This window comes from Antennarius striatus, chromosome 11 (assembly GCF_040054535.1).
Source record: "Antennarius striatus isolate MH-2024 chromosome 11, ASM4005453v1, whole genome shotgun sequence".
Classification (NCBI taxonomy): Eukaryota; Metazoa; Chordata; class Actinopteri; order Lophiiformes; family Antennariidae; genus Antennarius; species Antennarius striatus.
This window is the reverse complement of record NC_090786.1, coordinates 2,567,501-2,710,000: the sequence shown is the minus strand read 5'-3', so window position 1 is coordinate 2,710,000 and position 142,500 is coordinate 2,567,501. Positions and strand designations below refer to the sequence as shown.

The 142,500-nt window shown below is 45.9% G+C and overlaps 2 pseudogenes; both read right to left on the bottom strand.

Moving 5' to 3' along the window:
- Positions 1 to 28,978: 28,978 nt before the first annotated feature.
- LOC137604070 (multiple inositol polyphosphate phosphatase 1-like) lies at positions 28,979 to 96,491 on the bottom strand (annotated as a pseudogene).
- A 21-nt stretch (positions 96,492 to 96,512) lies between these two features.
- Positions 96,513 to 97,040, bottom strand: LOC137603973 (small nuclear ribonucleoprotein E pseudogene; annotated as a pseudogene).
- Between the last annotated feature and the right edge of the window lie 45,460 nt (positions 97,041 to 142,500).

Genomic DNA, 142,500 nt, shown 5'->3' with positions numbered 1-142,500 from the left:
CTGATCTCGTTCTCGTAGGTGGAGTAAAGACGTAGCTCATGCGTTCCTGTGACTTCTGCATTTCTTTTCATTGTTTGTCATTGTTTAAGGAGCATATATATATATATAGATTTATACAAAGGTAAAGTCTGCATGTTTGTTGGTTGATAAAAATGTGGTTTTCTTTCACAATTTAGGAGTTTAAGGGCTTTGTTTCGAGGCTGGAACGGATGTGCAGATGGAGTTACACACGGTCGTCCGACTTGTACATCTAGAACTCCTCAACAGGAAGTTAAAACAGAAAGCGCCACGCTTTATATTGTGGTAAAAAACAACGCGTTTCAGCATGTAGGTTACCGCCGGCGTTCGGCAGGGAGGTAAGGCATGTTCTCACATCAGAAATATCTTTTCTCCACTTCCTTATTTATCATAAACTGGCGTAGGACGCAATCGGCTCACCCGTCTCATCAATCACGTCCACAAGGAGGACGCTCATCGGCCTGGACTGTTACTGTCGAGCGGCGCTAAATTAGCTCGTATTAGCGGGTTGCTTTTGTGAATGCGTGTGAGAGGGAGTGTGTATCTGACCGCTAACCTAATAGAAGTCGCTATAACCCTGCCGGCGGAGCGCGTGGAGCGGCTGGGCTAATAGAAAGATAATGAGTCCGTCCATACTCACGCCTCTATTAAATCTCCCCTTAATACTCTCGCCGCCGAACGGCGGGTGTATTACAGTCCGCTCCTCCTTTATGACTGCAGCGTTATGAGAAAAGTGAACCGCCAATGAATATTCATGGTCCGGCGGAGCTAAATACTTCTTACAAACAGTTTACATTCGGAGGGAGGGTTGGGAGTGTTTCCTAGGCACAGGAAGGCGTGGAAAAGTCCGCGGGAAGTAAAAACTCCACCAAATTACACGGCATGAAATATTCGATGGCAAATGGAAATTACTCAAAGTTGAAAGGAACTACGTCAGAGATTTTAAATAAAGAGAAAAATGTATATTTTTTTAAATTTTCCAAAAAACGAATATATCGTTTTTAAATCACTTCTTTCCCTTTTTTCGTTTATTAACCCCTTTGGGTTATAATTATTAGTAAATAACATTATTGTAAAGGAGTTACTTGTCAAAAATCTTTTACGTTTAAAAAACATGTGTGTCCACGGTGCACTGGCGTCACGCCTGGAGCGTCCCCTGCCTTGTACCCCTGGTCGGCTTGGATAGGCTGCAGCAACCCGCGACAGCGGATGAAATGAGTGTAGAAAATGAATAAATTTAGATAAAAACATTCCACTGATTCTTGTGATCTCACGTTAGCAGTTAGCTTAGCATTTCTTGACCCGCCAGTTTCCAAACACGAACAAATAAAACTCAAAACTTTAAGTACGACCTCCAGGCGACTTAACCGATACGCTAACCGATCATTCATGTCGCACACCTCCTGTGCGACGTTCGCGTTGAATCCGAAGCCGATCTTAATGACACACCCACCGCCCTTCTGGTGAATTCTTTAGCTACGTCTGGGATGTCACCTCTAGACGCCATCGGCTTTCTGCTACACCAAAAAACAGCGGCGGCGCTAACGGATGACAATACGGCCAGCGTCGGCGACGGATGACTTATTGGGGATGTGCGACGGCGGGAGTGGCGCAGGGCCAGCGTCATTCATACCGCATTATTTACCCCCTTCTTTCTGTCACCGGTGCGTTTTTATTGCGGGCGGAATCGGGCGGATGTAATTGCCTCCCAGGTATCTGCTTACATTATCAAGTCTGGGATGGCATTAACTATAAATAGATAAAGGACATTATGCAGCCATATTGTGTGGCGCGAGTGTGTGTGTGTGTGTGTGTTTGTGTGTGTGTGTGTGTGTGTGTTTGGAGGTGACAGGGCCGGTAAGGGTTTTTGAAAGTGTGTATGTGTGTGTATCATTTGATTTATTCACATAACGATGCTGTCTGTGCTTCACGACAGATAGGATATACAAATCTGTTGTGAGGTTGGAATTAGATATTTGACCAGACAATAGGATGGGCTACATATCCACAACTGACCCGCATAGACCATGTGTGTGTGTGTGTGTGTCATTGCAAGCGCTTTAGAAAATAATTTATAGTTCAATTTTATTTTCTTTGCATTTAAAGGAGTCGGCAAAAACGGTATCTTTCACTCAAGCCAGCAAGAGATGTAACATCTCTCTCCCTCTCTGTCTTTCATTCAGTCTGGTTATATGGGCACAGACAAAGTCAAACTGCTGCTCACACATATTTGGGTGGCTATTTAATTAAAAGTGGATTACAAGAGTGTTGGGTAAACAAAGATCAGATTAACAAATAGGCCGTTGCTGCTTTCCCATTTGCTAATGCAAATTTGACTTGACGATGGGATTGGTCGTGCAGAAGAATGGCTCCGCCGCTCCGACGGAATATTAAGACCCCGGTCTGGAACTCCAGTTAAGTCGGGACAACTCGCAGAAGTTGGCTAAGCCTCCATCCTTATGCCCAGTGTGTGTTTGCAGGAGTGTGTGTGTGTGTGTGTGTGTCAACACACTCCTCTTGCTCCTTTCTTATCTCCAAGGTGTGGCTCTCGGTTTTTTGAACAGGCGGCTAACGTAGCAGATGATGAGGTTAGTAAACGCTTTTTATATCAAACCGACAAAATATTTGCACAAAAGCACGAGTCGGTTTATGGGAGTCACGTTTTTCCCTGGTTTTTATACCAGACCAGGGGTTGAAAACCCCTTGAGAACCCAGAACTACCCTCAAGCTTCCCTTGAACCGCCTCCAGGACCCCCGGGAGTCCAGGTGTCACCACCATTGCCAAAGTTGGGTTTGTCCTAACGAACCAATCAGGATGTGTTTAGTTGGCAGGAAATTGAAGCTTCCCTGGACTGGGTAGGGTTGGTTTCTTTGCCCAAACCTTTGTCTCCCAGGCTGGGAACTTTTTCCCACCCCCTTGTCCCCCGCCCCGGCAGACCAAACATGTTTCTCGCGCCAACATGAGTCACCCGACCGTAGCCTAAACACAACTTTTGTTTGTTTGGTGCATCGTGGTGAACAACCGTTAGCAGACAGCCTCTGTTTGGGGCGGCAAAGTTATTTTTGCAAATTCGCTAACGAACTGGGTCGTTTTCAGTGTTGACGCATGTCAGTGGGCGTCGCCTCAGTTTGTGGGTGGGGACAGTCAATAGGATGGACCGGAGCTAAATGCTAATGTCGGCCTGCTTACAGGCTCACAATAACTGATTGCATGCTAGCTTCACCATCTCAGTTTTAGCCATTAATCATCCATTCATCCATCTATTCATCCATCCATTGACTCATTTTTCTATCGTCCATCATTCATTCATTCATTCATCCATCCATCCATCCATGGTCTCAAACCTCTTTATTTCTTTCTTCCTATCTCTTCTCATTTTTTACCTGCCCCCCCAACCCCCACCTCCAGATGGTACGTCCCACAGTTTCGGGTGTCTGACCTTGCCGTGATCGACTGTCGTTGCGTTCATCCCTCTTTTTTTTTTGCGACACCTCTCACCTCCCCGGTCACAAGAGAGCGAGGAGAAAAAGAGGAATGAAGTGGAGTCGGGATGGATTTATTGACGCGGCGCCGGAGTCGGGTCGATGCATCAGAGTCCGGATCATGGTGGATGATGAGGCCCCCGGGTGTCAGGGACAACTTCATACGGGCCGGAGGCCACGCATCCATTTGGGCTGCTCCGCCCGAACTGTTCCACTCTGTTTTATCTCAGAACGTTCACTTCCTGTTGTCGTTAAAGCTGATTCAAAATCATCCTAATTCAAGGACGGACTCCAGAAGTTCTGGACCGACTCATCCTGGACAGATCCCGTTCTTTAACTTCCTGAACTATCGGTGCAAATCGTCGTGTGGAGTCACGTCTTTCTCGATTATACGTCGGTTTTCCAAAAAAAATAAAAAATCAAGTTTACGTCATTTTTTTACTCCACTTTTGTCGGTCCGACAGAAAAGTGACAGAATCACAACAGAATCACAAAATTATTAGTAAATCATTAAAAGCACAAAATATAACAAAATATTAAATAAAATTTTAAGTTCTGCGATGCACTGGCGACATGTCCGGAGTGTCTCCCCCACCCCATGCCCATAAATCTACTGGGATAGGCTGCAGCAACCCCCGTGACCCATGAAAGTGGAATAAGTGGTGGAATAATGAATGCTTAAGCTTAAAATTGATAAGTAAAAACTAAATATCATTGAAAATGCATTCATAAATAAAGTTCCGTACACGACAGGAGGCGAGTTCATTGGACTTACGTTGTTTTTTTTAACTTTTGTCGCATCTCCGGGAAACGATTAACGACGTTAGCCGAGGTTTACCTGTATAAGCATCCAGAATTTTGAATCGGGATAAGTTTAGATTCTGGTGTCCCGGTCGGGACGATGATCTGAGCCTGATTCCAAAAGCTGATTTCCGAGGTTGAAGATCTGTAAAGTTATCCTGAGATAAACCCACGGAGTTCCCAGACCACAGCGCTCCTCCCGTCGGGAACGGCCAAATGCTATTTTAACCCATCTATCATTAGAACGGCGGTGTTGTCGTCTCCTCTGCAACCTGATGGAACCAGGAAGCGTCTCTGAAACCGACGTCCCTGATTGGTTCATCGTTGGGTCGGAAAGAGAACGAGTAGATCTACTTCACGTCTCCGTCTTGCTTTGCGGAGCGGCACAGGAAGTACAATGACGAGACAGGAAGTCCATATCTGTGGAGGCTTCAGTCTTCTAGAGGGGACCAATCAATGATTGTCGGATGAGAGGTTACCGGGGCAACCAGATGAGCTCATCCTCGAACGCCGATGGCGACGGATTTCCCCTGACCGCTGTCTCAACGACACGGACGCAGGAAACGACGTCCAGCGAGTCCTTTAACACACCCTCAAAACGCGGCTCGCCTGCTTGTGCGTCGTTAACAACATCCCCCATGATGCAATGGGTAATTATGTGGTCGTAATGGACAGGAAGTGCTTTACCTTTGTGTGCGTTTGCCTTTAAGAGATGACAGGAAGTCTTAAACGTCTCATCAGCTCCTGATAATTGTCTGGTTTAGCAGATCTTTAAATAAGTGTTAAGGTGTGAATTAGGTGTGTGTGTGTGTGTGTGTGTACGTCAAAGCTGCATGAACGTTTGCAGCGAGAAAGATGGAAATAAAGAAATGAAAGAAATGAAAGAGGGAGAGAAAAAGGAAAGCAGAGGTTAAAGGGGACGGCAGCCTGTCACACTGTGTCACAGTCACTGTGTGTGTGTGTGTGTGTGTGTGTGTGTGTGTGTGTGTGTGTGTGTGTGTGTGTGTGTGTGTGTGTGTGTGTGTGTGTGTGTGTGTGTGTGTGTGTGAGGCTGAGGGCAACAGACGGGCAGGAGGGTAATTTGGTTTGGCACGAAGGCAGGGCTGAGGATCTATGCTCTGGGTGCGAAAACACACACACACACACACACACAGACACACACACACACACACACACAGACACACACACACACACACACACACACACACACACACACACACACACACACACACACACACACAGCTTCCTCTCTCTTGCATCGCGGCCTGTTTTCCTTGCTGTAATCGTATTTTTGCACACGTGAATATTTTCGTGTGTGTGTGTGTGTGTGTGTGTGTGTGTGTGTGTGTCCACACACACTTCAGTTTGGACAGGCAACTGCACTGGCCTCACACACACTCCATCACCCTTCCTCCTCCTCCTCTTCCTCCTCGTCTTCCTGCCCCCCCCGCCCCCCCCGTTCACACCACCAGCAGGGCAAACATCGCCCCGTTTGCACCAATTACCAGGCTTTGACACCCGAGCTGTCACCCCGGGGTGGGGGTGGGGGTGGGGGGGGGGGCACGTTCACACCCTCGGCCACACTGTCACAGCCTTACCTGAGAATAGATACAGCCGGATTGGGGCGGGGGGGGACAATATTTAGTGCAATTATCTGAAATGAAAACAACTCCGGCGGCGGCGGCGGCGGCGTCACGTTTTTACAGTGTGATGATGTCACCCCCCCCCCCAAAAAAAAAGATATTGGGGGTGGGGGGTGGTGGGTGATGTCACACCCCAACATTCGCAGGAGCAGGACGCTCCCCCCTCCCTTCCTTCCCCACTTGCCCCCCCCCCCCATTCTGAACCCCCCTGTTTGTTAATGAACTGACCTCTCTGGTCCACCTGCTCTCCCCAGCTGGTTGGAGTTGTGTGCCGTAAATACCTGGAGGGGGCCCCGCTGGGCTTTGCTTCACCTCCTCTCTCCTCCACTCCCCTTGTCCCCCTTCACCCCCCTTCTCCCTCCCCCATCCGTCCCCCCTCCCTCCCTCCATCCATCCATCACAACCCCCCCCCCCCCACACCCACACGATGTTCTCATCTCCATCATGTCTCTCCTTCTTTCCATCAGGGCTCAAATACTCATCAGAATCCTTTAATTCCTCATTTCCAGGAAGTCTTCTGAGTCTTTCAAAATAAAAGTCCCTTAAAAAGCTCTTAATTTGAAATCCACTCTCTGTTTATAAACTTTTTAAAAAGGCAATCTGATCAATTCCCACCACTCTTCTGTATGTCTTCAACTCGGAAAAAAAGTTTCAACGTCCGCTCGGCTCCGATTGGACGACCACTTTAAAGGGGCGGGGCTTAGAATGTTGGTGTTGATGTGATGAGTAAGAACATAAACACAGGCTTCAGGGAGGCGGAGGCTGATGGGGCCAAACCACAGCGCCGCCAAATTAAAAGAAAAAAAAAAAAATCAAACCAGGAAGAAACAACAGAAACCCAGAGGAGCAGCTGGAGGGTAACGCGAGGACAGGCCAGCAGAAGGAACATTCCAGTGGGGGGGCGGGGGGCACCTTCAAAATGGACGCCATAAAAAACAAAAAGGCTTCAAAAACGTTTAATGATGTCACAACGGGCTCGCTAGGAGCTGTCCATCGTTCCTCTGATGCTTTATTTACATGGATGAGGTCACAGACCGAACGGAGCGATCCCATTGGCTGAGAGAGAGAGAGAGTCCCGCCTCGCTAATGAATTCAGTTTTGACTCACAACTGACACAGTTTGGAGACTGCGTGGGAGACCAGTGTGCGTATGAGTGTGTGTGTGTGTGTGTGTGTGTGTGTGTGTGTGTGTGTGTCACACACACCACTTCTGACGGCTGCATAGAGTATAAGTACACACTTACATACACACTTTGCAAATAAACATCAGTGTGTGTGTGTGTGTGTGTTGGTGCAGATGTATGATCACTCACACTTACGCTCAACTCCATCCTGCTCGCTCCAGTCCGCCGTGTGTGTGTGTGTGTGTGTACATGTGTGTGTACATGTGTGTGTGTGTGTGTGTAGCGCTACAGCCGTTGCGCTCGCTGTGCCTTTATGCAAGGCAGGTGAAAGAGGTAAATTGGGCCATTCCATCATGCGATGCGGGGAGGCCAGGCTGACATGCTGATCAGGTGTGCATGCATAATGGCCACCAAAAATAAGCTCTGTTTTGAATAATGCCCCCCCCCCCTATCCTAAAAAAAAAAAAAAAAGGGAGTAAAAGAAGAAGAAATGCGGCGTCTCCTCTCGGTCCGGCTGGGATCTCATCCATCTTAACAATGAATGGAAATCAGAGACAGACTGCCACCGACGAGGGCCTCCACAGAGCCCACGTACAGCTCTTTCTCCGGCTCCCTTTGTTTCTCTCACTCTCCATCACCCCCTATTCCTTGACCCTTCCTCCCCCTCTCCCCCTGCACCCTTCTTTACTTGCCTTTTTTTTTGGATTCCTCCTGCCCTGCTGCAGGTTTTTTCTCAGTTGATATATATATATATATGTGTGTGTATTTATATATATAGAGAAAAATGGATCTTGTATCTTGTATATGTACAGATGAATAAATAGATGCATTAATGCTAATTTTAGCATGACCTTTGCAGATTTTTGTAAAATAAAACCACTAGAAACCTGGTCTCTAGGATATTCAGGTGAGGTCCAGGTAATGGGGAATTAGCTCCAAAGCTAACGGAGGGAAATTAATGCGCCGCAGGCCGACTTCTGACGATGGATAACGCAAATTAAGAAGTTCTACACAAACGGATCTCCCCGGTATCTTGTTTGTGCGGATAAAATGAATAAATACAAGCGTTAAGTCGAAGTTTAAGGAGTTCTACACAAATTGCTTACCTTCGGTCGTGTTTTCATCTCTTTACTCTCCATTTCCGAGTCTAAACATGCAGTTTTTCCTAATTTCCCGGCCGTCTCCTCCTCACCTCATCCTGATATCCTCCCTCTCCTGGGTAAAGAAGTGAGCTGGCAGTTTAAGTATTATTCATGGCTTGGACAGAGGGTGAGTTTTACTGCAGGTAGATAAAAAGATATCGTCCTTCTGCTGCTTCCTGCATGCACTATGTACACCGTCGTTAACGCGCGATGTGCTTCTCCGCGGTGAATGGATGAGCAATTAAGATCCTGCAACGGCGCGGTTTTAGCCGAAAAGAGTCAAATGTAAGTTGTCTATGTGACAGAGCTGGAACGTGTTTGAAAAATATACACGTATGTGCATGTCTGATAGGTATGTCTTTGATCAATGAGTGTATATAAGTGAAAGTCTTCTTAAAGAGGATCAACTATTTCGGGAGTTGACTGATCTCTTTACACTTCCTGTTTTCCTTCTATTTCGTTACATTTGTGTTACATTTTGGTTTCATCTCTTTTGGGGCTTTGATGTTTTTTTTTGTTCCTTATCTTTTATGTCGTCTCGCACGTTTCGGTTTGTTCCGTTTTCGGGATTCTCTGTCTCGGCTCGGGTTAAGTTGGGAATTATTTCGGAAGTCGTTTTCCAGAGTTTCGTTTCTTAGGGGTCGAACTCCGCTTTTTGCGACTCCGTTGTCAAAAAATGAAATTTTTGAAATGTTGACGTGAAGTTTTGTTGTGTTTCGGACAAAAAAAAAAAAAAAAGGGTAACGAATTAGGGGGAGTCTTGACTCATTGCTGGATGGAGGAGGAAGATGTAGGGGCAAAAGACCTGTTAGAGCCATCAAGACGAGCTACGGGGGGGGGCAGGAAGTCCACTAAGGAAAACTAGGTTACCGGGGGCGACGAGGACGAGTAGGAAGAATAAAAAAAAATAATACGGCACAAAGTGAAGAAGAGGAGAGGAGGAGGACAATGGTGTCGACGCGAGAAGAAAGGCAGGGAAATAAACGAAGAACCAAGCAAGTCGCAAGGACAATGGTTGCGACGGAGGGGTGGGGGGGTGTGGGGGGGTGGGAGGAAGAGGAGGGATCGGAGATGAAGTGGTAAAAGATGGAGTGCGGAGAGAGAGCGGAGGGGAGGACAGGAGGGAGGAGGAGGAGGCGTGGACTGGAGGCGGCGGCGGCGGCGGCAGGGCGTGTTTCTATGTGTAAGCGTTTCCTTCAGTTGCGGCGGGGGGGGTGAGGGGGGGGTGATTGAGCACCTCTGCCCTGAACTCTGGGTAATGAGCGGAGAGAAAAAGGGACAACTTCTGCCCCGGAAACTTCTGGAATTATTTAGAGGCTTATGGTTGCGAGGAGGAAAAAAATTACAATATGCACAATCCACCTTCTCAATACCGGATGAAAAATAATGAAATTCTTTGTGACAGCCCCTCCAACCTCTAGCTGTATAATGATTCCCCCCCCACCCCCCCACCAACCTCGCCCTGTAGTATCCGCGTACATCTGTTTTGCATGAGATGCATAAAATGACAGGACTTAGACAGCCACTGCATCTCGTGACAAAGATTACTGTCAGCCACCTTCGCCAGTTAATACATCATTGCCACTGGTCCATTCCCTGCCTCTGTCTCCTAGCGACAGCCTATCCCTCGGCTGGGCCCGGGCCATGTGACCAACGCCCCCCAAACACACACACACACACACACACACACACACACATACACGCGCGGCGACATACCTCCCCTTCGCTAATCTTCACCCTACCTTTTTTTTTTTTTTTTTATATTACAAGAAAAAGATAACGAAGAAGAAGAAGAAGAAGAAGAAGAGCTTTTTTTTTTTTTTTTTTTCGACTTTACATTTTTATTGTATTACCATAAAATATTGGCGGGGGCGCCGCATCCACATTCATATCTGAGGAATTTGATTTTCGCTGCTGATTATAGCTGCGTTTAGACCTGTTAATCTGCAGATGCATGAAGGGAGGAGAAGAAAGTGTGTGTGGGGGGGGGGCAGAGGTTGGGAATAATATTTGCTTTTGGATATTAGGTTTTTTTTGTGTTTTTTTTTTAACCCATATTAGACACAGGACACGGAAACTTTTAAATGGTGCGTGCCAGCAGGGGCGGAAGAGGCAGCGAGGAGTGTGGAAAAATAGGCTCTTAACATGCAAATGGCATTCTGGGATATCTGATGGTCTGCTGGTTAAAAAAAATGTCTGTTTTGGTTTGGTAGGTTTGGCCAGGCGGTTCCAGGCGGTCTTCTGGTTTTTTGGGGCTGGTTTTAAATGAAAAGCTGCTTTTGTTTCCGGTGGAAGAGAAACAGAAATGGAACCAAAAAAAAAAACCCCCCAAAAAAAACGGCGCCTAAGATGTGGCCTAATTGTGGCTATGCTAATGAGCTAAGGGTTAGCCGTTAAGCTGTGAAAACAAACCTACACCCTTTTGGGTTTGTTGTGAGGAGCAAAGCGGTAGCTATTTATATGATTTTTTTTTAATCTATTAGATAAAATTTATCAAAAAACATCATCTGATGTTTTATTCTCTCAATTTATTTTCATGCTACGCTCGCAAGCGTCCTCTTTACGGCCCAGAAAAGTTCCGACGGTGACCCGAATGTCGCCTGAAAGTCTAAACCCAGGGTTAAAAAAAGCCGAAGTTTGAAAAGTTCGCGACCGCGTGACGACAAGCAGCTGCGTTCGGAGAAACCGCCGCATAAATTTAGTATTCTGAGAAGGTTCCACCTCGTTTGAACGATTGACCCGGGCGAAGTCAACCGATCTGGGTCGTCGTTTTTACCTCACATCGATACGTCGGATGTTGTCGGATGTTGTCGCGGTCAATCTACGAAGCGTCAGAGCTAATACCCTCAAATATACATTCATTCATTCATTTTCTGTACCGCTATTTGCGCTTTCGTTGGTCTTGGGGGTTGCTGGAGTCTATCTCAACCCCTCAAAACGTCTCTCAGCGACAACTGTCTTCCTCCTCCTGCAAGAACTTTTTTAAATCGCTCTGTCGTTCCCAAACTCGGCTTCAAAACGTCCCGCCGCCGCTTCCACGCATCCTCCACCTGTGATCTAACCGGCCCAGCCGGTTCTACCTGCGGGTAGACGATCACAACGAGGGGAAGGCGAGCCGTCTTTTATTCCCCTCCGTCCTTGTTCGCCATCCCTTTGTCTCCGCTCTCAATCGCTTCGGATTTACTTGTGTTTATTGACTCACGCTGCTTCCCTCTTGTCATTATTTCTACTTCTTCCTCCTCTCATCCCCATCTCTTTCATTCCCGACCCCCCCCCCACCACCACCACCACCACCCTCTTACCTCCCTTCCTCCGCTGACATTGTAATGTTACTGCACATGACTTTATCTCGCCTGAAAAGGTGAAGCCATGAATGATCTCTCCAATTTAAAAGCACTCAACCCTCACGCCGCCTGAAATGAATATTTTGCATATATTCATGCAACAATGATTCAATTTGAGGATATTATTTGCAAACAGTGGCTGAATTCTCTGCAGCATTAATAACCGAGTGGCGGGCCGATATCACCGGGATGAGAAATGTATTTATTCTGACATGTTTAGAATCAACCGGTGCGATTAATTAAAAAGCAAACAATAAAGACCGCGTGGCGACAGAAGGGCGGAGTCTAAAGGAAGGTTCATTGATTGTTTATTTACGTTGTTTTTCAGAGAATTCACAAAAAACGCTAAAAAAAATACACCAATGGTGTATTAATAATGCCGCTGTGAACGAAATTTGGTTAAAAAAACAACAACAAAAAAACCTTCGCCATCCGTGACACAATTAGCATCCGGGCTAATTCACTTTTGCGGGGAAAAAAAGCAGGGAAAACTTGCGTGACCCCGCCTCCTTGACAAAAACAGGAAGTCAGGTTTACGGGAAATCGAGAGAAGTCGTGGTAAAGAAATGCTGGGAGAGAACTTCACATTCTTTACGTAACGGGACGGCCTGATCGCCTTCCCGAATATCACTACGCCTCGAAAACACCAAATGTGCGCGCCCCACCCCCGACAAATATTCCTCCACCCCGCGTCTAAACGGATAGAGGATATACAAAGTTATTTGACGTGTTTGTTGAGTGTGAACCAGAGGTCAAAGGTCAATAAGTTCCCAGACGGGAAGATCACATGGAGACGACGGCCGATGAGGTGAGAGAGGAAATCATCCGCTCATTAGTACGTTTTTTTTTTGTTTTTTTTTGCAGGAGAACATTCTAATCCATCCCTCAACTGAAAGCAGGAAGACAGCAGGCTTTGTACTCCTGTGTGTGTGTGTGTGTGTGTGTGTGTGTGTGTGTGTGTGTGTGTGTGTGTGTCTGTGGGGGGGGGGGGCTTTACAGAAGTTCTCTCAGTATGAATCAGTTTCCTGTGTCATTAGTCTAGATCCACTCTAATGATGGTCCCACTGGAGCGCCACTTCACACACACACACACACACACACACACACACACACACACACACACACACACACACACACACACTCCTCTGAGTGCGGCGGCTACGAGAGGCTGCGGTTGCATATGCGAGCATATGTATGTAAATTCCATCATTTACGGCATTATCTGGAGGAGGTATTGTCTCTCCAGCGTTAATGTATGACTGCCAGCGAAACATGAAAGAGAGAGAGAGAGAGAGAGAGAGAGAGAGAGAGAGAGAGAGAGAGAGAGAGAGAGAGAGAGAGAGAGAGAGAGAGAGAGAGAGAGAGAGAGAGATCCGATAGCTGTAATATAATGACAGCTCCTGCGAGCGGGAGAAGAAACATGGAGGCAAATGAGAAAGAGAATTAGAGAGGAGAAGGGTGAGGAATGGTGAGGGAGGGGGGCATCAGGATGGGTTTGGGGGGGGTAGGTAGGCCTGGACTCATGTGAGACCAGGGGGCGCTGGTTTTTAACACCAGGGTGACCAGTTTGAGGTGGAAGGAGAGGACGATGTTGGGTTTAGGGAAGGAACTGGGATGTGTGGACAAAGGAATGCTGGGAGAATCTATTTGTGAGCACATGTAGAAGTGTGTGTGTGTGTGTGTGTGTGTGTGTGTGTGTGTGTGTGTGTGTGTGTGTGTGTGTGTGTGTGTGTGTCTCAGTGAAAAGAGAGGCATCATCTGGCTTTGAGAAATAGCCAGGTGGTGGAATATGACCAGCTCAGCCTTTTGGAACATCCTGAGGAGAGTCACAGAAATACAGTCCGGTCCGGATTAGCGTGTAGCACGGCGGCGGCGCCGGAGATCACGGGACCACGACGAAGGTGCCCACGTGGACAGGAAGCGATGAGGTGTCGCTATGGCGATGGAAATGTGTTTTTTTTTTGCTTTCTTTATGGAATAAAATGAGATTAGCGTGATTAAAAAAGGGCGCTAGAGGGCTAGCGCGTCAACGCCCTTAGCTTAGCGAGCTTTCCTCAAGCCCCTCCCCCACTTGCCCTTTCCCCATTTAAAAAAATCCAAATCCCAAAAATCGTAAAGTAAAAGTAAAGTCAAACAATGTGTTTTACAAGGTAAACTCGAGCTAAACGTCCTACCAGAGGCGCTAACTTTAGCTCCTGGACATGAAGCTAACACCGACGCTGCAAACACAAAAAACGAAGACCACAATTTCAAACAAAAACGTCGATCACATGACCATGCGAGAAAGCGTCGTTAGCTTCGAACGTGGCAGCTCCCGGTTCTCGCTGCGTTTTAGCTTACTGGTCGACTGTCATTCATGCTAACAGTGTAAACACGGGACGCAGCTCCTTAAAATCACTCCACCCGGTACCTTAGTGACGAAATTAATAGACGGAGTTGCGGGAGTGGAACAGGTTCGTCTTCCATCTCTTCCGATCACGGGCTAATAAGGCTCAATTACGCCGTGGTCCCTTCTTTCATTACGCCGCCGACCGCTGCTTCTATTTTGCGCACTTCTTAATAAATACTAACGCGGAGGAATAACCGCGGCTTGGGCTTACTTATGAACCAGTTAATAATCGGCCGTCGCCGCCACCGTGATGAAAACAGCCTCCTCAGCAGCCTGTCTAGCCGCCACGCAAACACAAACACACAATGGAGTGCGGAGGAAAGAGGCGACTAGCGCTCTAGTTAGCCTCTGAGACACTGCTCGGGTGAACGACAAGCGCCGGCAATTAGCGCATCCGTGGCGCCGCGGTAACCCTATACATCTTTGTCTGTTCCAATCACAAGGAGACGCCACTCAAGGTAAGAATTGGGGCGGAGGACGCCATCAATTTCCCTTAACCCGCGTTTACACCGCTCCGTGTAGGTGAACGTGTGATGAATCGTTTTTGTCAGCCTATTAAAAAGTGGAGATGGGTGCGTTAATGCCAAAGTTTGGCGCGTACCTGTTGGGTCTAGCGTTTGTTTCGGCGTCTATAGAAGAAAACACGCCCTCGCGATTCATGCCCCTTCTCGCTTCCCCCTTCGATGATAGTCTCTGATATCTAACGCCACAAAACACTTTCAGCTCGCCTCTGTCCGCAACACCATTGACGCCCCAACCCGACACCTCAATCCCCCGGAACCGAGACACTGTCGTTGGGGATCAGATAGACATGCTCTCTTTATGGCGGTCTTTACGACTCCGACTGAAATAACGGTATTCCCCGGTGGGAGATAGAGAGGTGCTACGGTGGCAGAGGAGGGACAACATATGACGAAAGATACCCCGAAACCGCCAACCAGGAGATTGCCCACCCTTCCCTTGAGGTGCGTTTCATCCGTCCATCCTCGCCATCTCGAGTTTTTCGACGGCCTCGAGGTCGTCCCGCCCGAGGGACGATCGCACCCTTTCCACGACACACACACATGCACACACACACACACACACCTCTCCCTCATCCCGCGCTTTCATTCGCCCCCGCTTCGGCTAATTTGCATAATACACTTCTGACACCTTTACTTTATTCATCAATCACACGCAGGCGGCTACTCCAGGTCCGGGTGCTTTTTTTTTTTTGTCTGAGCTTGTCTGTGGCGGCGTAAGGCGAAGCACAAAAGATTAATTTCACAGCTTTTCCCTTTTCTCCCTCTACCCATCTCTCTTCCTTCCTTTCCCCCTCTTTCGTTTTTACCGATGACGGCAAGTCGGACAACAAAAACAACAATGCAAGCTTTTTCTTCCCCCACCACCTCCTCGTCTTCTTCCTCCTCCTCCTCCTCCTCCTCAACTCCAGCAGGTCGTATTCTGAGATACCTCCTGAAAGTGTCTTCCTCTTTTTTTCTCCCTTTACCCCCCTCCCATCGTCTGTCTTGTTCACCCTCTTCCTCCTCTGAACCTCCACCATCTGCTTGCTGTTATTTTGTCTTTTATCCTCCTCATCCCTCCATACTCCACCCGGGCCCCACCAGGAACAGATTCCCCATCAGTCCTTCCTGCTCTCCTCCACCTGTCCAACGTGGAGTTTCCTCCTCTTTTTAAAAAAAAAAATTTTTTTTGTTTTTTGTGTTACATCTTCAAATTTAAATCCCCGTTTCCTGCGCGCTGTGGGTGTGGGTTTGAAGTTTTCAAACTGGTGAAAGGAGAAAATAATCTATCATCCTGTGTGATTAAAACGGTAAACACAGTGTGTAGTTGCCTTCGTCGTTATCGGCCCGCGAGCGTGCCTCACATTTCAATTACCTGAAATTAATGAAATAGGGCTTGAAAATCTCACGCTTGTTCGGCAATGGAGATGAGAGGGCAACTGTCGCTCAGATATCAATTTTGAACAGATGGGTTGCCATGAGGGGCCATATCTCACTTTCAATTAAAAATCCAAAACAGTCATTGTCTTAGCCATCATTTAAAAACACACAGATGGGTTCTGTTTGCGTCCCATCAGCCTGAGCCTTTCTGTTTGCTTTCGTTTTTCTTTTTTTTTGTAGAACCGGTAAAGTTGCTTATTGTCCACCAATGGATGGTTGTGTTGTACTGGGGGCTCCCAGTTAAGAGTGTTTAAAATGAAAAAAAACCTGGGTAAAATCCAGGTGAGAGGGGTGAGAGGTGGACTCCCGAGACCCCCTTCTATCTTTGCCCTTGCCCATTGCCCCCTCAACCCCCCCTGCCCCCCCCCTGGCCTCACACTGTGTGGCATCTGAACCCAGCCAACGGGATAATTAGCCCCACAGGCCAGTTTAGCAGGATGGAAAACAGACCCAGTCTTCTGCACCAGATAGCAGCAGAACTGTTTTGGCATCAACATTGCTTCTTGACCCCTCGCTTAATACCTCCTCTCCCCCACCCACACACACACACACACACATCCCACCCCCCCAATGTGTGTTTGTGTGAGTCCACACATGATCTTACAGCCCCTGATAAACGGTGAAAACTTTTATGAGGGACAAGGTAATTTTCGGACGTTGTGTCAAAAATGACCATTTCGACTGAAATGTGTTCTGGACCGACACTGGTCAGGGTCGACGGCGACTCCGCCCGGGAGAACTCGCACCTGAAATTACTGGAGTGACTCCTGGAAGTGTTTCTCCTTCAGGAAAACTGAACTGTGGGCAGTTTGCCCGACGTGTTGTTTCTTTTGGGTCACACTCTGTCGTACCTTTGGTGTCGTACCTTTGGTGTCGTACCTTTGGTGTCGTACCTTTGGTGTCGTACCTTTGGTGTCGTACCTTTGGTGTCGTACCGTTTGTGTCGTACCGTTTGTGTCGTACCGTTTGTGTCGTACCGTTTGTGTCGTACCGTTTGTGTCGTACCGTTTGTGTCGTACCGTTGGTGTCGTACCTTTGGTGTCGTACCTTTGGTGTCGTACCGTTTGTGTCGTACCGTTTGTGTCGTACCGTTGGTGTCGTACCTTTGGTGTCGTACCTTTGGTGTTGTACCTTTGGTGTCGTACCGTTTGTGTCGTACCGTTTGTGTCGTACCGTTTGCGTCGTACCGTTTGTGTCGTACCAATCATTTGTTTGGCTCAGGATGTGTTTGACTTTCAGATTGTCAACTTATTTGTTGAACTGAGGAGGAAGTCCTTGTCAGGTGGCTTCTTCTTCTTCTTATTATTATTATTATTATTATTAGCTTATTATCACCTCCATCAAGGCGGTGATGTTTTCATCGCCTTTTGTCTGTCTGTTTGATTGGTCATTAGTTTTTAATAGATTTCGCTGGAGAGACGTGGCCTTGGGACGGGAACGAGGCGATTAGACGCGGAGGCGAAGCCGCCAGCGTTATCAGCAGGAAGTTTTTTTTTATTTCTGTGCAAACAACAACAAAACAAACTCTCAAAGTGTCCTGAGAGAAATGGACAATTTAAAGACGTTTTAAATCGCGTTTGTGCTTATTTTTCTTTCATGAGTCATCGTTAGAGCATCGATTGAGAGTCTCACCAGGAAGTCACGGTTTTGTTTCTGCCGTCAGAAAACAGATTTTTTCCTGGAGGATGATCGAAATGAACCCGAACTTCAAGTTTTAGAGTCGCAGAAAACATGTTTAAGTGAGACGAATATTAAATAATACAGTGTTGCTTTTTTGTGATTGGTTACCGACGCCCGTTTTCCCGGTCAAGCATTCCCTTGATTGGGGCCGAACGGGAAAATGTGTGAACTTAAAGGTGGCGTTTTTGGATTTTATCCCAAGGACTTTTCCACTTTTCCCCAAGCAGGTGTTTGGAAGTCTGGGCTGACACCCCCGCCGCCGCCGCACTCATTCTTTCCCCATCACTCGTTCCCTCCCCTCCATTTCTCCCTGAAGAAAATTAACACTCGCCTCCCACCCCAGGTGGCGGTGGGAGGGGCAGCGGGAATGGAGAGGCGGGGAGGGCGGAGGAGTGTCGAGAGCCTGATTTATCTGAGCCTGTCAGGCCTTAGGAGGCCTCGGCGGGTGTTTATGTGTGTCTGGAAGTTGAAGGGGGGGTGGGCTTTGGTGTATTTACAGGGGGGGGGTGCAGAAAGAGAAGTGTCTATCCCACCTTGGCCCCTGGGTTGGCACAGCGGAAGCACCTCGCCGTCTCATTAGGACGTGAGTGTGTCTGTGTGAGTGTGTGTTGGGTGGGGGGGGGGTGGAGGCAGGGTTTGGGTTGGGGGGGGGGGGGGGTGCAGTGTGACAGTTCAAAGTGACATTCTCACTTCCATCTTTTCCTCCCGTCCTCCTCCTCCCTTTAACACACACTCACGGGGAAGGGAAAAGGTGTCAACATGTGACATCCGTCTGATGCCTATTGTATTAGTTATGGTAAAGTTATAAACACACACACACACACACACACACACACACACACACACACACACACACACACACACACACACACACACACACACACACACACACACACACACACACACGCCTCATTGGTTTGTATGATTCAGAAGCTTTAAAGTGTATTAAAGCACACTCGACGTGCTTTAATACACTTTTTTTTTTTTTTAAAACGTCATCGTCTGCATAGAATCGAAATTTCAAAGAATGCAAAAGTTCTCCCATGATGCCTTGCAAAAATGAACGTGATAATTTCATCTTCACCTTCAATTTTTAACCGTTTAACAAAAATGGATCCAAACGACATGTTAACATTTAAGCCACCGTCTATATTTTAGCGTACGTACGCCGACTTCCTTCCATTATCATGCGTCGCCGCAGCTCCTCTGAGGTTGGAGATAAACTCCCCAGAACGTACGTGACGGCGTTTCCGTCGTCCTGATAATGACAGAGAGTAATGAGGCGACATGGACGGAAGTGGCGCCGAACATGAGGGGGAAATAAACGCAGGTGAATTATATGCATGTATACGTGTCAATGAACACTTGTAACGTACGTATTTTGCGATCCAAAGCCTCCGGAGGTTTCTGTTCACAAACACCGCTGATAATGGATGATTTTGCAGCCTGAAGGTGTTAATTATTACGTATTAATTACTAATAGACTGTGCAGTTACCTTACTGAACATGCAGCTGAGTCGTTTTTGAGCTAGCTATGGCTCTTATGGAAGTTTTCATGCTGCACAACAAGCAGCTTGAACTCCACACCTCCTCGTTTAAAGGGCACCCAGCTCCTTATGTCGGCAGTAAATGTTGGCACTGGCCATAAATTGTGAGGCGTGGAATCATTTACGATAAATTTAATTCCGGGATAATGTGCTGAGACCCGGGGCCGGCCTCAGATCCCTGACAGTAAAACGAAAATGGTCCCCGGGACCGCATGTTGGCCACTCCCAACATGGGTCATGGGCATGATATTCTAAATACGTACAGCAACTCGGAAGCTCCAATTCCAATCCTGCCGATGTTATTTAATTTTAGATTTCAGCTACAAGCAAACCTTGGTTTTCGAACGCTTTAGACATCGAACAAATCGGAATTTTTTTGTTGTAGAAGTCAAACAAAAATTTGGTAGTCGAACGCGAAACAAACGCAGTCAACATCCATCCTCCTCCTCTTATCATTAATATTCTTATGCTTTAACTGTAATTGCTTTTTATTCTAGTTTAGTGTATTCAATAATTTTTCACTTAATTTGCATTCCATGGCCTATGGTACGAATTACGGTACCGTAAATTAAGGTACGAGTTACGACGGTAACTCGAACCTTAGGCTAACCTGATTACGTATCAGGAAATTCATCTACGGTGCTGGGTACAATAAATCGAATCAGAGAAAGTGGCAGCTTTTAAATTTTATTTCTGGGGAGGCAAAACTCAACAATTGATGTGACCAGGAAGAGGAGAATTGAAAACAGTACTGCTCAAGAAGCAGCTCCTGTTTTCTGCTGTAACATCAGATGTCGCTTAAAACTAGAATTTGGTTTCTATAAAATGACAGAAGACCTGAATAACTTTAGGAACATCTGGTGTCACAAAAATGTCCTATGCACTTTAGTTGATGATCACCTCACTTTTGCAAACTTCCTGATATAATGCACTCATTTTTAAATTGTATTTCCTTTTGTTTATTGGTGTTGAGTGTTTTTGAAGTTTCATCTAATGAAAAATAGTAAAATGTTTGAATGTGATTAAAGTGTTTTTGCAAAAATGAAGAAAAATCTTTCTTTCTCTTTTTCTTTCTCATTTCTTTTACATTTCTTTGATATGTTTCATTACTATACAATTTGATATATAAATGACATCATGAAATAACATATTATTTTGAAAAAAGGTAGTTTTCTAGCATCTTGGAACGGATTAAGACCATTTATATTATTTGTAATGGGAAACTTCGAACAAATCGCTATTCGAACAGCCTTCCGGAACGAATTGTGATCAGAAACCGAGGTATGTCTGTACTTAATTTGACTCATCAGAAAATTGTACCCAAATTTTCTCGTATTTCAAAAACTAGCTCAAAAAATTTGCATCTTTCACGATTTCTAACCAAATTCTTGGTTTCAATCAAAAAAACCAACTAATCTGATGATGAAGACCTTCCCGATGACGAAGGAGATATTATTTTCATTCGTGGGGGATATTTTACATCTTTGAATCTGCAAGCGCTTCTTATTCCGCTGCGGTTGTTAAATCGACGTCTCCGCGTTTTGGGCCTAGCGATTGTTGCCTCGCATTAGCATAGAGGATTTATTTCACTTAACTCATTAAAACTAATAAGCACACAAATTACCATGCACGTAGCCGAGACAATATTCATATCAAAAAAACCCCGGAGCTGTCATATTGTCCTGAGCGCGTGCCAAGATCTGGGCGCTGACCATGTGGTCCCGGATTATAATAAGAAGCGTTCTCTGAAGAAGGCAGCTCCATTTACTTTTTTTTACAGCTAGAGCTGCTTACTAATTGGACAAACTTAATTACTTGTTTCTGAGGAAATAGGAATCGCTTTAATTCGTCATAATCATATATCCCATTATTTTTAAATACCCTTTTGCACATGTGCAGTCAATTACAGGAAAGAGTTGGAAAACCATTCCGGGAAGCATATCGATGAGGAAAATTGTGGGAAATGTCTCTTTTTAAAAAAAATTTTTTACCTGACAGGGAGCAACAATGAAAAGACGCGGACTAGCGGTAGCATAAATTAGCCAGAAAACGTCTCTTCCAGCTTCTGATTCCTTCTCCTTCCCTCTGTCACTTGCAATCCGGCTCTTCCTCTCCCTTTTTTCCCCACTCCTGATCTGTCGTTCTCTCTTTTAAAGATGGGCAGAGTGTCACACAAGAAGAGAGGAGGAGAGGAAGCGAGGGAGGAAGAGGAGGAGGTATGGTGGTGGTGGTGGTGGTGGTGGGGGGGGTATGCACTATGTAAAGCAGGGCCTCGCTAGCCGGAGTCGGCAGCCTGAGATGAGGTGTCAGCATTGCACGGGTGCACTGATGTATGAATGCGGCGAAATCAAACGCGTCACTCGACAGACAGGAGGGGGTTGGAAAGGTGAAACCAGCTTGCAGAGAGAGAGAGCAGCTGTACATCGGCGTCAAGGTGCTAGCATCCCCTCCTCCCTCCCTCCATCACTCTGTCTTTTTTATTTTATTTTATTTTTTTATTTATTTGCCTGTATTTCTTCATCTCTAAGTTTTTTTTTTTGGGTGGCGGGGGTGAGGCCACAGCCATAATAAGGTACAACGGTCACAAAGAAATAAAGACGTGGGGAGGAGGCGCGGATACTCAGGAAATATTAGCATATCCCTGAGGAATACCAACTAAATTGATACCGAATGAACCCTCCTCCCCCTTTCAGCGCCTCCTTTCTTCTCCCCCCCCCCACCGTACCCCAGACCTCTCTGGAGGTGTCGTGGCGTCTTATTCATTAATATGTGCAAATCCTTGTTTTCGTCAACACGGCGGACGGCGGGCGACCTCCTGACCCCCACGAACTTGGGTTGGAGAGACCATGGAGCTGCAGAGGAGGAAGAGGAAGAAGAAGAGAGGGGAAGGGGAAGGGGAAAGACAGGAAGTGGGAAAAGAGAGGAGTTTAGCGCGTTAGCTCGGAGGTGGAATTCATACGGTAGGAGGCTAGGAGGCTAGTAGCTAGGAGTAGAAAGTGTAAAACAGGAAGTATATTTTTGTTTGCTTTTTTCTGAACTGACAAGATCATTGTCTCAAAATTCAGATGAAAAAAAGTGAATTACAGTTAATTCATTCCAGGACCACCCTCAAAAAACAAAATTCCGTGATATATCGACAATTTATTTAATTATGTACGGTAATTTAAATGTTTATGAACTCTCTCCATGATATTAAACAACCTTATGTCTCTATATCCTTTTTCCACACTCTTATGGATTGTTTAAAGCGCTTTTAAGTATTTTCTTTTATATACGGAAGTGCGCTGTGTTCCGTGACCTCAGAATGCTGTCAGCCAATAGCATGCCTTTACGGTATCACATGACTACCTACTAAAAATCCGCGATGTAGTGACACCGTGCATCTTGAAGCGCGAATTACTGTACGTAAAATGAAAAAATAGATTCAGAGTCTTTAAATTGACAAGAAAATTATCTTTTATAATCTTAATCTTAATCTTAAAAGCTTAATCTTAATTTCCCTTCGGAGATTACTAAAGTATATAAAATCTTAAATCTTAAATATAAATGTATTTTATTAATTATTTTCTGTATGATAATGAATCTAAACCCGATGATGATTCCTCCACGAGAAGAAAACTTCACGTACGTAAGATAAAAACGGATCAAACACCATTTTCTGGACATTTTGTAACTTCCTTAGCGAGGCTAACGTAGCCTAAGCTAACGACTCATCAACAACCGCTCCCTTACGACGGCTATGACCGGCTAATACCACAGGGACGTGCGTATTATCTCACAATATTACCTAATAAATATCCTCTAATAATAATCCCAAAACTACGTTGGCGTGATATCGTTAGCGTGACGCTAAATGGGACCGTTCCGTGTCTTCTTATCGCCAGAATTAACCGATCTCACAGTAAATCAAGCTGCGCTGTCCTTAAGTGCTCTTTCGGAGGTATTTAAGATGACTCATCCCTTTTAAGTGCACATAAGTGGAAACAGACGCATCTACATTTGAAACCACTTAGTTGAAACAATATAAAAAAGGCTGCAATTTGCACTGTTGGAATTAAGTCGTTCTGACTTAATATGAGGTTCTGAGTTTTCTCTTAATTTTCAGTAGGCCTACCGGAATACTCTGACATACGCTGGACACATTAAGTTATTGGATCTACGGGGGGGAAAAAATCAATTAATGGCTTAGGTAATAAGCAATAAGCTGCAGCTGCACTGACAAGCCAGAATGGAACTCCTGTGACACTAATACACGCTATATTATTTGAATAAGCACCGAAGGCTTATGCCGTTTATTTTATTACATAAACGACAAATTGATTCTAATGGGAGGGTGGGATGTAAAGGCTTAAGATGGACCCGTTTTATTATAATTACAGTCCGAATACAAACGACCCCGATCCAAAAAGAGCTGGAGGAATGTTTTCACGGGGTATCGCCAGCGCTGAAGCCGACCTTCCCCGAGCGTCGGATGCAGCTGGTATCAAACTAAACGGAAGGCGTCATCGGCGTATCTAGATTTGCAGTCGCTCACATTAAACCCATGTTGTATTGCAAACAGCTCCTCCATTACCAAAGATGCCCTCCTGCGAACTCGCCGCTGAGCGCGTTGCAATCCACCCGGGACGTGGAGGGATGCACCGACGTTAAGATTTCATTTAGATTTCATTCATGTTTTAAAATATCTCTTGCACAGGGGAGGCTTGCAGGGGAATATATATTCCATGAATGGGAAATGTTGGGGATGCGTGAGGGTTTTTTCTTTTTTTTTGCGTGGACGTTGCCGTTTTTCAATTTCCAGAGGTGTCAGCCGGACCTGAGGATTCCTGGAAGCCGATGCATCAGCTGAGCCACCAGATCTATTGTGAGTCCTCACTTCATACACAGATAACAGGAAATACACAAGCACAAATTCACTCTATTGTCATCGGCAGCGGCCAACTCTCTGATTATATTCTTGAACAGCCTGGTTAACTTGTTTTGCTCTCTGTCCGAGACAGCCAGACACACAAAAACCATGCAGATAGGCTTTATGCATGCACACACACACCTGCCATATTGTTCTCTCTGCAGAAGCATCAACACACTCTCTAAAGCACACCTGTGGGCGAATGCATGAAGTTTTTTACCGTGTTTTTGTGCAACGGAATGAAAAGAAACTGTAAAACTTGACGTGTTTACTCGGGTTTTTTTTTAAAGCAGCTTCTCCTTGTTTTTGCAGACTTCCTGTTTTTCATTACTCCTCCTCTCCTCCTGACCTTACAAGGCAAGCACATATGTCTCCCCAAAAAACCGATAAGCAGGTAATAGATAATGACTGTCGTGGCGGACCCCGACGAGGAGTTGTTGTAAAGCTGGTGTTGTTTTAATAACATGCGCCGGCGGGAACGCGGGAAGAGGCGGTGTTCCCGGGATGAGCCGGGAGCCCTGGTGGTCTAATGGCTAATGCTCCTTTATGAAGTGACTTATGAGGCGCTCTTACACCAGGACCCCCCCCGCCGCCTCAAACGCTGCTAGGTGTTAGCAGCCCGGATCCGGCTTTATTGTGTTTTAAATATGAGTTCCATTTTTGATGTGATCCTCCTTATATTCCAACACGCCTGACGCGTGGGGAGAGTTTTGTCAGACAAGGGGAAATGGGGACGTTTTTCAACTTATTTATTTTCATTTAATGATGTCTGCTGGCCTGAAGACTCGTATTATTATTAAGTCGAGTTTAGCTTAGCTGTCGCTCCTCGGCTACATCCTCCATATGTGTGAGTCTTTTATTACACCCGTTATTTTAAAAGTAAGAGTCGTTCATTTAAGTTAAAGCAAGGAAATCTCATACGGTACGGGAGCTAAATTAAATATGTATATAAGCAGGAGTGTGACAACATGAACACAATGTAGTATAAGCTCTTAAATGTGTATTTTTCCAACAAATTTAGTAAATACTCAAATTACGAGATGTTTTCTTTAAACTGCACCATCTGCCGCAGTGCCATTCTTACATAGTGATGTCTCAGAATCAAATATTTTTAGAAATGCCCAAGGAACTGAAGGTCAAAGGTCAAACCTCGATGTTCGTGATCTCTTGGCCCCTTGTTGTTGTCTGGTTGGGCTGGGGAACACATCCAGAAAACATAGTTCAAATCCCAGAGAACAGATGTCGACATGTAACCCACAATTCAAGACAAAGCTGTGTCATGCTAAGTAGAACCCGGTCCAGGGAGACCGCCACCGCCGCCGCCGCCGTCTCCGTCTCCGGGCCAGAGCTCATTTAGCGTGGTCTGAGGCAAAATGGAAAACGGTTCTGTGGTCAGATGAGATTCAACTCAACTAAATTCTTTGTGGGGAACCATGGACGCCGTTCCCCTGCAGTCTGAAGAGGGGACGGATCATCCAGTTTACCGGCGGACAGTCTCAAAAAACCATCTCTGATGGTATGGCGTTCCGTTTCGTTGGGTTCTGTTGGGTTCCGTCAATCCTGGAAAGGTCACTGAGGTTTGACGGCGACGTACGTCGGGGGTGGAGGTGAGTAACGGTCATTAAACGCGGAGTTGTTTTATTTTGAGTCCTCATTGGACGGCACTTTGACAATAAGAAGAATCAACTGGCGACGCCGACGGGTTATCGCTCGTGACCGATGGCGTTCTCGAATGCAGCTGTGCCGCATGCCTTCTCCAGAACGCTTCCTTTCGATGTGCATCGTATGCCCTTCTAATTCACAAGGCCGCAACTTAAGGGCCTGGTTACGGTGGGAAAGGGTTTTATGAGTTTACGGGATGCTGTTTTTATGAGCAGCTGAGGAGAAATAATGGGGTCGAGAGTCTCCCTCCTTCGTCCTTCCTTCGCTCCATCCCTCTCTTCCACTCCCCAGGCCTCCCCTATTACCTGCCGGCAGGAAGACTCAGGAGTATCGCTTAATAAAAGTTAATCATGAGAAACTTGTTCATTAATTACAGTTCAGACCGGCTGCCATGCCATGTCTTCCTCCCGTTAAGCTTTTCCTTTTGGTCTCAGTCTGGACTCCTCTTTTTGTTCTCCGCTAGATCGTCCATCAAATGTTTCGCGGAACCATCTGTTAGGAATAGTCTTCACTTTTTCAGACAATGTCGTGCGGACATGCAGGCATTCATGCATCGGAGGGTGATAAAAATAAAATACTCCTAAGTTAACGGGGAGAGCAAAGAGGGCAAATTACACTGGTATCCTGGTGTATGAGGGAAGAGCCGGGGCGGTAGGGCAGATTTGGTCTTCAGTGGACTCTGGGTCGAGGATGAGTTGTCTTCTGAAAGCAAAGGTGGGACACTCTTAGAGACTTTCATGATATAGCAGGGACTGAAAGGGAATGGGAAGGTTAAGTACTAAAAGACAGGAAACAGGAAGGTCAGATAATGGGCCAGACGGGGGTACTATGGATGAACACTGAGATGGGCGGCCTGGGACAGGAGGATGGTGTTGGATGTCTGAGACACAGATGGAGCACCTCTGGTAGAAGGCAGGTGGAAGAACACCGGAGGTTAGCAACGTAGACGGAATATGACCCGGAGTTTGGCGACCCGTTGGCATCATCTATCGATAATAAAATGTTTTCAATAATCATGCTTTGGGCGGACTTGCGTAAATCCTCGTCTACATCCGTCTCCGTTTCCCACCCACCTGACGACAGATAAGTCAAACTCTGTTATGATGCGTTCAACCAAGCGTGTCCGCGCTTCTTCCTGGTGCGGTCCAGCTGGGTCGCGGCCGGATCGGCTCTGGCTCGGAGTCGGCGGATTCCTCTCGACCGCGGAGGACTAACGACCGAGGGGCCAAAAAGACAAACACAGCAGACAAACACACCCTCCGGCCAAAACCAGCGGGGTTTGGACTCGCTTCTTCCCAGGAAAAACGGGCCCTCCTGGTGCGCCGCCGCGAGGTCGACAGACTCACCCAGCCGTGTCATTGAGGAAGTACACACAGACACGCAAGCGCACACTCTGCAAAAATGATCAGCCTGGATATTTATTTTTTTTCTAGAATTTTGAAAAGACTGATTTCAAGACATGTTAAATTACCTGAGCTAAGTGTTCTGCCAGATATTCAAATATTTTTCTTCTCTGGTTCCAGAAGTCAGTCGTTGTACGTATGAATATTTTGTTTGTGGTGGTTCAGTGGAAAAGAATTCAATCCTGATCCCCTGAAAAGTTTATCGTTGTTTCATGTTTCATCATGTGAGGAACACAGCAGTGAAATATTTCTCTGTATGCAGATGAGCCCCAACTTTTTCTCAAAGTTTCTGCAAATTCCTCTACGGCTCTCCACACTACTTACTTATAGCAAACAGATCACGTGAGAAATACGCTTACCGGGAAGTTTAAAAGTATTTATGCTGCAAGAAAAAGAAAAAAAAAACATGCTGCAGAATCAATGAACGTCGTTCCACAGCAAACAGACACAACCTAGTGTCTCAGGCTTATTGCAGGACGGCTAAAGGTTTAAGGCCTTGAGGTTAAAGGTCACCTCAAAGCAAGACGTATGGGATGAGATATTGAAACATTTGAAATCAAAACGAGTGTGATTCTTCGGGAACTTTTATCTCCGGTCAAAAGGTCTTCAAGTCGACTTTTTATTTGCTTTTCTTTCAGTCATTTCTTTTTACTAAAAAGTAACAGAGCAGCTGAAAAACATTCCGTCATGCATCTTCAATGTGCTTTTTTCTTACAACTTAACGCATTTATAGCTTTACAGCAGAACTATTACGCCGCTAACTGAAGTATTTTAGTTGTACAAACTTCTTTTGCGAGGCCAAGTCCACAGCAGTCGAGTTCAAGTCTGTCTTAAAAGGTTCTTGAAAAGTCTAACCGTCAACCAAATTAGCGATCCGGTGCCGTTAACACGTGTTGTGTGTTTCTGGAATGGTAAATTAATTAACGCAGTCGAGCTGTCGTTTTGTGTTATTAAAAGCAAAGCTCTTAATTAATGTATGCAAATAAGTGCAAGATCACACCTTGTCAGCGTACCAGACAATGCGGCGGTGTTATGGGGGTGAGGAAGGGGGTTGGCTGTCTTCTGGTGTGAACTGTACATGCATGAACTGTCTCCGGATGCAGAACATACATGTTTCCGTGCCTGACCGTCAAAACATACAAAACATACGTGAAGCGAGGACGTTGTCAGAGAATTTGAAAAGCTAATTTTCCCCGTGGCCTTCCAGCACCTCTGCTCTTCATGTGCACCCATTTCCATAAACCGACCACCCCCCCGCCCCCCCTCACCACTACCACCACCAGGGGGAACCAGCAATAATAAACAGTTATTAGTAGATGCATTATGGCGGTGTGCCTCTTTTGCCCTCCTGCGTCTCCTCGATGGCTAACCTCCAAACACGGTGAGTACAGCTGCAGCTCCTACCTGGACCTGAAGCTGATGCATTTGTGTGTGTGTGTGTGTGTGTGTGTGTGTGTGTGTGTGTGTGTGTGTGTGTGTGTGTTGTCTCTGATCCATCTCGCTGCAGAGCGCTGAATTTGTAAGAGAATGGGGCTAATGCTCATAATAGTGCCAGCCATTACAGCAGAAAGCTTTGAACGCTGTACGTCTGCCAAACCGTGGTGATTTCCTCTGATTGCCTGTTGCTTTTAGTTACCAAATCCCTTCATCTCTTTTTTATATTTACCCAGTTATTTTTGCAGTGGGGCTTAATTGCTCTGAAATAAATTCAGAAATTATTATCCCCGATGTTTTAGCGATTCAACCTCTTCAATCAGCGATGTGAGACGAGTCGCACGTGTAATTGGAGATGATGTTGCGGCGGCTCGGTTTTGAAAGCAGCCGTGTGATGTCAAAAACACAAATAACGCCACGTTTCACTATTTAATTCTGATAAGCCAGCTAAGCTAGGCTAAGCTCCAAACTCTGATTTTGCCTTGTGCAGAAAAGGTGACTGGTGACTCATGCTGACGGGGGCGAACAGATGCCAACGGAACACGCCGTGCGCTCGCCGGGGTTTGTATTTGTTCTCGTCGTTATGGTGAGGACTCCTGGGAGGGGATATGAACACAAACACATTGACGCACAAACAGGATCTCATCTCCATCAGCTCCTTATCGTAAGGAGAAACTTCTATGGGAGAGGGGTGAGGTAGAGGAGGCCGTAGGCAGGTATCTAGCATCAGCATTAAAGTTCTACTTCATGTTTTGAGGCATCTGTAATCCAGGTTTTCTTAGAAGCTAATCTGGATTCACCAAAGTCTCGACAGAACCGCAACCCCTGCCCGTTCCCCTCAAGTGGAACCAGTGGGTTCCCTACAGCTCAACATATCCCCAGTTCAACATATCCCAGGTACAACATATCCCAACCTCAACATATCCCGAGCTCAACATATCTTAAAGCTCAGCTCAACATATCCCAACATATCTCATTTGTGCTTCAAAATTCACAGCTTCACTGTATCATGGATTTTTAGTAGGTAGTCATGTGATGCCGTACACGCAACGCTATTGGCTGACAACATCCGGAAGTGCGCTGCGTTCCCAGACTCAAAGAACGCAGCGCACTTCCATGAAACGCAAGTGTTTTAAACAGTCTATAAGAGTGTAGGAAAAGGTAATAGAAGGTGTTTTAATATCAGTTTGGGGAGGGTTCATAAACGTTTAAATGACCGTAAATAATAAAACAAAGTTTGTCACCATATCGTAGAATTTCGTTGGTGGTCCTAAACGCATTAATCGCGAGTAATGATGGATTAATGTATATTCTAAATTCAACGTATCCCAAAAATCTGGTTCTAGAAAAAAAAGGCAAAAACCCGACGTGGACGTCGCACATCTCACATCTCAGGACTGGGTATCCAATAAAAATGAAAAATTAACTATAAATGGAATGCTACCCGAGGCATGTAGTGGTGATAAAAGCGAGGGAACACCAATCAAGTGTCAATCAGCGTCCGTCCTTCAGGACTTTTTGACTTCGGGAGAATTGGATTAGACGCATCTTCCTCTTCGTCTTCCTCCAAATGACCTGACATGATAAGGAAAGCTAACAAAGAGAGAGAGGGAGGGAGATGAATGATATATAAAGGAGTGAAAACATGTGAGATGGAGAAAGAGTGGGGAACAGACAGTTCGCTGAGAGGGAGGGAGGCGGAGCGGTCTAATTTGTACATGGCTCCTAAGTAAGGAGAGCAGGCTAATTACTGGCTGAACAGGGCAGGCACAGGCTGCTCATTTCAAAAAGGACAGAGCCACTTATGAGGCATCAAAGTGCATTCATATCACAGCACAAAGGAGATAGGGGTCGAGGGGGCGCGAGAGAGGAGTACAGCATGTTTAAATGGAAGAGGGGGTGGGGGCCGGCTAATGAATGTCGTTGAGAGGCTCTCCTCGGGCCCGTCGCTGTTTGGGAACAGCGGCGGCGAGTGCAGATGGGCGGCTTTGATTGTGTTCAAAGATGGAGCAGAGGGAGCGACGGAGGAGGAGGAGGAGGAGGAGGAGAGGGGGGGTAGAGAGATGCTGCCAGGAAGGAGGTGAACGGTCGGGTCGCCATCCGAGATCCGGCGGACTTCTTCTGGGCGTCAGATGGTGAAAGTATCGCAATGGGAATGAAGGGTTCTCTCTTTGGTCTTCCTCTCGCCCTCTTTCCTGGAAGCTCCATCCTCACCACCCTTTCACCAACATCCTCACCATCTCTCCTGTGGACGGGTCCAAAACATCCAGGTCTGCTCTCTCTGACTTCGTCTCCAGAACATCTCACCTCGGCCGTTCCTCTGAGGAACTCATTTCTGAGCTGATTCAACCTGGAGAACCTCGACATCTTCATTTCCTCCACCTCCAGCTCCACTTCCTGTCTTCTGTTCAGCACCACTGTCTCCAATCTGTCCACCGTGGTTGTCCTCACCACTGTCTCTAATCCTCAACATTGTCTCTAATCCAGACTGTCCTCAACACTGTCTCTAATCCAGACTATCCTCAACACTGTCTCTAATCCAGACTGTCCTCAACACTGTCTCTAATCCAGACTGTCCTCACCACCATCTCTAAGCCATGACCAATGGTGACCAATATGTCTAAAGAACATCCTGTTCACGGGGGGGCGGTTGGGGAAAGACGGTGGGGGGTCCTGGGAACAGGAAGTAGATCGTAAAACGTTCCTCCATCCCAGCGTCCTCGGTTAACAACACACCAACCAGAGGTTTAAGTCCTCGAGTTAAACTCCCGGCTGCTGACGCCCGGGCGAGGCTGGCACGGGATAAAAGAGCGTCTCGATCCCCCGGGGTCTCACCAGACACACAACCATGACTCAACCCCCCCATGGTGCCCCTGGCCCAGTGCCTACGGAGCCTTTATTAGAGAGGAGACGCAGCGCCATGTGCTCAGAAGGAATGCGCCTGGTCAACAGCAGATTGTAGCGCCGAGACATCTGTAAGGACGCCGCTGCCGTCTGCGGAGGAAATTGTGTTTGTTTACTCCGGTGAGCCTTTATGGTGGAGGTAAACACACCAGCATTTGTCTGTGTTTACACGTCAACGCACGTCAGGGACAAGACCACGCGTACCCGCGCCGATGTGGATTCTGGTTGCGTACACGCGTGTAAAGACACACTCGTGTGTGTGTGTGTGTATATGCTGTACCTTATAGTTCACAACAAGACTTGCAAACAAGCGCAGAATGTCACGTTTATTATAAGGAGCTACAGATTGTGTTTAGAAAAGGTGATTATTAAGATAGAACCTTGAAAAAGAGTGTTGGCCTATATTTATTTACAACCAGCATGTTCCATTTAATTTACAGCAAGTGTTTTAAAAAAAGACGACACTACAAAGTCGACAATCACAGAAAAATGACAAAACTTTATCTCAATGTCGCGCACAACCCCCTCGTTTTACCCATCGCCGCAGCACAACCGGTTGTACATCCCGGCTAACATTAAGCATCCTGGAACTCTCATTTTACGCCGTTTGGAATGTTCGAGCGTCGGCATCGGGGGTCAAAGTCGCATTAGCAAAAGGTGAGGCCAAACAAATGAGATTATAGCTGAATTAACTAATTATCATCATTTCCACCAGCTAACAGCCTGTAATATCTACGGCGTAATGGTGCTTGTCAGGTTTATTGTTGTGTTTGTCTGGGAAGCCTTTGCCCTCTGGTCTCACCTGCTGAAACACATCGCCCATCCATTAGAATGCATTATGGAAATGAAATCTTAGTTGTTTTTTGTTGTGTGTGTGTGTGTGTGTGTGTGTGTGTTTTGGTTTTTTTTTTTAAATATAAGCCTTGATATGACAAGTTGTTTTTTTCTCTGCTGGTGTTATGTTATAATGTGCTTTCACAGAGGCGAGGGAAAGGGTGTCGAATTAAGCTGAGGGACAGGTGTAGAGAAAGCGAAAAAAGAAAGTGTGCGGGTCTTTATTCAAGGTTAGATCAGCCTAGAATTTGTGAAGGAGCACCTATTAGAGACAGACCTCTCAGAGGAAAATTGGAACCGTCTACCTTTTAAGGACGACATGCTAATTCGTGTCAAAAAGGCTTTTAGTCAGGGAGGACAGGGCCAGAGGAAAAGGCTGTTGTGTTATATTCATATGGGCTGATGTGCACTCTCCTCCAGGACATCACAGCTTTTTTTAGGTGGGATTTTATAGATTTAAAAAAAAATATAGAGTAGAACATATTGTTTTTATTCAGCTTCTCATAATAAAAAAAACAGTTTCAGAATTTAGTATATTAAGGTCAATTAAATTACAAAAATACCTTCCAGACGGTGAAGAAAAATAACACGCTTCCAGAAAATTGGTCCCTTTTAACAGCACAAAAAAAAAGGCAGTTTTCTTTTTGAATCTATCAACCTTCATAATTTAGTTCTTAACTTTTTAAAAGCGGCTGACAGCAGTTTGGAAGCTGTTAGCATTCCATTTTTGTCCATAGGATAACGCCACATTACAAATGTCGTGCGGAAAAAAAAGGCGATAACGTAATAAATTTGTCCTTTTTCGGAGTGTAAAAGGTTGATAACGTAATAAAAGTCCTCAACTGATAACGTAATAATTAGCAGTTGGCGTTAGGAATAAATTATTACATGATTACCTTATTATTTCATTATTACCAAGCAATTTAAATAATATTTATATGATTATATCAGCAACCAGGCCCACCATCTTTTCGGAAGCGGTCCAAACGGTCGTTCCCAATCTGGGATAATCTGAAGCGGCGATCATACGTGACCTACGGACGGTCCCGCCGGAGCTCGCCTCAACACCGGCTTGAACCTCCTGGGATCCGGTAGCGATAACAGATCAAAGAAAGAGTTGAAGAGGGAAGGGTGGGGGGGCCCTTCATCCGCCGATGACCTCCTGACCCCAACGTGATACCGACGGTCTCGTTTTTAGACGCTCCGACATCCGCGAGCGTTTCACGCTCTCTATTTGATTTATTCTTAATTCGATTACCAATGCATCTTTCTCACACTCCCATAGTCTCACCACCCTTCCATCTTCATCCTCCCTCCTCCTCATCCTCCCATGGCCCCCGCCTGACGGAGAGCGAGGGGGTCTTTCATTTTTTCCTGACATCCTTGTCCTTCAGCCTATTGATTGGTGACCGAGCCGGCGAGCCCGGTCGGCCGCTAATAGAAAGTGAAGTTCATCAGCCGTTAGCTCTGCCTGACACACACACACACACACACACACACACACACACACACACACACACACCCAGTGATCTACCCTAGAAAGGCCATCGGGCTAACCTTTGTCCCGCTGTCCTTACTTCCTGTCAAACCTTGCTTTTCTTCTAAAAGTCTGTTTTTGTATTTATTTGGTTTCTTCCCGTCTCTTTGGATTATTCCATCCTCTCCTTTACGGCTGCTTATGGCTTATTTCTTTATTTCAGGGTAAAATGCAAATTAGCGCACGCTGCCATTAATGAATGGGAACATAAGCTCTAATGACATATCAAAAGCAGCTCCTCTACAAGCCATTAGCCGAGTTTGAACTGAAACCAAATTGGGTAGCGCGTTGCATTACGGCGGGGGTAATAACACGGCGCTGGTGGGGTGAGTTTAATAATAAAAAAAAAGCTAATAAAATAAAAGTAAATCCAGGTCAAAGCTTGGTTGTGGTAGTTTCTGCGTGATAACCATGAATACTTTAACGATTTCATCACGATTTAACGTCAACGCAACTATGTGCAATGCACTTGCATTGACTAGCTAGGCTAGGTGGTTAGCTTTCCATCGAGGAAGGGTAATTTCCACTGGGATAATTCTGGAGGGAGAATTGTTTTGCTGTATTATCACAAACACAAGGCTATTATTAGCATCAGGTTGTTAGCCTTGTGTATAATGGTCTTACCTTATGTATTTATTCCAATGTGGGGGTGTAGATGCAAAGTAAGGAGGAGAAAGATGTTATAATAGTAATACAATCAATCCTTGATTTACACCTTATTGATTAAAGCAGTGATAGACGATAAAAGCGAGAAAGAAAACATCAGTTATTGTCAGGGAAACAGGATCCTACTGTAAAAAACACGGGTGAGTTGTTTGTACAACCTGAACCACGGTAAATAAAATAAAAAAGACACAGCTACAAAGCTTCAACAGGAAATCCAAGTCAGGATTTATTGATCTAGAGTCTAAATAGCTCATGTCAGAGGACGGCGACTCTGTAATTACGACCCAACTCGGCACCAATGGTTCTTTCACCTGGTGATGATTCACTAGGGTTCAGCGAACAACATGCACCATAACGCCGTCCTTATACTGCCGTTATTTAAAGGTTCCAGCTCACGACCTGCTTCCTCTGTGTTATTTAAGGTCAGCTGAACTAAACAGCGCTTCACGCGTTGCTCATGTTTCGCTTAAACTGTAAACCTAAAGCGTTTCCTGCTTTGGAGAGTGTAAGTGGATATGGATGTTAGCCTTTTGTGACACAGCTAAGTCTGAGATTTATTCACAAAGTTTATGTCCTGTAATTTGGACTGAAAGTCAATTGTTGGTTAAAACTTGCCTGAAGATGTAAAAATAGGGAAATATAAGAACCAAAATGTGCCTTCAAGGCCACCTTTTCCAGTTTTCAGGAGGTTTGGGTAGATCCGACTCAAAGTTTTTCTTTTAAGGGCGACCGATTGATGGACAGCTGAGAGTATGGGCGGAAAAGCTAGTTTTTACAAATATTCCTCGTCTCTTCTCGTCCACGGAGGACTTTCTAGTAACTCCAGGACTTCAGCGTTGGAAATATTGAGCTGAATTTAAGCCAGTTTTCCTGACCTGGACCGAAAGACTTTGCTTACAGTAAATCACCGTTATATCATCCAGACATACGTGGACATTTAATCCGAAGAACATGTCACATATTATTAGTTAAATCCATTGAAAGTCCTGGAGAACCCTCGGGCTCTGAGGAGTGCCAAGTCACATCTGTTTTAATGAGCGCTCCTTGGCTCTACAACACCAACCATGACTTTGCTTACAACCTTGGCGTTACAAGATGGCTCTTTCACCTCTTCTTGTCTTTAAGCTTACTTTTTCTAGCATCGGAAGTTTCTCTACTTTTGGGCAGAAACCTCGGCTCCATCCAGGGCAGACTCAAACTTTACTCGCTGAACGCCGTCGCCAAAACCCATCCTGAGGTGAAGGAACATGCTCGCTCATTTTCTTCATTTTCAGCCTCGCTGTCGGGTCTTAAGCCAAGACCAATGGCTCCTATTAGAGAGTGTGGCAGGCCAGCTGACAGGCTAGTCAATATCCATGAGAAGGCCACTTCATTAATGATCCCTACTTGCTCAGAGAGATGGAGTGGGCAGAGAGAGTGGCCTTTGACAGGCCACGGAGAAACGTGAAGAATTTGGACTTTATTTTTAGCGAGACACAACAAAACTGCCTGACAGGTTAGGAATCCTTGGGGGGGCGGGGGGTGGAGGGGGGGATAGAATGCATTCATGGGTTATAGTAGGAGCAGATTGGATGAGAATGATGAAAGATAACAGCGGGTATTATGTTGTCTGTATGCAAGTCGTTTTGGATTTGAATGCACTGTATCCGCGTTGCAAATGGATTGCAATCGGTGAATAAGTTTTCCGTTTAAGACAAATGAATGCGCTGTTTCTGTTGACAATGAAACCTATTTATGCAACGCTAGCGGGACCCTGCAGCCAGTTCAAACCACAAGATCCACAAGACCATGGATATTACATCCAGAAGCTGCTTCGGGGCGGTTGGTGCGTTGATGCTTTTCGTGCTTTTCTGGCTTGCTCGTGGTAAAACAGCAGAACGGGCCAATTTCATTTCATTGGTTTTCTCTGAAACTACTTTCTACCGAAGGACAAGTTCTCATGAGAATGTTTTAAACATGGATAAGTAAAACCGAACAACCTCAAAGATACACTCTGATTCCGAGGCAGAAGCCGACATTGACTTTAAATTTCCGGGATTCCGGACTCGGTTTGAAACGGATTTCACGTAGAATCCATTGATTTTCCCGGAAATCGTTTCTCCAATTCAAACGGATCTAAGAATAATTAGACCCCGAAACAGAAGATGGTCCAAATGTGAGGTAACAATCCATCCGTTGGGGAACTGCGCCGCCACAGAAGAGGAAGAACTCCCGAGAAAGGGTATTTTCTGAATTGATTACGCCACACATGCTAAGTCAGGTTGGTGTTTGCTCATGACAGATAATATCTATTCAACTTTAGGCAATCCCAGGTTATATACTCTCCGTTCCGCAGAGCAGAGCCGGCGGACGATTGTCGGAGAATGACAGGGAATTATAGGGGTTTGGTTGCTTGTGGGATCGCAACAGCGATACGGCGTCCTGGAAGCTATAACGCTCCGTATCCCGCTCACGAGCAGCACATCCTGTATTGAAAGAGAGCTGATAACTCATTGCGGTGGATCACAAGTCATTTAGATAGGCTCTTTCCCCACAAACACGCCTGATCCACACCCACCTAGCGTTAGCCCCTTGTTTTTCCCCGCCGTGTTACGCTGTTCCCCGGCAGGTGTGCGTTCCAGGGGTGAGATGATGTTCCTGCCCCGGCCCGACACGGGAGAGCTATCTGCGTAATAGAATTATCTGGAAGGGCCACTCAAAATTAACATAATATGGACTCAAAATGTAAATTGTCTTTCTGTGAAATGTAATGAGAACGAGAATCTGCTCTTTTGCTCTTCTGTCTTATCATCCGCCCTCTCTTTCTCCATCACACACACACACACACAAACACACAAACGTCCTCTTACTTCCTGTTTCTGAGGGATGGGCGCTGATAAAAGTCCTCACAGTGCACACACACACACACACACACACACACACACACACTTTTTGGGAGCAAATACTTGAGAGGAGGTTGTGTGTTCCGCTGACACATGCGAAGCTAAATGCCAACGTACCATTTAAGAGAGAAAGGGCAGCGGCACATCCAACCTTTGTAGTGTGTCATTCAGCGATGTTCGCCGCCGTTCACGTATAAAAATGAGGTCTCCTCCATCCCGGGAGCGGCCCCGTGCCTTTCACCCCGTCAGGCGTACGAGGGGAGAGGTTGTTAACAACCGCTCCGACTGTCGCACGGCGAGACGGGCGGCACATCCCAAGATGTTCCTTCATTCTCTCTCCCCCCCTCTCTCTTTTGCTTCACCTAAAATTCAATTTAACGGTGTTGGAAAACGAATCTCGATGCCCCGTCCTTTCGAGAAACACCTCCTTTGGGTGATCTCAACCCTCTCGCTTCCTTGTTTCCTTCTTCCTCTCGTGCACACTGTGATGATGACTACTTTGCGAGTATTCAACTCTTGCATTTAGTCATTCGGAGATTTTGATAAAGCTTCAGATGGGGGGGGGGGGGGGGCATCTCCCAGACACTGCCCACCCCCACTCGCCTTGGAATTACACGGCAAAGAGAAAAGGCCACCTCTTTGTCACTAAATGCCTCTCCCATTCATTCACATGACAGCAAAGTAGTACGTCTTTTCCCACGGTAAAATGCCAGATTTGAAAGCCCTCTTTTCGATTAATGTTTAGAGTAAGGTCGCACGCCGCCGTTAATCCAGGAAGTACTCCACTGGCGAATAGCACCCTCTAATTTCGTAGATTGACGTTTTCTGCTTTAATGTATAGATTCACCAAGAGTTGTCTTTAATATTGACAAGGCAAAGAGTGCATCTGTGCGCTCGATTATAATCGCACTTTATAATCGAGTCCGGCTATTAGTTCCCAACTGTCAGACTGCATTTAGAAAGAAGATCTAACCCATTTTTCCTCTTAGGAATGAAATGTTAAGTTCATAAATAACAAGCCCAACCCTAAACCCCTCGTCGCCGCCACCGTCTGGAGGAAGAAGCTAAAGCTAAAGTCAAGTAAGAAGTTTTATTATGACCAACTTTTGTGAACTTCTTGACGTCACTTCATCTTGTCTTTGTTGCTGCTAACAATGTGTCCGTTAGTCCACTGGGAAAGACTCTAGCAACCCCCGCGAACCACGAATGCGGAGGCAGCGGTACAAAAGATTAATGAATGAATAAATCTCATCTTCATTTGTCCATAACAATATAGCAAAGCAAAAATAAAGTCGAGTAAGTGTATTAGCATCTAATGTGAAGTCCGGCATGAGCAAAACCGATGTTTCCCAAAACTCTCGTTAGCCCTAATTTAGTTAAAACTTTGCATCCGAGATTTTTTGACAAAAAGTTTCTGTGGGTGAAATTTCCACTCGCTGTAAAGGTTCAATTCCCAGTAAGTGTTTATTTCAGATTCATCTTCAATGTATTTGTGTTAGCCTTTAATGTACCTGTGTAGCTATGGTGTTGATCAGACCTTCTGATGTAGTATCCATAACGTACAAGACCACTGATTGTGCAAAAAGGTTGCTAAACCTTTAAATTTGTCAGTTGTATTTTTTTAAACAAAAAAAAAAAAAAGCTTTTTGAAAAGGTTTTACTGTTTTTATGCTGCTGTTGTTTTTCTATCACCTGTAATGACTCGGCTCTAGCGTTACCTAAATGAACGATGGCATTTAAGGGAGTTCAGACAGAGGTCTTTCTACAGACGTCCACATCCCTACCTGTTCTCTTTGCATTTTTCTTTTTATCGCTTTTGAACCTTAGATCCTCGCGGTGGAACTTTCCTCACATCCTCGTTCTTTGTCATGTATAGCAAAAATATCGAACTGGCTAAAAAACGCTAACAGGTCGTGTTGCGGACAGGGGTACAAACTAGCGGTAGGAAAATTTTGCATTCACCTTTGCGGTACAAAACCTCTCGATAGGAACACACCGCAAAGACTTATGGGACTTTATGTGTTTTGGTGTCTCGTTTTCCACCGATTAAATGTAAAGGCATTCCAACAAACACTCGTTTCCGCCCAAGCGGCGAAAACTCCACCGGCTGTAAAGCGATCGTATTTGTTTATCTTTAAGGTCGTTATTGGGTTGTTGCCATCGTATTTAACAGCCATGCTGGATTAGTCCTCTGGACCGTATCAAACCTCATCTAATGAACGACTTTCATTGCAAATCCCTCCATTTAGATCTGCGTTTAGTTCCTACGTTCGATCTGAAACTCTTTTTATAGCAGTCTGAAAGTAAACCTACGATCGCTTCCGTTTTTTATGTCTGTATTTCTTATGACTAAACCGTCTGCTCTTGTTCTTGTGTTTTAAATTTATTGATTGCACAATTTGTCCAACAGTTTTGGAGGAGGAACTTTACATTTACAATATTTCTGCTTTGGAAATTTACAGTAAATCCTCAGCAGATGGAATTCCTGAACCGCTTAAAAAGTTCTTCATTCATATTTCAGGAGGTTTTTAAGGAGACCTTGTTATGTCAGGCTGTAAGATCCATTGCTCTCCCCTGGCACTACCAGCTGATCAATATTACTCATCGATATCATCGATTAGCCGAGTGGGGAGACTTCAGAAGCGCATTGATTTGCATGTGTTTCTGAGGTTTTGACTTGGCGAGATGCCGTCCGTACTGGCACCGCAAGGCCACAGAGATAATTTCTTAATATCGATATCAAATATGAAACAGTCTTTAGATGCCTGTCATCGTTTCCACTTTCAAGAAAATTAAAAGCGCTTTGAAAGAAAACCGTCCGGTAACATTTGACCGTTAAACGGCAAGGAAGGGTCGAATGAAAACACTTTTGTACTGGACCATGAGATGAGCGAAGAGGAAGGAAGACTCTTGGACTAGAGGCGACATGGGATGAAAGGGGAAAAAAAGGAAATGACATCATGTTGTGATTGGATTTACTTCCTGGTTTCATTGACTTTTCCGGTACCGTCCTTCCCTCAAATGGTTCAAATGGTAAAAAAAAAAGGAAAACTCAAGCAGCAGAAACCAGATTCAAGACGGACAAGTCGACCCCTCCAAGGAGCCGTTAGGAGATGATGTCTTTAAGGAAACTGAAGGAGCTGACTTCTTCTACAGATGCATTATGGGTACTGTTACGTGTAATCCATCAGGTGCGTACAGCATATTAAATACACCCAAAGCGAAACGGGCTTCTCCTCAGCTGGAAGCATGTTGCCGTTGTCAAGAATGCTGGCGGTGATCCAGAGGCGCGGCGGGCTCCTCGGATTCGCCGACAGTCTCCCGGAAGACGACCAATAAATCACCGGCGCTGACCTTTGCTAGCACCGGGGACCTCAGAGCCTCCGAACGCCGGAGACGAGACGAGATTGAGACTTTCAGAAGGAGTGATGAACTGCAGATGGCTAGACTCCACACACACACACACACACACACACACACACACACACGGGTCGCTCGCCACTCCATCTTGCCATCTGTCACTTCCTGCCTTGTTGTGTTTTAAGTTTGAGGGATCGCGAAGACGGACGCATTCCAGGTTTCCGTGTCACCCCGGAGAGATCCGTAATACTCCTGTAGAAACCGGGTAAAAGTTTACCGCGGTCAACCGCCGACGCTAAAGGAGCGGATGTTCGGTTTGCTGCACGAACTGACGTCTGCTGGCTAATTCCAACAACGTTAGCATGAAAACAAGTTTCGGTCAGACTTCTCTCTCCCAGTTCAACTTTGATCCGTTTTTTTACGAACGCCGCAGATTCTTTTACGCGTTTCTATCAAACATTCTCCGAGACGTTAATTCTTATCATCACCTCAATACAAGTTGTAGAAGTTTGCATTGTTTACATGCTTTCACCCACACACTGAAACGTTGCGAGTCAAAACATTCCCTGAATTCCGTCTTCTCGCTTGTACGTATCCAAAATTGATTTCCAGTGAATTCCATCTCAGACGTTTGTTTGTTTTTGACAATAAATGTCTTTCGGAGGATAAAATATGTTTGATGATTCTACCGTCCCCCCCACCCCCCCCACCCCCATTCTCCATCTCATCCTGGTGGCCCCCGGTGCTGGAAGCGTATTGTCAAGCGGGCGTGTCGTGCCCAGCGTGCAGTCTGACAGGGCAAGATGGAAGGTGGACCACTCAGCCACACCACGCGGCTGGTGGCCGTATTATTAACCCATGCATGCATGTGTGTTCCGGTGTTCTTACATATGTTGGCCGTATAAAACACCCCAGCACCCCCCCCCCCCCCAACCCCCATTCCTCCAGCACATACACATCAGACTCCCTGCTGAGCTGCAGCGTGCAGAAAGATGGGGAACAACAAAGGGCACAGTAAAGGCTGGAGAACAGAAAGTGGACTGGCAGGAATACGGAGGCCATTTAAATACACCCCAGTTTGCATGTAAAGAGCTTTTCTCCAGCATTTCCATTGTAAGAGCATGTAAATACGACTCAGACCGCCGCTGGAAATGTCACCTTATTCCTTCCTTTTATTCCTATTCAACTGCCGTGCATCAGAATTCAGGCTGAACGTCACACTGAACGGGTTCGGATCTTAAAATATTCAAAAATATCCAAGAAGAAGCAAAAGAGAAAACGCAGAAACGTTGGGATAAATACGTTGAACCGGACGCTGCTGCGTGTTTCGTTAATCCTTACCTGCTCATCAGGTGGATTTAAGGCGATCGGTTGGTCGGTTTTCAAATGGACCGGGACATCTGGGTAACGGGGTTCTGGCTCTGTAAAGACAGAACAGAGGATAAGTCAGCCAACATTCCCAGAATTCCAAGCTACATATGACTGGCAGGGGTGAATCACAAGGGAACCCCACCCCTGGAAGGTTTTGACCATAATAAGAGACCAAAAAAATCAAAACGTTTTATTCCAAATATTTATAGTATTTTATTATACATTCAAAGCTTTTATTGTGAAAAGACTCCAACTATGCTTTTATTTCATAATGACTTTGGCGCACGCAGGATATTTCATTATCATGAACTAAATTAGATATTTTTAGACGCATATTTGCTTCATTTTCCCGTATTAAAACACTAATAGCTGATGATGGCTGTCACCGTTAGCCGTGATTAGCTTCACGTTTCATTCCTGACGTTGACTTCAAGACGCGGCGGCCTACAAGAAAAACGCCGTGTCTCTCTTGGTAATTACCCCCATCAGAGTGACGTGAATGGTTTCTCCCAAATGACAGCTTGTATTTACAGGAAATTTGATATGACATGAACACGGCATCGGTGTTGGCAGAACTGTCTGTCCCGTGTTCATTAGTCGTAACCTCCATTCCTAATCAATGCGTTCATGTAGGCAGTGGCAGCTGAATAAATAGGCTGGAAGCCATTATCGCCTATTTTAGAATCAAGTCCGAGTTTCGTTAAGATTACGAACCGTGACTTCGTGTCACTTTCAGATTCGGCTCAAGTTACCAAATTTGATGCCGTTGCCCCAACTTTATCCTCATTTTCCCTCCTCATCATGCGGGAAATTTCATTTACGCATAAACGTAAAGAAGTGCACGTGAGATCGAGGCAATCTGTCAAGAAGGGGTCCCGAAGACGGATGGAGAATAATCCGGATTGGCGCTGATGACTCCTCAAGCGACGGATGTCATCCAGCCGTTGCCGTGGTGCCGACCTTTACCCATGGCCCAGGGTGACCGTTGTTGATGTGAACTTGACCTGTGACATTTCCAACGTGGGCGTCACAGGGTGAGTAAAGAGTGGAGGGGGTGATGATGGAGAGGGGGTGAAACGAGTGTGTGTCCAAAGCTGTTTAAATCAGTCCACTGGACTTTAAGGAAGTGTCTTGAAGACGTGTCGCCTCTCATCCAAGAGGCTTCTTCTTCTTCAGACCAGCGGTGGCTGGTCTTGTCCCAGCTTACTGACCCTGTAAGGTGTGGTCAGTGCTATTCATATTCCAATGACCTGAGTTGAGACCCGTTGGACTCCTCAACAATGGTTGATAATGGGTGTTTCCCCCCAGCAGAACCCAACAATCCAACTAATATGAAGAAGGTGAGGAGATACAGCAACCATACGGGCAAGAAGAGAGAGAATAAAGTCGGAAAGGATGGAGAGAAAGGTAGAACATGAGGTGAGAGAGTCAGGAAGAGGACATGGAAGTGATAGCCAGACCAGGGATGGAGATAAAAGCTGTAAGACATGAAATTAATGGCGGTCTTCACAAGCAGTACATGAATCACAGTCTTCTAGAGAGAGAGAGAGAGAGATGGGGGGGGGGAGACAGGAGCAAAGGAGAAAAGAGCAGAAGACTCGGTAACTATGACTTCAAAGGTCTCTCTTCTGCAAAAAAGGTTCTGACAAAAAGTAGCGAGAGAGGAAGAGGAGAGGAAAAGTGGAGGAAGAAGAGAGGAAGAGCAGAGGACAGAGTGACGGACTGGGGAGAGGAAGAAGGTCGTGGAGTTATTTACCACAAACAAGTCGTTCAAACGGACGTTTTGCTTCACTGAGAGATTAAATGATCGACGTCAGCAGATCGTGACTATAACTCATCAGTCCACCTTAAATAAAGTGCCTGCAGAGGCTACAAACGCTGAACTCATTGATGACATTAATTAACACCGAAAACAGGACGATTCTCTCGTCCAGTGATGTAAACACTCACAGTTACAGTTATTACTGGGGAAAAGCCTCCCGTCCTACATGAGAAGCACCGACTTGGGCGAGTGCCATGTGGCCCACGCCGTGGTTAGCATGCTAATTCTGCAGCTACAATCATGCGGCTACCTGTGTTTAACCGTTTCAGCCCCGTTCATCCCGCGATTTACCGTAAATATAGTTCAACTAAAAAAGCCATCCGGCGTTCCCGCTATCCCGGCGAAAGGCCTCCGGCGGTGCGACATGTCTGATCTCCGTAAACATAAATACCGCGGTGACACCCCCGGCGTGACGCCGGAAGATGGATGCACGCCGTCCTCGCACTGCCAGAGGACTCCATCAGCGGAGGAATTAACATGATGTCCTCTCTAACCTCCACCTCACCCGCCGGCAGCCTTGACTTCTGTCATAAAATTTAATTTTCTCCATCCTCTCCGTTGTTGTCACGGCTCACAATAAAGACCCATTGATCAGCGGCGGCTCATTTCAATGCATCAACATTCATGAGGCGCTTTTGCATTGACCATTTATGGCTATGCGTGGGTGGGGGGGGGCGGAGGGGGAGGGAGGGGTTGGATGGGATATGTGTGATCTGCAAGTGGAGGATCCCAAAGAGTTTAATGAATGAAGCCGCGGGATGCGGCCGCCCGACGGACGCCTGGCGTTTAAGGAGGCTCCCTCTTGAGGCTTAAACATCATATTTATGTAAAAACAGTGCGGCGCACGCGTTCAACGCCGCGCACGCACTTCCATCCGACAGTGCACTCGTACTCAGAATCCCCTCGCCCCGCTGTGCCGGGTCATAAACAGGAGTATTTTTTTCTCTCGACTCTGTTCGGGCCGGTTCTTCGGTGAATAAATCTATGTAATTTGAAAGTGACAAGGAGGAGATTTATGAAGGCATAAGTGCCTGTTTCTCGCTGAATTTATAGTGCAGAGCAAGGGATATGCAAATGAGAGTGCAAAGGGTGTTGCAGGTACGGGCGTAAGTGTTTGCACGCATGTGTGTATGCGCGAGGCCGGCCCCCGTTGACCATTTTCAATCTTTGGCGTGTGATTACGTTTGACCCGGCGCCGGCCGGTTTGAAAGCGTCGCGAAATCCAAGAGAATCGGGACGGCAGAGGCTGAAGGTCGAACGGCGCATCGGCCTCATCAAAGGGTACTCAGGAAAGCGTGGAAACTTCTACCTTGTTAGCTTAGCTTAGCCCATTTTTCCCGCCTTTGTGATATACAGTAATCCCTTGTTACTCGGGGTTAATGCGTTCAAAAAAAGAAATTCGGCTATATCGCAACAAAGCATTGTATTATTTACGGTAATTTAAACATTTATGAGCCCTCCCCATACTGATATTAAACCAACTTATATCTATATTACCTTTTCCCACATTGTTAAAGCACTTTTGTATTAAAGAAAAGCATTCCTTTAATATTCCGTGAGTGTCAGATGCGGTCAGCCAATAACACGCTCGTATGTTATCACGTGACTACCTACTAAAAATCCGTGACGTAGTGAAGTCGTGCATTTTGAAACGCGGAAAAACAAGGGATCACTGTAGTCTGTACTCGACATCACGCCACGTGTTAGCGCCACTTTCCGAGTTTCGCATTCAAAAGAAATGGGATCTCAGGGGTGCTCAGAAACCCTGATGCCGTCTGGGTTTGCCTGTTGATGTTGGGAATACCGCTGTAGAGGCCAGGCATTAGCAGTCACTCATCGGAAAGCTGCTCGACAAAATAAACCCAGATAGCGGTGGCGGAGTGTCGCGCACAGGTCGTGCACGGAGCTACGCTTCGCAGCAGACGTCACATTAAGGCCTATCTTTAAACATAATAACCGTGCCTTTTATTTGAGTCTTAAAACAAACAAACTTCCAATGTCATTTAAAACTGGCTCTAATCACATTCATCTGTTTAAACAGGGGTGTGTAGAGACGGAGTGAGAGGGGATGAAAGGCACGCCGAGTGAAAGAGAGGCCGTGGTGAGAGGGCTAATGAAAGAGTTGGCAGTGTTTACTCAAGCTGTGGAAAAGTCGGCACGACGGAAATAATGATAGAAGGACCGCGAGGACGGCAGCAAATAACTGCTACCTGCGCGTAAATACCGTAAGCGCTCGTCGGAGCCTCGGTTTGGCGTTCCGCTGTTTATCCGGACTGTGTTGACAGAAGTGTCAGTCTTCTTGTAAGTGCACTAATCTGTCGCCGTTTGTCGTCAACGCGAGGCAAATGTTTACCTGCTGTTTTGATAACTTGCAGGCTACATACGCGGCGCCTTAAATTGGAGCACAGCCTTTTGCTTAAAGTGCGTCTAATTTGATTCAACGTTTAAATCAGGCTCCGCCCAGAAGCAGGGGCGTCGTCTAAACCGAAATCTGGTCGATCGGGTCAACAGCAGCATTTGCACTAGTCTGTAAAGGAAGTTGTTCACTAGCTGTTATGACAGTACAGAAATCCCTCGCTTATTCACTCTTCAAGATGCACGGCTTCACTACATCGCGGATTTTTAGTAGGTAGTCATGTGATACCGTACTCGCATACTATTGGCTGACAGCATCCATGTGTGCACTGCGTTCTGAGAGTCACGGTTCCTCCTGCGACTTTTCTTTAATACAAAAGCCTTTTAAACAGTCTACAAGAGTGTGAGTAAAGGTAATACTTAATAATCATATCAGTACGGGAAGGATTCACAAACATTTAAATTACCGTTTAAATTAAATAGTTTGTCACTATAACGCAGAATTTATTTTTTTGGTCCTGGAACGCATTAACCGCGAGGAATTATTATTAATATTGTTGCTGTTGCAGTTTTGCCTTCAGCCACTAGGGGGTCCAGTGAGCTTCAGGTGAATTCGACCCATCTAAGACGTAAGCCACGCCCTCTATGATGTCACCATAATTGACTGATTGTAAGATTGCACAGCCCCAATGATAGCTGCTAAGAACATTTAAGCTAGCTTAAACTATTAAACTCACTCTCTGTATTCAGGGTGAGGTGCATTTTGCGTTGCATTGCATTATGGGACGCGCTGCTAAAATGGCTTTAGCTCATGCTCAGGCATGTTGGCAGCGCGGCGGCGTGAGCCTCAGCAGGCTGTCTGAGTATTTCTGAGCGAGGAAATCAGACAGAGCAGGTCGGGACATATTGTAATTACTCGCTACATTAAAATTGCTGTGCGTTATGGACCACAGGGGGGATGTTGACGTTTTAAATGGCTAACAGTTGTCCCCTTCAGAGGCCATTATTCCACGGGACTGTAAATATGAGGCTCCGACAGCGCTAGAGGTGATGCTAACGGTTTGTCTGCTCGGGGAAAATCAATATCTCACTTCTGAACCTTCATTAGACGCAACGCGGAACAATCACACAGATTAGCTAATTAGCAATAAAAGACGGATCGTAACAGGATTGATAGAAGAGATGGAATATTAGTGGACTACGGTTGGGAATAGGTCTGTTTGTTTGTTTGTTTGTTTGTTTGTGTCCGTTCTGTCATTACGTCTTCCTGTCTCCGTGGCGCTGAGAGCTTTAGCTGACCTTCTACCGTGGAGAGTGATGACAAGGACGCCACAGGTGACCTTGACATTCAGCATGCTAAATGGCTTCTTCCACAACCAGTCAGCAAACACACAGACCGGCAGGAGTGTGTGTGTGTGTTTGTGTTTGTGTGTGTGTTGGGTGGGCTGGACAGTGACAGACATCCTCTAAAGGAAAGGAGAGATGACTCCAGCTGGAGGTTTTAATGCTGCCATGGAGGAAGATTTAATAGCATTTGGAGTTTACTGCTATCTGAAGGTTATGCACACTGTCAATGCCGGGCAGCTACTGTAAAACACTGTTCCAATCCCCCGGTGGTCCAGCAAGCCCGGTCCGTGTTCTCCATGTGTTCTGGAGTGAAGGAATAAAGTTTTCAAAAGTATTTCCAGTCGGTTTTATTGGTGCATACCCTGATTTGGTCATAAAAATAAGGTCCGGCTTCCAATACAAGGAGTATGCAATGAAATCCAGATGAAGAGGAGCAGAAATGTAAAATACTACACCTGCAGCAAAAGCAGTAAAATTCAGAGGGACGATGCAACACTCAAATCCTTCCCCTTTCCTTTGTGTTTGACAGGTAGATGAATGAAGGATAATAACAACACACCCCAACAAAGATCTGACACACCCCAACAAAGATCTGGATCAAGACAACAAAGATCTGGATCAGCCCAACAATGATCTAGACCAACCCAACAAAGGTCTGACACACCTCTGAGTCTCATCTAGATCCAGGAAATAGTCTGGATCAGGTGATTGAGAGTCTTTATAAGATAGAAGTGGTCTATCTTAAAAGTTACAGAACTAGATGCGACTCTTTGTGTAAATCACTCACGCTTGAACGTTAGTTTAATGCTCCTGAAACCAGTCAGTGTCAAACACCCCCGAGGAGACAACACCAGTAGCTCCTCCTTCCTGACTATGGCGGTGTCGGTGGTGCCGGCTTCCTGTCCCCAGTTACTAACGAGAGAAGACTCTGTCGGGTGAAAACACCGCTAACCTTTCTGCTTGTTTACACTTTCCGCTGACAGGACCTGAGGATGGGCCGGAACGAGGGATGAAAGGAGGCGGGAGATTGAAACAAGAAGGTGACCTCTCCAAAGTTTACCTGGCAGCCCCCCACGCACACACCTCCCCTCGAGAGTCAGCGCCTGGGCCTTAATGAGGGACCCGGTGGAATTGTTGGGACATCGCCTCAAAGAGTGCTGGGATGTTGAGACTGGCCAGGCGAGGCGGAGCGGTGCGATGCGGGGGGGGGGGGACGAGTGTGTGTTTGTGTGTTGAAGGTGTGCGTCTGGCTTTCGTCTTCGTTACCGGGGCGGCTTTTGGAAGGTACGGCGCCTTGGGAGCGCCGCCGCTGCCGCCGCCGCTGCCGTCGCCGCTGTGCACAAGATGTTTGTGAACGTTAGCTTCCCTCAGATGTTTGTAGAGCTCGTGGCGTTTCATCCGCGGACTCGTCTCGGCTCACAGCATTAAACAGGAAACTTGTTTCCCAGTGATTTTTTTTTTTTTTTTGCCCCGATTTACATTCGCTGTAAATCTCCTCAGAGGTGGGATTCGTTTCGTCGCACGCTGGCGCGTCGTATCCATTCAACCCGCCCGCGGTTCGCGCACCTAGCTCGGAAACAGTGGCGACGAAATTAAAGTGATTAAAGTTCTACCTGGGAGATTAATGAAGATGCGTTTTAATTTACTAAAAACTGCTGTTTACCTAAACATTCATTATCTTTACGCCTGTGTCTGCACGGTCCGCCTCCAAGGTAGGGGGTGGAGACTAAAAACTCCTCCAATATCCAAAGTTATCTCTTTACAGCTGGTTCTAACTTTTGAAGTCCATCGCTATATCGCGGAATTTTTTTTCGTGGTCCTGGTGGTCCTGGTGGTCCTGGAACGCATTAACCGCGTAATCCCTCAGTTTGTAGCCGAGGGATTACTATACGTGCTAACATGGATAAACCGGATCGGAACGACTCTTTTGCATTCTGGTAGAAAACTGCTAAATTAATCTTGACTCTGTGTTCAGTGGTGAAATATTTACGCACATTTCGTCTTTATTTGGAAGATGCTGGCGAACCCTCGGCTACAAACCGTCCTAGAACATTCAGACTTCTCCGCCGAACGACCGGAGGAAACTGGAAAAGCAGTAAAAATGGCCGCAGAAACCACATAATAAATATCTCCATGCTTCCTCGCGCCCTGACAGACAGTCCTACACAATAATTACGTCTGTGCTCTCAAGTGAAGAAAGAAAAGAAGAGCTTGTCTTTCAGGAAACTCCTTCAACTTCAAATGTTTATCTGGTTTACTTTCAAAGCTTTCTGAAGCGCCATAAGTCAAAGGCGGAGGTATTTTCTCGCGGTTTTCTCTCTAACGTTAGTTAATATGTTTTTTTTTTTAAAGGACGTATGCGTGTCTGCGTGTGCGCGGCCGTGATTGATGGGAAGGATTTAAAAAGGAGTCATAGAAAGGATAGCAGGTAATGACAGTTCCTTGGTGACAAAGTGAAAACACTCTCGCACAACCGGATCTGGCTTTTCAGTTGATTTTCAATGTGTTTGAGATATTTTTTCAATAAAAAAAGAAAAAAAAGAAAAAAAAGAAGAAGAAGAAATAAAACAGGAAAAAAAAAAGGTTTTATGGAGTGGAATCCTTGATTATCCCTTCAGGTAGCGTGGACTGAATTGCCGCTGGCCTTGGCAGGTTTTTTTTTTTTTTTTTCCGGAATGGAAGTAAAGTGGTAAGTGAAAAAAGTAGTCTTTAACTTATATATATTTTTTGAAATTTGTTTGAATTTATTTATTTCAAACGGGGACGAGTTGCGATGTCGTATATACGACGAGTAAGCGATGTAGCAGTTAGAATCCCACGGGTGGCGGCGGCGGTGGATAACCTGGCTGAGCCATTGCCACAAATGTTGGCGTGTGGACGTCGGCGATCACGTCGGCGTTCCGACTTTGCCACGCTGTTCACGCCATCATTGTCGACGCGACTTCTGCATCTTAGCGCAACCCCCACCCCCCTTCCCCAAATACAACCCCCCCCCCCAAGCTTGGAGACTGAGGCCCATCAAGCTGTGCAATTCAGATGAGCTCCGCAAATCCAGCATGAAATTAAATTTACGACATGGACAACAACTCACACACACACACACACACACACACACACACACACACACACACACACACACACACGTCTGATGGTTGTCCTGATAACACATGGCCCTATGTGTGTGTGTGTGTGTGTGTGTGTGTGTGTGTGTGTGTGTGTGTGTGTGTGTGTGATTCATGTTAGCTTGAACGGAGTGACGTGTGGCCTGATCTCACATTCATGACGGACTTCAATGACAAGCAGTATTACACAGAAATGATTCCATATGCATTGTGTGTGTTTGTTTACGTGTGTGTGTGTGTGTGTGTGTGTGTGTGTGTGTGTGTGTGTGTGTGTGTGTATCGCCCCACCCTGCCCTTCTGAATAATAGAACATTTCCAACAATAACAATAATACTAATGGCTACCAATATTACACCACAGTCATGGCCACATCCATAACAACTGCTACACACGCACACACACACACACACACACACACACACACACACACACATATATATATATATATATATATACACATGCATACACTTCAATCAACACCAAGTCTGGCCCAATCACGTCAGCCCTAGCTCTCCTCATTTGCATAAAACAATTACCCTGGGCGGACTCAGGGTTCAATGTCGTCTAGACGACATGTTTCACCGCCGTGTCATCAAGCCTCGTGTGTGTGTGTGTGTGTGTGTGTGTGTGTGTGTGTGTGTGTGTGTGTGTGAGTGTGTGTGTGTGTGTGTGTGTGTGTGTGTGGGGCGGGGGGGACACACTAGGTTGGTTGTAAATTAGCTGGGGTATGGTTGCTCGGGCTCTGGCCGCATCACATCACCCTGAGGCGCATGGGGCTTGGAAGGATTTATTCACATAGATAACACACACACACATATATGCAAATGAGGCAGCCTGGACATAGACACACACACACACACACACACACACACACACACACAGCAATGACGTGGAAGAGTTAAGGGAGAACCAATATTCATATGGGGGGAAAGAGAACAGAGAAGGCAGGGAAATGGGATCGTGTGTGTGTGTGTGTGTGTGTGTGTGTGTGTGTGTGTGTGTGTGTGTGTGTGTGTGTGTGTGTGTGTGTGTGTGTGTACACACACACACATGTTTGTAGATCTTTTTCTCTCCATCTCCCTCTCTCCACTAAGCTTTCACCACCCCATTATTTTCTGCTACTGAGCCTCAGCGATCAATACACACAACACAGCCGGCATCTGATCAGGAGAGAGATGGGGGGGGGGTGACTCCCACCCCCACCACCCCCCACCCCCCACCCTCTGACCGACCAGAAATAAAAGGAAAAAGAACGAGGGAGGGGCGATAAAGGAGGAGACAAAGCGACGATCGTCCACGAGGGTCACCGTCCGAGAGCAATTAGGAGAGGAGGGCAGGGAGGTGTGTGTGTGTGTGTGTGTGTGTGTGTGTGTGTGTGTGTGTGTGTGTGTGTGTGTGTGTGTGTTCCCTTCAGAAAAGTTCCTGATGAGTGCAGGAGTTTCCTTTGGAAAATGAAGAAGAATTTTGACAATTCCAAGTAAACACGGAGGTCAAAGGTCACGACCTTCTAGGAATCTTTCCAAGCGTCCGATCCTGGTCGGCGCCTTTTTCTTCATATAAACATAAATAGTGTGTTTGTGATGATGACGGTGATGTAATGTGATTAAAATGTTCAAATTGTTGCCCCCCCCCACACACACGCACACACACAACTGCCCCCCCCACCCCAAAAAATGACACTGAGGAGGAGGGAGGACATCATTATCCCTGGCAAGAGGGGTACCATGCCCTGAATGGAGAGGCAGAGTGACAGGGGTACAGGATGACACACACACACACACACACACACACACACACACACACACACACACAAACACACACACACACACACACAGGAAGAGGGCAGTGGAGGGAGAGGCTCTGAGATCTCGACCCAGTCTGGAGGATTAATGATGAATAAAAAGAAAGGAGGGAACACAAAGGAGACACACACACACACACACACACACACACACACACACACACACACACACACACACACACACACACACACACACACACACTGTATATGCATGTGAATTCAAGGAGACAGAATGAAATGAAAACCACTTTCCTACGTCTTCATCTTTTCTCCTGGCATCACTTACAACAAACAGTCCTCTACACACACACACACACACACACACACACACACACACACACACACACACACACACACACACACACACACACACACACACACACACATGGCATTGTGAATCAGGGGATGCTTAATCAATGTCAGGATCCAATCAATAGCCCGCTCCCATGTGACGGGGCTCCCCGCTCCTCCACCTCTTCTCATCCTCTCATTTTTCTGTCATCTCCTTCCTCATCACTTCCTCTCCTCATCCTCCTCTTCCTTTGACCTTCCTCATGCCCTGAAGTCACATACGCTGTTGGTCAATACCCCCCCCCCTCGCCCCCCACCTCTAAACCCCCCAGGTACGACAGAAAAAACAGGGAAGGAAACAGGAAACGTCCATATTTTTCAGAGGAAACAGCCTGAGACGATGCGTTCGAGTTCAGTGGGATAACAGGTGGCTGTTAAACCACGCCTCTGCTTCTGGCCTGTGATTGGCCAGTTCACTGGTGATGTCCCGCCCACTGCTAATGCATCGCTAATGAATTCATTAATGGTCGGCTACACTGTTGCGGGTGTGTGTTTTGTTCTTTTATCTGCGTGCGTTTGGGGGGGTGGGGTGTGTGGCTACCTGTTCAGGCTCCACCCACCTGAGGTCACCTGCTGCCACCTTAAAAAAAAACCCAGAAACGGGTGTTTCCATGACAACAACTACGTCGTGTTTATCAAAAAAACCCGAAAGAAATGCACTCCAGTTAGGAGGATAAAAAGTTACGCTTTCTTTTGTACTTCCTGTTTTCAATTTCAATTTACCCAGAATTCAATGGGCCGAATTACAGCACAGCGAAAACCGAGCAGAGAGAAGAACTAAATGATGCAGAGTCATTAAATGCAAGTGTGTGCATGCATGTCAGTGTGTGTGTGTGTGTGTGTGTGTGTGTGTGTGTGTGTGTAGGGGGGGGCAGCCCCCCCCCCAACCCCTCTCCGTCGCTCTGATGTCAGAACAGATTTAGCAATTGGCAGAAGGAGCGAGAGAGAGGAGGGTTTAGTGAACGTCTGCATGGGCTGTGTGACCTGTGGTGATGACTAGTGTGTGTGTGTGTGTGTGTTTGCATATGCATGTGTGCATACAGTCACACATGCCTCCGTGTGTGTGTGTGTGTGTGTGTGTGTGTGTGTGTGTGTGTGTGACTAGGCCGCCCTGAAGCAGCAGATTTGATCTTTGCAAAGGCTAACATCTGTCGCCTGTCATTTTAGCAAGATTGATGACAGCTACCAGAATGGAAGGGTGAGGGAGGGGGGAGGTAAAAGGGTGAGGCGACGAGGGGGGAGGAGGCGGGAGAGGTAAGGGACAGGCTGCTATTGGGCGAAAAAAAACAGGAAGCCGGAAAGCCTCGTTCGGTGAGGCGGACTGTGATTGGCTGGATGGAATCGATTTGAAACAAACTGGTTGATTCAAAAATGAAAAGCTTTATTGATTCTCATTGATTCCTGCTCATTTTTCAACCTCCAGTTCAGAAAGCAACTAAAAAAACCACCTGATCGACAGAAAAGAGCCTCCTAAACGACCAAAAAACACCTAAACAACTAAAACAAACCTCCGAAACGACTAAAAAGCCTCCTGAACAACTGAAAACGACTGAAAAAAACCTGCAATTATTGATCACGTCTGATAACCTGAGTGATTTCCGGCGATTGATAAAACTTCTTCGCATTCGCTGTCTTTTCATCGTCTCGCGGCGTGTCCACGAGGGCGAGTCCACGAGGGCGAGTCCCTGACCGCTGGCTGAAAATTTAAAAAAGCAAAAAAAAAAAGCAAAAAAAGAAACCTAATTAACTCCAGAGTGCAGATATTATCCAAACAGACCGGAAGAGAAGCTCCGTGTGTTCAAAGCCGTCGGCGCGGGTCACGCTCCATGAATTATTCACGCCGGCCGGCAGTTAGCAGAGTGAGTTTTAAGTGGACAATGACCCTGTGCTCACTCATTTAGCCCGCGCCTCGGCTAACAAGGCTAAGTATTCACCGACTCGCCGCTATCCTCCACTAACAAGCTAATGGAATTTCAATCAAGAGGATGCACTGAATGGTTTAACATGGGGGGGGGGCCTCGCTCTGGCCTTCTAAAAAACACACACACACACACACACATATTAATATTCAATTAGATCTGTGGGCTTTTCAGCTTTGTTAAGTAAGAAGTTGGAGAAAAGGGAAAGATTGCAAAGGCCAAAAGGGGTCGATTCCAACCACAAATTGAAATGTGGAACCGGAGCAGCTCGAGGTGAAAACAGAAAAACGTGAGGTCGAAAGACAGGAGGTGAGACGGCTAACATGCTAAGATGCTAACGTGTTATGTTAGAGCACGACAAACCCCTCCCCCCTCCCCCCCAGGGTCGATGATTTGTTCTAAATGAGTGGATTATCTCCTCCACGTCTGTCTATGAGTCACTCTTGACGCTCGTCGAGATGCTTGCCTCGGTCACATGACTACCTTCTTAAAGGGGCCGCTCTGGTTGCTAACACAGAATACGTTTTAATAAAAACAAATTTGAAAAAAAATTAAATTAAATTAAATTTTAAAAATTAAAAAAAAAATTTTTTTTATAAAAAAATAAAATAAAATAAAAAATAAAGTTAAGTTAAATTAAATTAAAAATTTTAAAAAGGGGGGCTGCTCCGGGAGATAACACAGAAAAACATTTCCACTAAACTGAAACTCCCAAAGCTAGCAGAACCAACAAGAAACAAACGTTGGTGTGTGACATCACGAGGATGCTGCTAATAAAGTTGATACAAACTGGATTCTTGTTTGTTATTATATTTAGAATAAAAGTTCCTCCCATTAAAACTCCTCCCGCTACCTTTAGCTGTGGGGGTTATTCTATCACATAAAACTGCAGGTAAAATAAGTTGATTACCTGTCGGAGGCGGGATGTTTGGCGCCGTTTATAGCCAAAGCGCTAATGACGACGATAGTCTCCCGCTATTTAGTTAGTTAAAAGCGATTATTATGGGGCGGCGTGATGAGGAAACGTTCGCCGTCGGGGCGGGAAGCAAGAAAAAGTGAAATAAAGCTGAGATGCAGGAAAAAATAATAACGCGGAGACTTTTATAACTGCCTCCCCCTCGTTTGAGGAAGAGGAGGCGAGTCTTCGGTGTTTCCTGCGAGGCCCACTTAGAGCCGGTCAGAAGCACTTTGCACAACTATGTGCATTTATATTTGTAAAGGAAATGCAAATCAGAAATTGCACTTTTTTTTTTTTTTTTCCAAACGGAGGAGATCTGAACAGACATTAAATGTTTAAAAGCTTTCTGGATAAAGGGACCAAACGTCTTTAAGGAGAGTGCAGAGAGTCGGATCATGTGACCACGCCTGACAAGAACATCCATCAGGTTAAAAAAAAAAACCCCCCCAAAAAAACAAAACAGGTGGTACCCAGGATGCACCTGGAAATATAACCAAGTTTAAGTTTAAAGGTTAAACAAATATCCCAGAATTCTTTGTTTTACCATCGCCGTACGTATACAAATTTTTTTTTTTTTTTTTTTTTAAGAAGAAAAAATTAACACGGATAAATTTTTTTTGCGGCACATTAATTTCAGAGTTCATTCATGAAAAGTCCTTGCAGCATTGTATTGCAAGAGAATGTCAATTCCACTTTATGTGCCAAACTAGTTGATGCGTTCAATTGAACATCTAAAAAAAAAAAAAAAAAAAAAACAGGGGGGAGGTTGGGGAGGGGGGGGGGCAAAGACAGAGCGAGCTTTATTCCAATTGGCTACGAGAAACAAAAGCCCACTCAACCTTGTTGATAGAAATTGCACTTGAGAGCAGAGCTGGCGAGTGCTACAGTAAATACTGATTAATTTGAATTCCTAATGAATAAGCACTAAGACTGAGAGAAGGAAATGTATTGAAGGAATGTGGCGTGTATTCTTCACACAGGGAAAAAAAAAACAAATGGATGTATAAAGGAGGGTGAAGAGGGGAATAATTAATTAGTTTGCCGGAGTGAAGTGTGCATTCAAATTGAAGGGCAGGCTGACAAGGCTTGCGCACACAAATGCTCAAGAAGGACAAGGTGTGCAATAAAAGTTAAGCAGAAATCAAAGTCCAAGGTCTGCGCGGTCCGTTTAAAAACACGCCATCAGTGTCATTGCTGAAGATTTATTTTTTTTTTTTTTATTTTTATACTAAATACTTTACCCCCCCCAAAAAAAAAAAAGAAAAAAGAAAAGCTGTGACTTGGAGAAAGGCGCGCATTTTACGCACGGAGAGGTGTGAAGAAGCGCCAGTCCCGGTTGTAGTCTTGTCACGTTTAGATTGGGTGGGGAGTGGGGGGGGTAGAAGATGAGTTGGGTGGGGTGGGGGTGGGGGGGCATCCTGTACCCAGGAGCTCCTTTGGCGGGTCTTTATTTGACATAATGTCACGGAGATTCTGTTTTGTATTTACATGCCGCACTTCGTTGGCTTCATGTGCGCCGTTTTGTGTTTGCGGTTGTTTTTTTTTAAGGAAGCCTTGACATGACATCTTTTTGTTTTGTTTGTTTTGCATCTGAACGGTCGACACAAAGAGCAAAAATAAAAAATAAAAAAATAAAACGCGCCACATTTGTGCGCCGCTTTTACCTCCCAGGAGGAGGAAGAAGGAGGCAAAAAAAAGAAAAAGAAAAAGAAAACGGGATGAGGGAGAAACGTTATGTAAATGGCTTTCATAAGTCGGTGCCGGGCATGTTGTGGTGGTGACACTGTCTATATTTAAAACAGGTCACCTTAAACCCCCCCCATCTCACCCCCCCACCCCCCCACCGCTGTCTCAATGACAGACACCGAGTGAGGCTGCGCTGACATCCGCCTTGCTCCTCAGACGCAGCGGCGCGTACGCGTTTACGCGCGCACGGACGCACGGAATCAAAGCATGGGAAAGCATTTGCATATTCTCTCTCTCTCACACACACACACACACACACACACACACGCACACACACACACACACACACACACACACACACACACACACCACGTGACAGTGAGCTGTGATATATGTATATATGTAAAACCGGACGGCCTATTCTTCTGCAGGCCAATCAGGAACAGCGGACAACACCTGACCCCGGCGCATCCATCCATCCATCCATCCATCCATCCATCCATCCATCCATCCATCCATCCATCCATCCATCCATTTGCAGCGCATTCCCTCACTTCTTCACATTCACCTCCGTTTTTATGGAAGGAGGGAGGGGTAGGGGCCGTGAAGAATGGCTCTCCCGCCTTTTTATTCCGTAGCCCCCACCCCCCCGGGGGGGCCGTCCATTTCTAATGGAGACGAAATGGCGCTGACCAGCGCCCCCCGCCCCTCCATCCCTCCATCCTTCATCTCCAAACCTCCCATTTCAATAATTTCATCACTTCATTTGCTTTTTTCTCTCTTCCGCTCCGTCGCCTTGACCTACATCCCAATAAAAACGGAGTGACACTTCCTCCCCTGGCCAGAGCCTGACCCCCCCCTACCCCCCCACCTTATTGGCAGCTTTCTATCTCCCTTTATTTTCCTATCACTCCCTCTCTCCCTCCACTGTCCATAAAATATGCCTTGGCGTTATCTCCCCCCCCCACGCAGGAGAATAATGAAAGGCAGTGGCATGACAGATTGGACATAGATGAGATTGCCGCTGTGACTATATGCATGGCTCGCCTCGGCCCCGGCTTTGCATCTGAAATGGGGAAAGGGTGTGTGTGTGTGTGTGTGTGTGTGTGTGTGTGTGTGAGGGGGCAGGGGGATGTTGGGTGCAAAAGGGTGACAGTAAGCTGGAGGGGTAGTGGTGAGGTTGGGATGGTGGTGGTGGGGTGGTATTGGGGTGCTTTAAGGGGGGGGGTCTGAGTGGTCGATGGTAACTTTTCCAACCCCGAAGCCGAGGACGTCGTTAGCGAAGCGCGAAGCGACTGACAGGTTGGGAACAGGCGGGTACCAGCCGGAGCCAAGATGGCTGCTGCGGCGCGGTGGCGTGACGCCAGCAGGCAACACGTGGGGGCACCTGTTAGCGCGACGGTCGGACATCAGAACTCAACGCGGCGCCAACAAACGCCAATCCGCCGGCGGGGGGATAACCGGTTGAAAGAACGCCAGAAACGGCAACGCCAAGACGTGATGGACGCAACCTCAACCTGGATGGTCGCCATCTTTGGGGGAGGGGCTTGCAAGACTATTGTTTTGTAAAAAAACAACCAACAACAACCTTCAGGTGCCAAAACAATTGATCGGCGATTAAAGCCGTGTTTCCTCCGGAGGCGTGATCGTTCCGGGTCAAACGGTGCGTTTAGAGATTCCTCCAACACGGATTAATTCCATTTCCATCGGAGCGTGTGGGCTGGTTATTGATGACGCCGATCGATATATTACTGCGTATGAACCGACGGCGGCGGCGGAGGAGGAAGAGGAGGAGGAGGAAGAGGAGGCGAAGGTGTCGTTTCCTGGCACCCGGGTTTGATCCGTGTTGTTGCTAAAGCTGAAAACGAAGCTGACATGACCCAAAGAGGAGCCAACCTGCTCCGCCTGAGGTGACCATCTGGCCCCCCGTCTCATGGCGAAGCAGCCTGCAGGGTGTACACACACACACACACACACACACACACACACACACACACACACACACACACACACACACACACACACACAGGTATACCTGGTGTCCTCCCTCTCTCGTTTTGTTTTCGTCTCATAAGCTGACATGCTTTGGCTGCGAGCGACGGGTAGCATCAGGTATGGGAGCTAGCAACGCAGGTATCAACACACACACACACACACACACACACACACACACACACACACACACACACACACACACACACACAAACAGACAACATATGGTGATCGGGTGCAGCGTTGTAGTCCTTAAGTTGTGTTAACGTGACCCGAGGCGAGACAGACCGAGAGGGAACACGGAGACGACGAGACGGGGGAGGGGGGAGGAAAGGCGGGAGGAAGAGGAGGGACCTGCTCAGAAATTGTTGCAAATTATTGATGCTGTGTTTCGGGTACCTGCAGGCGCCACGGGCTTCGCCGTCCCAGTCATACACCTGCAAAACCCAACGCAACCAACAACTTTGGTTCGTGCCTGAAAAGTCTTGGTTTCCTCAGAGTCTCGAACGAAAAAACTGGGGTTTAAATTTATTCAGCCGCCATCAGCAACTTGTTCATTATGTAGAAACAAAGGACGGATCTCTGAGCGCACAAGAAAGGCTTCTTTTTTTTCCTCGCTGGTATGTCTTTGGCCTTTGCCTGGGACAAGATGTATTGTGATGTTTCACACGAGATAAAATATTCATAAAACTGAAGGGAGCAAAGTTCTGGGGATGGCGGTGGGGGGAGCGGGGGCGGCGGGGTAGGGGAAGGGGGAAAAATTAATGAAAATGAGTAATCAAATTTTCTATCTCCCTTTTTATTGAAAATCCTTTTTTTAGTTAATTAGAGTCTATTACTATTCTAATTGGCTGAGTCTTACATGTCCAGTTCAGTCGCGTCATTATGGAGCGATTAAAAAAAAAACGACCCGCCGCGGCGCAGGAGCAGAGAACGCATAATAAACGTATAATAAACCAATCAATTAGGATCTTTGAGGAAAATGAGCTCGGCTACTTTATCGCATTTGATCTTATGTCCTTGGGTTTCAGCTTCCGCCAGGAATTTGTTCTTCTCTCCGTTTTTTTTTTTTTTTTATAAAGCGAATACATCAGCCGAATGTCTCAATCCCGCGCCCCAATTATCAGCAATGCTAATGTTTTATTTAGCCTGCGAGTCGCTCCCTCGCTATGATTCACTTAGGGGGAAATAAAATTACATTTTCCATTGGATCCCAAATCTCAATGATCCCGAATCTGGATCCCAAATCTCGACGATCCCAAATCCGGATCCCAAATCTCGACAATCCCAAATCCGGATCCCAAATCTCGACAATCCCAAATCCGGATACCAAATCTCATCGATTCCAAATCCGGATCCCAAATCTCGACGATCCCAAATCCGGATACCAAATCTTGACGATCCCAAATCCGGATACCAAATCTTCCATCTTACACATTGTAACTCGTCGTACTGCAGGAGGCCCCGCCGCTAATTATCAGTATAACATGTGAGAAGGAACATGAGTCGGCGCCCATTAATGCTGACGTTCCCGTGTTAAAAGTCACCTTTACTTACTGTTGCTGCTCAACCTGTCGGAGTTTCCTCAGCTCCGAAGTTAAATGTTAGAATGTTGTTCTGCACAAGTTAAAAGTACAAGAAGAACTTTATTTGATGGCTGTTGTTGTACTTATATTATTTCTGGGGAATTTAAGCCAGGATACACAAGAGGACGGAGAGGATCTCGTTTTGGTGAAGACTAGTCGGACCAACGTTCATGCGATGTTTAAACTTCGAGGTTGAGTTCGGACTTGTGTTCTTCCCCCGTTTGGAAACCGATTGAAAGAACGATGCTGAGACGGAGGAGAGAATCAAAAACGATTTAAGCAATATATTTCCAGTCGGCGGCGGCGGCTAGAGAATCTGTAATTATCCTCTGAATCCAATAAAAGCGCGGAAGAACAAAGGGAGAGGAAAACGTTTCTCTGGTAAGTAAAGCTGTTTTGTGAATCGGTGCTACGGCGCTACACGATAACACCAAAGATAATAGCTTCTTCTTCTTCTTCTTTTTTCTACCTGAAGAGCGACTTCACAGGGGGTGCCACGCCGTTTCGGAGGCGGGATCGATAGCGCTATCGAAGGGCAGAATCTCCACCTTAATGAAAGGAAAGAAAATACCGCGGGCTACAGGCGCCGCAAGACGACTGGAGGTGTGTGTGTATCGACACACCCGAGACTAAATATGAAATCAATTCATTACACCCTCTCTATTCTTTCTCAAACGCCGACAACACCTCCTTTATATTTGCGCTTCTTCCCTTCTTTTTCCCCGTTTTCTCTTTCCCAATTAATGGAAAGACAAGCAGTGGATACTTTCCAGTGATGGAAGCAGCATAAATAGATTAAATTGCAGAGGAGATTATAATTTATCATTTCTTTATTAAAAAGTAATGCGGGTGAATTAACTTTGAATTAAATTCTATTTGCGTGGTATTACTGGAATCATCTGTGTAAATGGCTTAAAATCCCAAAAGGGACATTGTTCCCTCCAACAGGATAATTGTAGAGAAAGATTCTTTTTTTTTTTTTTTTTTTTTTCTTTATTCAGGAAATTATAAGAGACACCAGGAATTAATCCAGTGGAACAGTGTGAGAGGTGAGACTATAATGAAGCCACACCGAAATAAGACCAGACCATTTCAGAAGATAGTCCATGTCGTACGTAAAGGTGGTTCTACTTTAAAGTTAGAACCAGTCAACAGTGCTCTTTAAACCACCTAAACAGCTGTTTGTTACACATTCATTACCTGTTTATTATACTGATTAGTAGTAATAAACAATAACAGGTGTTAGCATGAGGCTAAATCCCATCTATGCCCTACGCTAATGATGGACACGGACGTCAGTCGTGACAGCAGAGATTCAGGTAAAGTTCACGAAGCAGTTGTGGAGCGTTTTCCTAATGGAAACAGAGAAAAGACTTCAACTTCTAAATAGTGTAAATTCTGGACTATTGAGCGCACCTGAAGACAAGCCGCACCAAATATAAAAATAAATAAACCTTGGTCCGTGTTTTGACTGCACCTGAATATAAGTCCCAGGCGTTGAGGTGTCGTAACATGAGATATTTACACAAAGGTACTTCTTTCCTAACAGTACCTTTACGGAATACCTGTGGAATTTCCTTCAGGATGAATAAATTTTCTTTCTTTCTTTAACACGTTAGAAAAAACGATGCTGCCAACGTGTCGCATGTTGTGCAAAAAGTCTGTTCAGAACTCAAACAAGGTAGTGGCTTCCTCCACCTGTCGGTCTCACTCTTGTGCTTCCTGTTACAGCGCCCCCTGGTGGCCTTTAGCCCATAAACACCTATAGATCAGCCACATCGTTTTTGAAGCTGCAAGGTTCAAAGTGCGTGAAGAAAGTAGCGACTTATAGTCCAGAATTTATGGTCATACTGGACTTTCTTGGACGTGGATCCTTTCGACACCTCGCCGCCGCGTGACGCCGCCACATTTTATGTTACGAATTACTCAAATCACTCAAAACTGAAATGCTAGCATGTGAGAGTAGGTTAGCGATTTAAAAGCGGCTGTATTTTTTGGTTTTTATCACAACTTCGCTGGTGATTTTCTGTAAACGGGTCAACGCCACATCGGCTCCGACAACTTTTTCTTTCTTTTTTTTTTTTCTCGACACGTTTTAATGAAGCTTTTTAAACGGAGGCGGCGACGCAGGCAGACATTGATGAGCGTCTTGATTGTCACATGGCTCATGGGACGTACCAAATGGGGGGAGGACCCAGGGGATGGACGGGTTTTTTTTTGGGGGGGGGGGGGGGGGGTCTGATTAGCTGGGCACGGTGAAGATGGAAGGCACCGCGACTAATTCAAGGCGGAGCGATGAGAGATTGAAAAATCGTCCGAGCCTCCGCTGCCGGTGGAGGTTTTTATTAAAATCCAATACGAATCTGCAGCCTCTCGTTGTTTTTACAGTGGACAATCACACACACACGTAAATTAATCCTTGAAGCACAATTATATAGCATTTAAAAACACACACACACACACACTTACACACACACACACACACACACACACACACACTTGGAGGGCTTGTGAGTGGAGTATCTTTTCAGTTCAATCATGGCTCTTTGATACTGAGCCATTTTGCACATGCTCAAGGGCGTGTGCTGAATATGTGGAGGAACAGTGGGAAAACCAACACACACACACACACACACACACACACACACACACACACACGCTTTCTACGCTGATTGTGATTGGCCGAGATGGTTTGGGTGTTAAGGCGGCGGTGCCATCGTCTCAGAGCTGAGCTCAGCTGACAGCGGCGCCCCGAGGCCCCGGCCGGCGCCCGCAGTGTCCGGAGAACAACGAACATATGCGGGACGACACGGTTCGGCACGGTCTACATGCTGGTTTTCACTGAGGGAGGGGGGGAACAGTTCTGGAAAAATCTCACTTGGAGATATCCTGATGTTTTTTGGGTTGTTTTTTTTTTTTAAGGAGTGATGTCACCGGGCATCAGGATGCGAGGCGACGCGGCTTCCGTTGTGATGTCATAAAATCCACTCTGACTGACAAACTTCCCGCCCGATCGGAAGTTTTCTGGATGAAAAAGATGATAAACACGCATATGGGCGAGTGCACGCACACACACACACGCACACACACACACGCACACACGCACACACGCACACACACACACACACACACACACACACACACACACACACACACACACACACACACGGGATCCATCCTCTCTCTGCATTTGCTCGGAAAAATGTTTGAACTCTCCGGCTCGCTAAGATGATGCTGAAACAGAATATGAATTAGCCCCACACCCCCCACACACACCCCCCCATCTGTCCCAATGCTACTGCTGCTGCTTATGCCTAAGATGCTCTGCCTCCCCACCCCCCCCCCCGCCCCCCAACACCAACCCCTCCCTGTGCATAAATAATAAAACAATACAAAAGGAGGAGAGGCCCGCTGTCGAGGCTGAACACATGAAAGAAGCTGAACTCCTCGCCAGAATGACAGGATTCAAAACTTCCTCAGAGAGCGGCAGAGGGGTGTTGTGGGTAGCTGGAGGGGTGGGTGGGGTGCAGATATATTATGCTTGTCAACTGTTTGCTCAGTCTGCACTGTCCCTCCATCTCCATCTGTCTGCAGCATCACCTGACTGTCAAAGACTCATTGTCAAACGGCGTGGGGTTTTTTTTTTTTTACCCACTCATTTAGTGTCAATAAAGTAAAGTGGTGGCAGTGGTGGTGGATGGATTAAACAATTTTTTTTTAAAAATTGTGATTTGTTTTTTAATTTAAAAAAATATAAATAAAGCTCAAAATGGTGGTGATTGTGGATAGATCAAACAAAAATTATTTTTTATTTTAATTTATTTTTAGAAGTTGTCTTTTTTTTAAATAAAAATATGATGTCCAAAGTGGTGGTGGTGGTGGTGGATGGATCAAACAAATTCTATTTTTTTAATTGTAATTTATTTTTTAATTAATTTAAAAAAATAAAGTGTTCAAAGTGGTGGCGGTGGTGGATGGATCAAACAAATTCTAGATCCATAGGATACTGAAAAAACAGATTTAACCCATTTATATCCAAAACTTAACTTTTTTAATGATTGAAATCAATCACACACAAAAACTAATTTATACCTATTCATGTTAATTCACGTTAAATTTACCGATTCGAGAAGTTAAGAATAAAATTATTTAAATGTTGCTTGAAATCTGAGCAAATCTGAACCAGCGTAATGTAAACTTGTAATACATTTAATCATGATTGAAGCATCCTCACATAAAAAGTTGCATCCGTCTAAATTCCTACGCTCCTCAAACGTCTCACGCTCTGAACGTTTCTATCAGAAGAATTAAAGGTTTGCATTGATTTCACGGGGGGTGGATCTCACACACATGTCCTTTGCCCCCTCCCCTCCTTATTACCCAGGTCTCCCTCTCTTTTTGAAGCCTGCACAAGTATTAAAAGGGATTTTGTTGTCCCCAGACGCCAATTTGCATATGCATGCCATCGTCGGTTCAAGAGAGGGAAATTATTTCCTTGGAAACATTACACTTCCTCCCCGTTTTATTATTTATTAATTTTTAACTCGGTGCAAGCTGGGACTTGTTAGGACCGTTTAGCCAGATATGCTAAATGCTGCCCTCCTTAAAGTGCCTTCATCAATGAGCAGTGATGGGGGGGGGGGGCAGGACCCGGTAGAAATTATCGAGTTAAGAAGTCGGCCATTTGTTTAATGACCCCTCCACCCCCACCGCAGTGGACAGCGCTAAGCTAAATGTAGCTCGCGCGCCTCGGAAAAATGAAAATCTGGAATGGAAATAAGAGGATACACCAGTGGCCAAAAGTATGTGGACACCTGGACTTTAAAGCCCAAATCCTTCCTGCTGTCGAAGCGATTCTTCGTTTCCACGAAGGAGGTCCAATACCGACGTCGGACGACAAGGTCCGTCGCCAACGTTTAAATTACGTTATGATATGGATGGGTTAAAGCGACCAATCGGCTGGAGGCAAGTCGAAAAACTGGCAAAGTCCAGAATCTGCTGAGCTTCACGCGGGTCTGGGATTCATCACCGGACCACACGACTCCGGTTTTAGAGTGTCAGGCTGTCTCAAAGCCAACTGGACTAAACTGTGAGTAAAAACACGACGGGATCAAAGGAGCGTGAGTGAGTGGAACCTGGAACGGGACAGAACCCTGCAGAGAACCCGATGAAAATACGAGCTTGTTTTTGACGTTCGAAACTTTTCCATCGCGAGAAAAAAACCTGCAAGTTTTTCTTCAGTTTGTTCCTGATTTCTGTTTTGTCTTCAGTGAAAACACGCAGAAATGGAGGTAGACAATCAGCTGTGATCAGCTGACAGGAATTGAGACGCGTTAGCGCCACAGCCTCATGTTGCTAACTCCTGGGACTGGAGTCGTGTCTGATATCTAGTGGTGACGGAGAAACCAGAACGATTCACACTTCCAGACTCTAGAACAGACTTCAGGTCAGCTCTAGTAGCTAAACAGCCAGGGCTAAGATAAACTAAGCTTAAGTAAGTTAAACTAACTTGTGATGAATTCCTCTACATCCCGCGTTCTTTCCTCTTTCTTCTGACATTCTTTCCCGACTCTTCCAACAGTTACTCATTCTTTCACCATTCTTCTCTTCACTCTTTCTTCTACCGTTATTCTATACTTCCACCGTTCTTCCACTCTTCCCTCATTCGTACATAGTTCTTCCCTTGTTCTCCGAGCATTCTTCCACCATTCGTCCTTCAGTTCTTCCAAACAAAGACGTCTTCTTTTGTAACCCTGAACAAAACTTGTTTTTCATTGACGTTTCATTCTAGTTTCGCTTTCTTTTTTTAAACTTGACTAAAGCATGTTTTGTTTTGTTTTTTTAGATTCCACCTGAGTTACGTAACGTTAAATTCAACACGTTCCTTCAGATTGCGGATATAAAATAATGTAAAAAGCAGATATAGCCTGACCTGGAGCGATAACGAACCCTGGGTTCGGACTTGTAGGTGTAATGAACTCATTCCTAAGTGAAAAAGACGTCCCTCGTGTCGGGGAACATCTATCAGTATTCCAGCGTCTCATTAGGAGCCGTGATGAAGGTAGCGGACGCCATCCCAGTCAAACCTCTTCCCCCCGCCGCTATCAGACAGGCAGCTTAACGTGACGTTATTTAGAATTAATGTAATTCACTGAGAGAGATCCGGGGTCCATTGTACCTTAGATGTGTCTCCTTTTGTCTGGGGCCCCGAACAATGCTCTGTCATTTTAGCTGAAGCTAATATGATTAAAGCAGTCCGACAATAGACGGTGTAATTCATTTCATCATGAGGGATTGCGGACGAAGCCAGAAGGGACAAGGGGGGGGGTGTAGATGATCCAACCTGCATGCTAATTCGAACCCCGGTGCAAAAAAAAAAAAAAAGAAAAAAGAAAATGGACTTTGACTGAAAGAATATCGAGTTTTTGAAAAAGTTGGGAACAAGATACCAAAATCTTAAATAGACCCCGAAGAGCGCAATGGAAAATCATCAATCACGCGATTTATGAAGTGTAATAATAGTAATAATAATCCGCAGAGCGCTCCTGGTGAGGGATGGTGAGGGTGTACGTTTCAACGGGCGGCGGCGGTAGGAGGTAGGACGCCAAAAACACAAGGAGCGTTTGAAATAGTCCTCCATTTACTGGGCGATTGTGCTCTATTACTGTTCTTAGTCGCCAGAGATTGGACACTTAGCCTCTCCTGAAGGTCTGGTTCTCATAAAGTGTCTGAGCCGAGCTAGACGGTGCCATCTGACAAGTCTTTCATCTTCAGGGAGTGCCTGGCACTCTCTCGGAGCTCTCAAGTCGCTGGAGGAATACCACTTCACATGTTTGCCTATAAAGTTACATGCCCATTAGGGCCACCGCAGAAGCAGTGTGCAATATTTACCGTCTGGACGATTAGGAATAAGCCTGAAAAAATATCAAATTCTGCTATCCGCACCAAGAAAACGGCAACACGGCGCGAGCACCAAAAAAAAAAAAAAAAAAAAAACACCCTCCAAGTGAGACTCGACAGCGGGTGCCAAATTATGACAGAAATGCAGCATAGGTGGAAACTTACTGGAACGTCATTACTTTTCCAATTTAACTTTCAATGCACTTTCTTAACAAAGACCAGTCCCATTGTGTGAGAAAAAAATAAATAAAATAAAAAAGCAAAACAAAACAAAAAAAAACCAAAAACGGCGTGAACTTTGTCGGATTCAGAAGCGTCGTTTTTCGCAGTTCAACCGGATTGCTTGACAGGGAGATACACACTTGGCAAAAACACCCGGGCTGCAGGAAAGACAGACGTTTTTCATCTGTGTTGGTGTCTGGAATAAAAAAATAAAAAAATATATATTATATTTATATATATATATATATATATATATAAAAATTAGTCCCCCCTGCCTGTGGAACAACAGTACCTCCGAGCCCAACTCACCTCTCAGGAGAGCACCGCAACAACTTCACATGTAAAAGGGATGACAGAGTTGTGATGGTGAGGGTGGGGTGGAAGAGGGACAAAAAGGTCCCCCCCCTACTCGAGAAAAAATTTAAAAAAACAAGGGTAGTATCCCAAGATGGTGAGCGAGCCAAAAGAGAAAAATGGATGTTCTGCAAGGGGGGATCATTAATAAAGCAGCGAGTGGTGAACGTGGGAGAACAATGGCATTGTGTGGAGAAGAAGTGACAAATCCTGCTCTCTTTTTTCTCCCCGACAGCTCTATCTATTAATTAATGCTATGCCTTCATTCATTATTTGATAGCGTTCCAATGCGAAGAGTGATTTTTAAGCACAGTTCACCGACGCCGCCGTCGCCGCGTCAGGTCGAACACGAGGTTTATCGGTGCAGCGACTCGAGTCACGAGTCCGTTAACGGTCGGCGCCGGTTTTTAGGTGATAAAATGAGGAGTTTCACTTTTTACCTGATGGATTTTATAGAACGTTGGATCGCCTCAGAGGCGTGTGGGCTACGCAGAATCAACGAGCGAAACGATGAGATGTAATCCAGATTCATCAGAACCTGAAGAATGTTTTGATTCATCGGCACAAAATGTTCATTTTCATCAGTGAGACCGGATCTCGTTCTTTACCACGTGTTGGCGGATCGATACAACATCAGTGAGACCGGATCTCGTTTTCGTTTGTGGAGTAAAGACGTAGCTCGTGTGTTCTCGTGACTTTTGCGTTTCTTTTCATTCTTTATCATTATAAATAATTAATTATACACAGGTAACGTCTGCGTTTCTATTGGTTCATAAAAATGTGTTTTATCTTTTAACAACTTAGTGGGTTTGGGGCTTTTTTACAAGGCTGGACCAGGCCTCGTCCTCCAGTCCGGGGGTCTATCTGTCTGCGTTGGCCTGGCTGGACTTACAGCTGGCGGTCTGCGCAGCCAGGAGCGTCTGCCTTCCATCCAGTCGGCAGAAAAACGCACGCCTCAGCAGAAAACGCGAAGTGGAGATGAAGGCCTGGCCTGGTATCCAGACTCTGTGGTCAACACCCCCCCCTCTCCCTGGCTCTCCTCGCCTCCCCCCGCTGCTTCTCCTCCTCCATCCTTAACCCCCCACCCCCACACACACACACACCCCCCATTGGCTGTGGAAGATGGCTTCAGTGAGTCATCTTGGGACCCAGATCAAAGGGAAATTACAGCCAACGTCTTTGCAAAATGTAAAATGGAAACCCCCCAGCTACGTCCTCGCTATTGATTTTCTCTTCTTCTTTTTCTTCTTCTTCTCGCTCCATCCCTCCTTTTTCTCATCATCTCTTTTTAATTTTTTTTATTTTTTTTTTTATCGGAATACGACCCGGTGTGAAATTTTGAAGGGGGAAAAAAGAAAGAAAAAAGCCCCAGGAACCCTGTTCCAGATGAAACAGCGCAAAAAAAAGGGGGGGGGGGTTGGTGGGGGTGATGGCCGTCCCCGGTCATGCCTGTTTGCATTTAGGGTCCATTTGGTGATGTAAGTAGCGCCGTTTACTGCTGCCACGGCGACGCCGGGCCAGGCTTTGATGTCGAAAAGGGGGCGGGGTTACGTTCAGGACGTTCTCAAATGAAATAAAAATGGACAGGTGGTGGAGTCACGTCTTACACATACACACACACACACACACACACACACACGGGTCATGACCCCGGGACGTTTAAAGGGACAGTACGCCTGTCGATTGGGATTAAAACCCATCAGGTAAACAACAACAACAACAACATCTGTCGTCTTTCACGTTTATTTTTGTTGGCAAATTACTTGCTTCTGATTGGACGATGCTGCGGTAGGCGTGTACGCCCTGGGAGCCCATTGAACTGTGGGTAAATATGGTGTCGGATGAAAATGAGTGACACACCTGGAGTCTGAGAAGACAAAAGGAGATTCAGAGTGTGTGTGTGTGTGTGTGTGTGTGCGTGTGTGTGTGTGTGTGTGTGTGTGTGTGTGCGTGTGTGTGTGTGTGTGTGTGTGTGTGTGTGTGTGTGTGTGCGTGTGCGCGTGCGTTCACACGACGCCTCGCCTCACTTTGGCATGTCGTTTTTTGCTTAAGTGGATGCACACTATGAGTGTTTGTCACACCGGGTGTGTGTTTGTTTGTGCGCCGGTCGCCGCCGCGATGGGGGAGGGGGAGGCGGATGTGAAGACATTAAATAAAGGAGAGGAAACCTTTCTCCCCCCGTCCCCCCCCCACCCTGCTCGTGAACACGTGGCGGTGCCAGCGTCGGCGCCCTCAGCCGTGGGCACAAAGACGGCGGCGACAAGCCATTCATTTCCCTGACGAGCTGTCGCCTCCGGGAGGAGAGGTGACTTCTCCCAAGGTTATTTATGGCGTTGTTGATCTCCCGTTCTCTGAGTTGGTCGCCCCCCCCCCCCACCCCACCCCCTGACCCCCCCCCCCCCCCATCCAACAGAATCTCTCTTTTCCTCCCACCATTTATCTGTCTCCATGTTGTCAAGTCATGTTTTCGCCAGTCGGAGTTGATCGACGCGAATATCGTCCATCGAGGAGTATATACGCGGAATTTATCGGAAACAGGATTTATTTAGCCGCTTCCCCTCAACAGATGCTGAATCCCAACTTTATTTATAAGCACATTATAAAGAAACATCCGATTCCGACAGACGCGCCAATAAATCCGCAAAGCACCAACATCAGGAAATCAGCAACCCAAAACTGGAACATCCATCCGATTGGTTCACAAAAAGAAGGCGGGGCTTGTTCTGATTCTGCTTATCAGAATTTGTTAGCGCCGTTAATTCCTGATCTTACTTTAGCCGTTGGTTCCGGTCAGTCGGGACAGAGATGAAACACCCCCCCCCCTTGAGAGTTTAAACGGCGCCAGTGCCGCGTTTACGTACAATTTAGGCTAACGCCTCCACACACACTCGCCGTTCCCGCACTTCCCCCCCGTCTATGCAAACACTCGCAACGGCGGCTGGGCGCTGGCGCATACGCGCACAATGGCGGGGTAATGTGATTTAACCGGCTTTGGTGAGCTCTGACGGGTACTCGACATGATTAAGAGCCAATATGCTGTTGCACACCGCCAAGCTAGAGATGTCTCTTTCTCGGAGCCGCTCCCTATTTGCCTGCTCCTTAAGCCCCTCTTTGCATCTCCCGCTACTCGTCTTTTAAGCACTTCTGAGGCGTCTCGCGGAGGAGAACTTTGCACACACATCATCCAGGATCCCTCGTTCAGACGTGGAAGCGTATCAAATGTCAGTGAAACGGGGGATCTCGGTAGTAATGAGGTGTTTTTAAGGTCCTTTCTAGGAGGTGAAAAAAGCTGGAAAAGTTTGGACTGGGTTCATCTTTTTCGGGGTTTTTTTTTGTAAAGTAAAGCAACCACCCCTCTCCATTTCCCTTAAGACCGATCATTATGTGCTTGTAATCATCATTCTGCAGATGCTGGGGAAGTTTCGCAAAATAAACGGGATTGGAGTGTAAAGACGGCGCCAGTTTGGATTGGACTTTCTCGACCTGTTTAGCATCCTGTGCATTAGCGTCAGCAGAAAGGGACGCCTGACATCAAAGCTCCTCCGAGCGATCGTTGGCACTTTCCTTCCCCCTTTCTTGATTTGTTTTCCTAAAACTTCACTCCGATGGCATTCACGTGCGGCGAGCACAAGCATCATCTTGACCTGTCAGTTTAGGATCCGATTCGTTAGCAACAGCAGAAAGGGACGCCCGACATCAAAGCCCCGCCGAGTGATCTTTGGCACAACTTTCCTTCACCCCTTCTTGATTTGTTTTCCAAAAAACTTTTTCCGATGGTGTTCATGTGCGATGAGCGCAAGCATCATTTTGCCCTGTCAGTTTAGCATCTGATGCGTTACCATCAGCAGAAAGGGACGCCCGACATCAAAGCCAGGCCAAACGATCGTCGGCACAACTTTCTTTCCCCCTTCCTTGATTTGTTTTCCTAAAACTTCCCTCCGATGGCGTTGACATGCGGCTAGTGCAAGCATTATTTTTGACCAGTAAGTTTAGTATCCGATGCGTTTGCGTCAGCAGAAAGGGACGTCCGACATCAAAGCTCCACCAAGCGATCGTCGGCACAACTTTAACTCCGCCTTCTTGATTTTTTTTCCTAAAACTTGCCTCCGATGGTGTTCACTTGCGGCTAGTGCAAGCATCATCTTGACCTATCAGTTTAGCATCCGATGCGTTGGCATCAGCAGAAAGGGATGCCCGACATCAAAGCCCCGTTGAGCGATCGTCGGCACAATTTGCCTTCTCCCTTTTTGATTTGTTTTCCTAAAACTTCCCTCCACCCCTCCCTTGTCGTTCCTGGCGTTCATGTGCGGCGAGCGCAGGCATCATCTCGTATACATGGCGCGCGGCGCGATGCGGGACCGCGGTAATGCTAGCATCTGCTCTGGGCTTTTGTGCTCAAAAGATTCAATTAAAAAATAATTACCAAAAGATTAGTGGTAGTCCAGTATGACTGTACTGTTTGAATAGATGTTTCCTTTTCATCTGCCGTAATAATAGAATGCTTTTTTAATTAAAGAAAAAAGGGAAAGCAGATGAAGAAAAAGAAGAAGAAGAGGAAGAGAAAAGGCGGACCCCGCCTCGGTTCCCCCCCGTCTGAAGACAAAGTTTGTTTGATGTGCAGCAAAATTAAATATTTTTTGATCTAACAAATTAATTTTCACACCCGCTCCCCCGCTCCTCCCTTTTTCTTTTCTTTTCTTTTTTTTCCCCCCTCCTGGAGGAGATAAAGACAATTTAATTTAGATACCAACACGAGGAGGAGCGGCAGACGCTCGCCTTCCCCTGGTCAAGCCGGCGCCTAGCGAGGCAGCGGCGCTGAGGTGGCGAGGCAGCGGCGCTGAGCGGTGGAGGTTACGAGTTATGGGACGGCTACGATGAAAAATTCAGATTACGTGACGTCTTTAAATCGCACACGCGTCCTCGATATGAATTGTGGTTGTCATGGAAACGCTGTTTGTCGCTGTTATTTATTAGCTTAGCATCATGCGGTTCAGCTTTTAGCAACTTACATTCCTGCTGGAAGCGTTCGCCTCAAACGTCTCGTGGTCAAACAGTCGCCCACCTGCGGCGCCATCATCACATGAGGATAACCCCTCCCCCTACGGCGTCGGGCCCACCCGGGCCTCGCGCTGCCGAACGTTACGCCGCAAAACGCGCCTGTAATTACAGGTTTTATTACGAGAAAGTAAGACGGGTTACGCCCCCATCTTCCCTCTGAAGTGGGGGGGGGGGCAGGAGGGTGAGACGAGTGAGGGTGGGGGTGGGGGGGGCTGGTTGGAGGGAGGAGAGAGAGATGTCATCGACTCGGTGCCCCTGTGGCTTTGTTACCGCCATGCTCTGCAGCACAGGTCCGATTTGCCCTGAAGCGGCATCATGCACACACACACACACACACACACACACACACACACACACACACACACACACACACACACACACACACACACACACACACACACACACACATACACACACTCTGTCAGCCATGGCAGCACCTGTCAACCGCTGACCACTTCATCGGAAACCCCCCGAGAGAGAGAGAGACAGTTGACCCCACCCCCTTGTGTGTGTTCAAGTTGACCCTGGACTCGATTTTCTTTGTTGCTCCTTTCAGATTTTTTTTAATCCTAATCAATTTGTGCGCCCCCTGTGGTCGCCGCTGGTAACTGCAGGTTGACTACAGGACGAAACGGGTCCTTCATTCAAAGGTGCGGTCGCGTTTATGGGCCGTAAACGCCAGGTGTTCCGGTCGGAATGGGGGTGTTGCTCGAAAATACGTTTAATTAAAGAGGCGGGGAATTAAAAATGTCTTCTTTTTTTTTAAACGTGAAAGCTCTTGTTTACGTTTAAAAATAGGGTTTTATGAAATAAAAAACATCCGTAAACCGTTTGTTTCGACAATGCGTAGTAACTGATGAGTCAGCACCTTGCCGTGGCGGTCGATCCACCCATAAAACCCGCAGCAGCTATCGATCATTTCCTAGCTGTGCGGTAACCATGGATACGCAGATAGCATATATATATACTCAAGCCGTGTTTACCTTATGGGCCTATAAAGATGCTCTTATTCGATTCCCCAGCAGATGGATGAACGTTTACCGTCGACGGAGGTTATAATATCCGCGAAAGAAGCAAATTGCGCCGACTCCGTCGGTCCGGCGTGAAGGAGAACGTCTCCATGTTCCGACATCTGTCACGCGGATGAACATTGGATTTGACACCCAAATGTGGCAATCGGGTTTGCGGAAAAGACACCATCAAAAAAATAAGTGTCCTTCCAAACGCGCGGCGCCAGCTGTTGTCTTCGGCGCGGCGAGTCCATCTTGTTTTATAATTTATTGTTTTATGCGGGAATGTTGAACGCTTAAACGTAAAGGAGCCTCAAGAACGATTAAAAAAAAAAAAAAACAACGACAGTTCTTTCAAGGAAAAAAAAAAGAAAACGACTTACAGACGCGTCTCGTTGGGACGATGTCGCAAGACAATAGAAAGACGGAGCGTTTAAATAAACATCTGTTACGCAGACGACTGGCCGCTCTTCTTCTTCTCCCGTTTTTCTCGCCTGGTTGGGGCGGCGATGAAAGGGAGCAAAAGGGAGAACGGGTAAGAGAGGGGAGATATTAATTAAGCAGGGATTCTGCATTGACTCTTCCTCGTGCGCAAGACAGAAGGTTAAGCAAATGCCACGGCGCCGGTGTCACTTCAAACAATGACTATTAGCTTTGGAATCAGCCGAGGAAACACAGTCCATTCAGACTTCTGATTACCACCCCTGCCAGTGTGTGTGTGTGTGTGTGTGAGGTGGAGGTGGAGGTGGTGGTGGTGGTGGAGCGTTCCATTTCAATCTGTGGTTAAATTAGCCGAAGGCAGCAGAGGTTGAAAGCACACAATTATTGGTGCGAACCAGGCCACCGGGGAGCGGCGAGGCAGGGGCGGCGGTTAAAAAAAAAGATAGCCCAACGCAGATAGAGACGTTATTGGAAAGGGTGATGATGGACAGAGGGGGAGGGAGGGAGGAAAGGGGGAGGGGAAGGACATCGGTTTGAAAGTTTTGGATGCGTCAGAAGGTGACCTGAGCCTCGACGGAGTCTCGGAGGAAGAGTCCGACCTGGACTCTTTACAACGGGGTGGGAAAACATTGTCCTGACTCTGCGGGGAAATAAACAGGGAGGTGAGGGAGGGTGAATTCAACGCGCCTGTGCCTCAAGCCGGGCAAATGTTTGCTGGTGTTACCTGAAAAAGCGGATATTTACCTTTAAATGGAAATAAATGTGTTTGTTTTTGGGCTAAATTGAGACGATTCATAGCCATCAGTTGACAAATAATAAATAATTCTATTCTGTAAACCGTTAAAACCATTTAAACCATTAAAACTGGGTGAGGAAGCAGAACGCGTCAATAAAAACTGGTAATTCCGTTATTTAACATCCGATCTTTAAAGTTTTGGAAGAGGAAGATGAGGAGGAAGAGGAGATCTGCTCCTCCTTTACACAAACTAGCTCCTGATTCCACAGGAAAATGAAAAAGGGAGGTGAGGGAGGATGAATTCAACTCGCCTGTGCCTCAAATATTTGTGGGTGTTACTTGAATAAGTGAATATTGACCTGTAAATGGAAGGAGGTGTGTTTGTTTACAGGTGAAATTAAGACGATTAATTGCCGTCCTTTAATTAATAGTAAATAATTCTATTCTGTAAACAGTTAAAACCGCTTAAATCGTTAAAAATGGACGAGGAAGCAGTAAAAACTGGTAAATCCATTCTTTAACATCCGGATCTTTAAACTTTTAGACGTCAGGCGACACAAGAACAACTTGAGTCAGAATTAAAGACGTTGAAGACATTTTTCATCTTCCTGAAAGGTCACGGGGGTCACGGAGATGACGTCTCCTGCGGAACCCGTCGTCGCGTATATACCTCTACGGAACGCTGGCGTATATACCTCTACGGAACGCTGGCGTATATACGTCAACGGAACGCTGGTGTATATTCCTCTACGGAACGCGAGCGTATATACCTCTACGGAACGCTGGCGTATATACCTCTACGGAACGCTGGCGTATATACGTCTACGGAACGCTGTCGGAAGCCGAATCTAAGTTAGAACAAATGGCCACATCAACGCCTCGCGAAAAGGCTGGAAATAAACAAGCCAGCAAAGCGTTGAGAGCCTAAATGTTCAGGGGCCCCTTTTGTATTGAGAGAAATTACAGGAGCGTTTGATTTGCGGCGAGGTGCCGTTCCTGAACATATGGCATTTTAATTCTTTTGCCGGTCTCATCTGGATAACTCGGCGCCCGGTGAATCCACGCGCCACCATCAGGGAAATATGTGCTACGCACGGAATGCTTAAAAGCAAAGGGCTCCAATTTCCCACCTTAATGGGCATCCTCATCCCGCCACCCCCCCACCCACCCACCTACCTACTCCGTCTTTGTCCCCATCTTAAATCCCGCGTCTTTATTTGCTTCTGCCATTCTCGCCAGTCATCCGTTTCTCTCCCGCTTCCTGATTTGCATTGATTTCCCCCACTTTGGGAGAAGTGGACTCGGCCTCCATCAAGACACACACACACACACACACACACACTCCGACAGCTCTAAAAACCTCACACCCACACACACCTGACATATAGACGGACTAGCAGTGTGCAAGTGTATGTTTGCGACTGTTCATTTTTTTAATCGTCTGATGGCTTTTGTGTGGGTTGACAGCTTGAGACGAGCGCCTAATAAGTCCGGGCCTGGCGCTGTCCTGCTGGGCTGAGCAGTCTCTTTACACACACACACACACATATATATATATATATAAATATATATATAAAGTCACACACACCCTGCGCCCGGCTTCATATCCCATGCACACACAGCTCCCCTCACAAAAACACACAGGCCCCTAATCATGCCGGTGTCTAGCACTCCGCTGGCGATCACCGCTCCGCCACGCTGCCATCATGGGCCAATTAAGTGGCCATATATCTGTCTAACAGTCTCCTCCGGCTGAACGGACAGTGGTGGAGTCGCAGTAGTAAGCAGCCGGCGCGGCCCCCCCCCCGCAGCTCGCAGTCAATTTGTAGCTTAAAGCCTGGTTGCCACAACACTCCAGCATTATTAGGACTAGTAGCACTATTGAGGATTCTCTCCAGGCGTGTGTGTGTGCGTGTGTGTGTGTGTGTGTGTGTGTGTGTGGAGGGGGGGGGGTGTAGGGGGGAGTCCACATTGTTAGTTGTATCCAAGCATGCATGCATGTAAGTATATACAATTTTAATTTAATTCCCCCCCCCCCTGAAACACCTGCATGCATCTGCATTTTGCATGTGGAAAAAAATGTCAGATTTAGCAAAATTATACAAATTAAAGCTCATTTATATAAAATTTATGTTTAAAAAAAAAGAGAAAAAAAGATAAATTTGTTAGAAAGTTTCATGAAAATCTGATTCTCTAGAAATTGTGTCTTTTGGGGCAATTATTTAATAGCTTAAGTTGTGTGTGTGTGTGTGTGTGTGTGTGTGTGTGTGTGTGTGTGTGTGTGTGCATGTGAGTGTGTGTGTGTGTGTGTCTCCTGTGGATGGGAGGGGCTTATTTTTTCTTCTGTTTGTTTTTCTTATGTTATGTTTACGTGTTTTTCTTTTTAATTCTGTGAAGCACTCTGTGTGGCATCTTGTACCAAAAGTGATTTATAAATAAAGTTGATTCGATTTAAATGTTAGGAATACAGGTGCATGCTCACACACACCTGATCAGAAAACAGGCGTCCACCCGGATGTTGAATCCGACTTAAATGTCGTTTTAAACGATGCACAACAGACGGCTGATGCCGCGATGAGTTCAGGGACGGTAGGACGTTTGCGCGCCAGATGATTAAGTTGCGTTTAGATGCAGCTTCTTGTCTCAGACAGGAAGTGATGCGAGTTTTACTTCCTGGATTCACGAAAGAAAATATTTATTGGAAAATATGAAAAGGGAAACAAATAAAAAACGTCTGAAAGGCGCCGTCACCCTGGGATCCCGATTCCATTTCCTTCCTCTCCCGTCTTTCCATCCCTCCGTCTCCCAGATGCAGTTCCAGGTTCGTGATTGGGTAACCACGGTAACGCCACACGCCGTGGGGACCAGCAGATAAATTACTGGGTGCAGAAGACGAACGCCCTTGGACCGGTATTCCCATCTGGGTTCCGGATGCATCCGAGCAGGTTGTCGTGGTGATACACACACACACACACACACACACACACACACACACACACACACACACGTGTATATCTGAGCGACGGAGATCCGGATTGAACGGATCCGCTTCCCTGTGGCTTCTTGAAATGAATTTCTGTCCCAGATCTCTTTCCTGAGCTTCATCTCTGCACGGAATCCTGATCCCGTGTGTGTGTGTGTGTGTGTGTGTGTGTGTGTGTGTGTGACCGTGGTGCAGTCGCTGGTCGTTCATCACTGGAGGAGCTCCAGATAACTCAGCCTTCAGCAGCGAGTCAGAGGACGCCGTCTGCTGACCCGGCGTTTAACCAGGTCGCGTGTGTGTGTGTTTGTGTGTGTGTGTGTGTGTGTGTGTGTGTGTGTGTGTGTGTGTGTGTGTGTGTGGTGGAGAGTCGGCGATCCCAGTCGAGGTCTGACCCGGTGACGATGACCTCTGACCCCCTTTTTATCCGGTGCAACGAGGCCATCAGTCCTGTTAGCAGCGACCGGCTGCTTCCTCTTCCTCCTCCTCTTCCTCCTTCTTTCCCACTGGCTCTTCCTCCTCTACCTCCTCTTCCTCCTCTACCTCCTCTTCCTCCTCTACCTCCTCTTCCTCCTCTACCTCCTCTTCCTCAGCAACTCTTCCTCCTCTCCCAGCGGTTCTTCCTCCTCCTCTTCCTCTTCCTCCTCCTCCCCATCAGTGACCCTTCCTCCTCCTCCTCCTCCGCCTCTTCCTCCTCTTCCTCCCCTCGTAGAGACACTTGCAGTCCACTTTCTCCTCACCCACCTACCCCCCCCTCCCCTCCTTACCTTCTACCCCTGAAGTCCCCCGTCTCAATCTGAAGGGGGGGTGATGGTGAGGAGGAGGAGGGAGGAACCAGATTGATGAAGAACCCTTTTGATTCACCGCTGCAGGCAAAGGAAGAGAAAATTGATTGAACCTTGATGAGAATTATATCAAGGGCCGCGTTCATTTGCAGCGATGGAGCGGCTGCATGCAGCGGCGGCGAGGGGGGGGTGGGGCCCGGTGGTGGTGGTGGGGGGGGGGGGGGGTCCTGTACATATGTATGATCTGTTCTAGAGTGTGATTCAGAGTTAAAGGGAAACGCGGGGGAACGGCGGATTTACATGATTCTTCCTTTTAACCTTCCTCGGATCAAACCGCCGTTGTTTTTTAAATGAAGTCACAAAGTCGGCGCCGCCGCCGAGGTCACGCGTTAGCGTATGGGCTCAGAGCGCCGGCCCGCTTCCCGCGGCACCGCTGACGTCATCGAGGGGCGGGGGGGCACCCGTTTTGGATCGGCGCCGGCAGCGTTAGAATGTGGGGACCCGGTGGTGTCGCCAGAGGGAGGAGTCAGGGAGGAGTCAGGGAGGAGTCAGGGAGGAGTCAGGGAGGAGTCAGGGAGGAGTCAGGGAGGAGTCAGGGAGTCATCGACGCGTGAAAGGAAGGAGTAGCTCTAGCTAGGTGGCTAGATAGATAGCTGAAATATCCAAACCCACTCTTCGTTTTGTTACGAAAAATATTTCCAGCTAGCTAAACAAAATGAGCTAGGTAGCTAAGACGACCAAACACACCTTTCATTTTGTTACGGGAACTTTTTCTTAGCTAACTAGAAACACACTCCAAACACACTTTTCTGTAACAAAATACAAAGTGCGTTTGATGCCTTAACTAGCTAGCTCGCTAACACTCGATTGTGATTCCAGGCTCCAGCGTGAAATGAAAAAAACGCGTAGAAGAAACAAACGGGAATGTGGCACAAACAGACGGGAGTATGTTTGGACCACATGACCAGGAAAACAACGTAACGAAACGTAACATCCAAACACACATTTTGTTCTGTTACAGAGAAGTGTGTTTGGAGTGTGTTTCTAGTTAGCTAAAACAAGTTTCCGTAACGAAAGGAAAAGTGTGTTTGGATTTCTTAGCTAGCTCGCTCGTTTTGTTTAGCTAGCTAGCTAGCTAAGACATCTAACCACTCTTTTTGTTTTGTTACGGAAAAGTTTACTGGCTAGCTAGAAACAAACTCCAAACACACTTTTCCGTAACAAAAATGAAAACTTTGTTTAGATGTCTTAGCTAGCTCATTTTGTTCATCTAGCTAGCTAGCTAACACATCCAAACACACTTTTTGTGTTGTTACGGAAAATTTTTCTAGCTAGCTAGAAACACACTTTTCTGTAACAAAACAAAAAGTGCGTTTGGATGTCTTGGCTAGCTAGCTAGCTAAGACTCGTTTGTGATTCCAGCCTCCAGCGTGAAATAAACTCGTAGAAGGAACAAACGGGACCTTTGGGAACGTGGCACAACCAGACGGGAGTACGTTTGGATCGCACGACCCGGAAAACACCGCAACGGAAGGAAAAGTGTGTTTGGATGTCGCAAAACTCGATCCGGGATGAAACAGGAAGTGGAAGAACTCATCCGGATTTTCAACCGCCGTCAAAAAAACGTAGAGTAATTAATTTTCCGCGGCATGTGTTCGATGTCAGAGGCAGGTTGACAGAACTAAGACCGTCCAATCAGACCGCTGGTGCGGTCAGGTGTGTGTGTGTGTGTGTGTGTGTGTGTGTGTGTGTGTGCGTGTGTGTGTGTGTGTACGTGTGTGTGTGTACGTGTGTGTGTGTGTGTGTGTGTGTGTGTGTGTGCGTGCGTGCGCCATCTGGCAGCGGTGCCTCGTACCCAGCAGTACCCGTCCCTGTGTGTCGGATCAGAACCGCCAGATCACAGATCCAGATCGCTGCACAAACATCACCAAAAATTAACACACACACACACACACACACACACACACACACACACACACACACACACACACATACACACACACCAATACACAGATGCTTTGAGGAAACACGCTAATTGCAGTCTGTGGATGTCAATCAAACTGTTTTTCTCCGTTTGTCTCATCACTCTCTTTTCTGGTGGCATCTCTGCCCCCACCCCACCACCACCTGCCCCCCCCCCCCCCATGGAGAACCCCCTAGGGACGGCTGGAGACACTCAGATATTCATTAGGACCGCACAAGACAGGATGAGAATCTCAACCGATCTGGGGGCTGTATGCTCAATGAAGTTGGGGGGGGGTCATGGTGATTATTGGGTGGGGGGGGTGATTGGCATTGGATCAATATTTGAATGATCAGAAATGAATGCTTACACAGATACAAACTCAACGTCGAATCAGTGCGGCGTCGCTCATGTCCGCTTGCAAAGGTCCCCCCATCTTTAGCCCAAGAGGGCGTGTGATTGGTCGGTTTAGACGACAACGGATTCACGGGAAACTTTCAGGTTCGTCTTACTCGTCTTTTGTTTCTGCGAGAGAAATTAATTTCTGTAAGACGGAGAAGTTTACGAATCACCAATTTCTTTATAATTGTATTCCGATATTTGTTTCAGTTTTACGATCAATAATAATTAACTAAATGAGTGAGCTGCCCTTAATTCCTTATATGGTTGTACTTCCTGTGCAGCACTTATTCAGGAATTCACCTTTACACATCAAATTACGAGAATTAAAAATAAAAGTCATTGTCGACCAATGAAAAGGTGAGTTTATGTGAACACAAATTGTTCACTTTGTTTCTGAAAGGTCATGACCCCGAGAGAGAACTCCGCGCCCCGACGTCACTCCGCATCCTGAAGGGGGGGTGTGCAAGTCTGATTACTCAAATGATGGCCTCTCTGTAGCGTTTCCATGCCCCCCCTCCCCCCCTGTAAACATTACGCACATCAAGACATTACCGTGGAGCGCGGCGGCGGCGGCGGCGACGCAGAATCAATTTGGGCTCCTTCAAAAGCCCCACTTGAAGCCGCTAGCGAGGCAGAGCGGAGATGCTAATCGGCAAAAGGTCCGGGTGTAATGCCCCCCCCCCACCCCCCATATCCACCGCCGCCTAACCACCCCCACCATTCCATTCAGCACGCCTTCCTCTGAAGCCGCCGTCTTAATTATCACCATAGGACATACATTACCAGACCAAACGCAAATGTCATCAGAACGACAATGGGCCCGCCGTCGCCGTTACGGCGGTGCGTTAATTGATCTTATCGTAATCACATTATCTGGTTGGAATAAGGTGCTTTAATCGGCGGCCCCGGCCGTTTACACCCCCATAAATATCCGCTGAGGAGCCGAGACTCATCACGTTCACGAAGGGAGTGTTTGTGCAGCACATTAAGACTAATGGAAGGGGTTTCAGCCGGACTGAAGGGGTTTCCCTCCCGCGAGACGGAAGTTAAGCAGAAAAATGGCACTCATTTTATTTTAATTGGGTGGAAATTTTCCGCAAGGTGTCAAAACTTCTTAAGACTCGATTGAAATTTAGCATTTTTAAAAAAAAAAACTCGACGTGGAAAGTTTTAAAGGTGCCGAAGAGACGATGGGTTTGATGTTTTTCTATTAAGGATTCGAGCGAGCACTAAAATAAGCCCCGCCCACGTTGAATTTAGAATTACGTACCTTTTTGTAAAAAAATAAAATAAAAAAAAATTAAAAAGAATTAAAAAAGTCTAGTCATCAATTCTGTTTCGGATCAAACAACAAGTTTGGAGGGAAAATGTATTTTACTTCTTTAAATACAAACATTGTCCTGACTGAGCAGTAAAGTTGGAGGTAAAGTCAGAAGACACTAGTAAACAACTGTTTGTGTGTCATCACACACACACACACACACACACACACACACACACACACACACTCACACACACACACACGCCATTCTATTATCTCAGGATTCCCGGTGAATTCTTCAGAGATGGTATTAAGAACACAGAAGTTAATAAAAGTCCAATCAAAAGAACTTCCAAAGCTTCGGCTTCTTTCACTTTCTAAATGAGATCAAAGCGAAAGTCGAAACCGTTTAAGAACGACTCCGATCCACAAGAAACAAACAATAACAACAATAAGTAAGAGAAAACGTAATGAATGGCCGGGAAACAAACAAATAAAATAATATGAGGAGAGAAAACAGCGCGGAGAGGAGGGACGGCCGATCCGCCGGGACGCTTCTCCTTTATTGTCTCTCCTCTTCTTTCATCTCGAGTATTTTTGTTTGCTTTGTTTATTTCTCCATTTGAGAGATTTGGTTTCTCATGTGTTGTACAAAGGGGCCGGATTGGGAGGGGGGAGGGGCTGATTTATTATTGTGTGTGTGTGTGTGTGTCCTTGTTTGTGTAATTATATTCCCCAAATTCCCATAGAGGAAATAGGCTGAGCTATAATTGGCGAGACAATGTGAGTAATGTTTGATTATTCCTTTATTTATATGATTATTATGATGTTTTCCACACGTCTCCTCCTATCCGGGCTCGAAGGCGCGTTTGCGTCCTGCGGCGGTCCTGACAGGACGATGGAACCCCCCCCCCACCTCGAGTTTTTGAACCCATTCCACGACGGATAAAACATAGCGTCGCATCTCTTTTCATATGCTAACGCCCGCTATTCAGGCGCCGTTCCCCTTCGCCCACTGCGCCGCTGCCTCTTAAGACAGGGGGGCAGACAGGGGGGCAGACCGGGGGAGGGGGTTGGTCATTAGAGGTGGGCAGGGTCGACCCCGAACCAAAAATAGAGGAAGGAGAAAAGTCGGTGAAGAAATCAATTCTTTTTCACCTTGCGGTTTTAGAAGGAGGGCCCGGGGGTTGGGAGGGGTGAGGCAGCGGCGCAGGGAAGAGGAGGGAGGGGGGATGAGGAGCGGTGGCATCGGAAAACTCCTCGGGTCAATAAAGAATCGATAGGAGTAGGTGAAACACGTCGAGGAGAAAAGAGACTACGGCGTAGGCCTTGGTTGGCGGCACCGGCGCAGCAGGTAACCAGTCCAGAGACGACTCCCCAACACTTAATCGGCCACGCCCACTGAGATTGTCAGCCGAGATGGAAGAAACATGAGGAACAAAGTTTCCACCTATTTCCACCAAGTTTCCACCTATTTCCACCTAAAAATGCAAAATAAACTTGCCGATTCGATGGCGAAGGTACGAGCGTCGGCTGCGACCTCCTTGCGAACCTGTGCCTCGATTTCTCAAAGAATCTCGCAAAAATGACGTTTTCAAAGTCCGCATTAAGTCCAAAATGTGGTAATTTTTTCATTATCCTCCAACAGGACGATGAATCCGTCATGTGGGGGGGCGAAGGAATACCGTCAAGGAAGGAAGCACGTCAGTCATTCCTCATTAGCGCCTTGTGGAATAATGAGGTGATGGGAGACTGATAGAAATCACCCTTTGAAGTTTTTCCTCCCGGAGCAAAAAAAAAAAAAAAAAAAAAAGAAGCTTCTCCTTTTCCCTGCGAGGAATAAAAGGCGCCAATTAAGCAAATAAATATATCAATTAAGCGGCGTAATTGAGATTGTGTGGATATATGAAAGTGAATTTCCCAACGGTGTCTTTGGTAATGAGTTCCGCAGAGGCGTTAAAGGTGCGCCTGTGTCGCGTGGAACTGTAACACACACCGGGCGGATATTTTTAACCTCCTTTCCCTGCTTGTTTATTCCCGAGTCTTTCTGTAATCCCGACCCGTTAATCTTCGCAGTTACACAAAGAACATTTGATCATCAACAAAGAAACTTCCGCGCCTCGTTGGCGCGAAAGCAACGCCGTAACAACCACCAACGCGTGAGGCTCGCTATAAATATGCGCGCCGCAGCCGCCGTAACGCTGAAAGGTTCAACCGGTAATTAGCACAACGGGCTAATGCGGCTAAAACAAGATGACAGGTGGGGGGAGGGGGGGTGCAACATCCGCCGCGGTTGTCGAGCTTCAATCCCGGCACTACACCTTTGTTCGCCACCCCCCACCCTCGTCATCACCAAGGGGTCGGATGTCGACGGATGCGGGCGTCAGGGCGGCGTTTCCACGCGGGAGTGCCTCCGGCAATATGGCCGCCCGGGCCCGGCAAGGGCAACGTAAAGTATAAATTATAAATGCAAGCCAGATCTTAGTTAATGATGTCCTCACATAGATTCAGTTTAAGAGCAATTAATGCAGCTTTTTTTGTGCAGGGGGGTGCCCCTATATGCATAATGTCAGAGTCCCCCCTCCCACACATATATGCATGGAAGGAAGGGGGGGGTGCTACGTAGGAACACATGTAAAGGCGGCGCGTTAAGGCGCAGCTGCATGCCCACATTTTTATCAGGGTTTCGAGTCTTTAAACAAGTTGTTGTTCAAACGGAACGCGGGGTCTCGACCTGACACGGCGAAGGAGGGGCGTTTCGGAGTCCCAGCGTGCCAGGAATACTCCAGTTTCTGCAAAAAAAGTACTACCAGTCATTAGACCAGGTCCTGGAGTAAAGACTCGATTTTCTAAATTTGGTTCGCGGGCTGGAGAAGTTTAACAACCCCTGCACCGTTTTCCTGGAGGAGGATGGATAATGAGGACAAGGTTGAGAGACAGAGCGCAGAGAGAGAGGAAAAAAAAAAACCCACCAAAGATGGGCCTGTGTGAGAACGTAAATCTAGCGAATTGCATTTAACCCCCACCACCACCACCAACACAACACAACAAACACAAAAGATGCACAGTTCTCCATCTCTCTGAGGACGGACTCGGCGTTCTGCATATTGAATGAAACAAGACGAGTTGGAAATCTATTTTCAGAGCCAAACACGCGGTTAGCTCCTCCCGAGCGCAACGCCGCCGGTCGGGCAGGAACGCCGCAGCCTTTTTACTCGGAGGTCAAGGTGATTAAAGAAAGCGCTCACCTTTACCTGTCAGTGTGGACGGAGCTTGTCAGTGAATATCATGGAATTGAGCGTCGCGAAGACTGATCCAGTTACAGAAAAGAGGACGGTGAACTTTTGTACTCACTTGTGAGCAAACACAGTGTTGCTCTGAGCAAAGCATCTTGGGATTGGTCAAGAACAGAAAGCACTGGCAGCTAATACTGGTAAAAGTTCTGCTAGGGAGAACATGTTGGTCCCTTAAGGTGGACCCAATGGATCCATCGGCGGCAGGGCGTACAGTAGTGGGCCGACCCCTTTCCGTGGCGTCCGCGGCTAAATGCATTAGCGACAGCCGACTGCTCATTTTTCTACAAGACATCCTCTGATATGGATTTTCATGATGTGGGAGTGAGCGCTGGACCAGTTGCCCCGGAATTCATTAAAAGATCAATTTGATCATTGCACCCGCTGAGGTGGAAGCGTGGATGATTGGCGGTGAAGTGTCCTCTGGTTCTGAAGTGGTCTCCGGGCAGCTGAGGCTTTGGCAGGAAGGCCCGGCAGCAACACTCGTCGGCACAGATTGCCATAGTTGACCAGCAGCCCAGGCAGATGGCCAGCGACCAAACAGCCCTATTAGCATTTGGTCTGGATTAAATCAAACGCCCAGCGGAGAGCCATCTCTGGAACGGTCCTGGAACGGTCCTGGAATGGTCCTGGAACGGTCCTGGAAGAGGCGGAGTGGTTGGAATGGGGGTACGGGAAAAAGACTGGACATGTAGTGCATGTCGTCATCTGGAAGGGGTTTCGGTTCTCTGACGTCGTTGAGGTTGATGAATCAGGAAGATTCCACTCTAGACCCATAAATGTATTATGGGATGTTGACACTAAAAATAGATTTGACTTCCATAAACCAGCACTGTTCATGGGTGATGGATGTTGAGGTAAGAACTGGCGATGGAACTTTGGAAACCTCCAACTTCCTGCTGAGCCTCAATTACCAGCAGTCACACCTTGAGGTACTCTAGTTACTCCCCTTCTTTGCTGATGAGACCTTTCCTCTCTGGGAAAACCCCCCGGGGGGGTTTATGGTTATCTCAACCAGCCAAGACCCAACTTTTAGATGCAGGACTTGTCCAGAGACGGAAAACAAGAAAACACCTTCGACAGGAACCAGTAGAACCAGTCCCTCATCCTTCCCTGGGTCTGCAACCAGTGCTTGAACCACCTTAAATCAATCCTCCAGGAGCTCCTCCACAACTCCAGGATGTCTTTTGTATGCTACCTCACAATAATGACCGTATCTTGATGACACAACCGTGAGTAAGTTGAACGGTTCTGGTGTGGTGTCATTCCTGTTCAAGACCAGTTTAACCAGAAACCAGCTCCTATCAGGGACAGCTGGGGCATTTAGCACCCCTCTTTGCACCAGAGTAGCACGCCAGGAGATTTTCCAACCATGTTTGTAGTGATTCAGAAAATATCTTCAACCCAAATTCACAAGATTCTGGTTTCTCCTCCTCCACCGGGACTGAATGTCTTTTGTGCTCCTCTAGTTTGGGAGGAAAGAGGAGGAAGAGGAGGAGGAGGAGTAGAGCGGAGGGAGGCCAAGAGGGAGACAAAGGCAGAAACATTCCGCATGAGGAGAAAGTCAGTGACCTGTCATGTTTCCGCGATCCCTCCGCCGTGCACGCCCACTCACGGGGGCATCGTGCACGCTAATCTGAAGTGATTGCATGTCCACTTACATAAATTATGGACTGCGCTGGATGCATTATTTACTCAGGAAAATTAAAAAGGCATGCCAGGTTGGTGGACGGCCTAACAACATCACGACACACACACACACCGACCACAGGGAGATGCTCTGAACATGGACACACACTCTTTCGTTTATATCAGGTTCCTCTTCTCATCCTCATCATCTTCCTTCTCAGCTCTCTCTATTTTGTTTTTTATAATGTATTCCTCTTTTCATCCCGTCCTGCCATCTTTGAATCTCGTTTTTACTTCTGTGCAGGTTTATAACCTGGGCCCTTCATCTTCATCCATCCATCCTCTGTACATCTCCCGTCCACAAAGAGCCCGATACTTGAAAACTCGAACAAATTGAATTGGGATGTTGTGTAACGCCAAACAAATTCCTCGACTGATAAACATCTTTTGCATTCAGTTATTTTTTATTTTTGGACGTCCGCTTTGTTTTTTCACGTCATCCTTCATCATGAACCTTGAGCTAGGACTCGGCGAGGGCCACTTTTGGTGGGAGGAGATGTTTGAAAATGCGATGGGATCTGCCGGTTTATTTCTTTAGAAACTTTAGAACCAGAACATTTGAGGCTGAGGACACAGATGACGCCAGAACTGGAGATGTGTCCTAAGGTTACAGACCAATGGGAAGGCGTGGGTACAGCTATTCCCAACAGTGGTCCCCAACCCCCTTTGGGAAAGTCTTTGGAAAGTTTCTTTGCGCAGGTTAAAAGAGGAGGAGACAGAAGGAGAACCTGCAACTTTGAAGAAAAAGAAAACTGAAAAATACCAGCGTTTTTATCCACCACACTGGTCCGGTCCGTGAAAACATCGCCCGACGCTAAACCGGTCCGTGTTGGCGGCCGCTGCTTTCCGAGGCCCAAACCGTTGCAGTCCGGTCCTTCTTCTTTATTCAACCTTCAAGTTAAAGCTTGAAGGAAGAAGAAAAGCTCAAATCAGTATGCAAAGAGTCGGCATGGGGCGTCTCCTCGCAAAAAAAAAAGAAGAAATCCTGAGCTTTGCTGTAACTTTTGGACACCGAGCGTCGCCTCCAGAGGGAAGGAAAGGCCTCTGAAACAGAATCTTATCAGAAAGTAGAAAGTCTGCTTCTCCCCACGCACTTCCATCCAGCAGCCGCAATCTTGGCTACGGCACGTTCGACTTAACACCTAAATATAGAGCATGCCGGCTATTCATGTAGTGTTATTGCGACGCTAATGCCTGCAATCGCGGATTTTTTGGAGGGCTAGCCTGCCTCATGGCGCGGCCGCCGGCTCCTGAATATGCATGGTGCCGAGCGGCGGGGAGAAGAGAGCGCCAGGCGAGACACAGAGGATTTGATGTTCAATAAAAGAGAAAGCCTTTGACATGGAATATGAGTGGGGCCCAGCCTCAATATAAAAGAACCAGGAGGGGAATTAGATGGATGGAGAATTCCTTCAGAAATACAGACGGAAAAGAGAGTCGCGAGGAAAAGGAACAGGGGATATTTGGGTGTGTGTGTGTGTGTGTGTGTGACGAGTGACAGCAAAGACACACACACACACACACACACTAATTCCACGTGGAAACATTCGTCTGCCCCCTCTTCACTACAGGGATAATACGGATAACGGTACGTATGTACCGTTACGGTACGTATTTATACGTATATATCGCCGAATTTGTCGAAACGTCATTTAGTCGTCGTAACGTCTTTGTCTTCGAGGTTTTTTTGTTTTTTTTTACAGATTACCTTTAAAAATCAGCGACTCACCTGACGGGCTCTTTAAATGCCGTTAGCATCCGCGTGCTAACGCCATAAAAGGAAACGTTTTTGAAAAAAAAAAAAAAAAGGGGGCCGATAAGCGGCAGCAGAAGATTTTTCCTCGGTAAGCCGATTCAGCATGAAAGACAAATGGCAGGAAGTGATGTCATCAGGGACAAGGTAGTGATGTCATAAAGTTTTGTGGATTCGACACGGGGAGGCGGAGCCTGTTGAAGCTGGTTGGCGATGTTGGGATGGAAAATGTCCGTCAGGAAAAAAGATATTCCTCCAACTTCCTGTGTAGCATCACATGGGTTTTCCACTTCCTGTGTCGCCAGGGGGCGGGGCCTGTTCCACAGTAAGAGTATTTTCCATCGCAATTAAGGCTCGGGCCTGATCCCTTCTGACACGGTAATTGTTATTTCAAACACAGATTAATAAATCATGGACATCTAGTTAAGCATTAAAATAGGTCTGCAGCAGCCCAGGCTAACCTCCACAGACACGCACACACACACACACACACACACACACACACACACACACACACACACACACACACACACACACACGCACACGATGTTCAAAGGGATTTGCGAGAGTCGAGGACTGATTTAAACTCCTCAGGCTGGACGCCGTCCTGTCGGGGGCGGGGCCATCGTCAGGTGGGCCGTCCCATTCCGGGTTCGGGTCTTTAAACCGGTTGGGACTTTTAAACCGGATCTGGATCCTGGATCTGGATTCAGATCTTTTTACATGACGCTCTATAGATGTGCGTGGATATCCTGTGTCGCTCTTTTAAATGAACACATGCAAGGGTCATGTGTGTGCTGGAGCTTGTACGCACACACACACACACACACAACACACACACACACACAACACACACACAACACACACACACAACACACACATCAAAATAAATAAGACCTGAAAGGGGAGAAACCAGCAGGAGAATCTGCATAATAAATGCAGGAGATGCTCCTCTCCGCACGCTCTGACCCCGAATCTCTGGCCCCGCCCCTCCGCCCCCCCCAACGAACCCCCCCCTCAGCTACACAATCCTCCCTTCCTTCCCCTTCCTGTTGCATTAGCATCCACTCCTCCGTCCTCCGTCCATCCTCCTCTCTGGTGAACCCCTCTCCTCCCGTCGCTCGTGACGACTTGTGGTCCAATACAACATTTATGCAGAGTAATGTGTGCAATGGTCACGTCCCCCCCCACAAAACAAAATGTCACACACACACACACACACACACTCACACACACACACAGTCTCCTGTGGTCCACACAGAGCACTCTAGCTATCACCGTGGATTAGCCTGAGACCTGTAATGAACCTTTAAGTACGCCAGGGCCCTTTTAAGCCAGAATACACACACACACACACACAGACACACACACACACACACACACACACACACACACACACACACACACACACTGCATGCCATGTAAACACAAGTGTGCAAAGTTGTGCGTGCTGCTGTTCATCTACACACACACACAAACACACACATACATACACACACACACACACACTTTGGCTGGTGTTCGACGTGAACGTGCGATGGGGTCGCGAACCCGCGAGGACGAGTCTGTTTGTCTCAAAGTTTTTTTAAAATCTCTCTTTTTGTCCGCTTACCTTGAGGGAAACACTCTGGATTGACGCCAGCGAAGACACGAACCGCGTGGATTTCTTCTTCTTCTTCATCCGTAGGTCGCAGATGGGCCTAGAACCCGATGGAGGTGATTTTATTATTATTATTATAATAATAAGGATGTGACCTTTGACCTCAGAGCAGTGGCCCCGTCGCAGAGTCAGGTGTCACACAAAAGATTTTTTAGGTTTTTTAGATTATTATTTTTTCACAGATTTATGATTCTGCTTCATTATCTACAGGAAAAATAAAATAAAGTAAATAATAAAATAAAATAAGAGCAGCCTCTATAAATAACTGATGATGTCATAAGTGTCTGGAGAGACTCTGGAGAGTTCTAAGGTCACCAAACGATGAATCAGAGTCTAATTCAATAAACACAAAAACTCCTTCAAAGTAAGAGCTCCACAGAAACGCAGACGTTAGATAAGTTTGACAAACTTAAATTTGAACTCTGTGTTTCTTTCACGCCAACAATGCTGCTTTATGTGCCCCCGATTGCCCCTCGGGGCACAAACAAAGTTTTTTTTTTAATTGAATTGAATTGAAACTTACCGGAGGCGTGGAGACAGACGCTTCAGCACAAACACTTCCTGGGCACAGGTGAAACTAATTATCTCACATGAGAGGATTTTCAAAATAAAACAGGAAGCAAACTAATGACACACTCTGTTAGAAATCATCTTCCAAAAGAAAATGCGTCATGAATGGGGCAGATGCTGCGATCATTAGCATACGGTGTTGACAGACTTGTTCATGTTTACATGTTAAAACATAGATTTTTTAAGTAATTAAGACGTTAAGACTTTTTCCTCTGATTTACACACGATTGACTGTTAAGTTGCATAAATTAAATTCAATGAAATTCAAAAAATAATAAAGTTACAAAATTACAATAAAAGAAATTAAAATAAATTGAAATAATTTAAAACACATTACAAATACAATAAATTAAATTATTTTATTAGTTTAAATTGTTTTATTTTACTTATATGTATATATAATACATTACTATGTGATATAATTATTTATGCATTTCTTTTATATTTTATAATATTAAATTAAATTATTTTATATTATATTATATTATATTATATTATATTATATTATATTATATTATATTATATTATATTATATTATATTATATTATATTAATAGATTAAATTAGAATAAAAGAGATTAGATCAATATAACTTGAATTTCATGTTTTCACTGTGTTTCATCTCATAACTCTTTCTTTTCATTAAATTGCACGTCTTTATTCCTACTTGTGTTTTATCCCTGCTCTTCAGGATGTCGTCTCTTTATCTGAATCTGGGGACGTTCGACTAAACATGACTGATTTATTCCCCCACAAATATAAGACGTGATCGTCAAATGTAAAGACAGCTGTCAAAGCATGCCGGCGTGTCAACGTTGTACACGCGTGCAAACACTTCCACATACATCAATCATGCATCCTGGAACATGAATGGAGCTCGTCGCTCTGTAACCTCAGCATATGTCTTTAAGGCTGCGTGAGACACCAGTCAGGATGGAGGGATGGAGGCGGAGGGGAAGACGCTGATCAAGTGGCTCTGCAAATTATATATAACCACTGGTACAATTACTGGACTGTATTACCAACAGTCTGTCACAACAGTGAAGGCTTGACAGGAAGATGCATCCAGACAAACACGAGGACGGGATGTAAAACAAGAACAGCCTGACGCTAGAAGTCGGTGTGACACGCCAACATCCAGGTCGTCACACGACGAGGAGTTTGAGACGTAAGGATCCGTCTCTCCTCCACTGCTGCAGATCGCTGGAACACCTGAGGAGGTTCCAGGTGAGCAGTCAGCTGAGCAGGAACCGGATGTGGATCTATGTTGGATCAGCGCCGCCTGTGGATTCTGTTCAGGGTGTTTTTAGACGCTGACCGCCCCTTTACAGAAGCCAAATGATGAAAAAGATTTGAAAAACAGGAATCCTGGTGTCTTCAGTACATTGATACTGATCAATAACAATACTAATACTGATACCGATCAATAACAAGACTAATACTGATACTGATCAATAACAATGCTTATACTGATAGTGATCAATAAAAATTCTAATAATGATACTGATCAATAACAATACTAATACTGATACTGTTCAATAACAATACTAATACTGATACTGACAAGTGAAAGTGTTACTACAGATACTGATACTGATCAATAACAATACTGATACTGATACTGATCAAAAACAATACTAATACTGACATTGATCAATAACAATACTAATACTGATACTGATCAATAAGAATACTAATACTGATACTGTTCAATAACAATACTAATACTGATACTGATAAGTAACAGTATTACTACTGATACTGATACTGATCAATAACAATAATAATACTGATACTGATCAATAACAATACTAATGATACTGATCAATAACAATACTAATAAAGATACTGATCAATAACAGTAGTACTACTGATACTGATCAATAACAATACTACTACTATTACTGATCTATAACAATACTAATAATGATATTGATCAATAACAATAGTACTACTGATACCGATCAATAACAATACTAAAACTGATACTGACAAATTACAATACTGGTACTGATAATGATACTGATCAATCACAATACTAATACTGATACTGATCAGAAATATACTGATTGGTGTCAGTATCAATTTAATAATGATATTGATCATTAACAACACTGATACGGATACCAATACTGATCAATAACATCTTCACATTGGACATGCCCACAGGCCAACTAGAAAATGCATATTGATCTCTGTTGCTTTATCTGTCATTAACAGCCAGCACACACACACACACACACACACACACACACACACACACACACACACACACACACACACACACACACACACGGGGTCACACGTGCGGGGGCGGGGTCACACGTGCGGGGGCGGGGTCACACGTGTCACATGACAGTTGGGTTTATGCATCATGATGACTATAAATCTATTTTCATTAAATTAGATTAAATCACAATTAAATGAGATTTCATTAAAGTTACAATATTAACAATTAATTGATCCAATCAATATATCAACAAGTTAGTAGTATGAGAAAAAGTTACTGAAATGATGATGATGATGATGATGATGATGATGATGATGATGATGATGATGATGATGATGATGATGATGATGATGATGATGACGATGATGATGATCATACACGTCTGAATGCTACCATTTCAATCAGAGAATTATAAATAGTGACAGGCAGGGTCTATCTCTCTCTCTCTCTCACACACACACACACACACACACACACACACACACACACACACACACACACACACACACACACACACACGCGCACACACACACACACACACACACACACACTGAACAAGATGCGAGTGACAGAAAGAAGGAACCAGAGAACGAGGGAGGAGAGGGAAACACACCCGGTATAAATCACTCCCTCTGACGGGGTGGGGGGGGGTGGTGAGGAGCAGATAGGGAGCAGGAGATGAAGTGATAGGGAGCGTCTCCTCCTGACATTATTCACAGTTATGTAACACACTGTTGGGTGCTGGTAGGAATCATGGTAACAAATACAGCCACACACAGATTTATGCATTTATGCATCCACAACACTGACAGGCCACAGGGGATGTCCGCGGCGAGCGTGTGTTCACGTCTGAGTCTGCTGCACACGCACAAATCCACAAATATACAGAGGATGCACGCATAAATATGCACAAGGAACGCACGGTTTCCAGGCTTTGAGACGTTTCAGGGTGAAGAGTTGCAAGAACAACAATCTGAAAGAGTATTAAGAAGAAACAGAGGAGAGAGAGAGAGAGAGAGAGAGGAAAGGGAGACTGTACACGGCGGATCAGAGTCGGCGTGAGGAAGAGGAGTGGGAAGAAGACGACGCCAGAAAGGGAGTAAGGAGAGGAAGAAAAGTGTGGGGGGGGGGGGTCTAAAAAGAGGAAGATGTAGAGGTTTGAAGAGAGGAGGTGTTGACTCGTCCAGGAGGACCGGACTGAGTTTGATGACAAGAACTCTCCCGGATGGGAGGTGGGGCGATTATGAACCCCGAGCCTGTAGTACGTTCAGTTTGGGTAAGAAGGATCAAAGGTCACTCCGAGGTTTTATAACCGTCCTCCGCAAGACAGACTCAACCGTTGATTGGAAACAATGGAAGACTTGAAGTCAAGGAAGAAGAAGAAGAAGAAGAAGAAGAAGAAGATCACGTGACCGTGGGAACGCTTCCAGTACTGCTTCAGGTCGCCCTGGTACTCCAGCACCTGGGCGGCGTCCTCGTCGAACAGGAAGCACCACGGCGAGTGTCTGAAGCGCTCCACCTCCTGCAGGGCACTGCGGTTCTGCTCCACGCCCTCCAAGAACCCCGGGCAGAAGTCGAAGAACCGCAGCAGCCGGTCGTCCACCTCGTGCCGGTACTCTGGGCGCCCCCACAGGCCCTCCTGGAAGGCCTCCACGCTGCTCACACAGCGGTGCTTGGAGCTGCTCCTCAAGGAGATCCTCAGACGGTTCTCCTCCGACAGGAGCGACGGGAACAACACCGCCAGACGGCGGGCCAGCTGACGGAGCTCCGCCCTCCCCTTCATCACCAGCTGACCGTCCATGTCCTCGGTGAACCAGTTCTCCCAGCGGCTCCGGAGCCCCCCCCCCCGCCGAGTCCCGGACCAGCTCGCTCAGCCTCTGGATCCGGCGGATGTTCCTGGCGGTTGGGTACCGACTGCTGTGCCGGATGACGGCGGTCAGGTGCACCGGGGAGCACCGCTCGCCGGCCGGGGGCTTCAGCACCGACGTGTTGACGAACGCCGGGTCCCGCCGGAGGTGCGGGTTCACCTCCTCATAGCGGGTCTTTGTGCCGAAGTAGGCGGCGATGTGCGGGACGTCCGGTACCGGCAGGGAGGAGCCGGACAGGCGGGCCAGCAGCAGCCCGAGGGCCGCCAGCACGAGCCGGGGGCCGCGCGGCGGGGCGTGAAACATGTCAAGAAGAAGAAGAAGAAGAAGAAAAGATGTTTATTCTGAGACTGGAAATAAGTTGCAGAAAAAAAGAGTTACAATATTCATGTTATATTAACACAAACATACTCAACACATTAAAAAAAACAACAAAAAAACAAAACAAGAACGAAAATTTTCTTTTGAAATATCTCCATTTTCCTAGTTGGACACGCGCTGCAGCAAAGTAATGTTGTCCCCTTTCAACATGATCCTCCCCAGAGGCTTTCTGTCCTTAGTCTTCATGTGGACTTCCTCAGCGTCATCTAGAACCAGGTTCATGTACTCATCAAAACCAATGATGCAGCCCTCTATCCGCATGTTCACCTGCTCATACAACCAGACTTGGATCCGGGAGCGATTTTGTAGATACCTGAAGATAAGGTTAATGGGCTGCACCATAACCTTCTGGACCTTCTGTCCTTGTCCTCTGTACGCCATACTCCAAAAAAAAATACCAACGGGAGGTATAAGAAGAAACAAATTAGCACCTTTTTTCAGAGTGCAGTTTAACGAAGGGTTCACGTTGTGAGTTTGCTTCAAGAAGAAGAAGAAGAAGAAGAAGAAGAAGAAGAAGAAGAAGAAGAAGAAGAAGAAGAAGAAGAATAGCGATAAAGTACAAAGACAGAGGATTTTTGATTTTTGCAAAAACACTTTAATCTCACTCAAACATTTTGCAGTTTTACATTAGATGAAAGTATTTAAGTGCCTCAGAACATCTTTTCCAAACAAACTTCAATCACATTTAACATTTAGAACATTTAGAACATTTAGAACATTTAGAACATTTTACAATTTTTCATTAGATGAAATTCCAAAAACACTAAACACTCAAAAACATTAAACACCAAGAAACAAAGGGAAATACAATATAAGAAAGACAGAGGAAGATTGCAAGAGCAAAGAACATTGGGGGTAGTGAATGAGAGGAATGGGGAGATAAGAGGAAAGGAGGGATAAAAAAGGAGGGATAGCAACAAAGAGGGGAGAGACTGCTAGTTCCCCCCCCCCCCGTCTTAAAGGCCTCACACTCATGTATATTAATGGTGCTGCGATATGACAATGGTGACACAAAGCTTGTTTACAGGGAGCCGGCTGGTTCAGGCTGTTTAGCATGCGGCTCTGCTGGGATTTATCACGCCGCACCTCGTGTCGCTGCCGCCGCCGCTCGCCTTCACACAACAACGCTCTGTTTTCTACATTTACATTTCACTTTCTACATTTAGCTGACGCACTCAAGCGAACGGCGACCGGCGAATGAGGACGTGAAGGAAAGCGGTCGACCTCCGGGTCGCGTGTGAAAGGGATTTTGTTCCTGCGACCTACAAGTATTTAAAGTTCTTAATTTCCCCGTCATGTAACCGGACACGTCAAGCTCAACTGGTGATGATTGGTAAAAGTGTTTCCCAGCTTGATGTGGGATATGAAATGTACGTCCATGTGGTTAAAAAACAGGATTCGCACAAGGCTAGCCAGCTAGCTCTCGCCACAAACCTGGACGACTCTTTGAATGAAGTCACGTCAAACTCACTTCTTACATTTCGGATAACTAAAGCGATATCTTTCCATCGCATAAAGACTTTAGCAGTCAGACATCTGGATCGTACGTTATCAGAGAAACAAGCTGAGCTAATGTTAGCAGCAACCCTGCCCAGAGCCCCCTCAGACGTCCTGTGGATGCCAAGAAGCGTTGGCGAGACTGAGATTCTTGACATGAAACAACTTTATTCAGTGTTTTTACTGATTTTAATTACAAGGTCCATTTGTTTCGGAGAGGAGAGGACCTCCGCCGATGATTCAGGTCTCTGGGAAAACCTCGCGAAACGATGGAAACGGCGTGATGCTAATCATGCCCAAAAGCTAATCACGCTTCCAACAAGGGCTGCGGATCAGTCGTATCCCTTTTGCGATCCAATCCTTGAACTGCGGAATGCGTTTTGGCTCAGTTTGAACATCTGCACCGAATTTTATGACAATCTGTCCAAAAGCTGTTGAAACCTTTTATACCATAAGCCATATATCAACGAGCTGGTGACTCCGGATGAAACGAAGGACCCCCAGTGTGTAGAATGCATCCTCTGGCAACCGTGGAAGTTTCACGGCAATGCACTTCGAAATAGTTCTGTCTGGATGAAAGTGGAGGACTCGTTGACCGGATGATATTTCCAGCAGCAAAAGATGCAAAATATTTGGATCAAAGTACCATCCGCCAAAAACGAGACAGTGCTTCTTCTTCTTCTTCTTTTTTTTTTTTTTTCTACCTGACTTGACTTTTTTGTAATTATTTTTTCGAAAACAAAACGCCGGCATGTTCCAGACTCGTCCTCCACTGTTTCCATTTGATCCTCCATGAACTTCAGTTTCATTAGAGCGCCTTTCTGCCGAGCGCTTCGGTGACCTGTTCTGGCAAAAAATCCTGCCAAGTGCGTTTTTGAAATTTTTTTTATTGTTTTTTTTTTTTTTGGACTTGTCTCCACAATGCCTTCAGGCTACAATTGTTCTAGGTGTTGATTTTCAAATCCTGTTTCAAGCTGGACGCAAACACACCGGTTATTTTTCCTACCAGCGATCAGATACAAGTACGTGGGGATGGAATGATTTAATTATGTCGACATTTATCCAGTCTTTCTTTTGTTTTTCTCTCTGGAGGGCTTCGAACCAAAGTTTTTCGACAGGCCAGCCGTTGAATGTGTCCTGTTTTAATTTTGAGGCCTGTTACAACGACAGTGGGTTTTCTGAATATCATCAATTTCTTAAACTTCTGAAGCCGTACTGTTAAAAAATTAATTGTTTACACAAATCCGACAAGAAGGCACCTACAAGGATGGGCAAATAATAAGAAATCAGGCCAATCGTCATCCAGGACTGGCAGGGAGACGAGAAGAAAAAAGGTTACTTGATGTTGAAAATTTTTAAAAACAACATCCTGTGTCCATTTAAGACAAATATTATTTAATACTTTAATAAAAAAGCCTTGGAGGCACATGTAAATTTGGGTTATTTATGTCTTGGCTGGACCAGAACGTCAACGATTCCCAGTTCAACCTGTATTTAAGAGAAGAAAGACTCATCACCTCCGAAAGTCCACACAAATATCGATTAATCTGAGCGTCAAGACAACAAAGACTTAGAAACAATTCATATTTTAGCCGCAACGCTGGACTATAGGTCTTAAGGGTTACGTCAGAATCGTAATAAAGTTGATCGTTTAGCCCGTGTAGCATAAATAAATGAGGCTCTGAACAAACTTGTGGAGTTTCGCTGCATCTTAAACGGAGACAGGCGAGATTCGCCGGCGGAACTGCTAACGATCGCTCCAGAAATAACGTGTGGAATGTCTCACGTACTTCCAGACACACCTGCAGTGTGGAGTCTGCCTCCAGCTCCTCCTCCACCTGTCTGGTGAGAACGAGACCACGCCGACTCTCTCACCCTCACTTTCTCACTCTCCCTCCCCCATCCACAGTGATGCCCCCCAGTAGGGAGGGGAGGGGAGGTAAGGGAAGGGAGGATCTGGGTGAGACAGAATCAAGTCTTTATTGAAAGATCATATGGGATGACTGAGGAATCCCATTACTTGTTGATTAAGTATTGATCTCAAGTCATCCAAGTATTAACAAGTAAGCTAATATGGGTAGACCCGTGGGACCAGTGGCTTGGGGGTTGTGTGTGGGGGGGTGAGAGATTGGAAAAGAAATAGTGAAAGATGGAGAGTGAAAAAGAAGGGGAACGTGCCTGAAAGTGGGATGGAGACCCAAAAAAAGACCTGATGACAATAAAGGCTGACGGAGAGAGAGAGCGTTTGAAGTTGGCGACAACAAAGTGGAAGCAAAGCGATTGAGCGACAGAAAACGTAGAGTGAAGGTAAGCGTTAGCTGGTCAAAGGAAGAAATAAAGAAATAGAAAGAAATAAAGAGGAGGGGAGGGAGGTGTTCACGCCGGTGGAGGAGGTGTGCAGGGAGAGGTTAGGTGCTCAAGGCTTTGGTTGAAATGTCAAGCGCTCGCTGCTGAGTGGAGATCAATTCCTTCATTACTCTCTCCTCTTACCATTACTATCATGGCATGACATTTCTGTAGGGAATTGATGCCCCCCTCCATTACATATAAGCATCCCGGCACATGCGGGAAAACACGTCGACAGTCACGTGGAATTCCTTTACGAAATATACGGAGTGTAGAGTAAAACGTGAGCGCAAGGATGTGATAAACGTAGAGACGTGGGAACAAACACGACAAGCGTTGGACAACGAGCACATTTTTAAAACCGCAGTTTTAATTCAAATCACTAGATGGCGATAGAGAGATTGAATACAATAAAAGCATATGAAGTCATAAAATCATGTTAAAATATTAGTATGGAAAGTATAAAACCTGTCCGCGTCCGTCAACAGACTCGTCGAATCTTGTTAGGATGGCTGGCTAAAGGCGGGGGACACCTCAGATGAGACACCAGCTCATCGTGGGGCCAAACGAAAGACAAACAGCAGGTTTGAGTTTGTGCATAATAATAATTGTTGGTCTAATGAACACAGCTGTAGTTCACGTTCTTCATAGGAGACTCTTGGACTATGAGAAACATGTAGAGGAAAACCAGCTTTATGTTTTCATATGAATTAAACAAACCCAAAGAACGCTTGAAGAAATAGAATATTATTCTCGCCGTTGTTTATACAGCTGTGTCACTTATTGCCAGGCCATCTGATGTTTAATTCATTCCTAAAAAGATAAAGCTATACATATTTCATCACTTGGAAACGGTTGGTGTAAACAGAATGCAACCTGTTTGTGTGCACGGCGGCGAACAAACAGTCGCATCATCGATGGGAGCGGCGGAGAGCAGTCAGGGGTCTGACCTGACCTGAGCCGTCGACGTCATGGCGAGGGTTTTAAAACTCCAGTGGTGTGAAAATCCAACGAAACTTTTGTAAAAGCCCCAAAACTCGTCCCGTTCCGCCTCCAGGACTCCTCTCGACACCGCCCCCAGTGCGGTTCTGTCCTTTTGAACTCAGGGCTGAGGAACCAAAAGCCGTTGAACTTCAACGCACAACTTGACACGACTAGCGGCAGGTTAGCGGCGCCGAGTCCACATCGAAGCGAGGGCGCACTTCAGAGACCTGCAAGCCAAAGGCCAAGGAAGGGGGGAACTCCTGTAGATTGGTTTACCCTTTCCGTCCTAATAGCGCGATCATGGGCGGTCAAGACCTTTGATGCACATCTCCGAAGAAGAAAGTTAAGTTTTGAAAAATGCAATTTTAAGATGCAAAGAGATTGGCCTTGACCTTCCATTCGCAGGCCTGTTGTTTCTTTGTCTGCAAGGAAATCTTTGCGCGGAATTTGTTGTGGAGTTTCTGAGAAATTGAAACCACAAGTCAATATGTTTTACTTTTTATTAGCAAGGCGTTATTCAGTTGTGGTGTTAATGCTTCTGAGCCAAAAAAGCTCAGCTCATTGATTTGCAATCAGAGTCTGACGTGGGCGAAACTGTAGGTCACCACCGAGAAGACTTGTGGTCAAGAGAAAAAGGTGTCGGAGCCAGAAAGGAAAGGTGACCTGAGATGTTTCCTACCATTCTGAGCACCTCTATGTGATACCCATGAAGAACCGTGACCTGTTGTGTCAGTTCGAGGTAAGGTCCACCCTGAAATGTGAAAAAAAGCAAAGGTTCAATCAGTGGAGAACATCAATGGCTTGTTTTCTTCTCCCAGAGGTGAGGGTAGGCCATTCCAGAGAAATTTGTTGAGTTTTGTTTCCAGGTCGTTTTGTGTGACAGCCCGTCATTGAGACCCACCAACAACTATTTTTTTCTCCAGAGCCTCACGGTTTCTGATGTGCTGTTTTTTTTAGTTTTTTGGGGTTTTTTTATGTTGAACTTGACTAGAGGGATCAAGCATTTTTGCATTCGCACATGAAGCTTTGCAAACTTAAGTGAGAAGAAGAAAATTCCGACAAAACAAAACCAAAAAAAGAAAAAAATCAGCAATTTGACCTTGAGTTGTTATTTTTAGGATGGAGGAGGTTCGCTGATCTAAATAACTATCCTTTATCGAGAAACTTTGACATGATCGCTGTGTTCTCCCCTGTACAACGATCCCTTGTTACTCATGGTTAATGCGTCCCAGGACCAGCACGCAAAAAACAAATTTTGCGATACTGTGACAAACTATTTATTTACAGTAATTTAGATGTTTATGAATTGATATTAAACCACCTGCTATCTGTATTACCTTTCCACTCGCTCTTATAGACTATTTAAAGCACTTTTAAATGTTTCTTTAATACACGAAAGTGCGCTGAGTTTCGTGAGTCTCTTCGTGAGAACGTAGCGCACTTCCGGATGCTGTTAGCCAATAGCCTGCGAATACAGTATCACGTGACTACCTAGTAAAAATCCGTGATATAGTGAAACTGTGCATCTTGAAGTAAGTTATCTTTCAATCAGTTATCCTTTCTATATCACGTCCGTGTTAAAGAACATGCTTTTCTCTCGACACCGTACATGCACCTGATCTTTTCTGCGGAAACATGCAGCGTTAGGAACTTAAAAGCAAAGGGTTAAATCGATATCAACCATTTAACATCAGTTAAATCTCTAAACATGCACCAAAGGTAAACTTTACCGCATTGTGACGCGATTATTTTCACAGCTCTCGGTATCACCTGCTATTCTCTCATTTTTATCTCCTGTCCTCCAGCCACGGTAAATAATTCATTTTTCATTAAAAACTCATTACCGCTAAAATCCCTGCGTTTATATCATCAGCGACTACACGAGAAAAGAGAGAGAGGGAGTGAGCGCGAACGCGAAAGAGAGGGAGAACGGAGTTGAAATATGAGGCAAAACCATAAATAGATTGTGCGCTCTAATGTGATTGTCATCCTGCGGTTGCTCTTTGTCTGCGGAGAATGCAGAGTGATGAGTCCAATGAGAGGAGGATCAATGAAAGACAGGGAGAGAAGAGAGAGGGAGGATGATGAAAGATGGGTGAAGGCAGGGGAAGTGAGGACCGGCCTCTCTGGATGTGCGGATAAGAGGAAGAGTCGGCGCCGGCGGAGGAAGTCGCATCTCACGCGTTCGGCTGTTTTCATATGCAGATCAGCCGCTGTGATTATTTATTCGCTCTTCACAAGCTCTGCTGTTATTTGTGTGAATATACACTTCTGGATTGGAGCGCTTGTAGAACATGACACCGCACCTGGAAGCCGTGTTGGAGGCTCACCCCCCTCCCATCCCACAAAGCGGCAGGTTGTCGCATTCTTTTGTTTTAAATTTAGGTTGTTTGCCTATTTCTATCTCGCTGGACTGAAAGATTCTTGTCCTGCATCTTCTGTCTCTCTCCTGCAGATTTATTCTTTTGCATTTAAATCCCAAAAAATTATGAAGTCTCAGTTGTTGTTAGTTGTAAACTTCAATAGCATACCGGATCAAACCGGTGGAACTAGCACCCCTCTGTTAAAGGATAAGGCTGGCAGTGTTCTGGATCTTTATCCGGACCACAGCCCGGCTCTGTAATCCAGACGGTCAGTCCTCCCGACCCGATTGGCCAATGGGGCGCAGCTCATCTTCATCACTTGTGATTGATGGACTTTCCTCGTTGGTTGCAGTAAATATGCGTTAACGGTAGCGCTGCAGACCGGTGGCTCCAAACCGGCTTATTCCATTATTAGAGGGTCGAACCCATGCGTTCAACCCGGGGTTACAGTAGTAACTAACATGCCGTTTTGATAACCCAGAGGCACCCGCAGTACATTTTTGATTTTTCTATCCTGATCTTTGCTTGTCATGTGCGCCTGTGCCTCTTCCATCCTCCTGTCTTTAATGAGGTGTGAGTTCCAGTGTGAGTGTTTGTGTGTGCGTTTGCCAGTGTTTGGCATTCCTCTCATCCATCGGCCAGTCAATAAGGTGGTGTGATTATTCAGATGGGCCTCAGGTTTAACCCTCCCATCGTCATCGACTTGATGAAGGTTTTAGTCCCGTTAAGAGGCTGACACACTTCATTACAGACAACATTCCTCTATTGATTAAACCATTCCAAGGTCTGGCCTCTCCTTCCTAGGAAGGATCTGCTCAGTAATAACTGTACCGCTCAGAACACAGAGCGCCCAACACGCACACGCCTGTAAATGTAGGTTATGTAATATCATGTGAGTTTGCTGCGTAGACCTTTATTTGTTATGTACTAGTCTATAGATGGGGGGTTCTGACTAATTACTGGGAGGTAATGGTGTTTGTTGTGGAGGCCACAGTCAAACTGGAACCGACTGGTTTACAGTAGGAGTGAGAAAAAGCCTTGAAACCATCATTTATTTAATCTGTACATCTTAAAGCTAATGAACACATGCTAATGCAGAGATAGCAATGAGCTATGGGTGCTAACAGAAGCTAGCTAGCCAGGGCATTGTTAAGGATGATGTGACAAGTCTTATAAACCAGGGTCAAGGGTTAGGATCAGTGATAGTGTTGCGGTTGGGGTGGGGAATTTGGGTTTGGGTTTAGGGTTTGGGTAAGGGTTTGTGGTTAGAGTTGGGGTAGTGGTGGTTAGGAGTTAGGGTTGAGGGCTTGGGGTTGGGGGTTAGAGTTTGGGGGATCAGGGCTGTTGGGAGTTGAGGGAGGTAACAGTTTGGGAGGTTAGGGGTTGGGGTTGACCGTCAATCAGCATCAATCCTTGCAAACTCTGGGGCTAAAAGTGTAGTTTATGTCCTGACACCCGTTGGGTCAAATCCCACAGATCGACATCTGCTGGTGGTGAATTTGTGACGTTATTCTGAGGCCAGAGACGCACAAATGACACACATTCATCTTCTCTGATGCTCTGAAGCTCAAGGACTCCCAGTTTCTGAAGTTCTTGAAGGTCGTTACCTCGTGGAAGTATTTCCCTGTTGATCAATCCCCAAAACGAGATGAACTCGGTACTGGACTTCTGTTTTACGCAGACGATTCAATCGTATTCCTGATAAACGTAGTCGCTTCGTCGACGCTTCGTTTCTCGTTCATGGAAACTCCGGAGCGAAGGTTTCTGTGTCAGCAGGTCCAAAGACAACAGATAAACTTTATCGGCATTGTTTCCGTCATCTGAAAGGTATTTTGTTGCTGATACAGCTCAAGCGAAATCAATAACCATTTTGTGAATTATACACTGCTGCCAAATTTGATGAGTCTCCTACAGATTTAAATGAACTTCCATCTAATGCCGCCCACACCACGAACCTGTCTCCTCTGGCCGGATGCCTATTAATAATTTCGAAGTCATAATGTATATTACAGTATGCAAATACTCCTTCTGCTGAGATACAGTCATTAGAGTGTTTGCACTTTAAAATCTGTTGAAGGCAGATATCCAGTCTGATTGATTCCTATTTGAGTCAAAGTCATTAAGCGCCGTTTGCGGGTGATTAGATGGACTTTGTGTTTGCCGGATTATAAATTTAAAAAAAAGTATTTTTTTCTCAAGTTTCTGCAAAAAAAGTTGGTCCAACTGATTTTTCCGATAGATGTAACTTTTTCTACACTCAAGTCAAGCTACAATCTCCTTAAGATACCCATGATTCCCTTCTTTCCCCCCCTCATACAGACTCCGAGGAACCATCCTCCGTCATATCGGACTGACGTTTCCGTGGAAGCGCCCCCCAAAAATACACATGCAGTCCTGATTGTGTGGGCGCCACCTCGGTGATTGCCTATTTAGTGAGTAATTACGCCTGTCTTCCTCACTCTCAGCCAACAGCAGCACTGATTGAGTTCCTCTCATTGTGGGTAATGTCTTATTTATTATAAAAGCCCAGTGTAGATGGAGCAGTCACCTCCATCTGGAGCCCCCAAACAGAAGCAGGAGGTCAGGGTGGGCGCCGGGAGAGGAACTCGCAACTTAACGTATATCGTCTTGATTGTAACGCAATTATAATTATAGTGTCAGGAAACTTTGAAGAGGCGAAGAAAAACACTTGAATAGAAAATCAAAATGAGCTTCAAGTGGGGGAGTTTATCCCTCTTGTTTTGATGCAAAACGTAAAAATCCGACTCGTTGGATGTAAGGCTAACGCTTGTTTTGATTTTCCCCGTTTCAAACGCGGGCCGAGTCCACCTCGGCCTCCCGACGCTAATCTGTTTCTTTGTGTTTATTAGTAAATCAAAGGTCTAATCAGCTCTGGAACTGCAGAGGAGAGGAGGAGAAGAGGAGGAGGAGGAGGAGGCGAAGAGGACGTATAGGCTATTTTTCAATCTAATGGCCAATTAAGATCAGGCTAAGCGAGGAGGCAGGAGAGCGTTGTCTAGAGCAGACCTCATTGAGACTCTAATAAAATGTCAAAATACCTCCTCTCTCTCTCTTCCTCTCTTTCCCTCTCCTTCCTCTCTCCGTCAAACACTCTTCATCCCCCCGTTTCTCAATCTATTTGATGCATTCTCTTCTTTTTTTTCTTCTTCTTCTTCCAACACTCCTCTTTTTTTTGTCATTATCACGCGAACGCACAAGCGTTCACCGTCATGCATGGGAAATAAAAAACAATCCTCAATCTTTCTTCTTCTTCTTCTTCTTCTTCTCCTCCTTTACTCGCAGCCGTTCTCGCACGCCCACACACACTGGCTTCCCTCTCATCTTTTTATTTAGAAGTGCAAAGACAGAGAGAGAGGATGGAGGGAGGAGTGGAGGTATAGATTTGAGCTGCATACTGTATCAATTCTGCCCAGTCTAAATGACCTAAATAAGGAATTCAATACTGCGGGGTCTGAATAGGAGAGCTTAGTCCACATATTTATTGAATCCAGCCTCTTTGTCCAGTGCCAGCACACTTTGTGGTTTCAGACTCCACACCAGCGATCCAACGGCGAATGGAAATCCGATCTCTCTCCGTCTTTTTTTCTCACTCTGTCTTCTTCTTCTTTCCTTTTTTTTTTGTTGCTGTTTTTCTTTCGATCTCGGCCCCTGGCACCGGAGGGGAGGATGGCGAAGGGATAGTGGAGAAAATAGAAGAAGGTGGCGTCGGGGACGTTTTTGGAAGGGTCGAGGTGTGTGTGCGTGTGTGTGTGTGTGTGTGTGTGTGTGACGAACGTCTGGTGGACGTTGGTTTCTCTTTTCAGAAGATATCCTCGTTGGCTCCAGATTGATGTTCTACCCTCCGTGTCCCGCTGCCCAATCCCAATAAAGCTGAAGATCTGGAAAATATGTGAGTTACACATGTTGAAAGGATGACCCCCACCCGTCCCAACCCGTTCCTCTAACAAGATGGGATTGGGGGTTGGGGGGGGGGGTTGGCTGTTTGTTTCTGGAATGACGTACTATCTTTCTGAGTTTCCAGATTGCAGAGTCTTGGTCTGGACCCATGAAGCCACTTGCGGGGCAGCAGAACCCAGTCTCCTCTCAAGTGACCTGGCATCACCTCCAACGTTGCCATGGTGACCTTGTCAGTAAATAGTTGTTTATTTACCCCTCCAGTATCAAATCTCCGTCACTCAATGAGGAATTTCTGAGGGATTAAAGTCCAGGATTCATCCTCTGGGAGCCTGAATTACTTTATTTAACTGTTTATTTCTGGTATTTTAAAATATATGTGGTTTATTCAATTTTAATTAAGTTTTCTTTTATTTTGATATTCAAATTATCATAAAATCTCTGGACAGGTAAATTTAAGTAATTTAAATAAATTATTTTAATAATTTTTTTAAAAATCATTTAAATTTTTTAAAAATTTGGCAGCATGTACAAAGAAATTCTTTACAATTTTACAATCTCCCCCTAAAATTCTTCTATTTCAATTTTTCATTTTCAGGATACAGGAAACTGACTGACTGATCTTGCAATTGATGTAGCTTCACTGTTAGCGTCGCTAATTTTATCCGCTAATTTCACACATCAGACATCAAAGCTGCACCGTTTGCAGCTCAGACTGAGATAAATGTAAAATCTGGCCGAGCACCAATCCTGAATGTGAGGAATCTTTTTCTTTTGCTCGAGCAGGAGTTCATCCTGTGTTTCAAAAGGCTTTCACGAGCGCCAGGGGTCAGAGATTTCTGCCCACGACTGGAAACATCCATCTCAATCAATGACACCGAAATCACTCAATGGTTTCAAAAAAAAAAAAAAAAATTCAGGAAATTTTTGGGAATTTCAAAAGAAATTTGTAAGAATTTTGTGATTGTAATTTAAGAAGGACAAGCAAAACCTAGAACTACCTGGGTAACAGATGTGGTCACGTACACACACACACGTGTGTGTGTGTGTGTGTGTACGTGTGTGTGTGTGTGTGTGTGAGACAGAATGACCTTTTTAAGTTCCAGCCAAACTGCTAAACACACTCCCTCTGTGCCTGTCATTTACAGGTTGACTATTGACATCTTACAGTCTAAACTCAGGGGATACACACACACACACACACACACACACACACACACACACACGTCTGCACCAAACAAGCCGGTAGCTGAGCGTCTCCTTCGGAATCTGTTGAAGTCAACTTTGCGTTGGTGCAGCCGAACGCTGTCACCATCGCAGATAAGGATGCTGGGAAGTCGTCCTGTTGCTAGCTGTCTCTAATCCGTCCATCATGGCCGTCTTCACCACTGGCCCGGTTCTGTTTCTGCAGTCTTGGGTCTGACCGGCACGCAGGCGATGCAAATCAATAACTGATCTCTCAGTATCAGCAGAGGGAAAAACCAGCAGTGGGATATTCATAGAATATTCCAACAGATGCTTATTGGGGAGATCCGCGGATCTCAATCGCGAGGATACAGGAGGATAACCTCGCCTCAACGTTCCCACGGTAACAAAGCAATCCCCCACTGTGAAAAAAGACATTAAATATAATTCTGGTATATTTCCTGCTCAAATTTGCTGCAGGATTACCAGACCTCTTTGCAGGGACTGAACAACCTGCAGCTCCGGCTCTGTCAATACTAAATGAAGCTAATTACCTGGAGCTGAATGGAGAGAATTCTAATCAGGCAGCGGGTCCTTCCAGGTGTGGAGTTGAAAGAGAATTGTGGAATCCAGATTGTGACCTTTCCTTTGGACTTGAAGCAATGAGACGACTGGATAATGGACCTAAATGACTCTCAAATTATTTGGACACCTTCGGTATAAATCCGCTTCCGTGACCTTCCTGCGTTACATTTGGATTTATAATTAAGTTCTGCTTTCATAAATGAAGTCTGACTTTTCATGACACGTTGCAGCTTTATTTATTTCCTGTTCTTCATGCATGGAATAAATATTGAGCTTATTTTAAGGATGTCTCATAAAAAATAAAAAAAAAGATTTCATTGTACGACCCAAAGAGGAGTCGGAGAGGAACGCTGCCCCCTACTGGTCAATAGACTCAAACAGGAAGTATTGGTAAAGACATTTTTTTGACAGAGGAAGTAGATAAATAATCACAGGAGACGTTTCGTGTTGGATTCATCATTCCAGGTTTATTTTACAGTCTCCAAACCGATTGACCAGACAAACGTTAATCATGTATTTTGGTTTTTGGGATCTTCTGTCAATCTGGGATACTTTAATCTGCTCCGTCAGAGCTCCTCCAATCCCGTCCAGAATAGCCAACGCTCACACATTGAAGCTGTTTGTGTTCAGAAGCCTCTTTGTAAGTAAATCCAGGGTTCTCCTTCCATTTCTAAGGATCTAAGTAGACATGTGTCAAACTCAAGGCCCCGGGGGCCAAATGTGGCCCTCCACATCATTTTATAAGGCCAGCAAGACTGTAAATGGTCAGAGTGTCTGAAAATAAATAGGTCAAAAGTTTGCTTTGACCATTTTAACATAAACAAAAAGTTTTAAGAGGTTTTATAAAAGGATTTATGTTGTAACTGAGAAACAAACATTTTTTTTCTGTGTAACTGTAATGTTTGTAACTTGAATAAGTAATAATCCAGTTTTGTCACGGCTTTAAAGCCAGGAAGTGACAAGAGATTTAAAAAAATAAAGGTTCTTGGATTCCGTTAAGTCGTCAAGAAAGATGCTTGAAATTGATCAGTTCCCTGATTAAAAAACAATTTATCGATACAAATGGCGATATATATAAAAACGATAATAGAGGAGAAAAGATGAGCTGAATTGACATTACAGGTGAGGTCACAGCGATTCATTCCATCTGAAAGCAGCCAAGACACAGAAAAGCTTTTGTTTGTATCAATCTGAGTGTTATATACTTCTGGATTCGATCAAGTCGAGCTCAGTTTTGGTCAAATTGTTGAACGGGCGCCAAACATTTCCTGTTAAACACAAAAAAAGGAAAGAAAAAGAACTCATAAACGTCCAAAGGAGACGCGTCCGTTTGAGGCCGTTATTCTTCTATGTGTGTGTTTTTTTACTTTATTTATTTCAAATCTAAACACAATCACACTCGTCTACATCCTCGTGAACGCGTCATTTCCGCGTTTCTCGCCCCATTTCCCGCCACGCATTACGGAATATTTTCTCCGTCCGCAACACAGAGGCTAATTGAGATGTAAGTTTCGGCACCACAGCGCGGTAGACGGGAATGCATAATGAAACGCCCAATCGGACGGTATGCTAAATATAATGACAGAGGTGAGGCTGCGGGATCACGTCGAATATAAGTCGAGCATCATCTTCATCTGCCCGCCTCCCACGCACGTGTACACGCGTACGTGCACGTGCACGATGAATGACGACCGGGCAACGGCGGTTTGTTGTTGTGGAGTTCAGTCGCGCTCAGACACAAGCGCGGGTCAGGAAGTCCCCCGGTGGCGTCGAAACTGGCAGGAATCCTTTTTCCGACGATCCAGCAGGCTCTTTTCTTTACGGCGCTGCCAACAACGCTCTCCCCTCCACACAAACGCATCGCTTCTCCTCTCTCCTCTCCAATCATCCATTATTTCCGAGCCCTCACAGGCATTGCAGACAATGAGACGCTGAACGGGAGAAAGTGAAGCTAATTTGCGGACATGTGCTTTGTTATTGTTTCAATAAAAATTCCCTATGAACACGACAATTACATAAGTACAACAAAGAGGCTTTTGGCGAAGCCTCAATCACGTCTGCCACACAGACGTCCCTTCAGATGCTCGGTAACGGATCATTAGCGAGCATACATCCAAATAAATCACCAACTCGTTTGGGATCCTTTGTGATCTCTTTCTCTCTCTGGGAACGACGGATCAGGACGGACAGGAAGTTGTTAGTAGGTTTAGAGAGCTTCCTTTAAAGAAACAAAACACTAAATGAAACTCATACCAAGCCGGTTTCTCAGTTTTCGTTGGCGTTAACGGTGTTCTAGCCTCATTTAGCATGTTGAGCTAACTACCTAGCACCAGACAGAACATGGTGTTAAACTCGTTTTCACCAAGGCCCACATGAGACAGACTTTTTTTTTTTTTCTGGAAATATTCGAAACATTTCTTTAGTAGCTTTGAAAACCGAGGATAGAACCAATCGTGAGCCAAAAACTGAAATCAGCGTGATTTATGTTTTGCGACCTGTGCATCATAACGTTACAGAGCTGGAGGGGATCCACATGCAGTGAGCAGCACTGAAGCCCACAGTGAACCTGATGTAGGGGATTTCATTTTGTTCATTTCACAGTGTCATCTATGACGAAGCAACATGAAAACACCCGACGCATAAGGTTTGTTTTCACAGACAGTTTAATGTTAGCCACATAAAGTTAGTCTCCCTGGGTTCATTACAGTCAGTAATGTTAATCTCATCTCATAAATAAGAACACCAGGGTTGGAAATTAACTTTTGTCTACCAGCCACCCCTTTGTTTTACCAGACACTTTATCCTGGCGGTGTACTATAACTTCTACAACTAACTACTACTACTACTTTGATCTGGTGTACGAGGAGCAATCAGAATGCACACTGGAATTCATTCAAAGGTGACTCGGTGCTTGTCGTAGAGTACTTGTTCAGTAAACTACGACTACTGGACAAGATGTTATTTTGACTTGCCAGTACTGACAGTCAATGGACCCCTCTCAAGCCAGGGACGTGCTCAGGGGTGTAGTATACACCAGTTAATGGAGCATACCCTCCTCTTTTTATATCAGCTAACAGTTTACCACCTATCAGCCAAAAAGCCATTGAAATATACCTGGTTTCTCTTTAGTGATCGACCCAATAGTATACCCACCAACCCAGACACCACCACACCACTGGACATGCGGGAAAAGTAACAAATGTTCAACATGTCTAAGTCCAGGTTTGTCAAGATTACCAATATTTTTTAGATAACACATTTCTTTCATTTATTGGTAATTATTGTTGCATATTGCAATAACTAGTCTTTTTGATAAGAGCTTTTCTTAAAATCCATCAACTGTAATACGAGCCAACCCCCTGTCTTCACCCAGTCACAATAAAGTTATTGAGTTGTTAACGTACAGTCTTGTGGCAAGAAATACAAACTACCTTTTTAGCTGTTATGTCTCTACATCGTTTAGTCATTGCATGGCAGAGCTATTTTCTATTTCATCTTGCTAAGTGTCTGGACTGCACAAATGAAATGATAATGAAAAATAATAAACAGCACGGCTTTTGTTGCAGTTTTGCCCATGGAAGGTCAAATGATGGGGCTCGTGCTATATGACCATTGATTCTGCTGGCTTGTAGGGCAGCTGTGAGCACAGTTTCACCAAGAAGTTTTGTTATTTTCTTATTTTAGACGTTTTGTTGGAATCAACCCAACCAGTGGCACCAAGACAGCAAAGCTGGTCGGCCCAAGAAGTGGGAAGGTGATGGAGAAGAAGAACAACACAGTCAATCCTCATGTCTCCTCTCTGGATGGCTTTCTGCGTAGTCCAAAAGAAAAGGACTGTTCTCCCACCCATTGTGTGAAAACACTGTTGCTCTTTCACTGTGAACTGTTCTTCATGCTCCTTTTGCATATCATGCCCCATTCATTGACTCTGTAGCTTGCTTGACCAATGCTGGACAGTCACATTTGATCAGAATGGAGCCTATGCAGGCTCGGATTTTAGGAGCTGTTAAGAGCTGTTAGGTCTTAGCCAAAGCACACTTTTGACCTATGTATTTTTAGACACATCAATCACATAAAGTGATGTGGCAGGCCACATTTGGCCCCCGGGCCTTGAGTTTGACACGTGAGATAGAGTTACTGATGGAGCATTTCTGGACATCTATTGAGTTCCTTCTGACCTTTTCCTCGTATTCTCAGCAGCTTTTTTGATCCGATCTCGATTGGATGCTTTCGGGTTCACCTCCCAAACGCCCCCGACACCTTATGGCGGCAGTCAAACCCCGGACCGGAGCTGAGTGACACAAAAAAGGTTCCAATAAAGTGAAAACATGTTCAACTATGATCACTTTCCTCCTGCTGATGAAGTTAACATCTGCCTCCATCCTGTCACCAGTTTGACCCGCATTTCTTTGGACTGGGTCACTTTTTTGCCCCCCTCTTCCATATAGACACACATTCATTCACACACACACACACTCCTGGCTTCCACTTCAGGGTTCTGGCTCCATCCGTTGCACTGTGACACACACACACACACACACACACACACACACACACACACACACAAACACACACCCTCTCCTCTCCCCAGCTCTAAGATCCTCTTCATCAGCCTTTATTGTCCCAATCAAAGCCCTTGCCTCCCTGACCGCCTTTAATATTCAACACTGCAAGATGGTACACGCGCCGTTTGTCTCGGTCTACACAACTGACGGAAAGCAGGACGTGTCTGCGTGTGTGTGTGTGTGTGTGTGTGTGTGTTTGTGTATGGGCACGCTTGCCCGCGAACTAAGCGAAGCTGGATAGCTGCGAGTCGCCCCGGCACCAAACTTAATTCTCCAAAGCGAGGTTGGGGATAAATATTTCAAGGTCATTCTGTTTGCTCTCTGTTGTCTTGTTCCGGGAGCGCCGACTATAATAGGAATATATGCATGCCTAACTAGGAGCTTTAGAAGTGAATTACACCGCCTGCTGCTCCCTCTACGCCTATAGCACCGGCCAAAAGATGAAAGATGGCTGACAAACAGGCTACGGTGGTCAAACAGAGCCATGTGTCTCTATTTGTAAAGTCCCAGGGAGCAGTGAACATCAGTACCGCCGGCCTTACAGATGCTATTAAACTATTATAACGCCAGCGCCGCTCCACATGCGTCACGATGAAGGCGTATCAGGAGGTTTCGAGCTGCTGTTGTTGTTTTTAAGGGAATTAAAGGCAGTGGAAGTCAGGCGCTAAGCTAACATGGCTAACAGGTTAGACTTCACCAGTACGGAAGGAAAGAACTCTGAGGGTAAAGACGTCTAGAGATGTCAGGAGAAGACACCAACGGGGTTGGGTTGGTTGGTTTGGTAGGTAGGTAGGTAGATACTTTATCAATCCTGATATTAGGGTTAGCAATAAATGCTTACATTATCAGTTCAGGACTTTTATTACCTTATTGGCTGATTACATTTCAAAAATGGGCAAATTTATTGTGTTACTGGCTGTCATTTTGTTGGCTTTAACAACGTTAACCACATTTCTCAACAGGGAGGTCTGGGTGGAGCTTATCAGTGAAAATCAGTCTTCTAATCGTGGAATTTAGCGACAGTCACGCAACAGAGGATGACGAAACAAAGGAAGGAGGAGAAGTTTGGGTAGAGTTTGGGGATGTCAGAGCCAAGGCGGTGTTGCTTTGAGCAAAGCATCTTGGGATCGGTCAAGAAGGGAAAGAAAACACCGATAAAAGTCTGGAGCGTTGGATGAAGTCTGCCCAAGGAGATCAATCGGTACAAAACGCTGGCAGCCAATGGGTTAATGAAAGGAACAGGAGACAGGAAGTACTATGCTAACTGCAAGTAGCGGTGCGACATGTGTGCAAACGTGCAAAGCCAAAGGCGGGTGGTAACACCTGGGCGGGGGGTGCCGGGTGTCATTCAGGACGTCTATTCCACCTCGATCAGGGGGAACTGTCTGAGTTAGCACCTAGCATTTAGCATCGGTTTAAAAGCAGTCGCTCCATCTGAAGTCCCATTTTATTAAACAACGTCCATCCGGGGTCGACGGGCCCGCGCCGCCCCCCTCCCTCATCAATACGTTTCAGGTGGTATTTAATAGAGCGGGTGAGGGAAAGGCAAACGAGAGCAGAGGGGGCAGGCTGCCGGCGAGTCGTCAAAGTGCGAGCAGGGTGGATGGGCCGGCCCGCCCCCTCCCTCATCAATACGTTTCAGGTAGTATTTAATAGAGCAGGTGAGGGACAGGCAAACGAGGGCGTAGGGGGCAGGCCGCCGGTGGGGCGTGAAAGTGCGACCGGAGGGGGAGACTTTTCATCTGGGCGGGAAGATGTAAAGTAATGAAGTTGACACCGGCGTCCACCCCATTAGGCTGGGCCTGCATGGACCATTACAGGCAGGGTGAGAGGACAGCCCAGAGCCAGAGGACCCTACGGAAAACACACACACACACACACACACACACACACACACACACACACACACACACACACACACACACACACACACACACACACACACACACATAAAGAAACAGAGGTTTGCACACATGGAAGGAATGAACACGCACATCGTACAAGATGTCAACACTTGGCATTCTTTCCTCAGGCGTTAGTCTATGTGTGTGCGTGTTTGTTGATGTGTGTGTGTGTGTGTGTGTGTGTGTGTGTGTGTGTGTCTGTGTGTGTGTGTGTGTGTGTGTCTGTGTGTGTGTGAACACCTCCCCTGCAGAATCTTTTACATAATATGCGTGCATGTATGTAATCCCTTTGTGCGGCCTGTATTTGTGCATATGTACGACTTTCCTAAGTAACTGCACAGCAGCAGGAACGTCATAGCACCGTGTGTGTGTGTGTGTGTGTGTGTGTGTGTGTGTGTGTGTGTGTGTGTGTGTGTGTGTGTGTGTGTGTGTGTGTGTGTGGGAACGATCCGGTGGCAGCCTCCGCTCTCGTGCTCAGCCTGTCAGGGAAATATAATTTGCGCCTTCAGTGCTTTTCACCTGGCTCATATGTAGCATGCAAATTTATTTCTCTAATAATCCGAGTGCTCGACGGCCCTCCTCCAGGATTAATGACAGCATTCCGGGGGCCTCGCCTCCACCCTGGACCGCCGGAATATTAGCACCCACACACACACACACACACACACACCCTGACATGGAAAAATTGTGTTAGTTCTACACAGAAAAACGCCGGGGTATTTGTCCTGCTAGACAATATAATGGGCTGGTGCATCATCAGATTGCAATGTCATTTCAAAAAACCTTGAATACAAATAATGGGGATAAGGTGGGGGTTGGGGGGGTGGGGAGGATAGATGGTGCGTTTTCTAATCCAGCGGGCTAGTTATCCTTCATTTCAGGTAGAGTGGTGTCGCGGTGACACACACACACACACACACACACACGGAGGAGAAAACACACCGTTCTGTTATTCAAATGAAGTGTGCCGCATTGTGCCGAGCTTGCTGCTTTCGGGACACATCCCTTTTCTTCCCCTCGACCACTGTTAATTAATCTTAGAGATCTTTTTTAGCGCCGACCGTCTCTCTCTCTCTCTCTCTCCCCCCATCTTTTCTTTTTTCTTTTTTTTTCTCGGCCCTCCCCAGCCTCGGTCGCTCTGGCTTTTTCTAAGCAAACAGTATGAAATATGGATATGCTAGAAGTATTAATTATAACCCCATGTGTGGGTGGTGTGGATCTGTGTGCCTGTTCTGGGAGAAAAAAAAAAGAGGGAGAAAGAGAGGAGAGGCGAGAGAGAGAGAGAGAGAGGAGGAAACAATGAGCCGGTGCCACCACCCACCGCCTGGATCTGTCACAAGAGGGTGGGAAGAGAGGGAGAGGAGAGAGGAAGAGACAGTGTGAAAGGAGGTGAAGCAGTGTGTGTGTGTGTGTGTGTGTGTGTGTGTGTGTGTGTGTGACTGCGTAGCCCTTCACCTGCGAACAGAGAGCGCCTCCATCACAGGTGAGGCCACACAAAGCCTCGGTCGAGCCTGTCAGGCGCTGCCATCCAGCACAAAGCGGGTTAACTTCAGCAGAGGCGCTGCTCCCTGACAGGCCGCGACTGCTGGTCACTTATCTTTTTAATTAGCTTTTCACTCCTCCTCAGCCTCCCAGCATCCCCCTCTCCTCCCTCCATCACCCCCCCCATCTCCGTCTGACATCCCTCTTTCTCCCTGTGTAACCAATTGGGAGCGGATTTCCTTGAAAAATGAAAAATCTTTGTCTACGCTACACTCGTCTTCACGCCGTGATGAAGTCGCCAACGTCAGGGGTGCTAAAGCTACTTCCTGTTACTACTTCCTGGTTGCTAGCAGCGTCTGGAACCTGTTATTTCTGCATCGGTGAGGAAATAAAAGGTTAGCGCCATTAGCATGGATTTATTACGTGTTTTAGTGTTGGATGGAAGTTGTTCGGGATCCCGCACGGATCAGGAAAGGTTAAAAGCAACCAGACCATCCCAGAGTCATCAGCATTCCTAGGAAGAGGGCAACTCACCAGTGACCAATTAGATGAGAGATTCCGGGGCGGGGAATAAATGCAGCTGATTGGCTGGTGGGACCCCCGTGTGGCCGGGTTTTGTTGATGCATTGGGGGGGTGGGGGCGCGGAGACGGCGTGTCAAGATGCTGGACCTCCTGAAGAACTGTGTCACCGGCTAATAGCCCACCGAAGACCCAATTGTGAGGCCAGACGATTCCGTCCTGCAGCAAACCGGCCAGAAAACAATTTTATTCCCCACACAGGAGCAAATAAAATCACGCTTTTAAACGATGCACAATAAAAAAGTTTAAAAAAAAATATATATATATATATATCAGGGTTTTTTTCCAAGTCTTGTGGAAAAAAGGTTGCAAAATCACACAGATATGACAAAATAAACCCGCTTCAGTCACATGATTTAAATATTTTACGCGCAGCGAATTTCATCTCCGACCGGATTTTGTACGTTATTGTTCCTCCGCCTTATCAAAGCGCTTTGAAATCTGCTTATAAAGCGTCGTGATGTCACCTGTCAGCGTCCATCTAAGCCGCCGATGAAGACGTGACAGCCTGTAGGGGACTAGAATACCATTAATGCTGCGTTTCATCCCAAATGGGCTTTTATTAAAATGAACGCCTAATTAAATTCTAAGATGAGGGGCCAGCGAACAATGGCAGACAATGGCGAGATTTTTTCCCTCCCTTGTTTTAAAGTAATTATGCGGGGCCTGACATGAGTGAGCACGCTGCCGGAGACCCCTCTAATGAGTTAAGCAAGAAAAATCGCCACAGTCGCCTTTCCTGGCAGCAGCTAATTGCCTGGCCACATCAGGCCACCCCTAATACTGTCATTTACAACCTGCTTTTCCTCCTCTGCTGCTGTTTCTGAAAATAATTTACTTAACTGACACGTCCGTACAGGTAGATTAAAAAAAAAAAATCTCGGTGCAGGAAGACGCTACGGGGAGCAGGTGGAGGTAAAAAAAAAACATCTTCTTGAACTTTGCTCTCCCGAGTAGCATTAAGCTAGCAATCGCTTTCTACCAATGGCCGACTGTGTAAAAAAATATTCCACGTGTGGAAGACAATGGTGTAAAAAGAGTTGAAAACAAAGCAAATCTGCACTTTTAAAGATGTAACAGGCCGATAAACGTCCTGAACATTACATTTTTGGCTAGAGGTGAGGGTAAGGGTTCAGGGTTTAGAGTCAGAGTTAGGGTTAGGGTAAAGGAGAGAGCTTAGGGTTAAAGTATAGGGTAACAGTACGGGTTAGAGTTTATGGTTAAGGTTTAAGGGTTAGGGTTTAGGGTAAGGGTTTAGGATTTAGGATAAGGGTAAGGGTTTAGGATAAGGGTTAGGGTGTGGGGTAAGGGTTAGGGTTTAAGGTAAGGGTTAGGGTTTAGGATAAGGGTTTAGGGTAAGGGTTAGGGTTTAGGAAAAGAGTTAGGGTTTAGGGTAAGGGTTAGGGTTTAGGGTAAGAGTAAGGGTTTAGGGTAAGGGTTAGGGTTTAGGGTTAGGGTTTAGGGTAAGGGTTAGGGTTTAGGGTAAGAGTAAGGGTTTAGGGTAAGGGTTAGGGTAAGGCTTAGGGATAGGGTTTAGGGTGAGTATTAAGATTTAGAGTTGGGGCTTAGGGTTAGGTTTTAGGGTTTAGGTTAAAGTTTAGGGTTTAGGGTAGGGGTTAGGGTTTTGACCAGGCTAATAATTATTTCTTTATTAGCCAAAATAATCAAGTTTTCGGCTGATTACATTTCAAACAGGGCGAATTCATTACGTTATCGGCTGTTAATACATTATCGGCTATAACAAACCCGTAAATAAATATCCTCGAGAAAGATGTGAGAAAATAATAAAGGAAAATAAAAAGAAAGTGGATTTTAGAAATGTAGAAACACCCGTTGTGATTCAGTTCTGACATTTCACTCCGCCTCCGGCCCCAATGTCCACATCTACATTAATCAGATGAAGACGGAAAAAAGAGACTATTATAATCACACCAAAAATGTCACAGCAACCGTCAGTCATCCATCACACACACACACACACACACACACACACACACACACACACACACACACACACACACACACACACACACACACACACACACACACACACACACACAGTGCATGACTTTCCTGTTGCGTCCACGAACCCGTCAGTATCTACGATGCCGCCGCTAACATTTGCAAACGTTTCTGGACCTCCAAACAAGGGACTCCAGGAGGCGGAGCATAATTATTCATATGTTTCACTTAACCTTTAACATGCAGCCCCACACAGCGCCCCCCCACCCCCCACCCCACCCCCCCTCGTCAGCGTCTGCATATCGGTACCGGATTATTACTGGAACGGGTCGGCATTTGTCCTTGTTTATGTGCCCCGTTGAAGCATCCTTGGCCGTGCTTGCCTACACTCTAGATGAATAGCATCCCCACCCCCACCCTCGGGCCCCCCCCGGGGCGGGGGGGGGGGCTCCCAACTTCTCCTGAGACCTTTAAGTGTTTGTTGACAGACTAACAGACTTTGGCTTGTTTAGCTTTCTCCACTCTCTAAAATCCAAAAGGTCACAATTCCTCCCCCAGCCGTACCCCCCCCCCCCTTGAAAGAGGACGACAAAGAGAAAACAAGACCTCAAGAAAATCCCCTTTATAGCGGACCTTGAGAGTTCTCGGAGACAAACAGAATCCCTGTGGCCACGGTTACCAAGTTTACCAACATGTCTCTATGACTACAAATTACAAAATAGCTAAACAACCCCCCCCCCCCTGCCCCTGCCCCCTCTCCTCACCACCTCCCCCAGCTGAAGAGGCAAACAAAGAGGAACTGAACTTGCTGAGTAGATTACAGTAGAAGCATCTTCATCTTTCTTTGGAGTAAAAACCCCCATATTTATGGGGTGGTGGTGGTGTTGTGGTGGTGGTGGTGGGGGGGCATCCTGCTCAGCACGCACAATTCCCCGTTATTTGGGTTCTCTATTGTTGCCGCGGTGCTGCTCATTATTATGGGGTGTCTGGTTCAGGCCATCAGAGAGGCTCTCGCCACTGAGGTCTCAGTGGAAATCGGAGAGCCCATCTCACTGCTTGGCAACCGAGCCCTGGGGCCTGTTTTGCACAGCTTAATTCAGATGAGAGTGCCACGCACAGGATTGGCTAAGCTCGACCCGCACCCCCCCCACACACCCCCCACTCCGTCTGACTGACACACACACACTAACACACACACACACTCCTCTGCTCTTCCTCTATCTTTCTTTATCTACATTGTTCTTGCGGAGTTCGGTTAATGACAACCTTTTTTTTTTAAATTTCCGCTGATGTGAATGCGGTGGAGTTCCTGCACTCCTATGAGTGTGTTTGTTATGTACTCCAGAAAGCTGATCCTGGATCTACCTGAAATGACGCCATCAGACTGGCAGCTATTAAGGAACATTTAGCAATGCATGATTTAAAGTGGTTAAAAATGGTTAAAAATGGTAAAAATTGGTTACAAATGAAATAAGATTGTCAATAATCGATGAAATCCGGTGACACGGCATCGTCCCACAAGGTCAGTACATCCGCAGGGGTATGCACCCACTTACACTAAGAGACAAGACATAATCTACCCATCATGCACTGGGCAACACAAGTAATTTAAGTCAATCGACTTGCCAATAGACGCTCGCTACCTCGTGGTGATGTACAGGTATATACCAAACTTTTGATTTGAACATTCAAAAATCTGCCCTTTTATCCATTTACACACGCTTTCCATCCTCGTCTTGTATCCGTTACCTTCTTTAGGTGCCATACGCCGCCATATGACAATGATGAAATGTGCCAAACCAGCAGAATTCAAATGACTAACTCGTATCTGGATTGTCAGGTTCGGTTAGCGAAGCGTCCGCAGCTGTTTCTGCCTCTCAGGTTCTCAAGCTCGCCTGTCAATTAAAGAGCACAGGCGCTAGGCTAACATCTGTTTCTTTAGATACTCTACTGACAAAGGCTCAGTTGGTGGCGCTCTTGTACTCATCTCCATCGTGATGGCTATCAAATTCTCGAAATTGACGACGTCCAAACCCAACCCCCTCCCCAAAAAAAAACGAGACTACTAGAAGTCATTATTGTGTGAAGAAAATCAAAAAGATTTATTCATATCAGATGTCAAAGACAAAAAAAGTTTTGCTATAAAACCCAAACAATAAATAAAACATATCTGAAGAAGCCTCGTCTCTTCTGTCAGTGTCACCATCCTCTGTTGCCTCCGTACCATCCTCGCATCCTCCTGGCCTCTCTTCTCCACGCCCGTTTCCTCGCCGTCTCCACCTCGCTTCGTTAAGTGGGTGATGGCGGGACGAGCGAGGAATCGGCAATGGCGGCTGTGACTCAGACAACCAGCTGCCGCGGTGTTGTGACGGTAATGAGGACGGGGTCAGCGTATACAGGCAGGCTGAAGGACAGAGGTGCACGGCGGAGGATGGAGAAGGGGAGAGGGAGGTAGACGAACAGATGCAAAGAGGAAGTGAAGCTGGGTTCACGCCGGGAGTGAGAGGGAGAGTGGGAGAGGGAGTGCGGAGATAAGTCGACAAGAAGCCGGCTGATGGCAGGACTCGACAGCAAGGAAAGTACTGAGCTCGGCAACTTTTCCCCCTCGCACTGCAGCTCCAACGAGGAGAGGTGGAACAACTGGGAGGTTCACGCGAGGACGTGCGAAGTATATACGTGATTTAACGCCTTTAACGGGTCGCCGGCGATGACCCCTAGACGCCCTCTGGAACTGGATGGGTTTGTCTTACTCTGCAGGGTCGCTCCAGGCAGGAGACGGAGTATTAGCATAGCGTAGCATGAATGCGTTGTCGTCAAGGTAAACTTTTAGAAAAATTAACATCAATATTGAAGGCAACGTCACGATGGCGTAGCGTAGCACAGCAAGAAACTTCTGGGATGGAGTCCTGTTCTGTGCGGAGTTTTTATGTTCCCCAAGTGACTGCATGGGTTTTCTCCAGGTTCTCCGGGTTTCCTCCCAAAAAAACCACACACTTCAGGTGGATTGGTTGGTTCCAGATTGTCTGTAGGTGTACGTGTGTGGTTGATCCGTGTTTCGTGTGGTTCCACAATGCGCTGGCAACGCATCTCTCCACTTCTTTTCCGTAAGGCCGCTGGGATAGACTCCAGTAACCCACGTGACACGCGAAAGCAAAAGAACTTGAAGAGGCACGGAACGTGACACTCTGACACTTATAAATCCAAAGTTCGTCGTCTTCCCAAAGAATCAGATTGTCCCAACGCTAGCGACAATGGATCGCAATCGGTAGCCGTTTTGGCTATCGCCGAACGAACAAAGCAAAGGGAAGCGTCTTTTCATTACACGTGGCGTCATTAAAATATTTACATTTATTTCACCGCAGGAAGAAAAAAAATCCATTCACACTGTTTTGCAGCTTTACTGTATTTGATTTGTTGAAGGAAAGCATTTCACAGGGAGAAAACGAGCGAAATGGAATGAGGCTGTGGCGACACCAACTCCCACTACAGACACAGAGTTTAACATCTTTACGCATGGCAGCTCAATTACCTGAGTGTAATTGCAATAACTCCAATACCTCTGCAGTCATGCTTGACAGTTTCCAGACCAGGTCCTGTAATTGCAGGTTGATATATGCAACTGGAAATCAAAGGGGGCTACCGTGTTAGCGAGAGAACAGTTAGGCTGTGACTTCCACGGCGGAGCGGTGAATAGCTAATGCAATAAAAGGCTGGAGTTATTAGCGGAGTTGTGAATGGCAAATTGGTGTGCCAAGTCATCGGGGTTGGTAATGAAAAAGATGGGGAGTTAAAAAGGGTGGAGAGGGAGGGATGAAACAATGGATGGTGTTCAGCTGTGTCAGGGAAGACTGGGATCTGGTTCTGAAGGGACGTCAATATGCAACAGTTCCGTAGGACTGCTCCGCGGTCAGTTACAAAGTCATTCAGGACGGAGATTTCGTTTCAGGACTATTTAGTGCGGCTCCAAGTCGATTGGTGGAACTGATGGATTTTATCCTCAAGTAAACAGATCAGTAAATAAAAATACGGCAGACTCTTTAATATCTTGAGAATCGTCTGAGGAGCTCATGTAACTTTGGGATTTCGGAAAAAAGACATAAACATTCCAGATATAGTTGGACTGGATGATCCCCACGTTCCAAAAGTCAAACATATTACCCTCGACACATTCCAAAGCTTTGGTACAGCTGGTATTTGTAATCCACGTTACCACTTTGGCTTGTCCTGGGCTGACGTGGCAACGACTCCTACATAAAGTTGTCTTTATTCAAATTACCACATACTTTCTGGCCAACAGGAAACCAATTAGTATTTTCCAGCACGGGAGTCCCGGCCTCTGTTCTCCGGGTCTCTGAGTAAATAATCAAACCGTCACAGATCCTCAGCACCGTTCACTTTTAGCGGTTCTGGGCGGTGGGAGGTCAACCACCTGGACCAGATGATGGGTAAATTTAGCTACCTTTCCATTCCTGCCAAAAATATTTTTTCAAGCCTGCCAGACTTTACGGGACATCTCAGGAAAGTTTACATCAGAAGACTTCATATTCGACCGACTCGTAAGGGTTTCCCAGAGATCGGTGGACTTTTCTGAGATTTATCTCCGTCTTTTAGTGTTTTCTCGGTTCTCGGCCACAATCGGATTGTGTAGCCTCTGCGCGATCCCATAATACCAACATAACCATTAGGTCTCGGTTGCTACCCAGTCTGTATTTATTGTCTTAGATCATTTGCAGTAACAGCTGTCTTTATAATTTCGTTTTTCATTGCTTTGGCACTTTTGAACCACTCGTAATCAGGTTTACTTTGGGACCTACGTTTGGGCTGAGAAAACGTAGAATAAACATCGCCTTTGATTGATTGACGGCGGAGGAGTCATGTGCGACCAGCCTGTATAAAAATCAGTAAAAGTTCCATCAAAAAGACCACACTTAGCGCTACCGCCGTACTTTAATGTGGTCGCAAGGAAACCTGAGATGGTGCGCGGTTCAGCCAGGGAAGCTAAAGGGGCTTGTGTGATTCCAGCATTCCTGCATATGTCCTGGGATGGTCCAAAACCACAGGCCCTGACACAAGCAGCGGTTCCAGAGCTGGCTGCCAAAATCCACTGTGAGGAATATTCCTGTTCTTTATCCAAGAGCGCTCCATTAGGATTTATAGCAGGGGAACATAAAGTACTTCAATAGAGTCCCTGTCCAGAACAGGGCCAAAGACAGAGTTCTGACAGCAGCGGCCCACCAAGAAAATTACTGGACTTCAACAAACTTTTCACTTTCAAAATGTTGGTCAGCTCTGAAAATGTCAAACATTCCATGATCCGTTCAGGGAATCTGGATATGCTGACATGTTTGGAAAAAAACATGTTGGAATTCTGCTAATTTTACGTTGTAAAGCAAACAAAACCGGGTCAGAGTACAGTTCCAGCCTTCTTGCAGGTCATCCTGTCGTATCTCAATCAGGGGAACAACGTCAAAAATTACAAACAAAAAAAAATGCACGGCTATAAAAACGAGCGAATGACAACAACAATCATCACAGCTGTGAATTAATTGTAACGGCCGTAATTCTAGCCAAGCGGAACGCGAAAGCACGAGTGCCGCGAAGAGCCACGGACACCATAATCGTGCCGCAACGACGGGTAGCGGTATCTTAAATTCCTACTTACTGAGGCCCCCCGCAGCAATTACACTTCCTTAAACAGACTGTTAGGAGAGAGGAGGGAGAATGGGGAGGACGAAAAAGTGTGGCGGCGCGCGAGGAATAACTGTTGGTCGAGGAGCTAATAGGCATGGAATGATGACAGATATCATGGAGTGGACGCCACGCAATGACTGGGAAGGAATTAATAAGCAGGAATGGGTTAATAGTGCATTAAGAGCCAGCAGGAGAACGGCAGGAGAGGAGAGGGAGAAGCTTCTGAAGTCAGCTGTGAGTAATCGCCCCATGGCAAGCCTTCGACAATTACCATAACAGAGCAATTGGACGTGAAAAATGGATAATAGTATGGACATAGAAATGTGGTGCTGTGTGTGTGTGTGTGTGTGTGTGTGTGTGTGTGTGTGTGTGTGTGTGTTGAGGAGGAGGGAAAACACACGCAAATCCTACCGGCTTCTCCAAATGTGAAAAGCAGAAGGTGGTGGTGGTGATTCTTCACACAAACCAACACACATGTAGCCGTAGCGTGCTAATTTCAGTCATTTTCCCATCATCATTACTTGGCGGGGATTAGCGCCGACTCGCTATCCCGTCGATCAACGCGGGACACGCTACGAGACGGGACGACGTGACCTCGAGGAAAGATCCGACGCCTGCTGTTAAGTCAGTTAACAATCGTAACCTCATTTGTTGTGTGTGTGTGTGTGTGTGTGTGTGTTGGGGGGTTGATGTTGAGACCAGTGCATCCACAATGGGTGGAAAATAGGTTTACAGAGACGGAACACGCAGCGCAAACTGGATTCCGCGCTGTAACCGGGTGTAATGGGCTACTTAGGTCCCCACGAGACCCAGGCCTGAACTCTGCACACACAGATTGCAGATATTAAAGCTGCTTTTAGCGTGTTGGCTTTGGCGTGATGTGTCAAAGTCAAAGTTCTCCAACCACTGGGAACAGATTTTTTTTTAAAAACATGAATCCAATTGAGAAGTGTTTGATTTGTTGATCAGGAAGTGCAGGTACAACAGTTTGAAACCCATCAATGGCAGTGATTGATTTGTCACCGCGGGGTCTGAACTTCATCAGGTGTTATTTGTTCCGTCTTGAGGTATGAACGCGACCCTTTACGCCCCCACTCATTCAACTTTCACCACTTCCTGTATGAACTGTGGAACATGTCCTACACAATGGTGTCTAACCCAACGGGCCACCCTGAAATGGTTGAGATTTATGAATTTTGACAAGGCAACCCTTCCTCACCCCCCCACCCCCCCTTAGTCTGGCATATTTCTTCTTTCCAGTGTGAACGGAATGGAAGACACTTCACAACTTTGACGCACGGAAACCTCATAGACGTGGGATCTGATACAGCTGAAAATCAATACACCCTCGGCTTTACATCATTCGCTTCAAGTATGTGTCAGAGAATCCAGAGACGTCTTACTTCGTGCGTCAGGGCGATTATCCCACCCCCCCATACGTCCAAAACACCTCCGGTAATCAAACGTTGGAACACCCAGCCGCTCCGATGTTACGTGAGAGATCAATCGTAGCGGTAACTTCACGAGGGCACGATTGTTCGAACTCAACACAGCTAGATATTCTCCAGTTGTATCGCGGCGTCACATTATCGGCCTTTTCGCGTCTCCTCGCTCCGCGTGAAAATGGTTGGGCGGAGAAAATGCCATGTCTGGCAATAATAAGACATCTGGGCCTTCACATAATTCGAGGTGCCTGAATCGCAGGAGGCAAACGAGGAGGCAAACGAGGAGGCAAACGAGGAGGCAAACGAGGGGGCAAACGAGGATGCAAACGAGGAGGCAAACGAGGAGGCAAACGAGGGGGCAAACGAGGAGGCAAACGAGGAGGCAAACGAGGAGGCACACGAGGAGGCACACGAGGAGGCAAACGAGGAGGCAAACGAGGAGGCAAACGAGCGATGTCTGCTTTCAGTCTCGCCCTCCGTGGGTACAAGTAGAGACATGGCAACCAAATGGTGTGAAATGTCTTCGAATCGCCACCCAATCCATGACTCACCACCTCCTCCGTCCCTGGATGTAAACGGGATACACAACCCCCAAGAGGAGGGGCGGAGCCAAGGGTATTCATAGCAGGAGGCGTGGGGCAAGTCTGCAACTCTGAGAACGATCTGTTAACAATCAACGACATCAGAGAAGCCTTTCACTTCTGTCGGCAGCAGAAACCACAGCCGTTTAAGAAATAACAATCGGCACGCACGCAAGACGGAGTCTGCACGCCGTCTGCACGCCGTCTGCACGCCGTCTGCGCACTACGGCCAAAAAGGTCGTTGTTTAAAGGAAGAATTGTCTGCATTTTGTTTGCTTTTCTTACTTTTATCGTCTGTTTTGACGGAGCAGGGTCTCTGTTTCGCGTTAACACCCGACTTCACACTCAAACAGGAATCTTCTCCAAAGACTAAAATAAACCGCTTAAGGCCTTCTCCACAGTCGATACAACTAATTTGCACGTCGATGTGTTTTTTTGGGGTTTTTTTGCAAGTTTTTTTTTTAAATGTATTTTTTATTGTTTTCACACAGAAAGTGAATATTACACAGCAGAAGAAGAGGAAGTTGTGGACGCTCCAAACATTCACGCTGTGTGCATTTTTAAGAAGTTTGTTAATGACAGGAAGAATAAAAGGATTCCATCAAAGTTGCAAAAAAAAAAAAATGCACGATGCATTGTTAGCTGCGACGGTCAGATCCAGTGTGTGTGTGTGTGTGTGTGTGTGTGTCGGAGAGTGTGTGGCCTGTAAATAGCTATGGCAGCGCCGATGCTGCTGTAATGCCATGTGTAGTCCTGAGGGCCAGATCACCAGATGGCCAACAAATCACTGCCAACACACAGATCCGTGTGTAACACACACACATTCACACTGGTGGGACTTAAACCTCTGAAGGCCTCATTTCAGGCCTGGGCCACGGGTGGAGCTTTGGCCCACCGGCGGTAACCGTCGGACTCAGACAACCTGGCAACCGGCAGGCGCTGGGCCGCACGCATGCCAGCTGAAGAGAGCTGGGAGGCCGAGTGTTTGTGCAAAACCGCCCCCCACCCACACACCCACACACCCCCACACCCCATTATACCCCCACCACATGCTCCGAGCAGCACTGGTGAGATTTGGGAGTTTTTGCAAAGTTGTCTTGAAGTATAACGTGACCGGCTGAAACAAAAGCTTGTTTTTAGCAGGGAAAAAAAAGTTCAAAGGTTTGTGTATTTGTCTGTGTGTGTGTGTGTGTGAGTGTGTGTGTGTGTGTGTGTGTGTGTGTGTGTGTCTGTGTGTGTGTGGGTGTGTGTTGACAGATGTCGAGTACATGTTGGTCCCTTATGTAAGAAGATGGGAGCTTCTGTCTTACCTGAGGCTGCTGTGCAGCTGTCCTGAGCTGATCGCTGTCCCTTCCCACAGACACCATGTGTGTGTGTGTGTGTGTGTGTGTGTGTGTGTGTGTGTGTGTGTGTGTGTGTGTGTGTGTGTGTGTGTGTGTGTGTGTGTGTGGGCCAAGCAGAGAGTTTTCTTGCTCTTTTCTAGCTGTGAGAGTGAAGTAAGACCTGATGGTGGAAACTGTTTTTTGTCTCCTTCAGTCACGTCTGTTCCTGTTAACGCGCCCGTTTATCAGCCGACCTCACGGCGACACGCGTGTCCAAGGTTTCAGTGACAGAATGAAGTCTGACTGAAAAACAGCTGAAAGCAGTTCGGTTTTAAGGCGACGGCGCTGAAACGCTAGGTCGGAGTCGTTCCATAAAAACTGTTTGGTTTGGGAGCGGGACACGTAATAAAGCTGTCAGTCGTTTTTTTTAGTGTCTAAAACCACTGATTCAAGTTTAATTGTTAGCATGAGGTAAAATACAATTAAAAACATAAATATACAATTTGAATATTTTTAATAATACATTTTCTTGTCCGCTCTGAGCATTTTTTGTCATTCATGTCGTAAAACTCGAAAAAAAATTCAATAAATCACACAAATTTATTGATTTTATGTTAAAAATACTTTCCTCTTATATTAAAATGACTTTTTTTCACTTAAAATATCATGATTTATCTGAGTTTGTCAATTTCATTTTCCACCCGTCACACGAGACAATGTTGTGCCAAAAACGCAATCCACTTCCTGTAAGTGAAACCACTAACAGGAAGTGACATCATTCAAGAGTTTGAAGAAGAGAAGTTCAAACAACGGTGAGTTTTTGAACATTTTTGGTAGATTTTCTCCACCTCGCCACACAAAAAAAAAAAAGGGTGAAAGAAATTTTTCATCAAATTTTCAAATTATATTTATATAAATTATGTTGTTTTTATGTAGTCTCATGCTAACAACAGTTAGCTTTTCGCACATCCAGAATTTCTTCTTTAGATTTTCCACCCCGTCACATTTTACCCTGAGAAAAAGGTTAAAAAAAAAAAAAAAGAAACCCTGATCTGAAGATTTAATTTGCTGAAAGACTAAGAAAATGCCTGAACTTGAAAAGTACATTTTATTGCAAGTGTTAAATATTCTGCATGGTATGAAATTTAAAAAATTCCAAGGTTCAATCCCAACACTTTCCAAGGATAATAGAGCGACAGCCACCTGGAGCGAAGCCTTTACGCCTTAAACCGGTTATTATCACCGACGATATGAAGGAATTATCAACTTTATTCTTATGCATCGCCTTTAACGGGCTGAGATGGAAGAAAAAAACGTGAAACGCAGTCGAGAGAATGCTCCTAAAAATAATCATTTTAATGAACACAACCACAGGAAGTGTCATAAAACCTAACAAAAGACTCCGATGACTTCGTTTCTTGTCCCCCCCCCCCGTTAAGTATGAGTGAAAGAGGAAGAAGAGGAAGATTAAAAAAAAAAGTCGGATAGACGGGTCGAGAAAAAAAAAACACCAAAAAAAAAAAAAAGACAAGTAATAGAGAGAAAACATGAAACGGTGCAGGACAGGAAAGGAAGGGGGGGGGTGATAAGAATTTTTGAAAGACGGGCTGAAAAAAAAAAAAAAAAAACCCAAAAAAACAAAAACGACATGCTTGTGGATTTACCGCGGCGGCGGCGGCGGCTATCAGTAGCCACAAGCTCCGGCGCGAGACGGCGTGACAGGTGTACGTTTCAGCAACTTAAACAGGGCGGATTAAGCCAGTAGTGGCTCCTCTTCATATGCATTCCTTATGGGAGTTAAGGCCATTTGAAATGCAGGGCCAAAGGCAAGATTACCGGCTCATAGGCCCGTGGAGAGAGGTGTGCTGCAACTAAAAGCCCGGATTTGAATAATTGTGGCAGGGCTTAGCACCCGGAATCAGCACGGAACAGAACCAATGGATTATTACGCACACACACACACACACACACACACACACACTCACACACACCAACTTTGGAGGGCTTTGACTTGTCTGACTCAATAACTCACAGTATCACCATATGTATGGGTGTGTGTGTGTGTGTGTGTGTGTGTGTGTGTGTGTGTGTGTGTGTGTGTGTGTGTGTGTGTGTGTGTGTGTGTGTGTGTGTGTGTGTGTGTGTGTGTGTGTGTGTGTGACTGGGACGGGTTGTGTCATTCCCACCGTAACGTTAACACATGTGGACGATGTTCAGCTCTTCCACTGTTTATTATGTGTGTGTGTGTGTGTGTGTGTGTGTGTGTGTGTGTGTGTGTGTGTGTGTGTGTGTGTGTGTGTGTGTGTGTGTGTGACAGATCATACTTTTACGAGCCCGAGATTGTGTTTGAATGTGTGAATTTGAGTGTGAGTGCGCTTTTGTGTATAAACAAGTGTGTGTTGGGCTGCATTTGTGTGCGTCTGCCCTGCGTGTGTGTGTGTGTGTGTGTGTGTGTGTGTGTGTGTGTGTGTGTGTCAGCTTCCGATGCCAGTGCCTAAACACAGCAGAGCCGATGTTCCAGCGCCGTACATTCTGACACCGGTTGAAGGCTTAGCGGCGCCGGAGGTGCGAGACAAACCGACAGACGGACGAGTGGGGGGAGGGGAAGGGAGGATGAGGAGCGGAGGAGGATAATGAAGGGAAGGATAGGATGCGGGGGGGAGGTTCAGGATGTTTGAAGCAGGTATGAAAGGGTGGGTCACACCTCTGTCTGTCATGGGGGGTGGCATTAGCCCCTGTTCATACAGGTTTTAATGCAGCCCTGGTGCTATCTCTGACCACCACATGTAGTCACTGCTATGTTAGATGCTAACATGCTACGCTATCAAGCTTCTGAGTTGAACGTAATAGTTTTAGGGTCCTAGTGCAATTTTTGTTTTGCTTTTACTTAAATAATTCTTAATATTTTTCATTTGTGAGCTTTTTAAAAAAGGGCGGGAAATCGTCAAATTGGAGAAAAAGAAGGAGGCGGCATCGGCTAGCAAGATAAAAAGCTCAAACCGAAACTGTCGCGAAGCCAATTTTGACGTGTCGACCGACGGATGTCTCCCAGACGGACTTCCCCGAGCCGGGACCTCAGGACCCCATCGTATGCAGAGCAGCTACGCTAACCGCACGTTTTAAATGGTGTGAGAAACACTCCGACAACACATCAACGCCTACCGCGGAGTCTCGAAAACCGCGGAGGGCTGGAGATACGAGAGGGCAAACACCCAGGAGCAGCTGTGATGCGCCCCCCACGTACGTACGTGTACACACAAGACCTAAAAAGCGAATAATCTGTCGCTAATCAAACTGTAAAGATCCGTCAAAGATCAGTCAAATATGAAAACCATCGAACTTTGAGGTTCGATTTTTCTTCAAAAATGACTTTTTATCCACCAAACTTTAAAAACACAGACGCCTGAAAAGATGCTAACATGAATATCCTCGTCGTTTGCCGGTGCACCTCAATCTGGGACCCCGTCAGACGCGGTAGACAATGCATTGTGTTCAGGCGACACCTTAAAAAGAGGGAATAACACTGAATCGTAAATATGCGAGAAGAAAAGACGGGATTTGAGATTGAAATACGATGATGAAGACGGTGAAATCGCGCATTCTTTACCCCGACGGATGAGCTCTGGGATGTCTTTGACGAGAAGGGCTTTTTCAATCCGACAATGGGGGTGGTGGTGATGGGGGGGCTTGCGCCTATTGTGTGAAGTAGCCTATGTGGAGCGCCATCCTCTCGCCCATAAAAGGACATATTTTATTAAGGTGTGACTGGCGCCGTCCCGCTTCGTATTTTGGAGAGGATGATGGTGCAGTCTTCTCCCGTCTCGGCGGCCGATCTCGTCTTTTTCACAGTTCCCCAGACGGAGTCATGTAAATCTATCAAGTCATCTGAGAGATGCACCGGCTTCGGGTGTGATAATGACTTGCAGAAAACTACCATGGGGAGAGGAGGTGCCTGGTACACACACACACACACACACACACACACACACACACACACACACACACACACACACACACACACACACACACACAATATGTCATCCACACCTCTCTACTCAAGGCTACCTAAGCAATCTCCTTGCTCGTCTGGACCCTAACCTCTACTTCCACCCCTCCTTACTGTGCCAGCTGCAGATTGAGGTGGCAACACTCGTCATAATGCCGTAAAGGAGTGGTGGGGGGTAGTTTTTGGGTGGCATTGCCAATCCCATTGCAATCCGGGGTACCCATCCTGAGCTGGGAGGTCTCAGTGGGTAGCTAGGAGGGAATGGGCCAGCCGGGGTGGTAATGGAGTAAATAACTCAAATGAGGCAGAGTGTGAATTACTTCTCTGATGGGCTGGAGGGGTCCCCGCTGTGAATCTGACCGGGGGGTCCGGCTAGAAAGAGCCCAGGAAATGTGGGGAAATGGGTCGGGGTGTTGGCAGGGGTTGCAGGCGGCCGCGCATCAGCAGGGATGGGGTGTGTGCGAGTGTTTAATACAGGTGATGATGGAGGGTGGGTGGGAGGGGGGGGTAAAATTGCTGGAGGCAACGCTGCCGCAGCAGGACCGGGGGAGTGGCGGCCGCCCAGGGGATGAACGGTCGGACAGGGAAGAAAATTTGACTTGAACAGACGCATCCCGTTGGTCTGTTTTGAGACGACTCGCCTGTTTCTGGGTTTTTTTAATTCCTCAAAACCCACTCGACTGCAACGCAGAACAATTAAAAGAATCTCCTGGGTTACAGGCCATATGTAGATATTCCACGGATGAACGGGACCGGTAGCCCCCGTGAAGCCCGGATTCAGAGCAAAAAAGGAACTTCAATAGCAAAGGGATGATTGAAAACCACTTCAAATGTGAACCTGCAACCTTGGGCTTCAAAGGGAAACATATTGCGTGAACTAATACAACCAGGAAAATATATGAATACATTTTCCTTCATTAGGTGACCTCGAAGTAGGTTACATGGTCATTTCTATTCTGCTCCGACCCTCAAGTTCACATACGCCTCTGAGCAAGCATTGGGCAAACAAAGACTTCAATGGCAGTCCCTCGGAGTAGGAAGACTCTACTTATCATTTCAAAAGGGACAGCCCCGCTCACCCTAGCACCTCCATACCGACGGACAGGGAAACACAACACGGGAGAACACAAGAGGTCCAACCGGAAAGCTGGTCTTGCGATGGAAAACACGGGCAGTCTTGCGGACGATATCTTTCATTGGGTTGTCGCCTTGCCCTGACCTTTTGCGTTATCAATAATGCATCGCGGGAGATTTGTCAAAAGCATGAAAGTTAAATCACAGGTAACATCCATCTGGTGGTGGGAGTCAAGCAAAAGGCGACGGCGTTACCATAAAACGCTGCTCTGACGAGTCAGAAAGTGGCCAATTTGGCAATGGCGAGACTTCTTGAACGGCCTCCTTGACCGCGCTTCTTCCTCAGTCTTCACCCTTCATCTTGCAGTCGTGCTTCTTCCCTATGAGGGCCTTGAAGTTCTGCAGGGAACTTTCTTCCCTGCACACCAGAGACTCTCCCCTCAATGGAGAACTGCTTTCTGGCAGCAAAGCACAGCTGGACAAGACAGCAGAGACCCACGGGATGAAAAAGAGACACGGTAATCCACACACAAAACCACCACATAAAGTTCTTACAGCGATGGCTCGCCCGCCTAGCGGTCGGATCAGATTTCTCCTGGTCTCAAATTGAATGCAGGCTCCTACATGAGGAGCGGTGGCTGCAAAGCCTTCAGTAAGAGAGAGTTCTACTGAGGGAATATATTCCTTTGTTTGGTTGGATTTCAGGTGGATAGGGAAGTAAGCCGGAGAGTATGCAGGTATATCCAGAAAATATGAGATTCATAAAGTCCTGCTTGATGCCGCTTCCTGTGTTTGGGGTTTCTTTTGTGTGCGAAATGCATGTGTGTGCATGTCGGTGTTTTGCGCATAAATTCGGCCCGAATCCGAAAAGGTGCGCCAGGAGGAGACTCGTGCTAATTTTTATGGTGTACGTAAATAAGAAAGTTGCCGTTTGTTCACGTGAAGTGAGATCCGAGGGCGTTAAAGGCTCGCAGGTGTGAGTTAGGAGGGAGGAGGAGTGTTTTAACCCAGGTGGAAACCATTCTGGAAACACCTGGTTTTCTTTCTCAACAATGAAATGTTGAGACGGACCGAAAGACGATTTTCTCTTCAATTGGTTGAGTCGCGAAAAGCAAGCGCGATCATTCCAAAGACTCTTTTCCCCTGGAAACGTCGCCAATATATTTAAACCTTTAAACTCAAGTAATACATAAAATTATACATAATTTGCACATATTAGCATAAAAATAATGGATTGAACCACATTTTTCTACCAAAAATCCATCAAAGAAATATCAATAAGACGAACCAAATTGAAAAACGCACCAAGTTGGGGATGAAATTTAGCTGTAATCCTTGTAACAAAAGTGTCTGAGCCAACGCTCTGATGATGACATTCCTTTTTCTCCCCTTTGCAAAGTCATGTCAAAGTAAAAGTGGTGAGCTGACAGGACTTACGCGGAGACAAGGACATCCGACAAGGACACCTGTAAACAATCAGTCCCAGGTTTTTTGATAGATCCGGGGGTCAGATGTGGATTATATTTACCTTCCTGCACTCCCAGGAAACGGCTGCCACTCGCCCTTTAATGTAATTACAGTTGTTTGCCCGCTGTTGTAGCTGCGAATGTCTGTTTGTCACCAACGCCAAATATCGTCTGCTTAATGGTGATTGAAATATGGGTGCTGCCTGTCTCGGAAACCACTTAATGTCAACATGTCAGAGGTATCAGGGGGGAACTAAGTCTAAAACTACTGGACTGTCAAATCACAAACGCCGTGGGGGAACAGATTTCTCAGGGATCTGCAGCCGATGAAAAGAATCAGCAGAGGTTTTGACAGGGATTTCATTTGGCATCGTTCATGTCTCCAAATTAATCCCGCCACAAAATTATGGTTTCCTTTCATCCCCAAAGTCCCATTTCCATGGCTACAGTGTGTGGGGAGTAAGAGGGGGGTAAAAGAGAGAACGAACGAGGAGAAAGGAGGAACGTGTTGTTCTTTGATTTGAATTAACGTTTCAACTCATACAAGGAGGAAAAAAGGCAGAATCTAATCTTAACAAAGACCAAATTACATTTTTTTTTTTCTTACAGAGGTTTTATTGTTTAATGCAAACGGGAGGGGGGGGGGGGAACCAGGAGAAAGAGAGTTGCTCTGACAAAGAGATTCAGTGGCTGGCTCGTAATTAAGCTACAAGTTAAGACATTTTAATTACTCCTGGTTTTTTTTTTTTTCCCGTCTCTTTCTGCCTGATGAAGATGGCGCAGCAGCGAGCAGGAAATGGACCATTAAATATCTGCAAAAGCAGATAGAGGCAGCGCAAAGCAGAGTTTAACTCACTCCTTTAACCGCGGAGTCATGCATGAATCCTTCCAAGGATATTGTTCGAGTACTTTTTAAAAAAAAAAAAAAAAAAAACAACAACTCGCGCCTTGTGCTGCGCCGTCGGCCGTTAAATCCCGATTTGTTAGAAACGACTTCCGACGAAAACAAACAAAAAAAGACGACATTTGGAATGAAGTTTCGTGAAATGACAGTCAAACCTCTTCGTACGTCGTTTGGAGTTACGTCGTTCTCGGTTATATGTTGTGTTTTTCCAAAGAAAATAAAAAATAAAAAATAGACGGAAAAAAAATCAAGTTTACGTCATTTTATTCCACTTTACGCCAGTCAGCCACAAATATTAGAACCGTAAAATCATTAGTAAACTGTTAAAAACAGATAATATCATGTTACAATAAAACATATAATGTATAATTAGCCTTTAGCAACCCCCGTGACCCACAACGAGCTAGAAACAGTTGATCTATCCTTCTATCTATCTTGAGGCTAATTTTAATTCATTTACCTCAAAGAGTGATAACAATAACTCTATTTATGCTAAGCTAACGTGTGTGTGTGTGTGTGTGTGTGTGTGTGTGTGTGTGTGTGTGTGTATGTGCCGGTGTGTGTATGTGAGTGGGCGGTTCTACCCCCAGTATAGCCTCTCTTTTTTCTTTTTTTTTTCCCCTGGCATTGAACTTGACCCCGTGTGACCCCCCCCTATAATGACTGAATTGAAAACATCTCCCTTTGGAATGTGTGTGTGAAAAGAGGCCTTAACTGCCTTTTACTACCTCTGTGCTCGGTGTGTGTGTGTGTGTGTGTGTGTGTGTGTGTGTGTGTGTGTGTGTGTGTGTGTGTGTGTGTGTGTGTGTGTGTGTGTGTGTGTGTGTGTGTGTGTGTGTGTGTGTGTGTGTGTGTGTGTGTGTGTGTGTGTGCGTGCATATTGTTATAAACTCTTATTTACATAAACAACTTCCTGTTTTGTCGGCTAGGACACATCAACAGCGTTAATCGTACCGCCGTCAGTCAATGAGACGGGTCGTATCAACAAATAACAACAAAACCTGACGCCGAACAAAACATGACTTCATCCTGTTCTTATAAAACTATCCTGACTGGTTTCCTTAATCTGGAATTTCAAAAACAACAACAACCTACCATTACTTCTTTACATGCATCTAAATAGGCACAGGGTCGGACTAGACGTTGCCTGACAGGCGACACTCAGGGGCAAAAACCCACAAATCTTCAGCCACAGGTCTAACAAAACTGAATTAACACAAAGACGTCTTTATTTCACTAAATCTAATGTTATTGTAATAAAATAATCCATAATCCATCTAATGAATAGTGTAATCTATAATCTGGGTTTATATTCCCATTTTGTGCTTCAGTATCTGGTTATTTGTGGAGTTACTATAGATTAAAATCTATTGATCGATCAGTTGATCAGTCACACATCACACACCAGACAACGGTTTGTACTGACACTTCTGAACGCACCATCGTTCAGTCGCTCAATCGATCAATCAATCAATCAATCAATCAATCAATCAATCAATCAATCAATCAATCAATCAGATCAATCTGATCAATAAATCAGCATTTTTTTGTAATGCACAACAACTCAGATACATGAAAAGAGCTTCAGCAGTGGACGGTAAAGGTAATAAATGCGTGTGTGTGTGTGTGTGTGTGTGTGTGTGTGTGTGTGTGTGTGTGTGTGTGTGTGTGTGTGTGTGTGTGTGTGTGTGTCTCTCAGGTAAAGATGACGGAGTGTGATGTCGAGGTGTGTTTGATCTTAATGCTGATCCACCGACAGTTGACGCCATCACCATCCATCACACACACACACACACACACACACACACACACACACACACACACACACACACACACACACACACACACACAAATTGACATGTCAGGGGGAGGGGCTAGTGACAGTGTGCTGGGAGGGGGGGTTCATGAATAATAAACAGGAATAGAGAGAGGTCCAAGTAGGGTAGCTGTCCCTATCTTTCTCACACACACTCACACACACACACACACACACACACACACACACACACACACACACACACACACACACACACACACACACATCCCCCATATAACCTCGCCCCTGTGCTGCCCTCACCCCCCCATCGCCCCCCTCCCTCCTGAAGCCCCATGTTTATGCATGGGCTGTGTTTCATATGTATCGGCCACATCATTTCAGCTGTTGTCACGGGAACTGATGACACAGGCTGCATTAAGAGTGATGACCCGCCTACAGATTACTGTGCTGTTGGTGCGCGCACACACACACACACACACACACACACACACACACACACACACACACACACACACACGCACGCACACACGTCCCAACGGGACCTCATAGCAGCAGCGTTTCAGCCTAGCATCAAAAATGTAGGGTAAAAAAAAAAAGAAAGCAAAAACCAGGCACTCATACACAAAAGGCAGTAGGCAGTCAAAACAACCCCCCCCAACACACCCACACACACACACACACACACACACACACACACACACACTGACCTCAACTAGACGCAGTCTAGATGCATTCATGTTGCTGCAAATACGTTTTGCAGGGAGACGTGAATGTTATCGATTCAAACAAGCAGAAAATAAATAAACGCATCGTCGCCAAAAAAAAAAAAAAAAAAACAGCAACAGGAATGAGATGCAAAAATAAATTTCATCATAAACTTATTAGAAATGCATTGAAATTAAAAAGGCGTGTGCTGATGGTATCTGCACACCTACGCACGCAGGAAACCTCTGCAGAACCTCTGGAGGCCTCAGGTGAGGATGAGGATGAGGATGATGATGATGATGACGATGATGATGATGATGATGATGATGATGATGATGATGATGATGATGATGATGATGCTTTCAGCTGTTTGCATTCACTTTTCTGCTCCCAAGGCAGCGGCGTACGATTTTTTTCACGCGTCTCCAGGAAGAGTTCGATTGATAATGGTTACGAGAGAATCACAAGGACGTTTAAAAAGGTGCGTTCAAGTACAGGCGAGAGAGACGTAAAGATGCAACCTGAGGCTTTAGATTTCTAGTAAATAAACCTTTTGTCAGTTCACAATGTGTAAAGAAAGAAAAACACAAAAACACACACAGAATAAACACACACACACACACCGGGATGAATTCCTTTCCAAACAATTTAACAAATGCAACGTGAGAAATTGCACGATAAGGCCTTAATTTTCTCAAAAACCGACAGTGAGCCTTATAATGCAGAAAATACTGTAACTATCTAATTATCCATCTTTCTTTAACACGGCAGTAAAACAATGCTGCCGTCTGAAATGTGTCGCCGTCGATTCACGGATGCTAAGCTAGCACGTAGCATCCCTATTTCCTACTTTGCCATCCAGATTAATTGTCTTTAACTTAAAAGCTGCATCATAACTTTCTTTGCGCGTTTTTACATCATAAGGGGTGAACGTGATGTGAAAAACGTCTCTTCAAAATACAATCAAACTATGCTAGCCTCCTGCTAGAGCGCCCCCTGGAGACAGCTAGCCCCATAAACATCTATAGATTAGATTCGCTGTTATTTAAACTGCAGGATTCAAAGCGTGTTAAAAAAGTTGCATCTTATACACTCTTATACACTCTTATACACTCTTATACACTCTTATACACTCTTATAAACTCTTATATACTAATACTCTTATACACTTTTATACTCTTATACACTCATACACTCTTATACACTCATACACTCTTATACACTCTTATATACTCTTATACACTCTTATACACTCATACGCTCTTATACACTCTTATACACTCTTATACACTCTTTTTCCACACTCTTATAGATTGTTTAAAGCACTTTTGTGTTTCACGGAAGTCCAAGACTCTCAGAACACAGCACACTTCCTGATGCTGTCAGCCAATAGCATGTGTCACGTGACTACTTACTAAAAATCCGCAATGGAGTGAAAACATACATTTGAAGCATGAATAAGTGAGGGATTACTGTATAATAATCTGGGATCAGGAATTGTTTCGGGAACAGAAATATACTCCAGGATTAATTCATTTTTCCCATGAAAGTAACGCGATTCGGAGCAGAAAAACCAGAACCAGAAGGAAAATCTTTGATTTTGAAGATGTTAACGGGAATTAACGAAGAAGGAAAGACGAAAAGACGTGTCGCAACCCGGAATTAAAACACGCATATGCGCGTACGGTATCCCGTGACTACCAACTAAAAATAATGTAGTGAACCTCCCTAAGGAAGCACCAAAAAGGAAGTCCTGAATTTTAACAGTTTATAAACCCGTTAAAATGCCTCAAAAGCAAAAGTCAGACTAAAAAGCCATCGCAGCCTCGCTCAAAAAAAACCATCGAATTTCTTGTTTCGGAGTTGTTTTTCGGATCGGGAACAGAACGTCGAGGAAACTCCAAGGAACGAAACGACTTTACCGTCACGGCGCGCTCGCGTCGGACCTTAAGATATAAAAGCCAAAAGTGTTCCGGCATCCAGCCTTCATCACGGATGAAAGCTCTTCGTTTGTCCTGAAAGAGAGTTTCCTCATAATGGAAGCGTTTGTAGTCGACTCGCAAACCGCCTTTGATGAATGCGTACACTGTAGGGTATTAAATCCATAGCAGTGCGACTTGATCCGGTATCATCGTCGCCTTTGTTTTGGGAAAACGCATTCAAAGAAACTCGCGACTGCGTCTGTCAGATAAATGAGTAAAAAAAAAAAAAGAGATTTCTCTCTGAAATGCGCCGAGGAGGAATAAAATAATAGTTTATTTAATAAACGTACTTGATGAAATTCCAACAATCGCAACTTGTTTTATTCTTTCATTCATCTTCATTCATCCTTTCTGACCTGTGGTTTTATTCACAGGTGACTGAAAATAACCAAAAGATTCAAAAATGCTCTTGTTTTTTTTACCCGGAGGAAATTGCACATATCCACTGCTCAGGCATTACATAATGAATAAATAGTGGATTTAAAAGGAAAAAAAAAAAAGCATTAACCATCATTTTAACCAAACATTAAAAAAGCTATGCCTAAAAAATTCCACAAAAATCCACTTTAAGGTACAAGGACTTAATTCCTCACGTTACTATCGTATAAAATAGACGGTTTAAAGAAAAAGAACTACTTCCTGTTTCTGCTACTTCCTGTTTCTCGATTAAAGGAAGAGGAAATGCTGTCTATAAATGACAAGTGATGGTTGGTGGAAGTTATGGGTGAGATATGGGGTCAGTGTGTGTGTGTGTGTGTGTCTGTGTGTGTGTGTGTGATGGTCCACCGAGATGCCATCTTTGTTTTCCAGCGACTCAGACATGAAACAGAGGTGGGGAAGAAAAAAAAACAAAAAAACAGCGATCCTGATTCGGCGTCTCTCTGTCATTGTGTTTCACATTTTCTGTCACTTGCCCACATAATGAAGTTTTTCCTCTTCCACTCGTTTGTAGTCGAGCGAGAGACACCAACTGATCCGTCCTTTTTTCCCTCCACCTCTTTCTTCTTCCCATTTCAAAGCGGCGTCTGTCGGAAAGGAGAGAATACATAATGTATATCACAGACGAGTGGAAAAAAAGAAGAAAAAAACAAGACAATATGAATAATTAATAAGCTGCGATGCATATGTATAAACATTTCCATATCAAATAAATATATCTGGTTTTTATGAAAATATCTGTTTCCATTCTTTTTTTCTTTCTTTTTTTTGAATACTCAATTACTCGGGAGCTTTTTTCTGATCGTCTGCGATGGGACGGCCTCTCCGGCTCGTCACCCATCAAAATGACAGCCACTTTAAAGCGTTGAAGTTAGCGGGAAATAAAAAATAAATAAATAAATAAATAAAAATAAAAATGAATGTTCGTCGGTTCAGAATCAGGTGAAGCAATGGAACCGACAGGTAAAAATAGATTCACCTCCCGTCAAGTGGAATCAGCTTCAGAACCGGAGTTCTAGACGTCAGCTCTTGATTTCAGTTTGTCAAAATGAGCTGGAGGAACGTCAGCCATTGGCTGAAGGCATCGCCATGGCAACCTTTGTTTATTTACACACACACAAAGCTCTGACAGGTTAATGTTTTCTTGACATGAAGTTTAAACCTTTCGATGGATT